Source organism: Genypterus blacodes, unplaced genomic scaffold (genome assembly GCF_046128005.1).
Source record: "Genypterus blacodes isolate CSIRO-AG114 ecotype Tasmania unplaced genomic scaffold, CSIRO-AGI_Gbla_v1 ptg000111l_1, whole genome shotgun sequence".
NCBI lineage: Eukaryota > Metazoa > Chordata > Actinopteri > Ophidiiformes > Ophidiidae > Genypterus > Genypterus blacodes.
The window spans coordinates 2805224-2933902 of record NW_027466915.1 but is presented as its reverse complement, the minus strand read 5'-3'; the positions used below and the strand labels follow the sequence as shown (position 1 = coordinate 2933902).

General features: G+C 39.3%; 1 protein-coding gene across 1 annotated transcript; it reads right to left on the bottom strand.

The window, feature by feature from the left end:
• Nucleotides 1-14987: 14987 nt before the first annotated feature.
• ntm (neurotrimin) lies at nucleotides 14988-113105 on the bottom strand. Its single transcript, XM_076161344.1, has 8 exons — nucleotides 112933-113105; nucleotides 49231-49463; nucleotides 34058-34183; nucleotides 20022-20150; nucleotides 19309-19429; nucleotides 18405-18556; nucleotides 17698-17733; nucleotides 14988-15088 (listed from the first exon to the last, which is right to left on the bottom strand). The coding sequence occupies exons 1-8, from the start codon at nucleotides 113103-113105 to the stop codon at nucleotides 14988-14990; spliced, it is 1071 nt and encodes a 356-aa protein (XP_076017459.1).
• Between the last annotated feature and the right edge of the window lie 15574 nt (nucleotides 113106-128679).

Below are 128679 nucleotides of genomic sequence, written 5' to 3'. Positions count from 1 at the left end.
TAGTAAGTTCATAGATATTACTGAGCACATTTCTTTTGTGCAGTGGCCTTTGTGTAATGCAATTGTGTCTTCAATTTCCAAAAATGCATTTTTACTGTGCCTGGATGCAACTGGTGACACATGCACACACACATGCAGGGTGAAGGAACCTTTAACAGTAAATACACTTGACAGCAATTGAGCAAAGCTGAGAGGAGCAGGCATGGTAATTTGTACATCACTCAATATTCTGAAAAAAGAAAATGAGACTTCACAGCAAAATTACTTCACATTTCCAGAAAGTGATACAATTTGTCTCAACAATCATGACAAATACAAACAATAAAAACAGCATTTTAAAAATGTAGTCTTAACATAGCAGCCTTTTAGATGGTAACAAAAGCAACATTGTGTAAACAGTTAAATTGAAAAATATGCTTTAGACTCCTGGGGCTTAAAGGGCAAAGTCTGCTACAATGCGGAGGCGATATATTCTGAATCTGCTCTTTTCTGTTCACTAAAGGTGCATTTTGGGAAAAAGAAGGGCTTGTACGGGGGAAATTTGACAGTTCCACTTATCTGTCAGGAACAAAAGTATGAAAATGAATACAAAAAAACAAGTGAAAATCTGAGATACCACAGAGCTGCTGTTTGGGGGCCCCACACACAATACATTTGCTCATATACAAAGTTACCATTTCTATTGTTATGAATTCTGGAATCGCACATCCTAAACAATGCCATCCATACATATGATTAAATAAAGTTCCTTAACAACTCAGATGAGTTACATATGAATCCTTTCCCTTCTTGGTTCTTGTTCATTGTTGTTCAGTTCCTTAAAATGTTTCCTTATATTTCTGCAAAAAACTAAGTAAAACTCAATCTAACACTATTAAAATATGAATTTGTGTTTGTGTATTTGTGTATCTACACACTTTGCACTTCTGTCACTGGAAGCTATGTAGCCCAGGTCCCTTTAATATACTTTAAAAAGAAAAACATGATTACACAACAGACAGCTGTTGAAATTAGTTTCAGATTGAACCTAGGAAGCATCATCAGCTCAATTTCTTTTGTTCTCTGTCGCTCAGAGCTTATTCACTGGCATTAGATGAAAGGGCTGTGATAACTGTCAGATCATTAATCATATTTTCAGTTTTCTCTCAAGGGGCAAAACCCTTTTGGAAGATGTTTCACCATGCTGGCATTTCTCTCCACAGAACAAATATATTGTCTTTGACTGTGTGTACAGCAAAGCAATCTAAATAAATCGATCCAGACTTTTTTCACACTGCCTCTGGTGCATTGTGACAATAAAAGTAACAACGCTTGAAGTCTCTTGGTTGCATAGCAGGAGACCAGGCTAATTTGAGGAACACTGACACTGCAGCTGAACGTGTCCCAAATGTGAGTTTTCCTCTTGTGACATGAAATTGAGCAAGAGTAAAACGCTGCGCTGTTATTTTTCTTTACAATTCCATGGATCATACATTCTATATCAAACTATTTCATTCAAGTAAACAACCAGAGGTAAGTTTTGCAATGTAAACCTGATATTTTTTTGAATATTCCAAAATATGTTGATACTTCCAACTATCTTGGTATCCTCTGTCACATCTGCTTGTGTTAACAGTGAATATATGAACATAGTAATAAAAAATTAAGTAGTTAATAGAATCATTGTCAACATATTTGTATTAGTACCAGTTTTAAATGCTGATAGCATGTCCTACATGCATACATTTGTCATGACAGAGTGTGGGATTTGGTTTGATTCTCAACATTTCAAGCTGGAGAAGGAGATATCACAATAGGGAGAAAGACAAATGGGTTATAGTTATGCATGGTTAAGAAAATGCACCAATTCAATCAAACCAAGAGGGAGAAGTCTAGAGAGTGCTGGTAATTCTCAGTTCATCACTTTTCCAATTTGCGTAGTCTTAGTCTCTTTCTATTCAGTCAAGATTTTAAGTATGATTTTGGCAGTTTTCGTTGTTGCAGTTGTATGTACTATTTTAGATAACACCATATCGTGCTCTTTAATATTTCATCAGATCCCTAATTATGTGGGAGTGTCACTGAGGACTGAGGACAGACAGAAGCGAGTACATATTCAACTTGAGCAAGGTACCTGGGGAAATGACCTGTTGCACTGAATGACAGAAGTGTGTCTCTGAATGGGTTATTTATTCGCCATCAAGAGGCTTTGGCTGTTGTTTTGCCTGCAAACTGTTGTCATCCAGCTCACACACATTTACAAATGGATTTTGTGACTGCAAACATCTTCAGTGGACTCTTGGTGATGATAGGCCTAACTTCCCTGACCCCAGGCCAGTGCTTACAAATCCCACTGAAGGATGGACTACACACCCCCTTTCGCTATGTTTCTGTTGCACTCTGACATTGCTTGAGGCCTAAACATGCTGAGCTCATCCATGGGACAGGACTGACTAATGGACACCAAGTATGAACGTTTGAGGTAGATAGATTTTGAGGACTGACTTCAGAAATTTGGCATGTCAAAATCCTGAAGGAATTATTTTCCTTTAATTTAGATTTCTGCATAATGGCTGGGGACGTGGGACACCAGGGAGTGTTAATTCGTCCTTGCATGTAACTCTTCCTTAGTACAGGGTCCAGAATAAAAATGCTGTGATTAAGTACTGTAAGAAGAGTCCAAATTAAAAAGAAATGTTTGCTTTTAGATTATAAACTGCATTCTGCCTACAGCCTTACTGTCATAGGCAGCAATTATAGTTGTTCTCTGGCAAATATGGTATCATTAGTATTTCTAATTTCCCCTTAATTCAAACTTGTTTAAGACTGCTAAGACTTTAAGTTCAGCTTCTGAGGAGGGTGTCATTTAGCCTAATCACTGACATTAATTATGCCTTTGTAATTAGCCACCGATGGTTTCACTTGAAAACCAGTGATATCTAGCTTTCACAGATGTAGAAAGCATACCATTTGTTTAAAAAAAGAAAGCAAACTCACTGCCCTACAACGTATTATCCCATTAAATATGCATTTAATTAAAATTATGTGAGTAAAAGTATTTGTAATGTTTGTGAATATCATATTCTATTAAAACTTGTCTGTACAAAAGAAATTTGTGATCTTTAAATATGCCACACTTACTTGTCTTGTACTTTTAGCATTTACTTCCTTCCTTCAGTTTCGTTTGTTTTCATGGAAAAAGGGTCTGTAGGCTCGCCATACTGGCAGGATGCCTTCTCATCATTGGTACCTAACAATGCGGTACACAGCAGGAAAATATGGAAATATAACCTCAATCTGATCAACATCTCCTCTGAGTTTCTGCAGGAAGCTCAGTAAGGCTGCAGCCCCTGTGGTTTTGATCAGCGCCTGCAATTTCCATCCACTTCTATTCTCCTCAGGCAGCTACAGTATATTCACAGTCCAGTGGGACAATAAGGCCAATCAAAAGATGTTTACCAGGCATTAAGATCGTCTGTCTGCGTCATTGAGAGGGAATGAGGAGAGAGTGTAGATAAAAAGTGAAACTTCAGTCGAGTTCAGAACAACACAGTGCAAATGTACCAGGAAAGAGAAGTGGAGGAATGTCCTGAGCTAACCTGAGAATAGGAAAAGTAGAGGACTTTACAGATTCAATCCAAGGTACACCTTGCCTCAAAAATGTGACCCGACCTGATTCGAGGACAGTCTGACCCAATTTGACCCAGAGCCAATTATAATTCATTAAGTACTGGCAACTAATGAGCTTTACTTTCTGTTTTTCGTGTCAGCAAAGGACACCCCTAATTTTGCCTGGGTCCATTTGGGTATAGAACACGACTTGCGTTCTGGGTCAGGTATACGTTCAAAGTAACGGAGTGGCAAAGAATTGACATTCTAAAGATGTAATCTGACTGATTGTTGGTACATTAAGAGGAGATTGCAAGTAACAAACTATCTGCTGACTTCCAATGGAAAGAGAAAACATCAAGTATTGGAGACTGATTGTTCATTTTCAGACTCAATTTTGACTTTAATTAGGTCATTGACCTTAATTAGCTTATATTGTTAGGGGAGAGAGAAGATGGTGTTCTTCTCTGTCATTGGACTCTTAAGTGGTCACTCTGCTATATAAATACAATGCCTCTGACAGTAAGAAGGGTCCGGCCCTCGTTAGAGTCCATACGCCTGTCAAGACCAAACATAGATAACATTTAAACAGAGGAAGAAATGACTGCAATAACAATAATAATTGGACTTCATCGCTTTATAAGAAGAGTAGTATGACAGTTTAAAAGACATTTTTAAATCCAGATCTTAACCAATTTGTAACTTGTGGTCCTTTTTCATGAGATAAATGTTGTATATGAGTATAAGTTTTTCCGACAGCCATGCCCCACCTTCCTCTTCCAGTTGCTCTATTTATTAGTCACTGTCCCCTGAGGATGAGCCTTAATATTTTGTTGACTTGCTGACCAAAAATAGCCAAACGTAAACATGAAATAGGTTATCAAAATGAAATGGTTAGGATGCCATGAAATTAACTAAGCATATCCATGATCTCCAGATGAAACCTTTGAAATCTAAGACACCGACGTCACTCTGTCTGTCTTACTGTCTAACTAAGCTGTTCCAGTATCCCGGGATAGCAGATAAATTAATAGGTAGATTGACATGATTTATACAATACATACCAGTTATTCATTTTAATAACTCTTTTCAACAGTCATTCTCAAGATATTTTTAGTCTTGCTAGGTAATAATTTTGAATTTCAACAAGAATGGCAACTGGAGCTTAATTTAAAAAAACTTTAATGTATTTTGACTTTGTTGTCATTGCATATTGTTATTTACATATATATAGAAAGATATGCAACCTTGGAAACCTCCATGCAGGATTGAAGCGCTGCGGCATGGAAGAAGTGTAGTTAGGGAGTGTGGTTATTTTTAAACTGTAAATAGCTTTTGCAAAGATATTGGTGTATATGACATTTTTCCATTCCTTGGTGTGCTTTATGTGTCATTCCAATTCTCTTGATAACTGGCCAAACATACTGTAGATGGCATGGTGTCATGTCTGGATATTTCCACCAAAGCCACACTGTCTTCTATCACAAAACCATTACGAGCTGCAGGTGTTGGTGTCAGCACAAACATTCAGCAACCATACTGAGAAACATCCATCATAGAGGCTGCAGAGATTCTGTTTTCTCCTCACACAGCAGAGTTAACATCAAACCAAAACGCAACGTTGCCACAGGTTCTGGTTTGTTCCACCACAAAGTGTGTGACGACCAATCAATCAGGCCATTGATGTTGCTACTGGTAACCAATAGAATTCAATAAAAGTCATAAATTACTTAGAGCGGATTGTCAATGGAGTGAAGAAATTTCTGATTGATGAAAACAACCCCCCACAGCCATACCCATAGACATTCAATAGTAAATAACCAAAGCAAATATTGATTCTTGTTTTCTCTCCTTACTTTCCCCCAAGGAATCATGAAAAAAGAGGAATGTTTGGTATCGGGCCCGCAGAGGATAGATAGTCCAATATTTCAAGTCCTGCGGCTATGTAAAATATTTATAACTAAAAATATCATAAGTGTGCCGTAACAAACAAGTCAATGGATACAAAACTTTCACAACCCCAGGAACACAAGCTGAAAATTAGGGGAATCTCATGAATTAAGCTGGAGATAAATCACTGCACCAAAATGCCCCCTGGCAAGGCTTCAACCAGCGTGCCGTCTCTCTCATATGGCCGACCCTGAATTTGTAATATATCAATGGTGTTGAGAATCAGATGGCTTAGAAACATTTTAAAATATGATGTAGCCAGAGAAAAAAATATGCAATGTCACAACAGCAAGGATACTGACATACATGTTGGAGGAACTGAGGTGAGATTATTTCTGAGTCTGAAGGATAGGTTAAGCAGTTTATTCGCTTCTCTGAGAAGTGAATTGTGGGAGGGAGAGCCAAGTAATTAACATCCATTGGTGTGCATCCATTGTTTTACAAGAAAAATGTGCATTATATAGTTTATCTGAAATGGAACAAACTGCATCCTACTATACCTTTAAATCTGACACCACAGGGTTTCATACACTGAACTTTACACAGCATATGCAATTTGTTGGGTACAGTGTCATACATCCATTGATGGTGACAGCCACATTGTGACTTGCAATGCTTAAAAGTCAGGCTTAAAAATAAACTGAAAATGACTGTAAAGAAGCTGATCATAATAAGGAAAGAGGCAGGTAATGAAGAAGGGAAGGGGGTGGGTGCGGATGATGAAAGTAGGGTGGTCGGGGAAATTGAGTTCCAGATGGCTGGCAGAGCCCTACCCCCAGGTCCAAGGCAACAGAAGAGAAAGGTAGAACGAGGGTGGTGGTCCATATTTCTCCCAATTTTGAAATCCCTTTTACCTCAGCAAGGATCATTTACATAGGATGTCTGTGGGTTGTGTGTGGGTTCTTAACATTGGGAAAACATTGCTTTTAATTGTTTACAGTTATTATCTTTAGTAATAATTCATTAGCTGTCAAACATTCTTTCAGCAATACATTTTCCATTGTTTTTATACTGTATTCTTAATAAGCATTTTGAGTACCAACACATGCAAAACTGTAGAAATTCCAAATGTATTCATAGGACCCCAGCAGATCTGTGTGTGTGTGTGTGTCTGTGTGTGTGTGTTGCTCTCACTATAATCTCACACATCCACTGAAGCAATGAAATCACATTAGCAGGTGCAGCATTGTTTATACCGTGTACACATGGCCTTGTGCAAAGCCACAGACAGACAGACAAAAGAGGAGGAGGCTGCATGCGACCCACCATTTGAAGACATATACCTGTGTCCTTCACGGTGACTAAGTGGTGTGTGTGTGTGTGTGTGTGTGTGTGAGAGACTCTCTTTGACTCTTCAGAGTCCTCTCTTCACACCATCTATAACTCCACCCGCCATTACGTTCGATTTTTTCAGTCAATTTCTTTCTCAGTCAATCTGAAAAATGTCTCATAACTGTATGCTCATTGTTAAGTCAAATGCCTTCTTCAATAGAAACATTCAACAGGGAAAAAAAGTGTAATTTTCTTGATTACAGGAAAAGCACACAAAAAAATAACAATTCAAATAACTCATATCACTACTGGTTACTTACTACAACAATTGATGTTGTTGATTACATCTGTGTGCAAGTCACTTTTAACAAAGTGCAACACATTTGTTGTTGGAAGAGAGCCAACATTCTTGCACCTACAGTATTTAGTACCACCTGAGCTGTGCATAATTATTCTCACCTGAGTGAAGTAAACGCGACACACACACACACACACACACACACACACACACTAACACACACACACACACACACACACCTCTCCAGGCATGCTCGCTGCAAAAACTAATAACACTACCCCAACCTCTACTCCAGTTTGTCTTTAGCTGCCTCTCATTGTTTTCATTATCTCAAGTGCTCAACAGTATATTAGAAATAACAGCATCAGAATATACATTTAGCATCATTTTCACAGCTTCACCCTCTTCTGTGGCATGCTGATTGTAGAAGAGTGGCCTACCACAAAGAGAAGCCTTTTGTCTTTCTCACAGTGTCTCTGGATTCAGGGGTGCATTCTCTGGTGTCCTCTCAGCTGCATGGAGCAGATGTTTGCATGAATTAAATATTTGTCGAGTCTGTTGATTCTGAAGTTGCACAGCGGGGTATCAACTGCGACTGCCAGTTTTGTCAGTGCTTAAAAAAAGGTCGATAAATGGTAGAAAACTTGAAATGATGCACATACCTGACACCCTTGGGCATACTTTACAATATTTATCTCACACTAACGCATTGCCCCAGGTTGCAAACATCAGTGCCAATTCACAGGGGAAACCACTCTATTCATATTGCATATATCATGTATGGAGTGAAAGAATTATTATCTTGGAAGTGCTCTTCCACACAGCTATGCAATTTATATTCACTGTGGAGAAGCAGTAACACATTCAGTCCATAATGGTGCACCCCTTGCTGTAGCTGTACATAATTGATAGCCGAGAACCCTGTGCCGATTCAAAGACACCGTCAAGTCAGTTAGGGAGCTGCAGTTAGTGGTTGCTGACAGTGTACTGGACAGACCACAATGAGCTTAGTCCAAGGGCAGGACTTTTGAGGACTGAGAAAATCGATAGCTTGCTCTGGTGTCTGGATTGGTGCCACAGATGGCTGCCCTGTGTTCACCTTGAGCAGGGCAGTGTTATGGCGGAGGGTTACATTTTCTGGTGTACATCCAACCTGATCTTCACTCCGGGAGGAGCGAGTTATCCAGTAACGGTCAGAAGATTTTCTCCGTTATTTGTCTCAGCATTGTAAATACTAAAACATGCGGGTGATGGACCACTACTCCTCGTCTGATCATTATGTGCAAGGACTCAGTCTCACAATATCCTTTATTTATACTGCTTAGCCAAATCAATTCAGCATTCATAATCAAACCACTGGGGTTGATTTTACATGCAGAATATTTGGCAGGTGAATATTAGGGATGCCAGTGAGCTTTGTATCATTAACCTGTTGAAGGAAATAGTTGAATGCTTGGGTCATATCGTGACTTTGGTATGGTTTCTCATTGAACAACATATACATACATAAGCACAAAGAATGTTGGGTCCAGTATCTATGGAGCACACAGACTTCAGTTGATTACATTCAGTATGTTTAAATGCACTAAAGTTTGATTCTTGTCTGCACTGTAATTAAGAAAAACTAAATTGTTTAAGCTGTTTACATGGATGGAATAAGTAGGATTCCATTGTTCTCCAAAAATAGATGACTGATTGGTTTAACAGTTCACCAGATGAGGACCGACACATACATTGCTGTGGACAATTGATTGTTCAAATACATAGTAAATTATACTTAGAGTATGCTAACATCCATTTATGCAGAGTTTGATTTTATTATGCCATTTATATGATGAAATAACTGATCTATCCTCTTAAGCAGAGTATAATCGAATTACAGGTGCTAATACTTCCCCCATACCCTCATAATGAAGTTCCTCAAAATTGCAGATTGCTGCTTTGCTTGTAATATCAGTAGAAGAATCTGACAGAGTCTAAAGATGAGTTTCAGTGATATGGCTGAATGATTGGAGAATGATTCGGCTCAAAATTGATTGAATGTATTCTTACAATTGGTCAATGAAGCTTGTCAAAAAAGACTGACACTGTGTTATAATACACATATATATACCACACACGTGACCTTAAGATACAACATTTTATTATTGTCAGTCTTAAATATGAGCACACACTTCATCAAGAAAATACATATGAACCAACAATCCTTTACAATGCAGGGAGTCAAATAGTGTTATGCCCCCCCCTTCACTTGGAAACAATTCAATTTGAAGAGAGCCCTGTGAACTTGTAGCCAGGCAAAGGGCAGAAATTATGGACATCATCCAAAATAAAACTCCAACAGATCATGAGTCTTCATGCATCTGCTATCATAATCCCCTGGCAGAGACAAAGGTTTGATTTCTCGTGTCCAACTCAAGTTCACATCAAAAATGACCCCTTCCACACGCCGATGAGTAGTTACACAAATGTCACAAAACACCTAAAATCAATAGTACTCTAGGGTAGGTGCAATAGGAATGCATTTTTCTTCAGAGACTGTGTTCTTGTCTTGCACGAATGGAGCCAAAAACAAAAGAATCTACCCAAAATCTCAGTCCATTTTCCAGAGAAAGGGAGTGAGAGAGAAAAGGAGGGACAGAGAGAGAGAGAGAGAGAGAGAGTGAACCAGCAGTCCTTACACAATCAGTGACATTGGTTGTACCATTACAAATATGCAGCGCTGGAGCCAAAATATAAGCTTTCACGGACCGTGATTCAGAGTTAGTTGACTGAAATCTGACAAAGAATCAAAAGAAACATTATGTATATTGAGACTCAATGCATTTCCATAACTGAACTCTGTGGGCGGATCAGTGCATTGCCAAGAGGTTGCTGGGTTTAGATTATAATGTTGGGTTCAATGAGACTTCAGTACATCTTGCACATCCTCTTTAAAAGTCATGCTTGATGAGAGTTGGAAACATTCAAATTTGCTCTAATAAGACGGCATGAGGAATGACTTTTAAATGCAAAAGCTGCTGCAGAATGTCCCACTGTTTGTCCGTCGCATGGATTATTCAAATTAGAATCTGAAATGGAAATAGAAGTTGCCCTCTGAAGTATGTATGCCCTCACACGCTTTGCATGACCTTGATGCATGTAACTGCGGCTCCTCAAACTGTGCACGGCGGGAAAACAATCAGTTTTCAATACTTAACGCTGTCTTTATTGTACTACTGGAGAGCTTTGTTACACAAGCGCAGTTTATATAAAAACAATTTTCAAACTGGGTGAGACTAACGTTCCCCTGAAGGTTTCGATCGGGGGTATGAGTCCAGCTAACAACAGGACAATGGGCAACCAACTGAGAGCTTATTAGAGTTTTCTCTACTAAATGAGCCATAACATGCCAAATAGCTCTGCTGCGCAACACAAAGCATTACACCATCTCGCTAAATGTAATGCAAGTGTTTTTATTTAACTGCTCTTGCTCTCCAGCTTGTCTAACCTCGAGGCTACCACACCTCTCACTGAAATCTCTGGTAGGAAGAAATACAAAAGGCCTCGGGTTAAGAATAAAATCTCCACATGCCCCCTCTTTCTTTTCGTGTTCAAAACGATGTGTGGATTCCGGAATGCTGATATGAAGACGTTACTGTTCTTTTTAGGTGCACATGTCTCAAATAAAGAGGAAAACAGGGGAAAAAGTGATGTGGTGGGATTTCCCCACCTTGATCTGACAGGTGCTTACTGTTTTTCCATTTCCACTGAAATGGCAGACAAAAAAAGCTCATCTGGTCTGTCTGACTGCCCGACACTGTGCTTTCTTCTTCTTCAGCTCAGTGCTTGAAAGTATATCACAATATTAAGACTCCTGACCACAGATTTTGCCACAGGTCCAGAGGGGTTATCCTTACAGAGTGCAATACCTCCACCATGGCCGAACAAGGCTAGACAAGAGGAGGATGAGAATCTAAAAAACAATCTTTAATTATTAAAGCTACATCAAAACAATTTGCATGCTGCTGAATCAGCATTATCTCAGCTACACAAATCTGTTAATGTGCTGAGTTACCATTATCGTTCCCTCTGTCCAAGCATTTATTTTAACACAACTGAATCATTATCCAAATCCACAGACCAAATCGCACAGATAACACAATAGAATATATTACACAATTTTAGATTTTCCAGTTGAGATTGGTGCATGGCTTTGGGGAGGAATTTACTAATTATTGACAAACAGCCTACCTGGCATCCTTCCCTTCCACCGGGCTTCATCATAATTGGTTTAGATGTCTTTGAGTAATCCTGCTTAAATAATCAAACAAGCCAACAAACCAACTAACAGACATGGGTGAACGCATGAGGATAATGAGATTGTTAATTGATATTGAAAACTGGTGTGGATCGTCTTCAGTATTAGGGAAACGTGTAGTGTCAGAATATTGATCCTCAGTGTGGCCTTACTCTGAATCACTGCCCCCAGGACCAGATGGCATTTCTATTTTAGGTGATTATTTTTTTTTTTCTACATGAAATCAGCTGTACAGCCACCTCCATATTTCAAGTTCAAAGGAAATAAGGTCCCTCAGTAAAGTTCACTTTCATTTCATCAAGACTGACAAGCTATATTTTGACTGCAGCCCTGCTGGTTCATCCATTTAATCCCTTTAGTAAAAGTCAAGCGTTTAACACGGGAACATCCTCGGTAATAGTGTGCTTGGCTCAAGAAATTCAACTGTATTGCATTTTATGTGTGACATCGAAAAACCAACACAAATATCACAATTATTAAGGACAAAGCAATAAACTACAAACATTCAGCTGTCTGCGCTGTCTTCTCAGAAATCTGTGGAGTATTTTAGTAGTAATCTTCTGGACACACACACAGGCAGCAGGGTGGCATAGCAAAGGTTCCTCTAAATGAGCCTCACTTACGTTACAGCGCACACGCGTGCATTCGTGACTAGATGGGAGCAAGGTGTAACTGCTGTGCCGTTAGATAATAGGGCAAATTGCTAAACAACTGCTCAGAGGTAGTAAAAAAATAAATGACCCAGTTTTTACAATGTGTGCTTGGCTGTTCTACAAAATAAATGTAGGCAGAAATATACAATAAATTGTCTTCCCTAGGTAAAATTTGTGGTTTGTATGTCTGTGTGTATGAGAGAGCGAGGGAGAGTGTTTAGCGCCGTCAGTAATAAATTCATCATACATCTTTTGTTAATCCATATTTCCAGGAGAAGATGTTTTTACTTTCAGATCAGTTTTCAGGTGAACTCAAAGCAATATAACTGCGATTGTTTGTGCGACCTTTGTGATCCCGACGCAGACCTCCTTGGGAGGTGATCTGACTTTAATTCAGCTTTGCTCTGAACTTCACAAGGCGCTGCCTCTCTGCACAAAGTAAAAGCACGACCCCTGGGTCCTAGCGCTAAAATGTGATTAATCTTGTGGCAAAATTACAGTACAAAATAGATGTGTGATCAGTAGTGCAACATTGCACTGCATCATTCAAGACAGGATGGAATAATTATCATGTCATTTCCAAACGTCCCTATGCCGGGGATGAATAATAGTCTGCAGGGTCTGTCTCTATGTCTGTCTATGTATGAAAACAAACCGTGATTAGCCTGTCAGATTCAGCTTATGATTACCCTAATCAATTCCTCTAATGGCCCTATCTCTTTCATGCCTTTTGACTTAGATATTGGCTCTTTTTCACATCAAGGAGCAAAAACCAAACAGCCAGAATGGGGCTGAGTTCAAAAGAAAAAAATGTAGGTGCACATTGATGACAGACCAGAGCCTCATCAGAGCTGAGGGGAGGCCAAGAACTGAATTTATGCTTTGAGAGGGGAAACCGTAAACCTGAGCACAGCAGAGTTCATTATTTCTATCCTCCTCACCTCTTGTTGATGTTGACTGAGCTGGTTTCATTTACTCATTTAAAAAGATCATCATATTCAAGCCCAATCAGTCTGAGCTGTATTATCAGGTGAACTGCATTGTTGCTCCACCACTACAAACACACACATACAAATTTGTTTTAATACACTCATCCATTTTGACGTTCAGGTGTAATGAAATCCTACAAATGGTTCAGGGCTGCACAGAATCCACTCAGGATGCAGCTCCCACTCAATAGTTGTTTTGTGAGGCAAACACAATGCCTTTCATAAGATATTTCCTCTTATATTGTAGTCTGTATTATAAACCAATGGCCTATTTACCAAATCTTGCTTTTTGTTGCTGTCACTCAGCTGTTTTCCCTGATTGAGGGGCCTGAGTGCCGCCTGGCAGTCGGTGTAAATTGTTTGCCAGCAAAAAAAAATGTGGAAAAAAGAAATTACCGGCTTTAATTCTGCCGCCACATTGTGAGAGGTTTCTGATTGTTGCATAAAACCCTCATGTTCACAAACAAAACAATGTAGAACTGGTTGATTTGTTTGCCATCAGTACTCTGTGTTGATGTTGTTCCTCCACAAAACACTGATGTGATGTTTGTGGATATCATCAGTTTGTTTCTGATTATGCAAGGTATTATCTGAAGAGATAAGAGCAGACTTAGATCTCTATTCAAAATCAATCATTGCAAGTTGCTCGCCGGCAACTCAGTTATGGTCAATAAGAGCTGGAAATGTCACCTTCAGCTTTCCACAGTCATCACCACATACAGTTTTGGTTTAAAGGTATCTGTGATTTTTGATACTTTTTACCGAATTTACCAACTCATATAAAAAAATAAAACAAATCTTATTAAAAGCTTGGTATATTGTCCATGAACAGAAAATACATAAGACAATCTGTGTTAATTGTCTTCTGTTGAGACTAAAGTCTTCTAGAATCATGGTGTGTAATGAGCTGTTTCAGTCTTTGGGTTATTGGTGTCTAAATGCATGCAGGATGTTTATTTTCTGTTAACATGATCTCACTGAGCGTGCTCTGATCCTTCACTGTTTGTTATGGGCATAAATTTTCTCATACTACTGGGTTGTGCATAAACGACATGTTCAAACAAGTTGCAACAACATTACTACATTTGCATTACTTAAGTCCCACGCTGATTCCACACAAGTGGAATAATCTTTCCTGCCATTAAAACTACTTCATTATAAGTATTCTTGACACCATTTTGCGCACAACTGTACTTGAAAAACAGGATGAGGACACAAAACTAGGATGTTTGTCCTAAATAATTACAGCTTCAAATGTTCCCTTTTCATAATTGTTCAAAACTAAACAAAAATATAAAACAATTAAAAGATTAGCATAACACAATGAAAATACAGTATATTACTATAATGCAATGCTGAGAACAAAAAGATTTCAAGGTCAGAAACAATTCTGCTTTCAACAACCAGATTGAATCATAATTATTATACATTAAAATATGATAATACCAGGCTTTCTGCCTCCGGGTAACCTAAATTCATTCTGCTTCTATGTCTCAGTTTGACTTTGAGGTATTTAACATTCACCTCACATACTTGCTGTAAATTTTATTTTTCCTGGAGATGAGATGAATATGCAATGTGGTTAAAAATTAAGACAAATCCATCTGAATAAGAGACAGCACATTTAAAAAAAAAAAAAAAAAAACTAGACATAAAAAGAGACAATCCAGAATCATATAATTTAGAGAGAAAAATATCCAACAGAATTAAATTATAAACTGAAACACTTGTTACATCCTTGAAATCTAAAAACAAACAATAAGACAAACAAAAAACCCAACCTTTTGTTACATACTTATTTAGTGGGTCAACATCATTATGTAGTAAGATACCTCATGCACTCTGTGCATCAGTTTCTGGTTCCAGTTGGAAAAAAAGAAAAAAAAGAAAAAACACGCACAGACACACAAAACACTCTTGTTCAAATCCATTCCTTTTCAAAATCTGAGCAGAAAAGGCAGAAACACTATGAAGAGGAGACAAGTATGTGCGTGCATTCCCATCGCACCGCCGCTCCCGTCCTGAACTGCTCTCGGTCCTACAGAGAGAAAAATAAGGAAGAAAGAAAAAACAATACTTTGGTCAATTTTATGATTGAAGATTGTTTTTTTTATTTTTTTTTATTACCTCCACAGGAGACATGTGACTCAGTGATCTTCCTACGGCAACAGTGGATTGAATATGCTTCCAGCATGTGAGACTCGGTGATTACTGAAATTCTAATTCTACCTGCATTTCCTGTGCAAAACCTGAACATGGTTAGCATAGGTCAACTAGCATAGGTCACTGTGATGATGACAGTTATACTGTTAATTGTTAAACATTACTTTGGAATTAGGAGGTTTGGATCACAAGGTTTTATTAGAACCAATATTTTCTGTTGGTGGGTGTGGGTGTCATGTGGCTGTAAATACAGAGCTTTTGAGTGCTTCAGTGCTTTTGAATCCGACATTGAGGACATTCAGCAAGATCTCTCTCTCTCATCTGCAGAGTCACTGGACTTACATAAGGTTATCAATTAATCAGGCTTCTTTCATGGGTACTCATTTTTTTTCATTATTTTTTGTTCACCTGCTCTTTCAATGGTTAAGATTTGCCGAACGTTCTTGTGTCTTATTTGTTAGATGGAGAAATCCTTTGAGTTTGTGATGGCACAAATCAATACCTCAGCTTTATTATTTCTAAATTGTGATGCATTCCGAACATTATTCGCTGAGCTTGGAATGTCTCATATTTGAAGAAATTGATTATACAAGCAGACAAGGCTGAATCTGAAACTATTTTGAAGTTGACCCTTTATAAACAGTACTTTATACAGCTGAGAAGGCTCCATTAGTGGTGAGGAGAATGACCTGCATTTTATGCTGCTGGTTGCACAGGTTTTAGTGTCAGGCAGTCACAACAAAATCGTCTGCAACATCAAATGCTGTGCACAGGTTCAAAAGGATTAAAACTAAACTTGTTCAGCATCTGTGGCTTAAAGGTCAGTCTGTCTCCAACAAGGGCATTCTTAGTGCTGAGGGATTCTCTATAAACCACTGGATTTAGTCAAAAGTGTGTTTTGACTTATACAGTAACATCTGTCAGAGGATTTACTTCCAGTTTCCGCAGGTACATATCCCCTGATTATGGTGAATATGTGTCCAGGCCTGAGACATATACAAGAATATGTGGTGTCAAAACATGCAATTAGACATTAGACATGGCTCATTTACCATATAGAATTGGTTTAGAACACTTTGAAAAACTTCTCAAGGGTAATGTGGCCTTAAATGTGAATAGTCACTCTGGCCTGACATGGATAAATTACATTTCTCTTCTAGTTTCATCCGTCTGATAAGCCTGGACTTCAATATTCATCCGACTCATATTCACCAAGAGCCAACAGTAAAATGCTTCTTAAGTTCATACAAAAATCTAAGCCCCAGTCTCAGTTACCTCAACTCAAAACATTTTCAGCTTTTCTGGTTTTCTACATCTGTATTCCACTGGATTACTGTGTCAGTATGCTTTTGATTTTGGGTTTGCAGTCTGCACCCGACAAAGACTTGTTTGCTGATTTTTTTTGTATAAAGTTGTCAGGAATCTGCTCTGCATATATAACACTGCTTCCAGATGCAACAACAGCATAAAACATTTCCATGGTGCTCTTTGCTGGTATCAGGCAAATTGCATCAAAAATTGTATTGTGTGAGGATTGAGGACAAAACTTTGAAGCTGGAAACACAAAGACTTCTAATTTGCCTTGGATTTCCATGAGTTCACCCGAGTTTCCTTCGGGGGCATCTATCCAATTATCCTGCCACAGTAGATTATGCCTAATCCTGCATATGGCTAATTAGAATAATAATGTTCACTCATAGTCTAAATGAAATCCATTAATGCAATTCTGTTGAGCTAATGGAGACATTTTTGCTTACTTGACACTACAATAACCAGTCACGAGAGTAAATGGCAGCATCGGCAAGGTGTTATATTGTTTATAACAGCACTTTATCTCTGCACAATCACCATAGCTCCATATGTTCAAGAGCCAGATATGAAACTGTATACACCGCTAATCATCACCAGAAATCTACACCACTCAGTTATCAGAACAGCTGTAGGAAGCATTTTAGTTGATACAGCTTCCACGATTTGTTTTAGCTATTTTCAAACTAGCATGCACAGAAATATTACAGTTGGACTGGAAACAAGGACACAGGGAAAAATTATCATGAAAAATTAGAAATACTTACATTGGAAAAGAGCATGCAAAAAGCAAAATGAGGCCATGTCACAAAGAAGGATGGTTAGGTTTGCAAGTAAGAGAAATGAAACATGGTTAGTTTAACAGGGTGCATTGACCATTTTCACAAAGATTCACATTTGTTTGCTGGGCCGTCCCTCGCCACACCAGCCCACAAAGGTATTCATGTCTAAGAACAAGAAATTAATAACCTCTCTGTGGAATCGCTGTGCAGCCCAACTACCACATGACAGGAAGAAATAATTTTCCTCTTCTTATCAGGTCCGCACTAATGCCAGAGATGTCGGAGTCAAACTTCCATTTTGTGAAAATGGCAACGTGGATCACACGAAGCATGCGGTTAAGGTTTTGGACCGACCAAGGTAAAAGAAACGCATGCTTCTTTGCTGAATACTGACCTTGCAATAGCGTTGAGCTAGTGGGTTCAATTACCTCTACACCAGAGAAACATATGGATCAGGACAACATATCGAACAAACAAACAAAACAACACATCATTGAGAACACTTGCAAAGCATGAAAGAAAGCTGCTGATCGACATTTGGTATTGTGGCTCCGCACTTACTGGAGAATAAACACAATTAATATTGCCACAAGACATAGATCAAAATCTGTTTAAATAATGAAAAACTACAGGAAACTAAATCTAATTCAGTTAACTGAAGTTAAAGGGATAATCTGTAAGATTTTTTGTTGATTTGGTTTTGGCACACATTATAGACACTAAATGTAATGTAAATAGATACACTAATTAAGACCCAAAGAGGTAATAAATAATAGGTGATAAATGTATGTGAAGAATAACTTTCAGGGCAAAGTCTAGTAAGGCTCAAGGCCCATCCTCCCTAATTTAGATGCCTGTTGTGCGCACAGTGTTGGACACTGCTATAGAATGTCTTCACTGCCATGTAGCCTTTAGTTTGAATAATAAATATAAAATAACATTTACAACAACAGAGGAGCCCTCATAAGAATAAAAACATTTCAATGTATGTTGTGGATTGAATAAGTGATCCACACTCATTGTTGACATGTTGTCCAAAAGCATTTTAGATCGTTTTCTCATTCAATAACACTACAAAATGTATTGGATTACTATACTCACCATACAGGAGAAAGCTTGTGTTTGAAGTCCCCAGCTTGTTGGTGGCCACACAGGTGTAGTTACCATAATCTGCCTCAGTCATGTTGAAAAATGTCAGCTTGGACAGCGATCCAGTGCTCACAATATCCAAACCATCAAAGCCGTTGAAGACCCTGAGAAAAAAAACAACACATTTGTGGATTCTTTTTATGATTTACCCATCAGGATACCATAATCATAGAGAATACTTGTCTTTGATTCGATTAAACTGTGTCATTGTATGTTTGCAGCATTGTGTTTTGAAAAGCTTTTCTGTGGCACAGAAAGAGAAGCTCTGTCAGGTTTTGGCCTGGTTTGTTTGTTTCTTTTCATCAAATCCATAGTGTTTTCTGACTTTTCAGAAGGATTTGGTAACACAGATAAAAAAAAAAAACATAAACAAGCAAACAACAGATACTGCATTATGTACTATGTCTGAGAGGTGACACGGATAAACCAGGAGATAAACTTTAAATCAAAAGAAATGAACACAATCACAATACAATAGTTTACTTTGCTAAGTGGCAACGTGAGAAACAAAGTACTGCACCCTGTGATGTACTGATATAGAAAGTAATTGACTTGGCAGACGTGGACTCCTCTTCCCATCAAGCCATTTTTTGCCTCTCTCTCAACCTTTATTTTGGTAAACCGGTGCATCTCATCACACATTATCACTTACATAACTGTGGAAACCGATGCCAGCGAAATTAAATTGATATCGACAACCATACCGCGGGTTACAACTGGAGAGGTGGAGAGACTGAATTCCACAATAATATCTCTCATAAAATGACAGGACAGGACCCCTCGCTCTCTCTCACAAACACACACACATACACTTCTTCAGTTTGGCTGCTTAAAATGCTAATATAAAACCTATTACCTTCTGTCATCTTTATACCACTCAAAATCTGCTTCAGGCACCGCATCAGCCTCGCACTCCAGCACTCCTCTTTGGCCCAGAGTCACTCCAACATCTCTGCCCTCTGACACGGTTGGAGGGTCTACAAGCAAACAGCAACACAGGCAGCACTCTGATCAGGACTGCATGCAGGCACAGGCCAAGGATGTCAGGGGTGATGGGTCATGGCCTTGCTGCTTTCATTGTTTGTTTCTTTTACACAAAGAGTTGTCAATTCACAGACCAAATATATACCATGACCACCGCTGAATAAAAACTACAATAAAAATAAAAACAAGTAAATACAGATTTGACTTTTGCTCTACTTCTTCTGTCAGAATGGATTGTGCCTTTTGAACCGTTTGAAAAATTGAACAGTTCTATGTCTGTCATCAAAACCAACCCTCAAACTGATTGTAGTTGTGATTTCAACATCAGAGAGCTTCTTCTGTGTCTCTAAGTGGCAGTCTTTCGATTAACTTATTCAAATTGTTTTCCTTGTCTCAAACGTATATACTGTTGTCGCAAGGTGGAATTTACATAGTTTAAAAGGACAAAATTAAACTGCATTAAATGAATGCATTTAGAGGATAGTTTATATAATTTAGAATTTGAACTCATACAAAGCAAGAACAAATAAAAACTAATGTAAATAAAATGAACATGCATTACACTACTATCCGTAGCGAACTCACAATTGACAGTAATGTCCACAGTCTGAACATCCGCGTCGATGTCATTGACCGCTGTGCATTCGTACGTCCCTGCTCGCTGCCTGGTGATGGCTGGGATTTCCAGGTACTCATCCTCCGATGCGAGGTCCCCTGTGAAAACACACACACACACACAAGCACACGCACACGCACACACACACACACACACACACACACACACACACACACACACACACACACACATACAAGTGGCAGGAAGAGAAGACGGTCATTCGATGTAAAAGCAATGACTCAAAACATTTAGCTTTCAACTCAGCTATCTCCCACTGTGTGTCTTACATGTGTGGCATGTGTCAGGAAAGGAATGTTCACAATCGTGCACAGTAGGGAAGAAATTGGTCAAGAGCACTATGAGTGATACAAGCCTGCGCTCCAAATCAAGACTCACGTAAGAATCATTACAATTAAAATATACTCAGGTATGACTCGCTGTTTTTCTGGGTTATACCAAATTACAATGCTGCAGGAAAAACTTCTATGATTACGTGCTGCACAATGCTTGTTCACCGCTTTGATAATTACCCACTGCCGTCTTGATCTTGTTGACGAGCAAAGCGACACACAACCTGCACCCACGTCAGAAATAACCTCGATAAATATGCACCACGTCACATCTGTTGTTCCTCTTTACACTTACAAGACGAGATCCTGAACTTGCTGTCATTTTTTCCTGAGGTTTTGGTGATTAGTGCTTTGTTCGCCCCCGCTCATTATCACGTGTCTGTCAAAACTTTCATATTCTGCCCTTTTTTCGTCTTTCCAGCTTGCTTGCACAGCACGACCGCCTATGAGATATGAGAATATGAGCGAGGCCCTGGTGCTTATTTCTTGTGTAAGTTTGACACGCTTCACAGAGACACTTAATACAACGCTCAACACAACGTACAAAAGACATAATTGACTTCAAGCCTTCTCCCAAGACGTTGCTAGGTGACAGTAATAAATTGCGCTTGGATTCACTTTGCTGGATTTAGGCACATTACTGAATTTCACTTGGGAAGATTGTTATGGAGAGCAGCCCTCACGACACACCGATCACCTGACGAGCAGTACCAGGAGATCTCATATCGGTGCACAGGTTCCAGTCTGTTCCACCTTCTGTGTCTTTTGTTCCGTTATCCTCTTGGCTCGACTTTTTCTTGCCAATAGAGACCACAGTGTCACTTAAACACACATCGCGACCCTCTGAGGAGAGTTAATCAAGACGAGGCTGCCATTTGACGCGTGTTCACATCAAGATTCAATTTTATGGCAGGTAGCTTCGCATTAGCAGCACCAGCAACTCCAGTATCTTCATGACCGACATATGAAACCAATTAGATTAAATTACAGTGGATGTACCCTGCCTCTCTCCCGGTGAGCCCGGGGGTAGGCTCCAGCCCACTGTGCTTTGCAGAATAGATGGATGGATGCTGCATCTAACACATGTTGGTGCTTCTATTTGCAATATTATTAATCAAATCATCTCTGACATTTGAAGCTTTGTTTCACAATTTAAGATGTGTGCAGGAAGGTTTCTGCTCTGCTGATTAATTCTGAGAGAAGACTGTGTTGTGTGTCCACCACTTCCCATCATCCCCCCTATCCCGTTACTCCTGCATATTTACTGTCAAAGAAAATTCCCTGCTCTGTAAAATGGAGCTTTATTATAAAACACGAACAATGACCCTCTACACATTCAAACAGAAATAAAAACAGAGCAGGAATTTATCAAAATAGCCACATTTGATTACTCCATATTAAATGCATATTAAACATTAACATGTTACATGTAACATGAGACATGGAGACACATGCAGGCCACCTAACAGAAACACCCCGAGTTCGAATCTTGCCTAGCTCTTTCTGGACTAATTAAACGTCGTGTTCGTGTTTCCTCCAGGTGACACATAACACGGCCATGTGCAAAACTTTGCAGGTTAGTTACCCGTAGGAGCGAATGATTTGGTCTGTCTGTGAGTGTGAGCTCTGTGATACACTGGCAGTCTGTCTAGGATGGATCCCATCTCTCGCCCAATGAATGCTCTGATAGGCTCCAGGCCCCTGCGGCCGTGCACATGATAAGATGGTATAGAGAATGGAAGGACTGCTGGATAGATATACGACGCACTGAATAACTTCATAAATGTCAGAGCTTGATCAAGCACCGCATTGCACATCTCCACCTAGTGTTACCCCCCAACCATAGCCACAAGTCAGTAGCATTAGAGTTCTCTTCTGGAGAATTCTCTCTACGTCCTTTTCAGAAGCCGAGTCGTTCCCTCAGATCAAACTCAATAGCTACATCAACACAATTACAAAACAAGCCTGCTGTCACCTTTAAAATACACAGAGAATTTAAGGATTCATGTCAAAGTAACATTGACTTCACATTTTGTTCCAGTATGCTCTACTGCTGTAACAGTGTCTTTGTTGCTTCCTCTAAAAAAAGAAAAACTAGCAATCACACAGCTCCGGTTCATTCAGAACGCTGCTGCCCAAATTCCAACAAAGACAAAGAAACCAGAGCGAAACACTGTGGCTTCTGAAGCTCTTAATAGTTCAGGACCAAAATACATCACTGATTGGCGTCACTGTGTTTCAAACCCTGCAGAACCTCTGAAGGCCATCTGAGGCGTGTGTGTGTTCACTGTTCACAAGGTTCAAACAAAATATGGTGGAGCAGATTTTAGCTTCTCAATGCGACATCACATACATGGAATAAACAATAAATGAAAATATAAAACAATATCTGAGGTGTCATCTAACTAAATCAATCAATCTGTGTTTGTCAATGCTTTTGATAAAGCTTTAGGCTTTTAGAACACCACGCCTTTACCAGCCGACACAATGCAATCTGCCTGCCGAGTTTTGCTGTGTTTTGCTTGTAGAGTAAACTAGTGCTTTCTCATTACTCTCTTTCTTTCTTTTTTTCAGATCATTAGGGGCCTTGAGACATAAACCAATTTTTGACACGATTGGCTAGATGAAAGCCTCATGAAAGCTTGGTTTCCACATCATTAGCCTGTTATTTCTCTATAGCATTTTTGAATTACTACATATTCTTCCCGTGATTATTCCTAACTGGTTAAATTTCTCCTCTCACAAAATCATTTGGACAATCTGCTCCCTCTGTTCCACAGGTCACTCCCAAACAAATATATATGTTTCCTCCACGGTCGTCATTATAATGTTTTCTTTCAGTATATGCCACCGTGCAAGATCCAGGGCCCTGGCTAACTACACATTCATCATCTCACCTGCATCACCTCACCTGCATCATCACTCAGATATTAAATGTAAATTGTCTATGGCAGTGTCAGGGTTTGTGACAAATTATCATGTGCTGTAAATAAATAAAGTAATTTATCCTTATTATCTCGTTGGTCTCTCCTGATTGAAATAAACCCCAGTTGGAGAGAGGCACAGCCGTGTAGGCGCTTTTCTATCAGCATCCTGTCAATTTGTCTCCCAACAGCGCAATTGAAGCCGTTGAAAACAGCGGGCATCATCCCTGAGCGTCATGACGGAAAAAAAGGATGTTATTTTTCATGCGCGCTACAGACAGAACAAATGTTGTCTCTGCAAAAGTAAAGTGTGCACAGGATGCTTCAGTACCAACTTCATAATCGCCTCAAAATACCTTTCGGTTATTTCCGAGAACCCCTCATTTATTGTATATCTCTGTGTTCCGACCTACAGACACATGCATTTTTCCAAAGTGTGGATGTGAGCCGCCTTTCTAATTTGACAGTCTTTGGTACTGAGCAGTGCTGAGGTAGTACAGTGTCCCATACTGTCATCTAAGTGACATCAGGGAGACCACACAGGTGAAGATGGTAGGGAGAAGAAAACTAAGAGAACTCAGAAGTCTCAGGAGAGGCACGCAGAAGATAATGTACCCTCTCCATGTCCCTGAAATGCCAACCTCAAACTCAACAAGGGCAATGAAAAAAAAAGGGGTAGAAAATGGAGAGAGGGAGCAACATATTTGTGTACTGGGCAAGGGGAACAACTTGAGAGAGGGAGAGAGAGAGAGAGAGAAAGAGAGAGAGAAAGAGAGAGAGAGAGAGAGAGAGAGAGAGAGAGAGAGAGAGAGAGAGAGAGAGAGGAGCGGGAGAGCAGATGCTTGAGGGATACAGGCATTTAAGGAGAGGGAGCAAAGGGAATACAGAGAGGTAGGATTCAAATTGATGGATCCAAGGTTCCAAGCTAAGAGAGAGAGAGAGATAGAGGGAGAGTGGCAGAAAGGAGCTGTTAAAAGACAGAGAGAATGCATAACAAAGGAAAGAGTGGGAGTATGGCTGCTGCTACCCATGTTATCTTGGGGGAACGTACACAGAGTGAAATGTGTTGAAGATGAAGCTTTTGTTTTGCAGACAAATATTGTGAGAGATTTTAGTAAAAACATTAATAGAATATAAAGAGAGAAACAGCACTTATATACCTTTGCAACTGTTATCATGAGCCCTATATAGACATTCAGTAAATACCTTCCTCTTCTCTATCAGCCATCAGCATATGGAATTACTTAATGCACCAATACTGCTTTGATGCATTATCGCCTTTGAAGGCAACAAACATAAAAGGGACAAGCGTCAAAAAGAATTATATAAATGCCACAGCTTTGGGTTGTGTTACTGCAATGCAATAATCTGTCTTTTCTTCTATTGAAGAGGTCTTTCCCGGCGAAGAGAATCTGTTGTGACAGTATCATTTTGATTTGACCCATCAATGGCACGCATACTTTTCAGGCGCAGAAGAGAATTTGAAACACATGGCTGTTCCTAATGTGTCAGGCCACAACGTCAGTTGAACTGTTTGGAGGAATTCACTCCCATTAATATAAGGACATTTTCATTCCACCCTGGTTAAAGGGACTATAGGCAGTTCGGTTCAATAAATTGATTTAGTTAAATGAATAATGGAGCATCTGTTATTAAAATTGGGTCTGGATTGTGAACAATAACAATAAAACGTATTAAAATCTAAAGGACAAAACAAAATGAATAACCTCAAAATTGCAGCATTCAAACTAATGTTTCCTTTTATGGTTTTCTTATTCATAAAATTGTACAAATGATTTATTCTGCCTTGTTGTGAAATATCAATCAAACTGCTGTTGGACTTAAATTGAGATAAAATCCAAATAAATCAGCAAAACACCAGGTGACATACAGTTTAATTGACAGTACATTTGTTAGTGCACATAACCTCTTAGAATATATCTTAATCTTTTCTTTTTTATTACTTCCAACCTTCTGCCCCTGGATATGGATCAGCAGCAAAATTAATAGGTTGTTCCCTGGTGCCCCCACTCTCACAACAAGTTTTACCAAAATGAGTCAAACCGTCAAACATTCAGATGCAGGTGACACAAGATTACCACAGTGGCTTAATAATAATAATTAATTATTAATAATTACTAATTCTTTAATAATGGCTAGTCTCTCTAGCGTAGTTATCATTAACAGCTTGAAATCATACAGGGTGCACATTTAAAACCAAAAGCGGTTAAAAGGGTTTGTCCCCTTGGGTGCATGAATGAGATCAACAAACTGTGGTGGTATTTCTGATGACTTTTTTCTTTACTCTTACTTACCCTGAGAATGTTTGGTGATTGCTGTGAAAACACCCTTTTCACAATGTTTTACCTGAATAAGCAATTTTTTAAATTGTCAACTCTCGCGTGTACCCAGAGCTCCTCAATTAGACTCCAAAAAGCACATCTATCTACTACCACTATCTATACTAAAATACTTAAATGTGGATTTCCTTTATTCAATTTCCATTCTATTCCATTATTGTGAAGGAGAGGAAGGCAAAATTGAGTTTTTCTTCCTAAGTTTCAAACAGTTTCAGCTTTTTTTGACATGGTTATTGTACCAGTTTACTTTCTCTGAGGTGGTTAGCTACCAATTGAGGTTAAAACCTTGCATATTGAATGAGTGATTGTGTAGTTATTCTTCCTTCAAAGTGAGTATGCCATATAACATGAGGACACCTTACAAAGGGTGCAATGGTTTTACATGGTTTACACTATCAAAGTAACAGCATTATTGAATATTTATTTTACCTTGAAGTGTAAAGCAGGCCAAACTCAGATGGAATCTTAACTCCATCAACTGCAACTTCAAATGAATCTTTTCAGGCAACGCATGTAATTCTAGGAAACTTTCCTTGCTTCTAGGCCATATTCAATCGTGTATGTTCATTTTGTCTGCCTTAATGCACCGGGGCGTCGGCTGGTCGACTGGCCGGCTGGGCTGACAAACTTTGCAGTCAGGTTGTGTGGTCTGTGGGAGATACCAAGGATCACTTCTGATCCGCCACAAACCCCTAAAGCCATCTATCTATCAAGGTGAGGGGGAGCTGGGTCACGGCTGTGTGAGAGCCCCGGCCTGAGCCTGGAATATCATCAATCTTTACACACACACACACACACACACACACACAGGCACACTCAGGATCTTTATTTATTTAATTCAGTCTTTTTAACACCTTGAAGTGCCTGCAATAGTTGGGCCCACACTGAATGGCCCCAGGCTGGGAGAGAGTTGCTGTAGAGCTGGGAGATACTGGAAAATAAGTTTAGACTACAGCAAGTACTGGGACATTTCTTGTTCTGCCGTGCAGCACTCTCTCTGAGAGCCATAGTGCCAACTGCACAATCTAACAACGTTTATTTTTACCCAGCATCACCTCTAAAGCATTCAGGTGAATGCTGTGGATGAAGAGCTGAAAATCGACATGAAGAAGATAACTGGAAAAATGAAGGTAGAAATTAGCATATTGACAGTGTACTGTCATTGTCTTTCATCTTGGCTAGGAAACGAAAAAAAATAAAAAAGACAGCTTTATTCAACAAATAATAAGGAATAAACAATGTTTTTACAACAGCACAGACGGATCTAAAAGCTCATAGACGCCCCTGAATTAAAGACCTTCACCAGAGAATTTCAATGTTCTCTCTTAGATGTGAACTTTCAACAGACGAACACAGCCAACAAGTGAACTGCATTCATGTTAATCGAGAAGAGCACTTCGACGAGCAAAGAATGTAGAGCGCTTTTGAATGGTTTCAAGCTGAGAAAATAGCTTGTTTTACATACTGCTGCTCCGAGGATGGTGTAGCAAGAAAATCGTGTTTGGTGAGTATAGAAAACTCCATACACTCCTTGGCTGTTTTGCAGTGCAGAGCGGCACAGTAGAGACCTGAGCTCCTGACCTCAAATGTCTCTGTAAAATATTATTTTTAAGGCCTTTTGCTTTATTGGAAACCATGAGGGATGTGAGAGATGCAAACATCGTTCTTTCAAATGCATGGCATAGACCTGAGGACAATATTTAACCAAGGTACCTTCTGTTATTAACATTAAACCAATAATAAAAAAGCTTAACTTTTCAATAGTGACTCTTGACCCCTACACATGAAATGGGTTGATGCAATCATTTTGTTACCGGAAAGTCATTGTATTTGATGTTACTGGTATCTAGGAACTGTCATATATAGTCCTCCCGGAAAAATCCTATTGGCCAATTTTTACAGTATTTTAGTTATTTAGGGATTTTGGACCACGGATGACTCAGCCACCTCAATTTCTTCCCTCATAAAAATGAATTTATAGGCAATTACAATAGATGGCACCTTAAGGATGTCTGAGGAGAAAACAACTGTGTTGTACTCATCTGAGCCGGAGTGTTAAAGCAGCTATGAAAGCAGCTGTTGGATGCGTTTAATAAGATTTCACAGCAAACCTTTGCAGAGATAGCTGAGCGGTTGATTCCCACGCCTGTGGAACACGTGCCACCACCTACGGCCCATAATTAGATTCTGCCAGACCCTCCTCTGCTCTCACTAATTTATAAATCAAGAATAAAAATTCCATACGGGTGAAAATCATTTCGAGAATCAGTTGTCTGACTTCATCTTATTATCATAATGACGTTGGTGTGACATTTTCTGTCGGGTACACATAGGCTATTGATTGAGAATCCTCTGAAATAAAAGACAGTTTTCCCTAATTAGATATAATGTTACCTTCTTATGCGCTCAGCTGGAACATGTAACCACTGAACTGCAAAGAACGCTGCTCTTAACACTCCTTTAAATCTGTCATCTGTGTATCATTTTAGGAAATAACAAACTGTAAGAAAGTTCTTGTTACATCAGCAAAGCAGAAACCAGCTGCTGCAATGTTTCAGATAATTGAGCATATCAGAGCCATTTCCCAATATGTCATTCATTCTACTGTGTCATCATTCGGGCAGTTTTTAAATCAGTTGTATCCAAGCACCACACAGAAACTATAAGATGTTCATCTAGATATGTATTGCACCAAAGCAAAGCAAACCCAACATAATTGAGAAATACTGGAGATTGATTCATTTAAGGTAGATGCAATAAGAGTCTTGCTGTTCAAGGTAATGAAACTCTAGCACAGGAATTCTAAGATTTCAGTCCCTGAGAGGATTTCCAAGCTCACCCAAAGAACAGGCCACGTTTTTCGTCACCGGCCGTGTTGATCAGGAGGGAAAGGAGATGCTTGGGGAGTGTACCCCTAGAGAAAAGAAATGTGCTAACATCATGGACTAATGGGAACATAGCAGGTCTTCTCTAGAAGAGGACGGGTGCTAACCCAGCTGTGCCAAATAATGAGGTGACATCACAGGCGGTTGATATCTGAGCTGTGACAAGCAAGCCAGACCTTTGCTACATTTGATTAGTTCTGAAAGCTGGAAATTAGGTAAAGAAGAACAATGACCCTAGTAAGTGCAAAATTAATTCAAATCCCCAAAATTATGATTGTCCACATGACATGACAGAATTCTCCAGAGAGACAATGCATCCTCATCCACCAATGAGTCACTGGCTGAGCTACTCTGACAGCCTGCTGCAAACACTATCTCTTTATCAGACCATTTGTACTGCTGCTGTATGAGCACAAGGCAGAATGCTTTGACATCCGTAGACATAAAGGGAGTACAAATTGGTTAAATTGAGCAACATCACAGCTCACTGTCAAATAACATTTGACATTCACACCAGACAGCTAGAATCAATAATATACTGTCACATTATATCCTTTATTTACACCAAACTAGAAATTCATTGGGTAATCTTGGCACGTTGATGTAGAGTTGTGAAACATTATCTCACAGCTAGCCATGTTAACACCTTCACTTGACAGCACTGTGAAGCAACAACAGAAAGAGCGCTAGAAGCATCACTACCATCAATGCCATCACTCCCTGCCAGCTCTGATTGTAAAGCCAGCACCATGGTGCCAGGGGACCTCATTCCCTGCTGAGTTTGGGCTGGTGCTATGCTGAAGAATAAAACATAAGGCAAGTCTGAGCTGAGGATCTCTCCTCCAAGCAGCGTGGGTCAAAGCCTTCTCACTGCTGCAGCACAACTGTTCTGAAGATGTCTGGCCAGAAGAAAACAGCTGAAGAATATTCAGCACTGTGAAAAAGGTCAACTTCTGTTTCGTGGAGGCAGCGCTGACACAAGAGGCCACGTCTTCGTTGGTGACATCTGTGGCAAGAATCCACCGAAAGCAGCAGTGGCACAAAATCTGATGGCTTGGCTGACCTTGATCTGATAGTTGACCATGAGTGCTGGTGCTAGACAATGCAGCGCCATTGGTAAAGATGGCAGACAATGATATATAGAGTGTATAGTGATACACACAAGGCTGCTTTGACAGAGGTCAGCAGCCATTAGCCTCAAAAGGTCGAGGCTTTAGGTTTTCATTTCATGAAATATACAACATGATGTCAAGTCAACATTATCTGTATAGATGTGATGTTATCAATTAGTTACTTGACTACTGTGGACGGTGGTTGTAATATGTAGTGGTTGTTTTATCTGGATGTTATTCCAATTTAAAAGGGAACAAAACTTTTCAAAATCAAAAGTAAATATCTTCGAACAGACGGAAACTGACAGATGTTGCTAAATTCCTATTTTCTTTTCCTTTTTCCTTTAAATTCTTTTTTTCATGAGAGGCGAGAACATATTGTAAATTCTCATAGATGTCCTGGGCTGCAGATTTTATACACATCCTTTAAGGGTTTACACGTCTACATAACTATATTAATGACATACTGATGTTGTCGTGCTCTTTTCCTTGTTTTTTTTTTTTTTTAAAACCAAACCATAGTTCTACACTATTCTTCACTCCCTCATCTCAGACTTTTACCAGGGCCAGACAGTGGTGTGTCACATTTCCTCCTTCTGGAACACCGGGAATTGAAATCCTCATAAACAGCAGCTGAAACTGAGTAAATAGGTCACATTCCCATTTCCAGTGAGCAGCAGACAATTTTATGGATTTTCCATGAAACAATGCCTATTAGGTTGCTGTGTTCTCATGAATCAATTGGATAACATGCATGCACCTCTAACTCCCGTCTTGCTCTAAGGTCATTATTAAAGATCTGGAATCTGGTGGGAGAGACATTCTTTAGAAGGCTAAGCCTGTCTGAGATACATTATTAAAACACACAAACAGTCGATGATGTGAGCAGACAGCCTGTTTCGGTCCAGAAAGGAGTGCAAAATGAAAAAGAGGAGGAAGCATGTAGCCCAAAGAAACATACAGGGTTGAGTACATAATAAGTCAAAGTGCACCGTACACTATGTGCTTCAGAGACAAATAAAGAAAGAAGTAATGCAACTTGCTCCCTAAAGCTTATATACTGATGGTTGAAAGAATAAGTTGAATATTGTAGGAGGTCATTCATAAAGGAATGTTCAATGCCATATCCACTTATTATTTGTTTTGATATCTTCAACTATGACAAAGGCAATGCTTCTACTGCAGCTATTCTTAGGCTCTCTCATGTGTATAGTACCCCAGAAAACAAAGAAGCACCAACCAAAGTTATTTTTTCTCTTCCAATCCACTGCCCTTGGCCGAGAGCTGACTGCACATTTTTTCCAATAAGTGAGTCAACATATGTAGATGTAAGATGCAGATGTAAGAAGTAAAGCAACTATTACAAAACACCCCCATGATCATTTTCTTTAATGCACATGCAACAACGCAAGCTGCCAATAACATACCTGATCAGACTAAAAGACATTTGTATCCATGAGTGGACTCACAATCTCTTTCTTGGGAGACTTTCAGTTGTAGGAAGAGCAGAGAAGTGCAGAGCAATGTGTCGTGTGCTTCAGGATTTACCATCTTTATCTCCACAGATATGACAATCTGGTAGGCTGTAGCAGAGAAGCTGCCTTGTTTTGTTCCTGTAATCTTTCCTTTAATGGCATTTGGAGAGAGATAGCTAGTAAGAAAGAGCATGTGGATTCAAGGTTTAGAGTAGGGTTCTGACCATGTGTGAAAGGCTGTGCTTTAAAAGCTTTTGGTGTTTGACTCTTGGATTTTGCTTTGGCATTTTGAGTGTGTATATTGGAGCAGTGTTCCTGGCAGAATAGAGGGTCGTAAAGTGTGTGGAAGTCTGAGTTACAAACGCTAACTCTGACATTGCAAAACAAATGTTTTATTCTGTGATTGGAGGTTGTTTTGCACCAGTTCAACAAGGAGAATGTTAGGTCATAGTGATCATGTTTTTGTGCTTACCATCAACCTAGAGGAATTCAGAAGGAAGAAAGCAAGCTTTACTAGATGGCAGACACAGGCTTCAGTATACTTCAAAAAACAGGCCAGTGAACAATACACTCATTAAGAGCTACTGTCTATTCCACTTCCAACACTTGCCGCTGGTCATAATTGATCTAACTTTGACAAGGCCAGTTGTGTCAATGGTCATGTTTAGCTGAGAAAGCTGTTTCAGTTTTCGAGAGCCCTGCTACAACAAAAAAAATAGTGAATGTTCAAAACAAACGTCAAGCTAGTCCCTCACCAGTGGCACAACAACAAATTTCATATTTGAACCATTCATGGGGAGGTATGAGAAGTGGAAACCAAAAATGTTTGCCTTGGAGGCCCTGCACAAGGAAGTCAATATGACCCTGAAACATCACATCTTGGTGAACCCCTGACAACTCGGACATTGAAAATTCGACTTCTGCTAGTTCAATTCAGATATTGATACAATTGCCACACAATGATAAGCGTCTAGCTTGCAGTTGTCCTTGGAGGTGGGACTTCGGAATTCTCAACTTGTAAATGTTGACATTTGACTACGAATGCGTAACACAGAATTAATCTTCACAGGAAGGTTTCTTTTTGTGTCCTGAAAGTGCTCCTTTTTACTTGTTTGTATACCGGAGGTTGATCTCCAGCTCCAATGTTACACAGAATTATGTGGACAATAGGTGATTCAAAAGCATTTCAGGGATATGATGAGAGAAGAGTGTGACCAGTTATTCTATTATATGTTTTGAAAAATTCCTTACGAGTCAGGATTTGAGGTTATTAAGGTTCATCATAATAACTATTGATGCCTTCAAACACAGCGGAAGTACTGACCTTGATTTCAGTCAACAAAAACTGAAAAGACTCAATTTACTGGCATTATTATTACTAAAGTAAATTTCCTGCCCTCAAGCCTCTAGAGTTACATGTATTCCTGTAGGTATGTGTTTTTTTTGTTTAAACCCTATTCACCATTTATCGCTACCACAGGCTAAACACTCCCACCTACACGAGGAGGGCTTAGCCTGAAGGTAAAATACATAAACATCAATGCTGAGATCTAAACTTTGACATTTCATCCAGCTGAACCTGAGTCATGGCAGTCAGAGCTCAACAATGAGCTGTGATTAAACTTCACTCCATCTCTGAACATTAAGTTTTATTGCTCACTAGAAACTAAGCATTGCTCAAAACAGTAGACAGCATCATTAAACTATTGAACACCTAGATTTCCTCTGATGTAGACCAACAGGGGGAACATAAATATTGATGCTTATCATGTGGGGCAAGTAGTAAAGACAGCCATAAGTAAGCAACAGCAGGATGGGAGCACTGGCTCATTGCTGTGTTGTTCACAGGGAGGCTTGTGGGGTTCTGTTAGCTGATAAATGCTCTGCAGAGGACAAAGGAACTCGTGGGGCGCAAATCAATGAATCACAACATGAACCAGCCAGGACTCTTCAAAAGCTGCCTCAACAGTAAAACTGTGGTTTTAGACATCACAGTGTCCAGACTGTCACCCTTGGACCCAAAGAGTTCGACTAGTAGGCAACATTTGCTCCTTAAGAGAAGAAAGAACAACAAAGAATTCCCTCAGCAGCAGCGATGCCTTCTCCTGTAAACCCAGGCCGCACAATAATATATGCACAAGCAGGTAACATTTTGTAAATAGGAGCCAATCAATGTCCCCTCTCTGCTTATCTCCTTACAGACAGGTCAGTCACACTCTTGTCATATTAACATTTCAATTCCCAGATCCCTGCTAGAACACAAAGGATGGCATAGATGAAGGCACAAAAGCTCCGGCTTTCAAATGTAATTCATTATGAATGCAAGCATCTTGCCTGATTAAGTCAAGCATGGACACACTTGGGTACAGGAATAGGAACTAACATTTGGTTTCTTTCAATCTTGTGCGAGAGATTAGCAAAATGGAATAAGCGCTGTTGAGCGTGTACAATGCAACAAAACCGATTCTGGACGTATTTGCATCCACCAACCTTGGCATGCTTGTCTACACATAATACTCCACACTGTGTTAATGTTCCCTGCATTAATCCTGTCATTCAGATGGCCCCCACAACATTTACATCCATCCAATTATCCTAATTAATTAGTCCAATTACAACATGGCTAGTTTATTTTCCTGTGCACGATTACGTTGTAATGATGATCTGGAAAACTGTTAATGATGGGTAATAAGTGGACCGAGAAATTCACCAGAGGTCACTCAATGTCAAAGACAGTGAGCAGGTGGATTAAATCCAGAGAGGTGAACAGAAAAATAGGAAATGAGACAGAAGTGTGGTGATGAAATAACATAGGCTTCTGCAGTATCACTGTCAAACTGAGAGGATGTATGGAGGAGAATTGTTACGTAGCAGTGACAGTCGTACACAAACAAATTACCTGAGGAGGAGATGAGCTTCCAGCTGATTGAAGGCTCTGGTTTACCACTGGCTTGACACATCAGGGTGACGTTGGAACCTTCATTAACCACAATATCTCTTGACAAGTTGATGATTTTTGGTGGTACTGTGAAACAAAATGAGAAATGTAATGTTAGTAACTTGTAATAAATGGAATGCTGCCTGGAATCCAGAAAAGATCATTCACATTTAATTATAGTGTCTAAACCTCCAAGAGATGCATCCATGCAGTTGACGTCCCTGTCACCAAAAAGGCTTCAATCAGGTGTAGAAAGAGACAAACTGATAGTATTCCCATGACGACTTTGTAAAGCTGACTGCTGTATGATAATGGTGCGTTATTTGCTCTTACATTCAAAGGACAATATGGAATAAGCAGATAGCTGTCCTGAACTTAAAACAGAGGTGAGGCAGTTTTGACATTTAAAAGGTTGCTCTATCAATCAAGTCGTTGGGGTTTGGACTTGGAGTTCTCAGTGACAGCAATCTGTCATTCATTCACCCACAGATACACAAGTCATTATCTCTTTTGATAATACAGACCTATTGCTTCATGCAGTCCACAACAAAAGGTCAGATCCATCTTTCCATTTAGGGAAAGTGGTAAGTACAAGTATAAGCAAAATAAGCAAAATAATATATTATATATCTGTAAAACTCAGGGTGTTATAACCAGGGTGGTTATAACGTGGCCATTTAGTGATGGAAGGAAAGGTTGGCTGTGATAAAACCATTGATTTTGAAAAAGGTCAATACTGCCAGTTTTAGCCATGATTCGCTCTTTTCCAACAGTAAGTTACCCTGCACCCTAGTGTGAAGGTTTGTAACACTGCTACCAGCTGCTCTTACTGTAGCTTTCCCACTGATTATCATTTTTATACTGCTTTCCTATGTGGAAAACAAGTTAGTTAATCAAAAAATTAAATGAATAAGACTAAATCGAAATGAAATTTTATAACCTACATGTTAACGATGTGGGTTGTACCTCACAAGTGAAAAAGGACTGCACCTTTAGTTGGCTGATCAAAATGAAGGTGAGTGGGAGATGTACAGTAACCACAGCAATCCAGGAGCTCACGTCCCTGAAGAATTGTTTGCATCAATTTTAGCATTCTAGCACATTTTAAAGGCTTTTTTTTCTGCTCAAATTTGAAAGATCCTTGATGAGTACATGTGCTGTGTAGGAGTGAAATGATTCACTTGCGTTTATTTTTTGGGTATTGAGGTTAAGGTTTCGCACACTGAGGAAATCGTGTCAGTGTCTACCGGTTGCATGTATTCATGAGACAATTCCCATCCCTATTCCCACTGACAAAAGCAAAACACTTTCTGATGAATAATGCAGGCACTTCAGCAGAGTGGTTGTTTTTGAACAAAGACATTATGAATTATATGGTACAACAAGATATTTCTTTAAAATAGTGAAAACTCACTTTCCTCTTTTACAGCCACTCAGTAAATTCAATCAATAAAGCAATATTATTTTCATATGAAAAACGAATCAGTGTTATATTTAATTCAGTGCACTGTGTCAAAAATGTATTAGTCTCTATGGAAATGTGAGGCCTTTAGTCACTGAATTTCTTAATATAACGTGCAAAAAAATAGAGATGATTTCTTTCCTCCTATGGTCCAGTGAGAAAATGACTGAGCCGCCAGTTAGTAAGCACTGCTGGTCAATCATGACTGCTTACCAGTGTGTGTCACTTAGTACACCTGACGTCCAGCAATACTAGTCTTTGAGTGTTTTTACTTCCTGTAAAGACCATTTCTACTCTCTGACCAGGCCATTGAGTCAAGAACCAGAAAAAAATAAGCATCTTACATTTTAAGTCCATGACAAGACAATCTCATCACAGCACTGTTTCGTTCAGACAGCTGAATGAAATAATGCTTGAAAATAGATACAGAAAGACAGCAGAAGGTTCTGAAAACACACAAGGCTCAGTGATGGCAAGGGAATATCAGCAGGCATATTACAGAACTGTGTGGTTACAAAATTGCATGTGTACATTTAAATTGAAATACTACAGTGTCACTTTCACTCACAAAAATGTAATTTAAGTGAAAGGTTATTCCACTTATATCATATTATTTTTGACTTGATGACTCTGTTTTCATACTGTTCATCATGAATAACATTAAAATCACATGTTCAAGCACTCATGTTACTCAGATTCACCTTTGCATTTGGCACGCACTCCACCACACAGCACCACTTTCATGTGCTGTCATGTGTCCCAGATGTACCCTGGGTTGCACTTCAGCTTTCAGATTTCATCATGTGTACAAAACCCATGTGGGAAAATTACTTTGGGCCAAGAAATACCCCTGCAATCGATCAAAGTGTGGAAATGGTCTTAGTCTCAAATAGTGGGATTTCTGCTACTTGTATAAGTAACCTGGAAGTGTCCCTTCCTGGAAACTTCACGAAGGAAGAAAAAGAAGGAAATGTGACATAAAAAAAAGCAGAGGTATTCTCACAGAGTATTAGCATATAAATAAGTGGAAATAATAGAACTATTTGAAAAATAAACTGAAGTGGGATTGAGAATTGTTCATTATTCAGCAACAGCAACAAGTTACTGGAAGCTTCCTTATCAATTTCACACGGTTTCTCTCCAGCCCTATGAAAGCTAGTTTAAAATAAATACATATTTCATTTTATATCAATACAAACCTTTAAGAAAATAAAACAACCTAAAATCACAGATATGGGTAGAAGTACCTCAGATGGCATCAGAGAAAAGGGTTTAAAAAACATCAACTTCACAGTACTTAGAGGTAAGCTCTATAAAGCAATTTTTAAAGGCATGTTGAGAAAACTGACTCCTGAACAGGAAAAGGACAGATCTATAATACGAGGCACTTTGTTCAGGCTGCTCCAAGGTGAAGACAGATGGTTACATTTAGTAGCGCACCTGTGTGGACTGCATGTGTGCATTGCAGCTTTCATTACGCCTCTATCCATCTTTACCAATCACTCAACATAACCAGTGAAATGCTTTAATAATAAGTATGTGCTTGTCATTTAAGAGAAGAAGAGAAGAGAAGAATCCACAGTGGCGCTATTGAGTTTTTGACAAGGAAAACATGGATTTGAGATTAGAGTAACTCTAACACCTTTGCTTGTAGAATTATAAAATCCACAAAATCACATCTACTAAACGCAGGAACACGCAGAGCTTGACTCTATACCGAGTCATCCAACATATAAAAACACAAACATTAACAGAACATAAAGTATAAAGCTACTGTTTTATTAGCGCCATAAATACAGCTACTCCCAAAGGTGATCTCTAAAAGGTGATCTGCTCTGGGAGGCATCGTAATTTCTGATCTCAGGTCCCAGCAAAAAAGAAAATTTGGACATTGTGGAATAGAGACACAGATACTGTGCAGACACTAAACACCCACAGTGGCTGTAACTTCAAGTGAAAGTCTCCCATTGTAGATTTACCCTCATAAAATTGATTTTTGCAACTGCAATATGGTGGATACACGTCAGGACAGTTCAGGTCAAATATCCAAGAGGAGAGGAAAATTGCAATGCTGGGAAAGGATTTAGCCTTGGACCATCTGAAGCCGCCTATTGTCATCCTTTGACATCTGTCTTACCCAGTTGCAAGCTTTAGGTTTGGAATGCAATGTAAGCAAAGGGGAGGCGGATCTCAGAGATCATTCAAGATCGTCAGTGTATCTGTATAGACCAAGAAACCAACCTCCTTAAAAAGAATACGACATCTTGCAAGCAGTGATATGAAACAAAATACTTTGAGCTGTAATCGGAGTGTTTGGGGGTTGGCAACTTTTCCAAAAATGGTCATTATACATCTTATGTAGAGCTGGTGAGAAAAGGGTGGAAAATGTAGAAATTTTGTTGAAATCCACATGTACCCATCCGGGCCTGGGGATGTAATGCTTTGCAGTGACTACATTGGTACTTGTACATTGAAATTTATATTGGGTTTCCCAAAGTCTTGAAGTCATGAAATCTTTTTGAATCTTGGGGAATCTGGTTTGGACAAAGGGGCCACCCACCACTACTGGCCTGTTCGACTGTTCTAGGGTAAGAAGATTGGAATAAAATGTCTTGTATCATCAAATGTATCATTAATTGCTCTAGGATCAATGAGAACAACGCCAGTCTGAGATTTAATTGTGGGGATTAATCTTGATGTAGCTTCACGCAAGCTCAGTGGGCCAGCAGTTTGCCTTGCCACCCATTTCCAAAAAAACATTGTCTGGCTCTGTTCAGTTAGAGTACAGTCTCATAAAATGTCACAAGGTCAAATTCAGGTTGATGCTAAGGACATATTTTTCATAGGTCAGGGTTAATTGTGATTGCATACTGTCTAGGAACTTCTAGAATCTTCCATGATATCTCCTTAACCACCTCCTCATTTGAGATATAGATGAGATGGTCTGACCCCTCAGGTAGGCCTTTAACATTTCCCAAAGTGTTCCCCTGGAGAAATCAGCAGAATAATAAGGAAAATTTCAACCTCTCTTTGTTAGTTTTTATACACACAAACCAAATTTAAATTGGTTTATTCAATTTGTACATGTGGCTACAATGAAATGCAACTACACTGCTGCCATCAGTGTGGTGTTTGTTTGTTTTTTACCAAGTCTGAGTCCACCTAGACTTCTGGAATTGTTATTATGCCAGTTAATATTGATATGACTGAATTGAAAGAGGTGACAACCTGTGTCCTGAATGCCAGTGTTTGTAGCCAGGGATTGGTCCAATCGCTGTGAAGGTTGAGTCCACATCACCATATTGACCAAGCCCTGCACCTATAGGGCCCGTTCAAGGTTTCTCTGTGCTGTTGTGACCGATTCATATGGGTTGATTGTTGAACTATGCTTTGTCTGACACTTCACCAGTCCAGAATGCCCAGGGTTATGGCCTGAGGATATGCTGCCTCACTTAGCATGCTGCCTCCACGACCCAAACTAAGTGTTGGGGAATGGGTGGATGAATTGAGCACGAGGGGACTTAAAATATACTATTCTAAGCCATCTTCAATCAAATTAAAATTGAGAACACAATGAGACTACAATCTTCTTTTAGCTATTACCTAAACTGGTGTACAATGGATACAATTGCTGTGAAGAGAAAATTTGGTGTAATTATTCTTATGGGGACAGATTTAGAAGATATCTGTCTATGTGTTAGTGAGTTCACATGCATATGAGAACATCTGAGAATTCTCAAGATATACAAACACTGGGTCACAAGACATCCTGAAGATATGAGAGCTCTGCATGTGATGGTAGTGATTTTATCTCAACACCTACAATTATTTGAGTTTCCTTCATAAATATTTTCTTAACCTGGGTCATTTGTCCCAGCCATCGTTTTGTCTTTTCAATTTCAAAGGTACAAGGACAGATCTCTTTTTGCAACATGTGAGGATCATCCACTAAAAGCTTATGAATAAGGTGTCAGCAGCACTTTAACTTGCTTTAGTCACATCAGACTTGTTTCTCTTTGAATAATTTATTGAATGTCAGTTTAATTCACATTTACCCTTCCAAAATGACAAAAGCATACACACGAGTCAGGGCCGCTTCTATTGAACTGAAGTTCACGAGGCCAAAGCTGAAATACTAGTCTTTGTGAAATGAAAACGATTTTTCAAATAAACTCAAGCAGATTGTGGTGATATTCAGAATTACAATAAAGGGACCAAGCTAAAGAAGATGCTTTTTCAAAACCCTTATTTCCTCTTAGATCACAACCTAATAAAGTCAAATGTATCTCATGTATAGGCACAGTAAAGTTGAGCATATTATAGCTCAATCTTTAATATCAAACAGTATATTTAACTGCACTTTGAAACATAGATTCTAATTAGAATTAAAGCAATAATTTTTTCAAAAATCACATAAATACCACTATCCAGTATACAGACCTACATTATGTATTTCTAAATTGGCCTGGTCCAATCTGGCCAAATATAGACCTGGGAGGTCTGAATACAAACCTGACTGTAACCGGTTCTGTCAAACTGGCCCAACCAAAACCAGTAGGCAACTAGGGTATACTGCAGTACTCAAGTAGCCTCACAACAGAGTTTATTTCATCATTATTAGCAAACAACTTCCATATATCAGATTTGAATTTGACACTCATTTCCAGTACCATCCACCACTGCTTTGACCTAGGATCACTACCCGTAAGCAGTCCATCTGGCTCTGTCACGTGTCCTACAGAGGCAATTGGCAAGTATTGGAGGACAGCAGAGGGCCCAAGCCCTCGCCACTGCACTAGTGACTCCTAATTGGCGGACGATGGACACCATGCATTGATAAGCACTGCAAGAACATGGGGTGCTGCAGTGCCACTATAACGTGTGTGTGTGTCAATCAGAGACTTCAAAACACATTTCAAAAGACAATTAGGTTCTTTGGGTATTAGAAATGCATTTAAGAACCATGTTTAATGTTAAAAAACTGCCTGCTGTGTAAGACATCACATTTCTCCTTTTCCTTTCTCACATCCAGAGATAACATTGACCAGCATATGGAAATGTCTGACTGAATATGGGGTGTGTGTTTGCAGTTATGTCTGTGCATATACAAATACAGAATATATGTGTGTGTGTGTGTGTCCGTGTGTGTGTGTGTGTTTAATAATCGGATTGGTATTTGTTGGCCTCAATTCTCTAAATTTCCATTCCACAGAGTTGCATCCTCACATTACTTCACTAAAAGTGCAGAGCTTCACAAAATGCCCTAAGTCAACAACCTGTCGATTGTAATAACATCTATTATCCACTATGAGGGTGGCAAAATCCTATTTGCGCAAGGTAGTATAGGGTAATTTTCAATATAAACAGTATTACAGGAAGTTGCTACATTGCAACACTAACATACGTTGCCGATTGAGCACATTAAATTGTATTATGAGTCGAGGTTCACTGATCCTTCACTTGTCTACCAGCCGTTATCCCAGAGTTTCCCAACTCGCCCAGCTATTATACACACCTGCTTCCATTTTGAACAGCTTAATTTTGTATCTACCACCCAGTTTCCCTCAGTCTCTGCCAGGTCATAAAGAGCCTAGTTATCTCTGTTTGCATCCCTACCTGCGTTGTTGTGACCATTGCCAACACCCTCGAAATACTGATTCTGCTTCAGCCATTTCCATCTGTTTGCCTGCATCTTTGACCACAGTTTTGTTTTACCCCTGCTGTAAGTCCTACAGTATCTTGCAAACAGACACAGAGACGCACCTTTAGCTTTTTTTTCATGGATCTCATTCTGCGTCTAGTCACTATCAGAGATATATTTTGTATGGTTTCTTTTTATTCTGTGAACAGGTAAATCTGGAAGAGACACAGTTGCCACAGTTATGGTGCACAGCCCAAAACCATGCAAGGGGAACAACACTAAATCACGCATAGTGTGAATGTGTCTTGCCTCTTGCCTAATAGACTCTGGGATTGGCTCCAGCCCCTGCAACCTCACACAGTATAAGCAGGTAAACATAAGAATGGTTTAAAAATATTGACATTTCTCCATTTGCTACATGCTTTTATCCGGAGCAACACACTTGTGAAATACAGAAACCTAAACAGCATGTTGGACTGTGGGAAGAAACTCACCCTGCAGGGGCACAATGTGCAAATGCCACATAGAGAGACCCAAACTGGATTTAAACCAAGGGTCTTCTTGCTGTGGGCATTTGGGCACAATTGAGAATGCCCTCCTATGCACAAGGGTATATTGCCACCTAAAGAGTTATGTGGAGTCTGAACTGAAAAACAAAAAGTAAACACTTCTAATATATTGCTGCTCTTCAGATAGTAATTCCCCCTGCGTCTGTACAGTGACTCAGTACCACAGCCTTTGAGGCAGCCAGAAAAAGTATTACCTTACCAAGTATTTACTTTTAAGTGTTTCATCCCAGATAATTATGACGCAAGACCAGGCCACGTCTTTATATTCCCTCTGATGAAATACAAACAAACATCCAGGTCCAACATCCAACAGTTGATGCATCTTGGATGACATCTCCTGGTGTTCTCTCTTGATAGGTGAGTGAGAGCGAGAGCTTTCAGAGTCTTAACAGCATGGGAGCTGTGTAGTGAGCTGGTCATGGAAATCTTCCTTTAGATGGATAACCCTGGCTCATGTTCCTGCTGAGCTGTATTCATTCAACACAATGAGCTGCTTTAAGCTGACCGTGACCTCTGACCTACCCCGGGGTGGATGGCAAACTAAAAGGGAATTTCCTTACAGTGATCAATTGTGTATCAAGCATTAACAGTAAGGGGTGAGATCCATACTGCCCACATGGATCAGACAGTTTATCCAATCAGCACAGCTTGGGCACTCTGCTGTGATCGTAAGGCAGCAGAAATAATGAGTGTGCTGTCGCAGGGATGAACGGAGGATTAGTCAGTGCACTGACAAAGATTTGCCTCATTAATTAACTTTACATCTTTAGATCAGAAGCTGAATTAGGAGATAGAATAAAAATAACTTGTGTTTTTTTTTTTTAGCAAAGGCTCACACTTGTCAGGCTTATATAGTGTATGTACAGTGAAATCCCCTCTTATGTTAATAAGTCTGTCAGGAAAGTTTACATACAAGTCTACATACACTACTGTGTTCCATCCCTCTTGTAAAATCTAGGCCAAGGAGCATTGCAGCTGTTCTTTTGGTTCATTGTTTTCCCAACACTTTCCTGAGATACTTTATGCTGGTTTATCTGGCACCCATATTAACAAAGGCTGACCAGATCTGTAGCAGCTCAATACAGGATCGACTCACAGCACACACAACAAGCCCACTGTCCCACAGTCCATGACAAGCCAAATGTCATAAATAGCAAGCCAGCACACCACAATTATAGTTTCCAATATCATCATCATCATAATCATCATTAACAAGGTCTAATAATACACAGTATGACTTACAATTACTTGGGCTCATAGGCAGTTCTGCTTTCCTAAGTTTATTTCACTTGAGGGTTCTTTCGCAGGGAGCAATGGTCCTTCAATAGTTTCTCATAAAAAGCAGTGCATTCCATTCCAAAATGAACACATGGTGCTGCTTTCACAATGGATAACCTCTGAATGGATTTTTCAGTTGTCCGTAAAGTGTTCAACAGTGACAACATTCATTCAACAGGTGAAGGTGTTCCGGGCAGCCACAGAACGAGATTTTGTTTGTGCTGGGCAGTCGCTGGATGCACAACGGCATGATAAGCAAAAAGTCACTTCACTTTAATGCACTTTATCAGATTCCCAATTTTGTTCCACGCAAAATCTAGATGCCCTTGGAGTTGCACACTTGCGCTCTATTTCGTCTTGGTTTGCTCCGCGTGTAAATGAGAAGTTGAGTCTGGAGCAACACATGTTTTCCGAAGAATTTTTATTATTTTTGGTGCTCTTCGTTAAAGGTCCAAGTCTCTTCAGTCATGGCAAACTAGCTACAGGTGTGCACACACTAATCACTTACAGCAGGTACGCTGATAAGTGTGCAGACAGATACAGGCAGCATGAGGCCGGAGCATTGATGTTATAGCCTGGGATTGTTTGGTGGATTCGGCGCATGCACCTTTAAAGAGAAAACAAACTACCGGAAATAGCCCGAATCATAAAAATACTGGACAAATCAAGGTAATTTAAGTATAAGTAGGGACACATATACTTATTATTATACTTAAAAACGGGACATATGATCACCCTATCTTGACAATAATATTGCAATTGTTGTAAAAGTTAAACTGGTGCTTTGCTTTAAATAGTTTGTCAGGTGCTGCTCTTATCTACATCTTTACTATATAATAATATCAGGATGTGAATTATATAGACCTAAAATAATAACATGCTTACTGTTAGTTAATTCAAATCATTACAAAATAGATATATCGTATAAACATTTCAAGAAATCACATTATCTGGCCTGTTATTTGCACAGGTATTTTTGACAAGTAGAATAACTGTCATTTACATTCCGTGCCTCTCTGTCCCCGAAGCCTGTTTTCAATCAGATCCCTGAGAGTCCCTGAAAATATTGTTGTCATATTCCTACTTTCCAAAGTGCTCTCTTTAGAGAGACAGTTTGATAGACATTTTATGAGCTGGATGCCTAAAGGTTATGAAAGATTAGATGAGATGTAAGATGAGAATTGTGAATGTGTCCACAATGCATTCACTTTTGAAGACGTAGAGCCTGTAGGCAATAAAAAAAAACATGTCTCAAAGTTAATGCAATTGGAATTTATGACATACATATGGATAGTCCATGAAATACAAAGAAAAAAAACAAACATATATATATATATATATATATATATATATATATACACTGTTGCCCATAAAGTTGGAATAAAAATCATTCCAACTTTATGGGCGACCGTGTATAAAGATATATAAAAACCATCAGCCACCCATTGCACAAAAAGGTTTGAATGGAATGAATAGCATAAAAAACAAGGGATTAAGACAGTTGTTTAAACAAAATCACTCGATGTCATTCTTCAAGAACAGACTCACACAGTTCTTATGTGACTGGTGCTTTATACATATTATATACAAACTTACAAACTCTATGCAAACCAATCTTGATGAATACTGTATCTACTTTGGGGTTTCTGATTTTCGCTAATGTACCGATGGCGATAGTCACAGTCACCTCTGTGTAAATCTAGCCATAATTATCATCCACAGACACACAGACAGACAACCTGACAAAGCAGTCAGCGTTCGATCAAAAGTACACACACCCAAGGCTCATATACACGGAAGAATTTCATCAAATGTTTTCTGTGTAGGCTGCACAGACGAATAAACTATAGTGGAGGGCTTTTCTTTCAATAACACCTATGTCAACTGTAGAAGAATAGAAGACGTCCTTTGTTCAGCAAACCCTTTCATCTTTGTGTTGTTTGGTCGGTGGTGGCAGCAGCAGCAGCAGCAGCAGCAGCAGCAGCAGCAGCATACAGTCATGGCTGTGCCCCACACATTGTTCTGTGCTCCCACTGACCTTATCTGTTCAATTATTCTTAGTCTGCCTCAATCAAGCCACTGCTGCTTTGCTGTTACCAAGGTAACAGTTATTGTACATGCTAAAGTTTGACTTCTCACAAGTTTTACCTGATATTTATTGCATGCAGTTGACCATACAGATGTTCTCTGAAATTGATATCTATTAATACACTTTTTTGTGCGACAAACACAATGTAAAGTTTTCCCACGCATACAATGGACTGAAATAGCTTCACTGTCTGCTAAAAACAAGAAACAACGTGTAGTATTGTGTAATATCTACATATACAGTATCTACTCTGTCTTTCAACTTGATGCTCACAAAGCAATCTTATTCAATTGTAAAGGGCAACATTTTAAGGTTAGATAGTCACAGAGGTGACCTGGACCATATTCTGTGAACATTTAAGCACTGCCATCAAAAATATACTGTAAATTAATTAAAAAATAAACTGCTGGCGTGTCTTTGAATAAGACATTTAGTCAGAAATGCTGCAGGAAATAATCAGTGGCCTCTCAATAACCATTTCACACATGAACTCAAAATCATTCTGCTAACATGCAGCTCTTCTTTGAACTGGAAACCTGGCTTACATGAAGCGTGGAAAGCAAAACCATCACAGTGGGAGTCGTGCGGGTTCTGGAGCAACAGAAAGTTCCTAACCATCCTAGCCACAGTCTATATCTCAATTTGGAAATCTTCACTACCTCCTTTTTACCTTCCTTCGGCACCATGTCGTCTTTTGGGATTCATTTAGAAAAAGGAAAAGAGTTTTAGCAACATTATATACAGTATATAAAGGATAAATAAACTCATTCATGCGTGTTCTCCTCTTCAGGAAACAGATAGTTTAATGTTTTGACTCTGGTAATATGCTATTTTTAGTAAATAAACTATAAAGATTATCTGAATCAGACTTTTCAAATCAAATTAGTTATGATGATGGGCTCCAGGGACTGACTGAAAGAGACAAAGATGTTCTGATGAAATACTCAGAAGTAGTGCCATGATGAGTGTTTATCTCCTTCAAAAAAACAATGATACCACTCCGCCAATCTCACTTTCACTGATCTGTTGATTAGAGTAGCTTGTTAATTTACACGTTGTCACAGCAAAAATAATTATACCAGAGAGAACTGACAGCAAATGTATTTATAGCTATAGATCTGTTATACACATACAGTGATGTAAACAGTGCTTGAGTTTGAATAAAAGCACATTGCATAAAAACATTGCAGAAAATCCAAATGCTTTGCTTTGCTTTTTAAACTTTGAATAAATTACGGTGATGAATTGGTACGTTTGGGCAATGTGCTTATACACAGAGAGCACACACTGTAATTAATATAGCAAATTAATCCTCAACTTCTCAAGTGAACATCTAAACATCCCTCCTGAGAATATTCTTAAACATAATTCTTTAATTAACTCACTCATACATGGAGGTACTGTGGAGTTTTACAGGATATAATGGTGACGGAATGCTTCATGTCCAGCAAACAATATCTGAATATTAAGTGAGTTGGCCAATTAGGACTGCTGACAATTCCAAGGAAGATATTCAGAAAGGTAAAAATCAAACCCATAATCAACTACATTACTAATATATCAATACTGCTTTGACTACGAATAATCACCACCATGATCATCAATATTATTCAAATTTCTCGGGTATTCAATATCTTAAAAAAATCAGGTGTATATGCACCAAAACCCCGATTAATGTCCACACTGCTATGATCGAAAGAGCATAGACAGTAGTAGCGAGCAGTAGTCACCTTCAGGAAGATGTTAATGTTGGGAATGTCACACCAATGAGGATATGGAGCTCTATGTTTCACAATCTCTGAAACATTTTATATCCTGAGGCAGTGTGCCTCATTCTAATAGCGAAGTGGAGTGGAGTAAAATGGCTTTCACTGGTCCTGTGCGTATTAACCTAGAGTCTAGAGTAGAGTGTCTACTGCTGGTAGAGAGACACGTTATTAATCTACCTGTGGCGGCTTCACTACACGTGTTATTATGAGCATCAATGGATTGTAGGAAAGTATGCAAATCAGCCATTGGTTGGTCTTTATTGGTTGTCTCTACTGTAAATCTCTGTCGTCCACAAGGGACCATCTTGAAAGTTTCACTGAGTTGCAGTCAGTCTCAAGCACACGTTTACTCATTGCCCTGAAGCAGGCTCATAAGTTTGGACGAAGTTTCAAAAATGTAAACGGTTGTAGGCTGTTGTTGATGTTAATGTAATTGTTGATAGCAGAGAGTTAGGGCAGATGTTATCAAAATGTGACGCCTGATTTAGCTGCAATCCAGAACCACTCCTTGGAGCTGACATTATCACAAAGGTGAGGTTACGGGAGCATAGAGAGGATTTTATTATTTTGCATTTTCCTGGTTGTTACAGACAAGAATGTCAACTTATGCGTTGAGGTCAAGGGAGAAAACGGTTTATTTCCAATATGGATCTTAAATAAAAACAAGAGAAGCATAGGAGACATCCAAATGCCTCAGACTACCGTCCATTAGGAGCAGCTTCGGGTTGCAGGTTAGCAGAAAGAGAAAACATCTCTTTGTGTGCATTCAATGTATCTGTCTGTTTCAATATATCTTAGAATGATAGGAATCTGCAGCTTTGGAATGCTTGGTAACAGTGATATGTTGCATCTACGTGTTCTGATAATGGGTAAAAGATTCTTATCATGTCAGTTCTCAAGTGCTCTTGCATGAACTCACTCTGCTAGTAAGCCTTTGCTATTTTAACCCTGTGTACTTGAAGCTGGAAGCCCCTGCCTGACTGCAGATAGTTTATTCACAGTTTAAGCATTTTCTAGTATCAGTAAGAAAGGGCCCCATGATACAGCTTAAAGGCCTCAGTGCCTGTCAGATCTGACATAATGTTGAAGCTTCCTGCAATGAACTGTACGGTGTCTTATGACAGTATGTTTCCAATTTTATCTTCTTAGTTTCATCTTAAAAATGTTCTTTGCAAAGGAATTGTGAGTAATATCTCACATACAAAAAGTACTACCTACGTCCATGGCTGTCACGGAGTAAAAGCATACAACTACATACAATACAAGTGTGCTATACAAGTGTGCTTATCATTGTGTATATTATTTTCGAATTTTATACTGTAAAGACAGCTGCTCAGATTTCAACTATATGATATATTCTCAATTTCATAAGCACATAATTTAATACTGGGCAGTAAAGTAAACTGACGTGCTGAAGCAAAATGAATTTGCATCAACAGAAGTGCATTCCTTTTCAGTAGTACAGAGCCATAAATAAAAGTTATGTCAGTTAATAGAAATGACATTTTGCATATCATGTTTGTAATATCAGATAACTGTAAGCCATCACTGTCTGTATTGATACAAATGAAACATGGTACTACATTTCAGCAAAAATTGGCTACCTAATACATCCAAACTTGAGAAATGTTATTTGATGCTGTTATGCCAGTAAGCGCATCTGCACGTCAAATTAAAAGCATTAAACTCTCACTAGTCCCTCAAATGTGCACAGAGCACAGAGCACAGAGCACCTCGCTGCATACTTCATCTCTGTGAGTGTACCATCCCAACTCCACATATCATCTTAGCCCAAGAATCTTAACATCTGGTATTCTCCATTAACCTCGCCTAACACTGTGAGTGAGGAGCACTCTCCCCTCCCTCTCCTTGAGCAAGGCACTTAGCCACTAATTGCTCCAGTGGAGCAGTGAATGAGGAAATGAGATTTTAAGGAAAAGAGCAGGTACACATCTCTGTTTCTTTCTTTCTCTGCAGCTCTGGTTTGTCTATTTATGGCCTTGTGTGCTGGTGTTCAAGAATAACACATCCGTCAGTAAGAATCTACCTGCTCATCAAAAAAGATACTTCTAAAATATATTATCCTCTAAGTGTGATGCTGGTGATTGTGCGTAATTAGAAAACTGGCAAGTCATTATGAGATCTAGATGTGATGAAAGCCAGTAGGTGGATTTACTCGTAACAGCTGCCCCGCTGAGCTTACAGAAAAAGCAACACACAGATCTAGAGGAAGAGGAAAGAGCCTGCAAATATTGAGTAAAGCATGGATGATAGAAGTGTTGCTGTTAGTAGCAGTGTTTTTTTAATCAATAAAGGTTTTTGTTACCTTGGACAAGGATGTGCACAGAGGTGGTTCTGGGTCGTCTGCTTGTCTGGACAGCACACACATACTGCCCTTCATCTGTCATGTCCACGTTCTCAATCTTGATGGTAAATTCGTCCTGATTAAGTGTCACCAGACTCACTCTGGGATCCACTGACCATTTGTCTTCCCCGGCATAGAGTATACTGGACCGGTTCAGCCATGCTGTGTGTGTGACAACGTCCCCCTGTGCACACCTGGAAGAGAGAAGAAGAAAATATTGTTTTTAATTCACACATTTGACCAATCATTATCATTATTAACATCATCATACAAAATAACACTCAAGGTTGAATAAACACTTGAAAATGTCGAGAAGACTCTTTTCCTTTACACATGGACACTTTAATATCTTTTGCACATTTTCTCTCTATAGCAGTGTCTGGTAATCATCTCACTGATTGGCTGAAGGTGTGCTACCTTCAGCCAGAGAATGAATCAGCGAAATCAGCCCATGCATTTGCTTGCTTTATACGATGTCTGGCTCACCGTTTGCCCTTTATGTCATATGTCATCCTTGTTGTAAAGGCTCAGGACGACATATTTTGAGTGTAAAAAATAACACGAGTGTATCCCCCATCTAGTAACTTGAGTGTGCATACTCAAATAAGGGTGATATGCAGATTCTAGCCTTAGATATGATACTGTTCAGTTTAGACAAATTAATAATACGGGTAATTAAACAATTTGGATTAACTACTGTATCAGTTTCTTGTAAAATGTATGAAATTTTGATATATCATAATAGTCTGACAGTATTAGGCATAATAATGAAAATACCATTTCAGCAGTTTGCTGGGATATTGACAATGTCTCAACAAGCTTTCTAACAAACAACATTGTACATATGCAAATGTAACTCTTGCTTGATTTTGCTGTCATCAGGTTTCTTTTGTTAAATTGCCCACACACTCGTTTTCTGACATTCAAGCTGATTGAGACAATGAGTCGAAACAGCACCGCTGTGCTCTTTTGCAATTACAACAGGCTGGCTTCACGAGTCACAAAGTGCTACTTTGATACAGGACAAGGCTCAATGAACTTTGACTGTTACCACAGTGAGCTGCATCTGTTGTACTCTGATGACAAATCTTTGGATCAGACTAAAATATTTCAGACAGGATGCCTGGAAAAAAACTGTCTGACTTAGAGACCGGCCTACCATTGAAAATCCCACATTCAGCCATCTGCACTGATTGCCAAATTCCTGTTCGTTATCCGGGTTAAACTTTCAGTGGCCATATTTTTGTGCCAATGCATTGAAAAGCAGGATTTAAACATCAACACTTTAGAATGGTGGTGATATAACAGGAGCTTGACGCTTTTCAGCTGAAAGACTCTTGGCTCCATTTACGCTGTCACAGCTTTTGTTATGGCATCAGTCACTTCCACTTCAGTGGAGGCAGTAGGGTCAATGGCATCCTTAGGGCATTTGTGGTGTTATGATGGAGAAAGAAGAAGAGAAACTAGTGTGTGTGTGTACGAGAGTGTGTGTGCTGGTGTGTGTGATCAATACACAGATGCAATGCCTTTCAGAGTAATGGATCACAGTGTGCGCGAGATGAGGGGATCAATTTATTATGACAAAATGGATTCAATGTTGAGTTTTTATTTATAATGGCTAGAGTCAATTAATTTCTCTGTTCTGTAAATGTATTTCTCAGTGCCCGCATGCCTAAATGTGTCTCCACAGTGAAAACATAATACCTCTGGTAGACGTGCGTTCGACAGAAATCAATACTTGTGTACACTGATATGAGGAGAACTTCGAGGTGAGTCACAGCCTCGCAAGGACACACGCATGCATGTACATGTACTGTGAGTTCATCCAAGTATACAAAGTAAAGCCTAAAACTTTTCCAGGAAAAGATCCAGCACACAACCTCTCTGTTGTGTGGCGTATCTAGTACGTCAACGCCCTTGTTGGTCAGTATTGTAGAAGACATGTTCACTATCCGCAGGGGCTTATCGTCACATACAGTGGGGCTCACTATTCTTGGCTCTTGATGAAGCAATAAGTATGTTTTGACAATGTCCACAGTATGGCTCAGACTGCATGGTGTGGAATGCAGGTTTTCAGTGCAGATTACAACAACACACCTACAATCAAAGAGGAGGAGCTAATCAGTGAATTCAGCTGGAGACTGCTGGGCTGAGAAACTGCAGCCCCTCAGCCCTGCATGGACCCACGATCACCCACGATGGGAGTAAACTTAAGCTGAAAAGGACTCAAGTCGTAATAATTCAAAATATCAATATCAAAGGTGTAAAATGATATCTGTCTTCTCTTAATCTAAACCATGTTTCATTAGAACAGAGCTCATCTTCTACTGCTTTCTCTGGAGTATAAGCAAAATGAACACGGCAAATCAGCAGAAGAAGCCTTTATTCTCTGCTTTAGAGCTCTGCACTTTCAGAGAAGTGGTCTCATGGGTGGTGGAGGGTGGTGGAGTATTCATGTGTGTGACGCAGAGTGGAGAGGCAGATGCTTTTTTAATGCTTCCTCTCTACTAGAATGCACAAGAAATTTGATCAAAAACTTTCCATTTAAGTAAAGTGACCAATCAACTGTATGGCTTAGATTTATTTTTGGTTGATCACATGTGAGCCATATACATGAAAGCAACACCCAGATTTCATACCACAATTATTTGCTGTCATATTAAAACATTGTGTGAAGGTGTGTTTTGTTGATCATCAGAGGACTGTGAGGTTATGAGACAACACAGAAACACCTTTTAGTGTATTGCGCTTTTGGTATAGACATTCTCAATGGCCACTGTCGCTGAAGTGCTGTTTTGCTTATGTAATCTCTATTGAGATCATATCTGTTTACATCTTCTGAAAGCATAAAATAAAATACCTAGAAAAATGATTTTGAAGCTTCTTTATAGAAAGATAAGGGAATGTGGGAGCAAGAGGCTAGCACATTGCGACCTTCAATTTACTTATAATTAAAGTGTATGCACTTTTAGTAAACTTGATTGTTATGCACAATCCATGTGTACTTGAGATGCACTCCAACTACCAAGGATCTTGCAAAGAGTTGGGCAGCCTTTGTGCATCTCAATACTGGTGTATATTTGTGTTTTCTGTCTCCAATAATTAATGTTCTCAAGGAAGTGGTGAGTGTTACCATGGCAATGACAGATGGGGTATTGCAATAGCACACGGCTTAATGCAGACAGACAAGGAGTACAGATGAAAACAGGTTTTAGTGAACAATCTGTTTTCAATCAAATTTTCAACAGAGGGAGAGAATGGCAGCTCTATGAGAGACAATGAGCTAAACCCTCCTCTGTTTATCCAAGTCTGAGTCCTGGAAACATTTACCCTTTACCAACATTTACATGTTGATGTATAGTAATCCCTCCAGCATATTCTGCGTCTGCCCTGTGATCTCCCCCAGGAGGCAGCTAGAAGGCCTCCAAATCTAATGCCCAAACCACCTCAGCTGACTCCTTTCAAGGAGAAGGGGTAGCAGTTGTACTCTATGCTTCTCACCCTGTCCCTAAGCATGAATCCTGACAGCCTACAGAGGAAAATAATTTTGGACAAAGGAGCTCATTCTTCCAGCCCCAGCCCAGCCCACATGTCAATAGGTGATGTTTGGAACATAGAATCAATTTTCTCCCTGAATATAGCAAGGATCATTATCAACCACCGAGCTACGGGGAATACAGAATTAGGCCATACAGCAACAACAGCAGCTATGTTTCATATTGGTATACAATATTTAGCAAACAATCATGACCACATACATTTTAAAGAGCTCAATATTCCTCATCATGAGTCACCAACCTCAAAGGTCAGAGCTATGGTCAGTACTTTCTATGAAAAAACAGCCATCAGTGATTTTCATTACATTTGAGAGGGTCAGTGACACAGTTGCAGGTATCCTGGCACTGTTTTTACACCATCTTAGAATTTCCAATTCATGGGAAACTCTGTGAAATCATGTTATGTGAGTGGGAGTACACTTGTCACGCTCGTGACAAGCATGAAAAGGGACTAAATTGACATACGAAATGACATTTCAGTTGATGGCGTTCATAGTAATTACATGCAACACTGAGAAAAAAGAGAGGCAACTTGGGTGTTGACTTGTTGTATGTACATAATCAACATGAATTTCAAAAGCATGTTATCCTCAGCATCATGACACATAGTGACGTGTCAAAATAGTGTAGTAGTGTAGTGGTAAGAAAGTGTCAAAGTCGTGATATCTAATTTTATAAATATATATGTATAGTTTATACTGTATACATGTGCTGTAAACAGTATACACATCATGGTTCTCCTTAGGCTGCTATTGTTAAAAGAGCTATATGGCTCACTGGCTAAATCCCTCTAGCGAGAATCAAGAAGAAGGGACAGATAAATATTTTAAATGCCATATATTTTCCTCTTATCTCTCCTGCACAGATAAACAGAATTTAATCCAAACAAATTGTCAAACCTCTCAAAACCTTGAAAGCAGGAAGTGCAGACGTGAAATTGGGAGTGTGAGCAAACACCATCTCAGTTATCTTCATGTATCTATCTTGTGTGCTGTATGACAGTTAAGTGTAGATTGTTAAAAATACATGCCACAAATTGTTCCAGTAATACACGTCACCAGCAGGATTTGTTTATACTATGGACTAACGGAGTAAACGTTAAATATTTGGTCATCAGCAGCTCCATTAGGAAGAATGAAACCATCGTCTCTTTCCATATTCTGTAATTGAAGATATTTATGTGACAATTTAATGGCTCAGATGCACTTAAAATGTGGAATTCATCAAAGTGTTCTACTCTACAATTTCACAATACTGTAAAACATGATTCCTGTTTGCTAGTTTGCACACATTAAATGAAATTGCAAACGTCCTTCAGTGACTGAAAACTGCAACTGTGTTTTCAGAGCTTCCACCTAATTGTATTTTGTAAGTATTTAGCTCTTATTCATACAGAGTTTTAGATTCCTTTTTTTTCTCATCCTTATTTTCTTTTCTATTGCTGGATAAAGTTATGGATTACAGACCACCTGTTTGCCAAAGATGTCTGCCATTCAAATAAATACCTACGTTTCCACAAAGTTCACCTGCATAAAAACCTCATTAAAATGCACTTTTCAAGGAGTCCTAAATGTTCCACTAAGAATTGAGTATGAGACAAACAACTAATTATTTCTCCACTTTTCATTCAATGCCTGTTCCGTTTTGACACTAGGCCCACTATACACATTCTGACACAAAAGAACTAAGTTGGCAAACTCCACTGACGTGAAGACTGAACAAACACACTAGCTTTGTACTGCTTAGATGTGTCTGAACTAGTGTGTAGGCCGGGAAATTGAAACTTGTTACATCTTACGCAAGCAAAGACTAATACAAAACAGTTTAAATTATAGTCAACATATGTTGTTATATTACAGTATAAACAAACAAGGCTTACATTTTTTAGACGCAAGATGTAAGATGTATTACCTAATCAACAAACACACCAGGCTATGTTTATGCATTTCATTTGAAGTCATTAAAGTGTGTTGATTGCCATATTCCACTTTTCAACTTGCTTCAAATTGCTGCTGGCAAAATGCCAGTGAATTAAACTTTGGCCATTTCTGTACTAAAATAAGATTAGTCAACACAAAGAACAACAATACTGGCCTTAAGCAAGACCAACAATTAAACCTGCAAGCACAGGTAATTGTCATACACTAATCCTGCATTATCCAATTCTCCTGTGTATTGACTTTGCGCTAACATCTCCTGTCATGTCTCCTCACAGCCACTGGGGTTCACTGAGCCCTGGTCCTTGCTTCCTGTTTCACCTGCCCAGCTTGAGCCATGTTGCTGACCCCAGCACTGTGCTTATGGACTCAGATTCATCCTTACCCTTTCTGCCTTATCTACCTGACTCCGATCCTTTGTGTGCCAACTCTGCTTTTGTCCCTGGACTCCAAGTAAAGCCTGTCACTTTAACATGTAATCTGCCCCTGAGTCTCTGCTTTTGGGTCCATCTCAACAGCAACATTACAGCAATATTCTGATTACCACAGAAACTAATGTCTTTCTAATTAATGTTTCACACTGTTATCAGGCACAGTTGAGCTCTGTTTTGCCTCTCAGTTTTCATAGCAGTTAGTATGTCTGTCACAGGCTTGGAGTAAAGATAACTTCACTTGTTTACACACATCCTCTAATTGAGCTACAGAAAGAAATCCAAGCAGCTGATCTCCTCACCCATGCAGTGTCACAAACTGCTCCAAAGAAACACTTTTCTATCATGCTCCTCTTTGGAAGTAGAAGGTGTTATATGCCCACATCCACATGCAAACTATTGTTTGCTAAAACATTTATGTTCAGAAAAGATTAGTAAGTAAATGGCGTATTTCATTAAAATAACTGCAAAGTTTTGAAAGAACAGCATCAGCTGGCTCTTATGTAGATACTCTTAATTTATTATTTTAGTCAGATTAATGACATGTCATGGATCCCATAATGGCCTTCTTCTCTTGATATCTGACCTGATAACATTGCCTATCATCCTATTATATTTCAAAATTATCTTTTAAAGGTGATTTATTATATTACAGGAAACCACATTCCTTGTGAACTTTCACTCAAGGGGAAACGGTATCAAAATGTAACATACTGTATGCATTTGCCCAGCTACACAGTGGTTAGACACGCAATGTAAGGCAAGTACGCGAGAGAGTACCTATAGCTGCTGTGTAGTAGAATGTTGTTTTATCTTTGACCATTAAGGCATGGCAGAAGATTTCGAAATTGACCTCTCAATGCAAATTAGAGCATGAAAATATGTGATATGCACCGACTAATGCAACATTTGATTATACTGTTACAGGGTAGTCATGCTAATGAACTGTATGTAGGCTCTATTATGCATTGTTCTTGAATTATTCAGTTACATGAAGATCATCACACAGGGAAAGTAAACTATAGCACTATAACACCACAATGACATGCAACACCATCAATCCCTCTTTAGTGTTCTAACCTTCTCTCAAAGAGTTAAATGGATCTACTTGAAATGAATGATTAGCTCCAGACTACCTAAAGACCACAATGTTTTACATATGAACCTCTTTTATTTATTAGGTATATAATTCCTAATGCAGGACTGATATGCAGTATAATGGTAACAAATTCAGAATCAAAGAAAGAAAGAATACATGAATACAGAATACATGTTAACTGAAGAGCAGTTGATAGAGCTGCAACTATGGTCCAATACCATTTTGTTCAAACTATACTTCATATAGATGAAGCGTCACTTAAAGTAATAAGATAATAAGATAATGTCCCATATTGTATGGCGCAGCAGAGCTAAAAGTACATTATGTGATGGCTATGTGTGAAGGTCATACAGTGAGAGACACATTAAAACGATTGCTTAAATTGTCCTCAGCTTATCACCAGTCTGTGTAGCTCAGTGCTGGCTGCAGGAGTGAATGTTTGTTGTAGCCTGCGGGCATCTGAGCTACCAAACCACATGGCAGAACTGCAACATCAGAGTTAAAATGGAGGGAATGACAAATGACAAGAATTTACTCCCTGTCAGAAAGAAGTCTGTATATTTCAGCCAAGCATAAACACTGCCAACCATGTTGTTTCTCCCTGTATACTTTGACATTCTTCCCACATCAACACCTTTAACGTTCACCATTATGAGACACATATTTTCTATTTTTGCCAAAATCTATTTTTTCCAGATGTGTGTCTCTAGACTTAATGCTTACTGCATTCTGCTGCCATAAATGTGACCCCTGTCCAAGCATATATTTTAATACACCAGATCAGGATCAATATCTGGATTTACTCCTAATACCATGTGTTGATAGGATACACAAAATCACGATCTCATATCAATAAAGTGTCCTATTCTAATATCTTGGGTGTGAAGACTTAATTATGCTCACAATCCCACACAGCCATGATCCTCCTCATATTCAAGAGCAGCTCAGGAATGTACATTGCCAAGATATAACATCATCTTAATGTCTCAAAAATATTGACTTAATTATCCAAGCCCACAGGATAGATACATGTGAACTTCAACTAAATGATAATTCAACTTTAACAGCAGCAATGACTGCTTTGCAAGTAGGGAGTCTACTCTTTATATATTTATTTAGACTTGGCAGGAGTGATTAAGCGCCACAACACTTGAGAGTAACAAATAGCTGTAATATATAAGCTTGGGCAGCTTCCAAGGAGCATTACTCTTTCAAATACTCAACTCATCATTGCTGGAATGAATCCTTGTAACTGCTGAGCCATTTGTACAACTGCTGCGCTTCAATGTGTAGCCTGTTAGCACAGATTTGTAGTTCGTTACCAGTGTCAGGTCAATTCAATGGGAAGATTGAGCAAGGAGGAGCAATGTGAAAGACATTGTTGCATTTAAACAAGGCTGTTTACCTCATTACTACCCTGTGGACTTCACTTTCTGTGGCCTTCATACATCATGCTTTTATCTGCACATTGGTGTTTGTGCAGTAGTTCAGATAATGTCCGAGGTGTGTGAAAGACAATATAGGCAGGACTGCATATCAGCAGTACACAGACACACGTGCTCTCCATAAATGGTGGTGGTGGGATCTCTCCCTCCCACCTGTGTATCTATGCTATCCCTCTAGTGTTTCATATTAATACAATACGATGAAATCCCAGTGAAGTGTCACAGGAGGCGAGTCTGGCCTGTGCATGTGGGTTTTGGACACTCTATATACACACAAACGTGTGTGTGTGTTTGATGAGTTAGTGAGTGTGCGTCGTCATTCTGTTGCATTGTCATTGCAACAAGTAATGAAACAGGGAAATATGGAGTGAATAGAAGCTTCCATTGTTTGTTGATTGTTAATTTTGTACATTTATTTTGTAGCTCATCTTCCTCACAATTCCACAGAGGAAGCTGATATTTGGCCAGTGTAAAGATTAGCAGTGCATTCAAACAAAATAAGTAAATAAATATATTCAATTTAAAAATGTACTGGTTCTAATAATACAACAAGATCATTTTAGGATCAGAGTTTTTTTCTTTTACACTGCTTTTGTAAGAATCAGAAATCACGTTGTATGCATTTTGAACATGTAAACTATTATAATATGTACCCTTTAAAAGGATAAACTGAATTTCAGAGTGGGTTCCTTTAAAATAGAACATGTAAATCTGTTTAACATGCCTTGTTTAAACACTTTACCTCATTTGAATCAAATTTGAGGAATCCTATGCTTGCTAAATTGTGAAATCATGCTTTTGAAATGTGAAGCCCACACAGTCAGCACCCACCTCCTTATACTCAAGAGGTACTTCATACTGTGCATCGCAGTACATGATGCAGTATAATAACATCTTAATAGGCTGAAATAAATGCTCAGCTCATTTGCAAAAAGCGTGGTTTACTGGGATGGATACGCACACAAAATAAATGAAGCATAAAAGACAAAACCCTACAATGTTGAAGTGGATTGAGAAATCCCTTTTAGCTTACAAGATGCTTAATTCAGCTGGTACGACTTTATTTCAAATGGATATTCCATTGATTGTGTTTGATGTTCTGTGAATATACAGTAGCTCGCTCAGCCAAGGTGCAATTATTGCTTATCCTCACTAACAAACCACCTCAAGCAGCCAGCAAATTAATTAATTAGATAGAAACTGCAGTACACCAACTATATAGCGAGAACTTGAAATCTGATGTCACTGTCAGAAGATGTAACATGTAACACAACAGGGATCAAATGAGCATGGAATGAAAGCTGACAAAGAAATGGAGCCAATTCTTCTTACAGTGCCATGTCGCTGTCTTGGAGTTCTTGTTCAACTGTCAAGGAAAGTATCACCTTGCAGTCCCTATGTTTATTGTTCCGCTACTTTAAGGGGTGTTGTCAGCGGATGTGGGTGGATGAGCTATGGTGTCTATTAGAGGCACAAAAAAAGCTCAATACTTCAACACTTTCTGGATAACAAACATTAAAGCACGGGCAGAAGTAAAAACTTTAAACTCCTTAGGACAATTAAATTAATGTATTTAAATCTAGTAATCCACTAGGCATTGTATATAGCGGTGAAAGAATGATGCGTTGTTATGATGTCACTGATCATCAAAGTTTTACCAGCTATGTTCAATGTTCAACATCTATGTCAGTACATAAGAATCATGAGAAACAAACAGGCTTCTTTCTTTCGCCACTGTCTCTTTAAGGCCTCCTCCCCAAGGGCCAGCTCTGCTCTGATTGGCTGGCTGTGTCCGGTCTAAATTGGACTGTGGAACATGAATGAGTTTGTCTAACTTTATGCACTACTATCAGTCTGAACCACTGGCTGCTAAATTACATGACACAAAGGACAGGAAAAGCAATAATATATAATAATTATAATGCACCATTTATTTATTTATTAGGAAAATAAAGCATAATGACATCATCATAACGACTTGTCATCTCATCCGATATTGCGGTTCATACCCGAAACCCTCACCAATATATTTCTCCTTTTATTGGTTATTGGTTTATTAGTTAACAAGCTGTCGCTGTAAAGAAATTGTCACATGCTCACTAGCAGCTCAAATTGTGGTAGTAAATCTACCTTCTTAAATTGGCCACAACTACAGTAGTGTAAGATACAATGCTCTCAAATTCCCTTAGTGTCAGAGGATGAATGTACCACATCACTGCTCCAGTTTATCTCCCCCCAAGCTCAGAGAGGTCACTCCTGGGTCATATGGCAAAGGCAGATTTTGCTTGTTCTGGTCCTCTAGGGAACCCTTAAATAAGAGGAGGAAACACTTGTTGAGGGACTACGAGATTTGCCCCCAAAGGTAGTTTCAGCAGGCTCAGAGCAATTGACATGGCCAAGAAATATCCACACACAGGCAACCAATGTTTCCTGCTGTGTCCCTAACTGACACATTAAATAGGCCGGTTAGCGCGGTCCGCCATTGCCCTCCCACTCTGTTTTCACACATACGCACAGATGAAACAGAATCAGGCCACAAGCTGGTGGGATGTGGCCAGCAGTTCCTCTGATGATAATCGAGGCTCAGTGTCTCAGAAAGTGTATGAGCTTTGCTTAATTGAGCTGGACACAAAGCTAAGCCAGGGATAAAAGTACCCCTGTGAATAATATTAATACGCTCACAGCTCCACACATCAGGCTAAATTTGGTGGAGCGCTCACTTCCACTTGTCTTGTATAAAACGTTTTCACACAGCGCAGATGCAATAAATCATTTGCCGGGAAGCAGAGGAGTCCTGTGTTTCCATTTCTCCTCTTAATAAAAAGTACACAAAATTAAAGAGGCTAATTTAAATTATATTTGCTAATGGCTTTAACATAATAGATATAATTCAGTCTCGGAGGGGATTCTGGGTGAGTTACAGGCACATTTTGCAGGAATCATTCCTTTCATTCATCAGACCAATCTGACCAAAATTCATTAAAGTCTGTGATCTTTATCTTGCGGATAGCTTGGTTTTCTCTGATGATAGTTAAGTTTTTCAAAAATGTGAGACGTGAGGCAAAGAGTCTCACCATGTCACCAGGAAACACATCCAACAATACCCAACCGGATTTTTTTCCAGGGATATTGACATATTGTGTAGTTTAAACTACATAAAACTGTGTCCACATACCTTATATATTCACTATTTGAATTAAAAATGGCAGATTGTGAGAATTGCGTGATTTAGAAACTGAATGTCTGAAGTCTGAAGTGTTTAAATGGGTCTGTGATTGAGCACAGTACCTGAAATGTTTACTTTACAATGTATTTATGTGCTGTGAAATGCAGTTCTTGAGGTATCAGTTGTTATAGGTCGGGCTAACAAAGCTATTGTTCTAGACATTTTGGCCACGTTCTGAAGTCTTTTTTTTTCGTCATCGATCCTTTCAGGACCCAGAAATTGATCTGGTTTGCCATCGAGGACGCTCCAATTCCCTTAATTCGGCTTGAAGGGGTGGAGACTTCCGGGAGGAGGCTTGAGTAAGGAAATATGAGACTATCCTATTTGTCTTAAAGGGGACACACTAGCCTATGTTATTATCCCATATGTTTATAGTGTAATATTGTATAGAACCAAAGGATAAAGGATTAGAACATTAAGTAAATCTATATAATATGTCCCCTTATCTGCGAGGGACTTAAGTAAAAGTCACAAATGGAGGAATCATGAAGATACTATTAGACTAAATAAGTGCACACAAAACATATACAGCACTGTATATGGCACAGGAACATGTTTTATACTTATATACCATGTAATTGTGTAATTTTTTCAATTTCGAGCAATTTCAGACTATTTGCGGCTTCTAGCCAATAATATCTGATCTGAAAAATAAACTCGATACAATGCATATTTTCAGAACTGCTATGTTCTCAATTTAGGCATGCTCTCTTTACACTGGAGGAAAAAAAATCATTATCAGCTTAATATAAAAAAAATCATCATAACTTCACTGGACAGCCACATACAAATGAAGGTGCCTTTTGCAAATAACACCCACAGGCCTTTTATCAACTTATAAAGTCAAAGAGTTCAAGGAGGGTTGTGTGGCTGGACAAAATGGAGCTTACTGCGGCTCACTTGTCACGCTCGGGCATTCTAGACCTTCAAAGTTCTCTCATAGACCAGGTCATCTGTCAAGGACACGTGCCAAATATCATTTGGCTCAACTGTGACTGCTGATGATGAAATTACAGAGCATGACATCTTTGTCCTTAAGTCATGGGTATCAATTTAAAGTTTCCAGAGTTGGAATTTAATTTGAAGATGATTGAAGACTTCACCATATATTGATAATTGATGTTAACATTTGTTTTGTGTTTGTTTCAATGGAAAAATATGAATAAATTGATAAACACGACAAGTTTAGAATGGTCCAATCATATTTTTCATTGTTCCAGAGTTTCCCTTGTCAGTCTTCTGTGAAGTAAGCCTTGCAACAGGATTATGACAGCCTTATGGCAGAAATAATACACACTGCATTATTTCTGTCATCTTTCTCATTGTTTTGTGATACGTGATATAATAACAAATAATTACCTGAAGTATTAATCTGAATCAATCTTTGTGTTTTCCTATTTTGAAATCATTCCGATGGCAAACTGCAAACATACATACATTTTTCCAAATAGAAAAACGAGCCAAAGAGAGAGTCAGCGCCGGTTCTTGCTTTTGTTCTTTGGCTGCACTTATGGCTCGTGTTTGGCTGTACAGAGGGGAGAAGGATCTTGAAGGGATGTTGTGAATGTTGTGCGTGTCGTGCCTACCGATGGGATGAACAGTGACAAGGACCACAGCATCACACAGTACAAAACTGGGAGAAGTAGAAAGGGTAGAAAATGTAAGAAATCTACAGGGGGAAAAAAGGATTTAAGTATAGGAAAAGAAAGGCAGAGGTTGGCCTTGTGAATCCACCTCAGCTGCCCCCACCAAAGGGTGCCTGGGGGTTCCGCCTTCTGGGAGAGCAGATGCAGGGCTCCTCAGGCACTGTTCAGCGAATGCGCTCTGCCACAGTTTCCCATTGCACCACAGAAAGTTATCATTACATTGATGATTATAATCAGAATTCATTCCCTTTACCTTGACCTTTACATACAGAACATGTGTTTTTTTTGTCAATTAATTTATCTAGCGTTTATGTATATATTTTTTTCTTCATTTAAATACTTTTTTGTTGTGTTTTTACACATTTTTATTGACACACAGTCCCCGTCTCTCTTATTGTGTCACTTTCATTGTTTTTGGCCCACATATACACATCTCTGTACCATGTTGCCCATTTCGCCAGTTCACATTCCAACAATTAAAAAAGTATTTTGTATTTCAGCCCATTTCAGGATACATTTAGACAGAGCAAATTGCAAAAAAGACAGAGCTTGTGCACTGCAGCGGAACTTTCTCATTCGCTGGACCATTTGGGTGAATGGTTATCCTGTATCATCCAGCACAACACAGACCCATGAGAGGAAATCGTGACAAAGTTTGCAGTCATATCTAAGATTTGACTACACTCAAGGCATTTATTTATCCATGCTGGTGATCTGAGGAGAGAGCTAACAGAGAAATGGTTTGATGTAAGGCGGAAAATGAGTCTGGGATTGCAGTCATAAAAAATTAAACAGAGCCATTAGGAAGACAGGAAGGAGACAATATGTCTCATAACTAAAATGATATTTTGTCCTGAGAGGGAAAGAGAAGAGGTGAGCTTGTTTATCACCAACTGTAAGTGCGCCATTAGAAAAAGCTGTGGTCCCTTTGCTCATGCTTGTGTTGCTCCATCTGTTATCATGCACTTCAGTTCCTACTGCGATTATATGGAGAAGTGGAGAAAACTATGTTTTTGAAAAATTGCATCAGCACAGTAGCATAACAGAAAATTTTTGGGAATCATTCCCTCCCACATTCAAAACAAAATGATGGGTGAAATGGGACCAGTTGTGATGTCTAGCTTTGTATATTCTATATTCTATATGATATGATACATAACATTGATCAGCTTCAAACACAATCAAATCATACAGGATTTTGCCCACAAAAAGGCCTTTTCAAGAGATCATAGTGTGGTGATTTAATCTACCCCAGAGAAAAATTTGCTGAATTTATACCTGTTCAAACAGAAATATCCTAACAGAACAATCACACCAGAATTTGTCTTAAGTGAAGTCAAATGGGCAAAGAGTGATCATACCCTCTCCGCTATGCCCCTGGTGATACTTCTAAACAAAGGCAACTTGTAAATGGCGTCAAAGGTCTTTGCAGGGATAATGACTGGATATGGCTTTTATTCACTTTTACCCATAATGAATATCATCATTAGGCTTAAATGCACTGGTTGTGTTAATACAGAAATTTCCATTGGGCAAACCATTCATTACAGACCTTCAGAAGTGAGCAGAAACCTCTGCTCATAGAGACTTTTCATTTACGTGTCAACTCTTTCCTCTGAACGTAGCGTGAACACTTTAAGGCCTGGCACAGATTTGAAGGAAATGGGAGAAGGAAAAAATAGAACAGCACAGAAGCTCACCCCTACTGTGCTCATTCTTTTCTTCAGAGCTGCACCTGGGTGGCAACCAGACAAGGGTAAAGTAATGCTCACAGCTTGAAAAGTCATAGCATTGTGTGAGTTCATTTGGTTTAACAAACTTCAGGCAAAGTTTTGTAACCTCACTTTATTATGAATTGCTATTGTTATTTTTATTTATTATTATTGTGAATATTTCTCGTCTACCTGGTTCCATAGATACAAAGAATAGTGAAAAGTTGAATTTAATTTAAATTAAATAATTAGACGCACTTGTTTCCAATAGCGATTTCTTTCTTTCTTTCTTTTATGTAACAAAGAGTGATAATAATGTTTTCTTTTGTTTTGTTGTCATATATTTTTCCTCAAGGATTAAGGGGTATGTTTGTCAGTGTCATTAGTTAGTCTTGCTGTCTAGGGCTATGTTCTATAAAACCGTCTGTCCAGACCAGAGAAAGAAAGAGACAAAATACTATGAGTAAATAAGACAATGAGTTATTTCCATGTGTACGGCATATTAATAAAGCCAAATATACTGGTGTTGCATTTGAAGTAGGAAACTAGAAAAGACGGGGTGGATGTGGGGATGGAGGTGAGTAGTGTATCCTTGTGAGTGAGAGGAGATGATGCATGAGTGAGAGACGGCCTTTAAAAGCATGGCCCTGTAATGTGTGTTCGCTTTGGATTGGTAGGAGTCACGGATCAGCTCAAATTGTATCTATTAAATTTGCCTTTTAGAAAACACATTTGCAAGCATAGGCAACACATGAGTAACATTTCATATGAACTTGAAATGTTTGCTCTGCATCACTGACTGAGAAATTCAGGATTTGCTTTGTTATCTTGGGTACTGGGGCCCACAGTAAATTTATTGTAAATGGAGATAAATGAAAAGAATGATTCTTACAATATGGAACGGCTGGCCATCCTCAATCTCCAATTCTCTTGTCTGACTCACAGAAAGAGTCAGTGGCAAAGGCTAAGTGGATAGTTGGGTCTAATGGTCTGGTGATCCTATAAATAATAGCTGCACACTTTCCTCCCCATTGATCACAGAGCCTTGGCTGACTGATACTGGGCTTGGTGTATGTTGGACAGAGCTGACCTGAGAGCATGCTTGGCTGCCTTTCTCCCCACATGCTTCTGGTGCATGATCTATCAAACTGGGAGCCTGTGGACCTCAAGAAATGACACAGCCTAATTGGCTGCTATGAGAGGCCCATCACTTACTGCCAGCATGGAAGTGTGCGAAAAGAGTGACTCTGGACAAGGTTAACTAACTCCACTGCTAAATTGTTGCCCTTGAAAACTTTCTTGGGCTTCAAAAAGGCTGTAATCCATGTACAACATGTATTTCAGATTGTAAGCAGTAACAAGACAAGTTCCATCAGTGCAGGAAAAGGCCCTAGGATCATTACTGACTTTCATTAAGCTGGTTAGAAGACTTGTTCACCAGACGGAGCTTAAGTTTTTGCAGAATCGACATCTTCATTTGCTCCCACAGGTCAAGTGTCAGGGTCAAGAGCTCTCTCATGAATCTATCTGAGCTCTGCTGCTTTCCATTTGAAAATCACTGGGGATGAGGAAACAGAAGGGCAAAGGTCAAATTGTCATCTTAAGTACCACACTGAGTGTCCTTCCAAGTAGCAGGGTATGACAGACTAGAAGCCTTCACACTGAAAGAATGTGAAATATAAATATAACGTATATCTGCTTCACTGCTTCTCACAGTGAAATAAAATGGGGAAAGGAGATGAGACTGAAATATTTTTAGATGCTCTAGTTTTTAATTTTTGTCCATCTAGGACAGAGAATGAGAACCAAGATTTGTTTACTTCTATTACCTTAGTTTGTGTTTAATGGTATCCACCTTCCTTTGCATTGGTGAAAGTGTTAAATCAATAATTCATTAATGTAACATAATTATTAAGAAAGTGAGTTTACTTATTTGAGTTCAGCTGTAGTCAAAGCCAAGTCACTAATTCAAAACAACACAATGATATAAGACTTTATTAGACTGGGTTTTGTTATCTCTTGGTGCTCCAGATACTAAGTTACAGATGAATAGAAATGTCTGTTGTGTGCATTGTATATTAACTTTATGACCATAACAAAGAGACTGCTGGATTCATATTGTACAGCTTGACAGCCATAACATGGCTGCTCATCCTAAATGAAATCTCCTGGAAATTACAATTCCCATCGTCCATCCATTCTTAAAATCCATATCATCCTGTGCAAGGTTGCAGGAGGTTTGAAGCGTATCCCAGTGGTCATCGGGTGAGAGGCAGGGTTTAGAACCTGCATATCTGAAGCACCCACAGAAAACTGAGAAAAAAATAAGAGAAGAAGATGCAAACCTTACACAGAAAAGGAGCCAGATTTGAACTCAGGACCTTTTTGCTCTGAGGCAAAAATGCCCAATACACATCCAGGTACTTACAACAGGTCGGAAATCAATTAAAGATTGTTCGCGGACATAAGGTTATGGGTTAGAAAATGGATTAAAATCTGGTCTAACCCACACAATGAATCTCTGGCTTTAAAGTTTTCGAGTGGATCATTTAAAAACAGTATGCTGTACCAAATACAGTACTTATTTCAATTGCAGCTCGATGTCATATAATCATCCTCGAAGGTGCACTCTGAAGACTATTTGTTCACCCTCATGCAGCTCACACACAACAGATGAAAGCCAATGCTACTTTTGAGAAACAACAGCTTTTGAGTTTCCTCCCGTGCCAACTCATTTTAAATAATCTATCTTGCTGCTTGTGTAGTGCAGGCTGTCGTGCAAAGAAGTGGGTCAAATCCTTGTGTGTGTGAAGCATCAAAAGACAATAAGATGGTTTACCATGTCCATTTTTGCCTCCCTACTTTAGTCTGATAAAAAAAAAGTTGAATTAGGACATGAGAGTGTGTCCTTGCTTTATATTCCCAAATGTATTTCAAAAATGCTTGCAAAGGAAGGTGCTCATGGGAGTCAAGGGTAGAGTCTCATTTAAAAAATGAAGCCTTGACATTCTTTAATGTGCAGTAGTTTAAAAGGATCTATTCCTGTGGATGCAATACCACAGTACATGTGTGTTAAATGTTGAACATGAACATCAGCACGTTGATAAGGGGTTTAAGTGATGAGCTGGTTGCAGGTGGCTGTGTATTCTACCTGAATAACATTACTCAGAATTTGCTGCATAGTGAATCCTTGCAATACACTATGGAACAAGGGTGTACCATTATTCTATAGTCTTGGGCAAGAGCCAAGCTTCCACTGCACCTTTTTAAACTTTTCAGTTTAAAAAACTTTTTTTGACCTGGGACAATGCAAATAGTCCTGTAATTATGAGAAAGCCTTGTATGTGCTTCACTATTTTTCCTGCTGAATCAAAAGCCAGTCGCTGGGGTGGCTGCCGATTCTGCTGTTCAGTGAAACACAAAGACAGACCTATGCATTCATCCTGACAGGTTCTGCTGAGAATACATCATCTGCCTGTTAACAGAATAATACATATTCACTGGCATTGGTCAGACTTCACCTTTGTTGGCATGGAAGGTGGAGAGAACATGTCTCGCCTACTGTTCTCACCTGGGCTGTGGAAGTGGGTGACAAGCCAGCTTCTTCTGCTCCCATCTATAGCCAGAGATAATTAGATATATTCTTATTCTTATTTGATTAATACTGTACTATAAGTCCTTCTAACTTTTTATGAAGAATTGCCTTCTTCTTCTTTAGTAACACAATATTCTTCACAGAGTATGTGTATACAAAGATTGAATGAAAGGGATACAAATCCATTTAAAAGTATGATCGTGTTTTGTTGCTTGCATCGCCCTATGTTTTATACGCTTCATATTGAGGAGTTGCAGGAAGGTTTCTTCACTTTTAGATGGCAAAGGAGATAGTGGCAGTGTAGTTTCCACTGGTAAACACTTCACAAGTTATTTCATCTAATAAGATCTCATAACAAGGAGATAAAAATATTAGGGGCTGTAAAGCCTGCCTTCTTACTCTACTTCAAGGACATTTCCAACTCGGAATATAACTCTTCATGTGTGTGTCACTACCAGATAAACACCTCACAGTTATGACTGCACAGTCATTAGGGGTTTTCATGAGTCTACATTCCTATAATTTGTCACAACTGGGATGTGGCAAGGTCAGTCTAAGGGGCAAAGTAAAGCCTCCAATCTGAGCTGTTCTTTTCCAAGTCTTTAAGTGAGTGGTAAACTCTATCTAAGGCTACTTACCAGCATCGGGGCAGATAGCTGACAAGTACTGAAGGAGAAATTTGAAAAGCCTTTGAAAAGGTATGCCTCTTGAATACAATTCAAGAAACTAAATGCATGGAGTCCCAATTGTCTGCCTGGAGTTTCAAGTAGGAGATCCTACTCTGTGCCATAGGATCACCTCACCAGGTGGGAAGGATGAGGAAGAGGCTTGTGTATTTAGCAGAATGTTCCGTTACGACAGGCATTAAAGGCAGAGAGCATCGGATCATTTGAAGCCTGTAGATACTGAGGCTTCAAATGAGCCTATTTCTTATCTGAGAATTAACCTTCCTCGGATACTGTGACCTGCATGATCCAGAACGGTGAATGCTCACTTCATTAAAACTACGTAGGTCGGGTGTAAGTTAAGAATAGAGAAGTTATGTAGGCGGTATAAAAGGTTTCATGATTCCGATGATCAAGTCCATTCTGTAGCAAAAGCCAGTGATAAAACTATGTATGTAAACTGTGCAAGATGCTTTTCAACACAAGTAGTAGAAATAACCCCTTATATTTTTATTTGTCAGTAAATATATTGTAAATTATCAGGTGATTTTAACTTCGATTTGTGGGTTTTACTTGCAGATGCCGTTCTGATGCTATTTTTTAATGAAGTACGACTTTGTGCACAGCCATATCTCCACGAAACGAGCCGCACCTGCACAACACCGGCAAAATTCTTGTCTTGCCTGTAGATTTGTTGAGCTATTATATGCCAACTTACACTATACACCCTTATCTATAATATTTAAGAACTACCAGTAAAATATACTTAGAGATGATTAAATGGTATTGATAGAACTCAATTATAGGTAGCATTTTCTAGAACTCATTATCATTCATTTATCAGTTCTGTGACCTTGTGATAATTTGTTTCACCTTTACGACTTTTAATCAGCCAGAAAAACGAATGGTAAAAAAAAATGACGGAAAGACATTAAACGTAATGCAATAGGCCACTATATAAGTCATAGTGGAACGTTTAAGGGAGGATTATGAGCAATGTGGAGTCTTTGGATCTAAAATTGCAGACCCATTCAGTCTGGTAATTGCCATCATCTATTCTGCATGGGCTCTGACTCACACTTCACACTTAGGAATGGAATTATATTTCTCCAGTCAAGCTACAAATGTAGTGTTGTTGTTTTTTTCTAGACTAAAACATAGCATTTCAACAGCCCTTCCAACAACCCAATGGAGCAGAAATTATGATTAGAATAATTTAATTGCAATTTCTCAAAAAGGCAAAACAGAGGTGAATAACATATAGACAGAAAAATATCCAACCTGCTCTTTGTCCACATTCTTCGTTGTGTTTTCTACCGTGACCTCATTACCGAGCAGTCTATTATGTAGGAAGAGTTCAAACAAACAAGCAAACCGAGCAAACAAAGGACTGCTGGCAAGTCGGGTGGTCAGGGATTCCACAGCCCTCTGTTGTAATTACCCAGTATTCAGCTACCTCTCACACGCCGTTCTGCCTATCTTATGCCCTGGTGATCGTTTCCTGGTTGCTAATACAGAATCTGGGTCAGTACCAGCTATTGATAATGTCATGTGCAGTTTAAATGAGTCTGGTTGAATGCTAATCAATCTGCACAATTGTCAGGCATTTACAGTCACCTCTAGCACCAGCTGATGAATATCGATTGAGACTTAAGTGGACTTAAAAGCCATGGGAGAGTAGCAGTGGTATCTGGAGCCGGTAAACAAAACTCCCAGATAATAAACATGGCAGGATGAGGAAGAGGCTGCATATTTATCTGTCTTACAGCAGCGTGTTCCATTATTACAGGAATCAAAGGAAAAGAGAGCGCTCCAGGGATGGGCAGCATGCAGCTTTCTAGGCTACGACAGGCACACAAAAGAAGGGGGTGGCTTGGTTTTGTGTTTGTATAAATTTAGTTTTTTTCCTTCTCTTATCTAGCAAATAAAGATACAAATGTCATGGCAATTGGTGCGTGTCAGTGTTGAACACAGGCATGTGATGAGTGATAGACAATAGGAATAACTAATGCCATGAGTAAGGTCTATGGGCTGAGCACTGATAATTGCAGCCTGTCGATGTAAAACAGGAAGCATCTGTGCCTTTCTGTAGTGAGGACTGAGAGATACTAAGAGGACGTACAAATTATCAAAAAAATACCTTAGATCAGGTTAGTGCTTGCTTTATTCGATTTGGTAAAGATGTTACATTACCAATTTAGAAAAGGGTGTGAGTAAGGGTGTGAGTATTGATGTGAGTGTACGTATATGTCTAACAAGTGAACTATCAATGGAAGTCTGCTTGAATACTCTGCTGCGAGCAGACTGTGATTCCATAATACAGCAAAGCCAGTGACAAAAAGTATGAATCAATCAACCAAACTTTATTTCTATAGCATGCAATAAGAAATGATCATATTAAAGAAACACATACAACAAAACATATAATCCAGTATCACAAGTGTCAATGTGATTATTTAACATGCTGCACTGCAAAGTTAAGCACTGAGGATATATCACACTTACAAATAAATGTTGAAAAAGCACGCCTACCCTCCCTCACTGCAGCATCACAGTGCACACTGAATGAAAACAGGGTACTTTTAAATTCTGTCTAGCCTAGAGCGTTTGGGGCAAATCAGCACCTATGGGTTTATCTGATTGGATGCATTTTAAACTTTGACATTGTGTTCACACATGCTCCCATACACACTATGGAACGAGGGAGTTGTTTGTGTTCTGCACTCTACTTTGTGTGTTAATGCCACTCTTATGAAAACTATACATTAATTATGTTGATCACACAAAACTCTCCCGCCAGCTGTTTGCCCCATTACCAGGTGCAAAACACTTGTGGACACAGGTTACTTAATTGGAATCTGTTATGCATGCACTGCTGCAAACGCGTAGTAAATACAATTCAGAGTGGTTGTTTGATTATTAGCTGCTGTTGTTCCTCATTTAACAACTGGAAAAAGTGCCAGCTGCTCCTTCATGAATCACTTTGGCATGCATAAGCCCTACAATCGGCACTTCCATTAATAGTGTAAACATGGCTAATTTCTTGATCTGTTTTCAATATGCCAAAGCCCTGCCTTTCGAGAGGTAAACAATTTGTTATTGTGTCTTTTCCACTAAGTAAAAAGCAGCATTTATCTGAACTCTATATCCCAAGTGTCCTGGGGCGCAACTATCGCCATGAAGGATTGATTGTGATACGGTGGCAAGTTGCACTCTGTGCCTTGGGGTCTTTGGATCCACCCACGACCAGAAAGCTGTTGTTCTGGCCTTTCAGAATAGAGACAGTGATTTTCTACAGGCTTAAAGTATGGAAATCACTGATAATGTACACCAGATAAGGGAAAAACATCATCAATGTATAATAATCCTCATAGGTCCCCAACTGTTTGAATATATTATCTACATGAGAGGAAAAAATCACCACGCTTTATTTTTTTTAAAAAGAGAGTGCAACATTTATAATGAAAAATGATTCATACTTAAACATATTTTATTGGTACAATTAGTTTCTCACTTACTGGCAAGACCAACTCCATCTGTCCTAAAAGAAGCTCTTCAGCAATGTCTGTGTTCCCTCCCTCTTGTTTTTGTGCTGAAACCTAGATCCAATAGATTGAATATGAAATCCAACCTTGTGACAGATGATAGAAAATGCAAGTTGCAAGCTGCCAATTATTTCAGTGCTGGCCTTTTTTAGTGCCTTTTGCACTGTTGGAACCTTTCCAGGAATCAGGACATACAGTATTTTTGTACTATTGTTAGATACTCCCGGGGACCTATTCTGTGATTGTTCAGGAACTGCTGAGTGGAGCATAGAAGACCAAACATTGCTGATTGGTTTGAACGCGTGTTTTCCCCCAACCCCAAACAGGCAGGCGACAACCATTTGGAAGTACTCAGCTTGGCTTAGCTTAGATTGTTTTGAACATAACAAACTAACAACCAGAAACCAGGAACTGCAACAATTCAGGGTGAAAAACTGTGGACTGGTGAGAAGGAGCAATTTATGCGAATGAGGACTCAAAACGAAAATGGATGTGGATTGCCATTTCTCGAAACTCGGAACAATGAACATCACAACAAAACTAAAATCACAACAGAGATGTTGCTTGCACTAATATGCATAATCCTCACTGTGCTTTTAAGTGTGGTGAAAATATGAGAAAGGAAATCCCTGAAGGAACCATGTATTATTTTCATAACTACAGTAGTTCCTAAATTTCTTTTGAGCCATGGAAAAAACACATTATGACAGTATAAATACAACACTGTCACACGGCACATCTGGTCATCGTCACTGTAGAATCTAGCTTTGTTTTTCTGAGTTTGAGTCTCATCATCAGTTACATTGCGCCGCACATTCTGAGTGATGAAGTACCCTTCACTTCACACTGCTGCACTGTCAAAACTCGTTGGAATGATGGCTGACCACAGAGCAGCTGACAAGAGCTTTAAAGTTTGGCTTTTGTGACAGTTAACGTCGCTAAATCCAAAGCTTGTAGAAAAATGATTTCCTGCAAGGCAGACGGCACCTCGGAAATGACAAAGTGTTTGTTTCAGTAAGGGAGGACGCTGGGTTTTTGACATGCTGCAGTCACTTTCTTTCAAAAGCATGTCTGAAAACGTCTCTCCCACAGGTAAACCTATCACACTCTACATCTCATGTCTTTGCTATTTCTTCTCGTAAGCACAGAATTACTCTTTACTTATGGTTTCTCTCTACCAAGGATGTTATCAGTCCAGTTATTCAAACAGGTTATTTAAGGAATGAAAGAAAATCATCCACAGAGCAAGGAGGCAGGATGACCAGTGCCCCGTGACTAAATCTCAGCATTTGGAAGATGTAGCCCAATAATGAAGAGGCGTTAAAGCAAGGTACAAATTCAGACAAAGTCAAAGCTACAGCAACCAAACTTCAGAGGTAAATTCATATCCTCACCCGCTATGCAGACAAGAACAATTACAATGGTCAGCCTGATGGTGGCACTGTAATAACCACATTTATATTTTGGCCTATAAGGTCTGAACTGCAACTTATTGAATTAATATTTTCCCCTCTCTCTCAGAAACTGTATCAGCAACAGCAACAAAAAAAACTATACATTGATTGGCCTGATGGTGGTGCTGTCCTGACTTCTCTATAAGTATATATAAGAGTATATATATAAGTATACTGCGGAAAACAATATCCAATTTTATCCTCAGTCCTCATAATTCACATCAGTGCTGCTATAAAGCTTCTCAAATATTAACTGGTCAACTTCATTCAGCTTTCAGTGCATTGCTTCTCAGGGCCAAATGTCCTTGCAAATGAAATAACAAGCTACTTCTGTTATTGCTCTGGCATGTGTAGAATTAGGGGTGCAAGTGAGGTTTGGAAGAAAAGTGCACACCGGTACTTAATTTGTGCCACGGACAGACCTCGCTCTGCTGCTGCAGGCAGACGCCATGCCAGGGTGTGCTGCCATGGAAGAGGTAATTGTATTAACACTGTTGTCCATGTGTCCCTTCAACCTGTTCTTGTTCCCAACTCGTCCAATAGCGCAGCTTGTTGCGATTTTTGTTGAAACTCAAAGTGTTCCCACTTTTTACCCACTGCTGCGCTCTCCATGTTTAACTGAGAGAAGAAAGCAAACACACACACACACACACACACACCCCCACCCACCCACCCACGCGCGCACGCGCGCACGCGCGCACACACGCACACAGGGGAGGTAGAATTCATACAACTATAGTCAAAGGAGACGATGGCTGCATCATTTGTGATGTCTTCTTTGTAGCCAAATTCCTACTGATATCATATTGATCACAAATATTGAGTGCATACATTTCTGATCTGTTTTTAGTTGCAACTTTTATAAAATTGTCATTTTAGTTATGTTTCAGTGTCGTTTGTATAACTGATATTTTCTCACAGCAATGCTTAATGTTAGGAGCTGCTGTTTTTGAAAGCAAGCATATCTGCCTTGAGGAACATTATCGCCCTCGAGTTCCATCAACACCAACACTCCCAAAAGCATGGGAGAGCTCCTACACTGGAGTGGGTAGTAAAACATGGCTGTAAAAACTATAGTTCACACTTCATACACTGATTCTTCTTTAGAATACAGAAACATATTCCAAAACTACAAAGCTGGAAAATGACTAAGCATAAAGGAGTATGTCTGCACCGTGACAAGGTTTATTAAAAAGGCTTTTCATCCCTTCAGTGGAGATGAATCATTCATTTTGGGCAGGAAAAATACAGATATAGCCTTTGTCGCAATTCACAGAGACTAAATTGTAGAATTTAACACGGACTGATATCCTGTCGATGTATACACCAGCATTTGAAATGGAAGCACAATAACATAAGACTCCCTGTGTCGCAACACTCACAACATTGGGATTAGCTTTACCTACAAGCCGGGAAAATAAAAAAAACAAGCTGCACTTTCCTTTTTTTATAGAACAGAATCTGCTTCAGTGCAATTTAAAAAGTTAATGCATCTCTGCAGTGGTTTGGAATCGTGGCGGGAGAGGAAGCATTCACCCACTGAGAGGCCATAGAGTTGGCAGATTTGTGAAGGGGAAAAAATGCCTCCAGTAGTTTTTGCTTTTGATGTGATACTCAACAATGTTATTTTAATTTTTAGATTTATTAACTGATATAAACATTAAGATGTCAAATTTGATAACTTCCCTAGGAACGCTTTGGCAAGGTGTTTGAGCAGCTGGTGCCTTCTGAATGAACGGCTGTTCACAACAACCACAGATTAAAATGGAGGTCAAAACACAAGGGGTGAGGTGTTGTCTTAGTTTAATGGTTTTATATGAAGCCAAATCACATTGATCAAAGTTTTTATGGTGTCTGGTGAGTCTCTTTGAGAAATCATGAATGTCAAAATAATATCCTATACTCTCCGACCCCAATTCATGAAATTACTACTTTGAAATCCTCTTTGCTTGTCAAAGCCAGGGTAAAGTCCACAAACACATTAACATTCACTGGAGCTGCGTAAAAAAAAAAGCTGAACGCCAAAATATCTCTAAAAATGTCAATTTCTCAAGAACTATGAAAAACAATGTTGACAGCTTGACAACCGTACATTTTTTTCTGTCAATCTGCTGGATTTTGGAAGATTTTTAGAAACTCAAGAGGTCGCACAACTGTGAACCCACAGAGGATAAATAACCCTCAAATCTATCTCATCTCTTTGGTTTTCACTCATCAAAAAGTAGCATCACCGTAAAGAACTAATATTCAGTCCATAGCCATCAGGAGTTATGGTCGACTTATTTAAATGGCTGTTATCATCGTGAGTCCCAAGCACATTGGCCTTTTTCTGCTGCACGGTTGTTTCATGTTCAGAACTGTGGTAAAAATATGTGACGTCCTTCTTCATTACGTCATTGCCAAGGCTTAGGTTAACAAGATGTCATATCAATCATTTTCTCAATCCCAGAAGGGACAACAATGAATTCACAATAAGATGGCACAGTTTATATATATAAACAGGTCAGCATCTCCCATACAGAATGAAAATTGAAGAAGCAAACAAAGAACAAATTGGAGATTTACAAGAAAACTGTAGCACATCGTTCAAATGTTGCTCTCTTTTCAAGGTTGCAAGATTTAAATATTTGGACAGACTAATATTTGACAAATGGGATAACGCCTTCACAATAATGTGGCTCTTAGTTGACTGATGTGGTCCGAGGTTACCCAAGAAAGATGTAATTTAGAGATGTTGCAGTTACTTCTGCTAATGATACCGGAGAACAAACTTTGTTACAGTTTCACATAAATCCTTTTCTAATATAATCCTATAATCTCACATAAAAGAAAGAAATATGGATGATGTCATCTGATGACAGGACCTGCATTTACGCCTTGCATCAGTGTGTGTTCCCAGTATCAGGATGCTGCCTGCATTGTGATTGGATCTCAGCTGGCAGGTCGTTTCACTATTTAAGTCCACCCTTCCTTGTTGCTGTGTGGACAATTTCTCTCTATTATAAAAATAACTAATGCTCAAACTATATATTTTGTGTGGGATGTCAATGTCCACATTTCAGGACATTTCAGGACATTTTCACTGTCCGCTTCCTTCTTGTTCAACATCCACTTTGCTCATTCTGGGAATCAGCGTTGCATATAATGCATTCTTTTTTTCATGAGACTGTCAGTCTGGCAATCTGGAACACTCACAGTGAAGATTTTGCAGTGCATCTTGATTTACCAGGCAAGGTGGAAATGGAAACTTAAGTAAAATATGCAGTAGACTGTATTTAAGCTCTACTCGCTTCCCTGTGTCAGTCTGAAAACCAAGTCAATCATATACTGTATGAATATGAGGATTCGGTTGTGAGACGTATTCATTATCAATGACACACTGTGATCACACAGCATAGGGTTAATTCCCTGATGATCTCCCTTACTCACTTTCTTTAGAAATGAAGACACATGCAATTCTACTACCAACTGATTGAGTGGGTTCTTAGCTTAACTGCAATAAGTCACTGTGCAGGAAACAGACTGTGTGAGTTGCCAACATGACCTCAGTCTGGACGGCAGTACTGTAATTCTGTTGCCGGGCGGAAAAAAAGAGAAAACTGCTTTCCTGCTTTATTTTTTATGAGATGGTTGTGTAACTATGACAAGCCGGTTGACAGCAGCTGTAAAATAAGATAAAGAGACAGAGAGGAGAACTTGTGGGTAGAGAGAAGCCAAGAAAGAGATTTTACAACCAGCACTTAAAATATTGCATTACTGATGCCCTTATTGAAATGCAACACCACACATCCTACATTGTTCCATCAAGGAGTTTTGGGGTTGTGTACTGGAAGGGCAGTGTGTGATAACACTCCATGATGCCTGATCCTTGACCTAACACTGCCATCCAGCATTTTTATCATTCTAACCAATCGCCACACCACTAAGCCTATGATTGCACTATTTCACCCAAATATTATCTGTTCCCCTCTCCTTAGTGCACGCCACTGTGTATTGCTCAATATCAGCAAATGTGTGTAAAACAAACCTGCCATTACGCTCTGATGTGCGAGCTGTGCTGGGTTTTCTGGTTCCCCGGCTGTGGATAAGATTAAGGAAGATGAAACCGATGCTCGTAAATGATCATTTTTACAAGCATCGGAATGGCTTATCATTCAAAAGCTCTCACTATGGATAATAATTGAGTCGCTACCTTTTTGTCATGTGTATTTTTTTATCTGCCTTCGTGAGGAAATAGTTGTAACATCCATTTTGCTCAGTCCCACTTGCCACTGCCTGATTTAGGGATTTAATGAGTGATAATTAAATGATCATGATGACTAGTATACTACACTCACAAGCATTAGCACAATACACACAGAAAATGCTCTTGAGTGATTTCACACTGCAATTAAGGCTACTTTTTCTCCCAAAGCATATGGAAATAATGTATTGCAAGATAGAAAGGAACCAACCAGCACTTAAACTGGAAGACAAAAACACAAATTAATGTTCTAAGATGTAACAATGATTTGTCCTCTACTTAACAAGCCATTATCCTTTAACAGTCATTTTCACCTTGTGCTCTGTGGCTTGTTGGGTCACATGTGAGGGTTGTTGGAGTGGTTAAAGAGTTCACACGTTTAGTGCTGTGTAACTCGCTGGTTATGAATCCTGGCCCTCAGGTCCCAAGGCAATGCATACGTTTCATCTCGCTGTGCTCTACTGATAATTCACTAAGGTGTGTTCAACCAATCAAGATCTGAGAGGCGTGTTGATCAAGAGAATCAGGCTGATAGAGGAGGGAAATATGAAAAGCCTGCTGTGGGCCCTGAGGAATAAGAACTGAGAACCACTGCTCTAACAAGTCCAACAACTCTGACATGACTCAATGAGGCCTTGGCCCGAGGTGTGAACAACTCTCAGTGGAGAGCAGCGAGTCCAATTAGCCAACACAAACATGTGTACTGGAACAAGGAATGGCAATGCGGGCTTCACTTGCCCTTTTCATTTATATTTTCCAACTTAACATGATGATAATTCAACAAATATGAAATCATAATAAAGATGTTTTCATTGAGAAATATACAAGTGAACTAGAAAAGTACTTAAAAATTGTGAGACACTTGAGTTGTAACCTCTCCCCCAATCTTTTCAATGAATGTTTTCCTTCGGAATCTATTGTAATTTGAATTCAAGCTGATCAAATCTGCTGTTCAATGCCACTGACAAACTTTTTATCTATGCAATAAGCCAATAAGCCGGTTGTATTTGATTGTTAGAACTTAGCTAAACTATTCAACCACGTTATGTTGGAAATCGCTATGCTATTTGTCAGGCTGACAGTATTTCCACTAAGCATTAGATTCCAACTAAAACAAGATAAATTAAAATGTCGATTGTCGCTCCACAGACCCAATCTAAGTAATCACAATGTCACCAAAGAAACTAACCTTATTCATTTAAACTGGCCATTCATAGTAACGACTATGTATTGACTGTAGCAATCCAATAAAACACACTTTTGTGGCTGTGAAAGATTGTGTCTCCATGGTGTGTATTGGCAGATACAAAGCAATGCAAAAGTTTCAAAAAACACTCAAAACATGGCAATCTAAGCCGTTTAGGAAAGTTTAACTTGAACTTTCTAACTTTATATTCAAATAACCAAGCAACTATTGCTTAAGTGATTCAAACATCAGTGGGACAAACTGTACAATATTTGAGACTGCAGGCATAATAACACAACACATAGAAAGTCGATAAGACATGCTTGGAGTGCTTTTACTAAAGGAAAGGTCTTCAGCCTCATACTACCTATAATACAGAATCTTCCTGTAACATCCTTGGGCATCATTTATACACATGTGCTTGGAAAACTACTTCAACTTGATTATTTCTAAACTAGTATCTAGCTGGTGTTATTGACCTGACCTCCACACCGTACACAACCATAGAGTTTGGCATAATGTTTCATATTCTGGCTTCATAACACCATTGCTTTGAAAGCTTAATAACACAGTCACAAGGAGGTGATGAGTGCAGGCTGTCACTTTTAATTTGTGATCTTTTCAACTATAAAGGATGAAGAGAACTATGGAGTGCGTGTTTGTTATCCCTCAAGGATTCCCCTGAGCATTTAATATTCTATTCACTGAAGAAGACACATAAAATGTAGCTCAACAATAATACATAATTCTATTTTTGAACCGCAAAACCTCATCAGGGTGTTAGATTCTTCTTTTCAAATTTAAAACCAATTTGACATATTGTTTTCAATTAATCCGAGTCAGGCCATGGGAAATGAGTGGTTAGATAAACACCAGCAAACAATGACTTCATTCATTAAACCGCATTGGTTCGGTGATAGAGACATACTTGTGAAATCTAAGTGGTTGTCTCTCCCTGATAACCTTTTTTTTTCTAATTCAATATTTAATACTGGGAAATTAAAGCATCATTTCACACTGAACATGCTGCTGTCCAAACTGTGTGGAGCTCATTGTCCTTTAAGTCAAGAGCATTGGGATTTTCAAAACACACTAACAATTACCTCCTTTATGAAGCTTAATTGCAGCAAATTTACAAAATTGTTAACTTAATTTCAGCTTGGGACTCCCTGTATTTGGAGGCGAGTCAATCATAACACAGAGGACTGGATCGAAAAATTACATTACTATCTAATTTGCATCTTAAACCAGGGAATGTTTCCCAATTTAGTCACATCTTTGCTCCTGCAGAGGTAAAAGTATGAGTGTGGTGATTGGTGTCTACAAATGTGAGGAATTACCCACAACCATATATCACACTTTAATCAGAATTATGCCAATGAAAGACTACCAAAAAATAAACAAGATATGCTTTTTATAAATAAATTGTGATCGAACTGAATTGTTATTTAGGTGATTGTTTTCTATCTTTTTTCCTTTTAACTGTAACAGTTACATATCCCATTAAATCACAGTAAGACAATGTTTTCAGCCATGTCACATTACTTTCCATAATTTCTTAAATAGGATATATTTGCTGTCATGAAATGTACAATAATAAAAGTAATCGAGGATGCACTCCAGGTTTATGTAACACAACAATCCTGATATGCTGCAAATACTCAGCAATCAGTAATCCACTGTTATTATATGCTAGTTATTTCCAATACATCCAGCCATAATAATATTTGAGTGTTGCAGAAAATGAAAAATGGACTGATAGCAGAATTGGAATCTATTAAGACTTAACGGACTGTAATTACTCACAGAATGGTTGCTCCAACGTCTACATTATTACACCGCAGGAGTGAAGTCGGGCTATAAGCCAAAAGCTCAGCACTCCTGGTGTATATTAATGGAACTTGGCTGCCCTGTAGTAAAGGAGTGAACTTTTTGATGTATTTCAGTATTAAGGCTTGTTGTACAATACAACACATACGGTGATATGTCCAGAGGGGGCAATCGTTTTAGCATCATGACCTTGAGTGTTTCATTATCCCTTTAAATACAAGCCAAGAATGCAATTACCTGTGTGTTATACCAGTATTATTTACTATATGTGTCTGGGACTTGGCATATGATTAAACATTTACTATCCATCATTTTTACCTTGGGATTCGCTCCATATCTGCATCGAGGCGAGCAAAACGCATGCTGTTTTATTATTAGTGAGCACTAACACAGGTGATCATCCACCTGAATGGTTTGGATTGGGTTCAGCATATGGAGAGCACCTGATCTCTTCCACCAATCAGCTCCTTTCCTAGGTTCTGACCTAGTCTGACATGGTTGCTTCCTTGGGATCCTGACTACACACCATCATTTTGTGTGTTTCCCTGTATAGTGTATGTGCCATTGTTTCCTTTTTCAGACCTTCTGTCATTTTCTTTTTTAGACTCCCTTACCTTTATCCTTTTGGACTCCACCATTATTATGTATCAAAGTCTGTTTTTGCTCTCTACTCTCGTGTCCAATAATAAGTTCCTGAAAAATGCTTTTACATTTGCATTGTATCGAGACTACAGCTACATTTAAAGCTTCTAATTGCCACTTTCTTTTTTACAAATAAAAAAAAAACTTGACACTAAGGCTGTCTATTGTTGTGACTCATTCATGTGTAGGCAGGCATCATACCAAGTCTTTATCCGGTGGTTAGGTTAAGTTTCCTCTATGCGCCACAATAGCCACACAATGAAATGGGGTAGAAAATTATGATAGAACTTGTTAACAGCTTTACTCAAGAAGAAACTGTCATGATCCTATGTTTTTGTCAGTTGCGTTCATTTTCTGTTTTATTTTGGAATCGTCTCCCGTTATGTTCCCTGGTACTTGACTTCCTGCCTTTGTGGTCCTTGAGTGTTACTCATTGGTTTCAACTGTTGTCTGTTTAGATTCTCTTTATTCCATGTTCCCCACACCTGATCCTCATTTCCCTGTTTCCTTGTCTGTTCCACAGCTCTTGTTCCTTGGTCTGGTCTGTTATTGTTTTGTACTCCTTGTGATTGTGGTCCCTGTTCTGGTTTGTTCCTGTCTTCCATGTCAGTCTGGTTTTGACTCTCTGTTTCATGTTGCTCTGGTTCCTGTTCCGCTCTGCCTCGCCTCCTGGTTGTCTTTAGTTTCCCCTTATTTCCTAAATTAGCTCCAGTATTCAAGTTTTTCCCATTTTCTTGCTTGTTGCATGCCACTTAAGTTTGTCTGGCATGTTTTCTCTGTGGCTTGTTTTTCCGTTTACCCTGTCTTGTCATTAAACTGCTTTTCTGTAATCTGTGTGTGGCCCTGAGATTGAATCCTCAACCTTTTGTTTTCCTCGTAACCCATGACAGAAACCTATGTTTTGGGGATGATGCAGGGCACAAATACATGCACTTGGGTTTGTGGTTAGAAGGAAAAATACTGTAAACTTTGGGTGCTTCTGAATATGACCATCTCACCTGTACATTGCACAGCAGCACTCAACCACTTCAGCATGGTGACGTTTTGACAGCTGTATAAAAGTGGAGCCTAGATACTTAAAGCACACAAAGCCTGAAAGCTGTTTTTCCAAAGTGTCAGCTTCGAAAGAGAGGACTGTAGTTTTATGCAAATCAGTTATTTAGAAATATTTTATGGTCGATTTAGTGCTCATGTTGCCCTCTTTTGCAATTAATCAGCTATCCTAAATTTAATGATTTTTCAGCTATTAAACATCAGAAGTGATGGCTTGTCTGACTTTCCTGTCATTACAAGACGCTCAAAAATGAATGGTGGGTTAATAAATGTGGGGACTATCTGCACAGACTGAATCTGCTTGAACCAGCGTGTGTGTGAGTGTGAAACAGTGCCCTCATCTGCAGCAATTTCACAGAGGATTGTCTCCACATGCTAATTCTGCCCCATAATACTCCCTCCCCAATTCCATCCCTGTCTTTAATAAGCTTGAAATTAAAACAGCAGCACATACTGGCCCATTTTACATGAGAAACGATGATCCCCAACAATGCAAAGAAGACCCAGTCAGGGTGTTACATCAAACAGTCATATCAAAGGACAAGCACAAGGTAGAAAAGCACATACTGTGGGTGTGAGGACAGAGCCAGAAGTAAATGAGATAGAGATTTCATCACCTCTGGTTTCAGATAATTTGTCTCATGTTTCACTGTGGTAGAACATCTTCATTTTAAGTGTGTTCACATGGAGCAAACCACCAAACTCCTCAAGGAATGTATTCATTTTTAAAGTGAATGTACAATTTGGACACATTAAAACTGTAGTGAAATGGATGTTATGTCTGTGGTCTGATAACAGATGCCAGGTGTGTTTTAAAGTGGATGAGCATCAGTCAAGAACACAATAGCCAAATAACACATCCAATACAAGACTGTTTGTATAGCATATAAGGATGTACTGGCCCAATTATATCATAACAATGCACAATTGTGCTGAAGAAAACATTCTTTTGTCCTTAGTAGTTTGTGAATTCACAGTAGCACATTTACAATTCAGGCTGACCTCTATAAAATTAAGATTCGAGGAACTTGTGAGAAAAGCAGAGACAGCTATTTAGAATTTAGTAATTTAATCCTGCAAAGCCATAGGTGTGAACATTTTACTTACCAGATACAACATAATACACCACACTATTCTGTTGTCTGCATTTGCAAACTTGTACAAGTGTTCCATTAAAAATATAGTACATTTATTTTGACTGTCTGGTGTGATAATAAAAAACTGACTTTATATCTGCTTTAAAATAAAAGAAGTATAACAAAAATAAAAAACCTTTCTCCAAGTTTGAACAGTAGCCAATTTAATATTCAGCTGGAGCCTGCCTCTAAAAATGAGTTTGACCGCAGAACTCTGCAAATTATGATAACAGCGATTAAAAAAAAAAAAGTAATTTGATAGCAGTGTAAAAGCTTTTTTCACTCACACTGCAGTTTTGGTTTTACAGTACTGTGTCTGCTGGCTATGTGGTGGACACTTATTCAACCATTTAACTGTTGATAATGGCATGATAATAGACAATCATTACCACCATGAAAATAATAAAGGGCATTGTTGTAAGTATATTGTTATCCAGTGGTTATGAACACAGCTGTGTTACACTCAACCTTTAAACTATTACTCTATGTCTGTACTGTATATTGACAGAATGAAACAATTATTAGGAATGCAATGAAAGTAGTTAAAAGGGATACACACACATTTCAATTGGCCTATTTTGATTGATATTTGATTTACTGAGTGTGTTGTGCACACTGAGTGAAACCTGGGCATTTCTAAGCCCTCCGTCCTGCAAAGTCTGATGTTTTTATACTGCAATCCTTCCTCACTATGAGTCTGTGTGAGTCACTCTACCAAGGTGTAATACATTCTGATGGCAACACTTAGTGAGCTAAAGTACTAATCAAAATGTACAACCCATACTTCCTGTTATATTACACTATACAATGAGGGGGGTAGCAAAAAGCATGTCGGCACCCAGATACAACAGCTCTATTTTATCAGACATGTCATATCTGAAACCACCTGAGATATATGGCTTATACAAAAATTACAGACAAGATCAAACAGAGTCGTCAATAGGGCAGCTTCATACTGAGTTTGACTCCCATTGAACATATCTTAGTGGAGAATAGAGGCTGGGTCTGAACGGTCGGTTTCTGAACACTGCCCAGATCAGAGGGAGGATAATTAGCAGAGGCAATCCACCAGTAGCACAAGCAACAGCTGAAAAAAGCAGATTTGCAGTGCTTTGTAAAATTAACTGAGATGACTCCATGGATCCTTTTTTTTATGTGCGTGACTGCTACAAAGCCTCTTTTCTATGTGATAAAAATTGCTAATCTTTTCCCTACATAATTGAAAGCGAAGAAGGTATCACTTCTAACAAGGTATTATAATAGAGGCCCAGACATGCAGCTGAGTCCCAGGTGACCTTCTTGACAGTCTGTTTTTATGACTTGCACTGTGTTTAAGGTTACAACATTCGTTCACCAGAAAGAGCAGTTCAACTCTGGTCCTTGGCTGACCTTTCTGTTCAGCGCCTCCTGTACTATATTACCTTAGTGAACTTACTCTAGTATCCTTTATGTGTCCTCCTTTATATCAAAGTACCACTTCTTCTTAATTAGACCCGAATTTATTTTGCAGAAGAGAGCATTTGAGAAAACCAGAGCGCATATTCACAATTTGAATTCAGTTAAAGCCCAATCAAAGAATACGCTGGCAATCGTTTTTTGTTTTCTTACATTTGGGCTGTAAATGTGGTTGTTTTACTGTTGCAAATGATTTAACTTTAATGTGAAGCCCTACAGGTGTGACTCTTAAGCATTGTTCTAGGTAGAGATGCACATTTCTGTTTAACTTTGCACAAGCCTGTGTCATAAGTTTCATAATTAATTTACTCATTCTCCAGTTCAGGGTTATCATTCCGTTTGCATAAAGAAACACCCTCCACAAACTATTGCAAAACCTTGACATCTAGTTGTGATCTAACACAGGAAACTTGCGGAAAACTGTCCATGCCGTCAAGAAGACAAGTAGCTTTTAAATTCGACTTTTTATTATAAACCATTTAGATACCAATCACCTAAACATAGTGATATGTTATCCCTCAAATCGTAAGGTGTATCACCCATTCAGGCTATGTTCCACAATAATCTACCACTGGCAATATGTCCCACTGATCATGTGCCTAGTTACCAAATAAATTAGTCATTTCTCTCGCCCACCAGCTATGCTGCATCATTAGCAATGGAAGCAGAGACGAACCTGGTAGATAGATACATGGTAGGAGCCTATTTAGTGTAAAAGTTAAAATGCATATTTTCATTTATGATCATTAGTCCATCTGTCTGTTTTTCAGCAGGACTACTTAGAAATGTTTTATTTTCATGAAACTTGGTTGGCAGATTGGATATGATCCAGGGAAGAACCCAGGCAATGTCGGTACGAATCAGCCTGATGACAGTGCTTTATAGCCACAACCTTTAGAACCATAAGTCATAGAAGTAACTATTTTTAACCCTAAACCTTGATTACCAGCTTTGAGCAGGTGGTTGAAATTTAGATTTGCTTGTTGAAAACCCATCATTCAATAAAAAAAATGTAAATAGTATTATTTTGAAATTACTTAATTTCACTTGTGCAAATATGCTGAATTTGGATAACTTTATTTACATATGCACAGACTGTGAGTGCCAGCTTTGCCAACATCAGCTATAGAGAAGCTAAATCCTAACCTCAGCTCCTCATTTGGTTTTGTTGGCCAAGTCACTCTCGTCTGTAAACTTAGTTATAATATTACAGATATTAATCTAACCACCATGGTCCTTTCTTTTCACTGGTAGATGGCAGATGTTTCCACAGCAACACATAATCACAAAAGACTGTAACCCCCCCTAACATACAGACACACACACTCAATAATTGTCTGAATAAGAATCCAAACAGCAGCATGTCTGTGCAGGAAATTAAACTGTAAACACATGTACTGCTCCCTGCATAATGTTAATCAAAGCTCTATACATAAAACGACCTGTAGCCTTGGACTAAATGTAATCTACATTGGCCATGGGGATATGAGACACTGCATTTGTGAAAGAGAAGCATAACCAAGCATAACATTTCTCAGTCATAATAATTTGATTATCTCCCTTCCTGCTTCATCAGTGTTGTGCACCAATGGTTTCTTACCCCGATGCTATGGCTGGAAATGTTTGAATCATGATAAGTCATAAAAACAGGGAATTGGTGATACTGCTCTGAAAATACTTTATATATGAATCAAAGTTCCTCATGGGTATTTACTATCAATTGTTTTATGTTGAAGCATTTTAATCACCTTGTCTGTTACTATCTGGGATATGACCCAGGGAATGTGCTTCTAAAATCGTGTCTGGAGTAGAGCCATTCAGAGGAATAGAGAAGCTGCTGTTGTCAAACTACAAAATAAAATAAGCACCGGCCCTTCTAGACAAGAGCACACTTCACAAGCATTCAGACTGCTGCATAAAAAAAACGCAACAACCCAAAGTATGCATTACTCTTATGGCTCAAAAAAAGAAAAATGACAGAATTTCCCAAAATAGAAAAATAAAACACGTCCCACTGGGCAGGTTAACTCTCGGGTGATGACCACACTGGTATTAATCAGGTACACTAAAGTGTTGTATAAAATAGCGGCTGAGAGGATCTGAGTGTGTTTAGAGTTGTGTTTGGAAAATTGCTTTGACCTCTGCTTGTCTGTTCCAGCAGCCAAGCCCATTAGGAAAATCCCACTGCTGTGATTAAGTGTTTTCATTAATGTTATGCTCTAAATATTCACTCAATAAATGAACAAATGCACACGCTGGAAGTTATACATTTCAAAGGCATTGCTTGGCAAGATGAATGACACAGTGTAAACATTTAGTCAACAATTAACCCCAAAAAACCCAATACTTTCTCATGGGCATTCGCAAAAATTGGCCTGTGGGCCAAAACTGGCCTTTTCAATAGAGTTAGTGGCCCCTCTGACAATCTGAAATATTTCTTCTAAAAGTTACACACAAACTTCAGGGGTATTCTGTATGGATGGTTACCACAAAGTGTGTGAGACATTACCACAGACGGTATGATGCAGCTAGTGCAGTAGCAGTGGAAGCAGTAGTGCAGAGACCAATTCATGGCCTCTCTACCACCAAGACCCCAACAGTGTGTCTTTGCAGTAACACGCAGTAACTGGGCTTCACATGAGCCTAGGCTGGACTATAGGGGATCTCGGAGCAGCAGAGGGCCCCGGGCGCAGGCCCACTGGCATGTGGACGTGCCCTGGCATTACATCAGCCACCGCCCTCTGGGTCAAATAGCTGCCTTGCCTCAGGCATACCACTAGTGTGACAAAGGCTTTTGGGAGCAAATCCATAGGAAAAACCCAGAGTGGAGCCCCGGTAGACGGCATCAAATGTGCCTCCTGCAGCTGAATGCCCTGCTTGCACTCCTTTGGATCATACTGGGAAGGCCAAAAGGGTGACCCTGGAAACTGTGCAACCCAGGATCTCCATTTATCTTGCTCAGCCTTGCATCATAACTTACACGCACCCTGTAACCAAACTATAATGCATCACATCATCTACAAAGACAGACGGCTGCTACTGCCGACGACAGCCTTCCGTTTTGTCTGTTTCAGTTTAGGTTTGGTACCATATAATTGATGTAGTTTGCTGGTCTGAGAGGAAAGTGCATTAGCAAGCAAGTTGCAGCATTACAAAGCTCATCTGGTCCCATGAAGGTTGAGAATCTATATGCCTGTGAGTGAAGCGTTTACTTGATAGAGTGTTTACACTGTTGCATAAGTGAATGCACAAGTGTGAGGTTCTTATTGTAAACTTGAGAAAAATATATGCTGCAATATCAATGCTTAATTTCTGTTAGCCTGTCTATGGGGAATTGCTATGTTTTTGGTCTTTGTAACTATTATTGCAATGATTTGGTCAATACTGCGTGGGATTTTATAAATCCATATATTCTTAAATATACAACATTATTTAAAAAATATAGGCTTCTGATTTAGACCCTAAAATAAAATGTTGGACCAAGGCCAAACTCAACCAACTGTTGAATGTTGTAGGAACCTGGACCAGTTGCTTTCTCCCGTTTGGTAACTTTGAACCTGACAGCTCTGGTGGTTTTCTAAAGCAGGCCAGGTGAAAAAAAACAACTATGTTGAGGAAGAGGTGACAGCAATCTGAGATTTTCTGTTCCAAAAATGAACATCAGATTAACTCTAGGTAGGGTTGCTATGGCAACGTATGCTCTGAAGCTAATCTGCTCCCACCCAGGTATACTGCCAGCCTGCAGCATCTGAAGAAGCTGTCAGACGTGGCGTTCTTGTTGATCCGGTTGACATCAAAGCCCAAACTGTTTGCAGGGGTTTGTAACAGAAGGCAGCTGATCAATCTGTGCTTTGATATTTTATCGTTCCTTGACATCACCGTGGTCTCTTCCTTCACATCGATCTTTGAAATGAATAATCACTTATCAGGCTTAGTTCAGAAGTAGTTTTCCTTTTTTGGGGGCACAATTTCCTCATTATCAAAGTAGTGCTGAAAGTCAATGTGTCTGCTGTCTATCAAAACACAAGATAATTATTTCCTTCTAGAGTTCAGGGAGAACTGCAAAAATAGAGTGATTTGCACGTATAAAATAAACATGATAATTGATTGTACAACCACAACGTAATGTTTGGTATTTGCTCTTGGTGTTTCAAATGAAATCTTTGAAACATTAATATCTACCTGTGGAGAAGAGAAATTTTGTGATGAACTTCATTGCTTAAAACCTTTGTGGGCAAGGTTTCATAGGATCACCTTGTGGTAAAAATTATTAAAAAGACTTCCCTTTCATGCAGAAGGATCAATTTTGGTACAGATCTGAACAGCAGGGTTTGAAGCACAAATCTCTGCTCAAATCTCGACTCATGTGGAAGGTTATAGATGTAAAAGTATAAAGATGTTTTCTTGAAAAATTTAACTTTTGCTTGTCATTGAGAATAATACAATTTATGATTCAAGATGTGGAATCTAATCCTACCAGTGTCTGCTATAATTGTGGGCTGTTTTATAGATATCAGCTTAAAACAAACCAAAAACACATGCGAGATTGGCCTATTGCTGCACAAGGATGCTTCAACTAATTAACTATCCAAAATCAATGTTTTCAACCTATGCTGCATCATGGTTTTTATTATTGTTTGGAAACATGTATGGGTCAATAACCCTTATTTTTGATGGCACGATTTCTGAGCTTTAAGTCCAAAATTCTAGAAATTAGTTTGTTGGTTTCTTGAGCTACTTATGAAAAAGCACAATTTGTCGACAATACATTGAGACAAATGAGATGTCAGAGGAGGAAATGAGATAACAGAACCATCCCTGTCAGCTTTTGTTTGAAATATTTACATACAGTGGCCCTCAATAACTTCAAAGAGAAGGGGAAGACATATTGTTGACTGAATAACAATAAATTAATTCCTCATTACATCAACATCTGCTCCAAACAACAACAGCTCTCGTGAGACACCCAACACAAAACAGCTCCTACTATTTCACCATGTCTCTTCAAATTAATTCCCAAACAAGAAAGAAAATTAAAACAAGTCTTGGCATGAAGTCTTAATTTATAGTTTTCTACACGGAGACAAGGATCCATGAAAGTGTCATGCAAATGTTTGAATAGAATCCTGCCAATAGCAAACGATTTCCTGCTGTAATCCTGTACATGTGCAAAATGATGATGGTATAACTGGCACATAAGGCAAACTACACTAACATTCATTGTGATTCACTATCATAGTGGTCACATTTACACCCAGCCAAGATAAATACCATTTATCTTGCTATTCAGATTATCCAGTTAATGAGGTCATATGTTAATGCAAAGTGTAAAGAGGGCTTGTGAGTGGTAATGCGCATGCACTCGCTTGCATATCATTAAGGACTTCTCAACAGCTGATGTATATCTAATAGTTTTAGATGGGCCAATCACAGTGCCCGCTCTTGAGTTTTCTGACCCTGTCACGTTCTATGAAAACAAACATGGTGACCAAGACTAATGGTATGTTCCATTTGAACTGGGAAGTCAGAATTTCAATAAATGTAATTAAATCATCATACACACAGTACAGTACTGTCTACTTCTATCTGTGCACACGTTGCTACAGTGTTAATATGGGCAAAATATACGGATATGAGTTTGTATGAACTGGTATTGCTAACAATGAAGGAGGTGTCTTTCTTGGTATTTGAAATTCTACTGGAACATGCTCGACTCGGATATGACGTGGTTCTGACTTCTAAAGTATATGGATTGCATCATAAGATGTGGTAACGCCGTGACATTTAAGCGGTTCTAGCTGGAGGGCTACTATCTTGTTTGGTTTAAAAAAAGGAAAATGTCTGTCAAGTTTCTCGGACCTGAGGTGCATGAGGCTAAGCCCGAGGGCAATGTGTGAGCGCTCAGATTGCCCCCTTAGTGTCAACTAAGGGGGCAACATCATCAGAACACCATCCCTGGTTCTCACTGGAGCCACCTTGGAAAACTACTTCCAATTTTAAACAGTATTAGAAACAAAGATGGTGACAAGTGCATAACAACTATACTGGAAGGCATTTTTGTCACTGTGCTGAGACAGATCATATAAATGAGGAGAGTCTGTGAATTGCTCCATCAGCTTCTTCTTCAAAATCAGTGTCTGGGGAGATTTTGTTCCAAAACATCCATGCAGTGCCTTTAGAAAACCAGGTGGTTATTTGACCAATAACAACATTAAATCATTGCAGTATTGAGGATAATATGAATTCCTGCCCAGAATCCATTTTTGGTTTACTGGGAAATTCTAATAAACCATGTAAAATAAAACCAGACTTTTATAATAACTATAGCCATCTCATAGACATTACTGTTGTCAGAAGAGATACGCTTGTTCTTGTACGTGGATTGTAAACCGAGACCTCAGCCCTGCTGAGCTGCCACACTAATGGACAGAATACATCAATAAATGTGCCTAAAGCCATTATGCACCTAATAATAATCACCATCACAGATCCTTTCACACACACACACACGCACACACACACACACACACACACACACACACACACACACACACACACACACACACACACACACACACACACTACAGAGGCAGGCATTTGTACCGTGAAGGCCAAAAGGAGACACGTTTTCCTCTGTCAACCTGGGTTAGGTGATTAGCTAGAAGGACATTCTGTGTGCTACACTCAAATAAGAAAGTGAAACAAAAGAGCTCCCTCTGTGGTACAGACCTTTCCGCAAATCTATGTACAGTTGAGCCGTGTTGGAGCACAACTAACCTCTGTCTTTTGCCAATTCTTCAAAGAGGCAAAACCTTATTTTGGCTCACAGGCCCTTCATGTTGACCTTTGTCTGTAGGCTTGTGCTGTAAGTCATATTCATTAAAGGAAGACTGCTCAAATCATGTTTACTGCTCAGTCTTATGACTGTGTGTGAGTGAGAGTGTTATCAACTCTGACATCTGAAATGGTCATGTCAAAATCTATACAATCAAATGTAATGATTGTGATGGCCATGATCAATAAGTGGTATATTTGTATTTTTATTTAAAAGGTTTATATTCATACACTGTATATTCAAGACACACAAGTGCATTGAGTATGCTTAACATAATAGAAGAGTATAGAATAAATCGTAATGTTCCCATGGGAAAGTTTGTCTGGGCACAGTGCTACGGTTTGATGTTGCACATAAAAATATCATAAAAACATAAGAAGCATTGGACACGATGCTAGACAGTTTCACCTTAGAAATTCTTTTTTTATTCTCTTATTTTTAACATAAGAGACATTTGAATATGCATTTGACATTGACAACACAGTGGTTTAAAAGTGTAACTGTAAACATTAAGTGCTCTATTGCAATAAGGTTTTAGCATTAGAGTTCAGCAGCTTTATGGAGGTTGGAGCAAACGACAACTTCAAGCGGCTTGATTTGCACTTTGGCACCGGGGAGTCTTCCTCCTGATGGCAGAGGTTCATATTCAGAGGAGAAGGGATGTTGAGAGTCCGTAATGATTTTTGTTGCTTGTTTCATGACTCCCTTTATGAGCTCATATTATTTCTTCCTTATTACCTTCATAGCCATTTGGTGCATACTGGCAAGCTTGCTTTCCAGTTTTACTTTTAGCTATGTGTAAAATGTTGCCTTTGTGTTTGGCTCGTGAATAGTAGTGTCAATAAATTTAGCATGTGATGTCAAATTGTACTCAGATAATCTAATAGGTTCATGAAGAATGAGTGTTAGTATTGTACTCAGTATGGCACTATAGAGGTGCTATTATAAGGTGTGTCAAGGAAACCCCGCAAGTCAATGAGTTGCAAGTTAACTACATTCATGTTGTTTATCTCCTTTGTTAGAATGAACTGTGATGTCGACTTCAGTGGCACCATGTTGGCTTCTCTCACACCAATCAACCGCTTTGAATTTTTCTTTGCCAAATGCAAATGTTATTAATTAATTAATTAATCATTCTGAAAAAGAACACATTGGAAATAAATAACAATTAAGAGGTAAATTGAATTTTGGAAAAAAATGACAAATCAATGCAGTGGATGCATTTGTCAAATTCATTGATAACTAATGCACATAGGGCAAATACAACTACACTCTAAAAACACTGGTGACATTTACCATCAGCAACAGCGGTTAGTTCTATGTGACAGTGTTTTATGAATAGCTTCACAATATACAAACTATAAAATAAGCCAGCAACAGTTGTTTATGACCGAAGGAATGTGGTTGTTCCATGCTATGAATTATGCATACGTACGTATGTGGGTGTATGTGGGAATATTTTTCATGCCATTATGGAACAATGGCAATGATGATACAATGAAGTGACAATGACAATAACACATCAAGCTGTTTTCTCCCAGCTTAGTTCAACAATGTTTTCCAATGGTGCAAACACTAAAAATTTATGACTACTCGCTCCATGTATATGGCTATCTTATCTGCTTACTATAATTATTGTGTGAGGCTAAGCACATGCCTCTGCAGAGGCTCTGGAACTGAAACATGAACTTGAGGTGAGGTCCACAAGATAATTTGCTCATCCTTGACTTACTGTAGTTGCCCGCTAACCACAGTCTAATCTACAATAAACAATTTTTACCTGGCTGCCAGATGCACATGTAGAGGTTCTCTGCCTGAATTATATTTTCCAACTGATAAATTCTTCCATCACAAATAACTGCAAACTTTGCCTTGGTGAAGCAGAGGAAGTAAAATGATCCCCCCATAAAGACAGATACCTCATACATATTTAAACACAGGTGGAACAAGAAGAAGGAGAGGTGAGCACTAACTCTATGGTGCATCCCAAATTATAGCGACTAATACAAGGCACTTGCTGAGGGAATATTTAGATAATGGAATATACAGAGGGGCTGTTGATGTTGGAGTGTTTTCAGAGCAACAAAGAAGAGAAATAAGTGTCTGGTCTTACTCAAAGAATTCACAGATGTTAAGCTGACATAGCTCAATGGACGCTCAATCATGCTCAATGTGTCTATCCAGTTCTTCTTAGACTGATTACTCCCTAAAGACACATAACTGATAATCATTGCTGTTACCGGGAGATTAATAACTTAGCCTCTCAACTAAATATGCAGTATTTTGTAGTACTGACTCACTCATTCAAAGTCTTCCCCTAAACAAATGCTCAATGCTTGAAATCAACTTTTTCAAGTACAAAACTGAGAAAAGAAAGAGAAAAATCCTCAGATTCTGTATTGTAAATTCAGAGTCCATCAGTGGTTGTGATTAAAGAATTAAGTTTCATTTAGTTGTTACAGCCATTTATGCAACAACTTGGGTTTTAAGACACTCCCTCATTTCTTTCACTTCCCGCTCCATCCAACAGCTCCACTGAATGGCCCAACCAGGCAAAAATATGTATTTAGAGAAAGCCGGATATCTTTCCTTAACGTTCCAATTTCCAATTTTTACATCATTAAAGTTATTCTACATTTTTAGATAGAGGATTAACATAAGACTGGCATTGCATACAACCTCTGAGGGTTAACATGAAAGCTTTCCCAGACTTGATATGGGTTGATTAAGTACTCTTATACCAATCGAGCAATAGAGGGAGTTATTTGGTTCATTGCTATTTATATTACATCAAAGACTGGCCCACATCAACTAATCTTTCTCTCCTACGTTCTTTCCTAAAGTCGTTTTCAAGATTTCTGGGGGGTTTTTTTCTTCGTAAATTCTCTCATATTACGTCAGTGCTGTCAAATTCAACTGGGGCTATCTGAAAAAAAAAATGCAATGTTAGCGGGGTGCATGTATTTGATAAGTTTGCCACAAAGGGGTCTGTAGGTGTAATAATCTCATATAATGAACAGTTAACGCAGCAAATGGGAGAAAAGAGTGCAGAGCTGGCAGAGGTGACCCGCTGTTCTCTCAATAACTGAACAAAAAAAACGCTTTTTATCAGAAGACCAGCTCACAGTGCTTCAGCGGCACGCACTTTACTGATAAGAAAGAATTCTACTGGGACATCTGGGCCCTCATCATCATCTTCATCAGACTCTCAGCATGTTTAGCTGATGTCTCAAGAGCCTGTGTGATGTGGAAATTCCCTGATTGATTTTTCGCTTGTCAACGCTCCCTTTTTTGCTGTCACTTACTTGAAAGACATCTGACTCGACAAAAGATTCTTACATCCAAGCCTCATTTGCACATTCTGTCAATAAAGGTGTACTTAACCGACTGGGGATGGTCACATTAATACAGAGTACCCTCACTATTTACTGAACCGATATCGTGTTTGTGAAATGTGTAAGATTGTAAGAAAGTTTGTTAGATTTAGAAGTGTTGGTTGACCAATGATGAACAAAAATGTAAATTATAATGTCTACCCAGTCTGTCGATATGTTTTGCCATATGGTGTCTGAAATCCCAATGCTACTTACTGTACAGCAATTTGAACATAAATGAGCCGTAAAGTCAATGTCAATGAATTTCAAAAGCAGAACATTTACACCATAAACAATGTTCCGCTACTGTTGAGAAGCAATCAGTTGTGAGTTATTTAAAGTGAATCTATTGCTAGGTTATATGCTTTTTGTGCTTTTCCTACATGTTTATAGTGTAAAATAGTGGGGAGTCTTGTAGGGAACATTGCCAAAGTTGTAAAACTTGACGTCTTGAACAGCCCTGGAATCTTAGTTTTTGATAGTCCTTTAAGCAACATTATTAAGTCACACTGTTGAATTTAACTGCCTACACACCTGGTTACACACACCCACAAACCCACAGCGTTTGGCCAGCATCCATGTTTCCCAGCATGTAGCTGTTACGAGTGCAGGCATGGCACAATAAGAACAGAGCAGAGCTATTGGGGACGGAAACTTAAAGACTCACACTGTTTCCACTCAGTATGTAAAGTGGTGGCTCAGCAAGGTAGTAGAGTAGAAGTGAGTAGAATGTGTTTTTCTTACATCATTAAAGCATTGTGGTTTCAAAGGTTCTCTTGAAAATACGAAAATAGAAATATGTATACTGTATGTCCCCTTAAAAACTGCTTTGTGTTGAAATGCTGCAATATTCTTGCTGAGATTCACTTTTATTTGGCTATGATGTATTTTAATAAGTGATGTATGTATGTTTCAGTACATTTTCATTTACTTACTTACTTATTTACTCCACAATTTATGTTGTTTGCTGCCCTCCACAACTGACTGGGTCCAAATCAAATGCAATACTACAAAAACGTGTTATTAATAAACATTTAGGCAAATTTATGGATCAGTGTGTATCACTGTTCGCATGGGTTTTCTCATGCCCCAGTTTCCATCAAAAGTGGAAGGACATGCAGGTTAGGTGAAAGGGAAAGTCTAAATTGTCTAAGGCAGCCGTGCCTACAAGGCAACTTATGCAATTGCCGAGAGCGGCAAGTAGGACAGGAGGAGTGTGCCACCCCTGAATAAATACATACATAAGCATCATGTATTATACACACCCAGAAGAGTTGGCTTAACATTAATGGTGTTTCATATATAATGTTAATGGCAGCAAAAACAAAAAGTGAAAAAACTGTGTAGAACAAATATGAACCACCAAATATGCTTCCACATATCCTGCTGAGTACACAGCATTACTTTCTGTCTGATGTTTAATTAGTCAAAATAAAATGTGGCTGCCTATGTTATGTTTTTATTGGCGAGATGTAGAAATGTATTTGTTTATGCAACATATGACATCATTAACTCATCCAGCTTCTGATTTGAACTATATTTCTTTGTGAAAATCAGAAAAAATTATTCAGATTCTTCAATATTTTATTCTGTCCCATCAGAAATAAAACATGCTCAATGTATGAACCACTTTTTTCAAACAAGGCAGAAGTTACCAATTATTAATGAATTCCAATAAAGGATTTATGCAATAACGTGTATATTATTCCAGCAACAGAGGTTGTGTATAATTTTATTGTAGCTTTCTATTTGAATTAAAAAAAGAAACACTCACCCACACCCACACCCACACACACACACAGCTTGTTGCCAGCTTCTCCTATTCGGCATGGTACCATAGAAGAAGTCAAAATGCCAAATGAAACAGATGGAACCACACAGTATGGGAGGACAATATTACCGCAAATACCTAAATATTTGGACTTGGTTGCAAAGCACTCTCTGATTGGTCAGAAAACAATGGGTGTGCCTTACATCCTCGAACAACACTGATTGGTTCCCCATAAACCCAAACAAGCTGCCTTACAGAGCAATTTTGCCACACATAATATTCATTCATGATAAAAAAAACATTGTGGTACATCTCCTTCTTGGAGACCCCCAGGTTGAGTCACCATCTCAGTGAGTCATCTTGCTTGGCCGTGCATATCACTAACACATATATTATCCGTGTCCATGGGACCAAGCCTTTGCGCAGCACTAGTGGGTGCGGAGCCTGCACAGAGGGGATAGGACCGCCTGCGCTTTGTGTGTCATCCCAGCTGCTGTAGATGAAGAGAGATAGTTGATAACATCCCTTAAGTTAGCACTGTGTCACATCCCACAGTGGAAGCCAAGCAGTGACAAGGATTGAGAAAGCACGAAGGAATTGGACGCTGCGACTTGGGGACCTTTTTAATTAAGACACACATATGACAATGAAAATTATGAGTAATTACTTGATTTGGCTGCTAGAGAGGTGTAATCATTGATTAAGGAGATTGCCAAAGTGTGGATTGCCAGTACACACTCGTATAACAAAAAAACAAGAGCAATCTTGTATTTTGCAGATGTGTCATGTAACATACCAACGTTTGACAAATACACAACTTGTTTTGCAGCTATAAATGGATATCTAGATGAACCAAAATAAGGAGAAGCACACTGTTTCTCAAGCTCTCTTAGGGTCTCTCCCTCTTTATTAAACACATACACACACACACACACACACACACACACACACACACACACACTGACAGACAGGTACAGCCATCAGAGACGTGCTTCCACTCCATTGACGTTGACAGGTTGTCAAACTGTGGACTGGGTCTGAAAGGACACACCTTGCAATCAGCCCAGCATGCAAAAGTGGTGAATCAGAATGCATTATGGGAAAACAGCACTCACAGAGACAAACAGCTAGTCCCTGATCAACACTGCTGACAATATATATTATTAATATATTAATTATAAATATGAAGAACTGCACGACAGTATGCTTGAGTGAAAATGGTGGTCGGTGTTTTCTGTCTGTTTCCAGGGTGAAATATTTAGTCACATAAATGTTTATAATATACAAATATATAAATAAAGGTTGTTATTCTGAATATATCAAAGGCATACACTCCTTTAATCATGATGACATTGTCCTACTACTGCTGGTGTATATGAGGCTTCACAAATTACAAATTATAAAGTGATGTTTTCATTAAATTCTGACAGCATGAAAGAAGCAAACTGAGTCCTTTTATAATCTAAATTAATCTACCTAAGATCCTGCCATTATTCTTCATTAATACGCAGTGAGGTGTTCAAAGCTCTAAATAGGAGAGGTAACATGCCATGTTTCTTTGATACTGTGTAGGAAGCAGAGCAGACCAATGGTTCCACTCACTGACAGAACGAAAACACTAAGGAAACACAGAGAAGACAAACACAATTGCATTTTATATGTATTTCAAATCAAACTCCTACTCATTTTAATCTCTTATTTACTCATAAACAGGATTTGATTATGGGTCATTGGCAGTTCAGTAGCCAATCCTCAGATGAACCTTTATTTTATCCCACTGGTAGACACTTTTGTATTTTTCTTTCTACCTAATTTTCAGCAGATAATATACGGAATGTAAGGATCCGTATTTTTGCTCCTTATCTACATTGCCACATGACATTGGTGACTCATTTGCTGTGTTCCATTGTAGCGGACACTGTCTTCAAAACACTGCTTACAGAGCAGTCTTGATCGGACTGAAGGGTCTGGAGCTTAACCTGTACTTCCTCTTCAAAATGAAACAGGGACAGTCTGCAGGGGATTCATCAAAACATCAATGCAAGTTCCTGCGCATATCCTCAAAGAAAACCAGACCAAACAAGTGCCCTTCGCGCAATCGATATTGGATGTTGGGCCCAGTTTTTCTCATAATGTGGAACTGTGGGTGGAGGCAGAAACTGAAGTGGGACACAGCTGCTGGATGCAAAGAAACACTTGTGTCACAAAGATGCGTGAGCACCTGTATACTGTTGCAGGCCTGAATATAGAGACTTTACGGACTGACTTCTCACAAGTTCTCATCTCATCCACATATGATTCCAAACAATGACATAGATGAAATAAAGACTCCATCATAACTGTAGGTCACCATATTGATATGTGAAGATACTGCAGCCTTGAGAGCGTCAATGCTGCCTTGCTTGGCAATCGGAGAACTCAATCTGGCATTTTTGTGCGTCACTGCCACATTCTACCTCAGACTTTTCAAACTAAAATATTAAGTTAGATACTTTTTTAAAGGATGCAAACAGAAATGAATATTGAACCGCAGGGCATTCATCATTTCATTTCATGCCGTATTACTGCAGCAGACAGAAACACAAGGCCTGAATTTCCCCCTGACTGAACCTTAAAGAAAATAACTGAAACTTGATACCTGCACCAATATATATATAGTGTCACAGTAAAGGCAGTGGTGAGCAAGAATATTTCTGCCTCAACCTCTCTTTAAGCCCTCCTGTTGTATTAACAATAAAGAATACCCTAATCTCTCCTCCAGTGAATCTCTGCTCCCGCAACAGAATCAAACATCTGAGTGCTATAGGTAAGTGAGGTGAACGGCAACTCAGGGGAAGATAATCTGTTCTGAATGCCACCTGATTTTACTTTATCCCCTGCAAGATACCTGGAAAATGCTTCTCTATTTGGTTAATGGAGCACGGATACCCATGAGAAAAAGCGATAGGGAGTATTTTTGTTACGCACTAACTCATATGTTGGAAACAAATCATCGACTTATGGGCTGCCCTAAATATATTAATAAGACACCAGGGCATTATGCATAAATGGTATGTGAGCCTATAAGAGTTGCATCTGGGACACATTTTGGGTTCATGTTGGAAAAAAAATGCAAAAATTAATAGTTTTAGGCTTATCTTCTATTTTTATGGGTATAAATGAGAAGAGAGGACAAGAGAAGAGCAATAGCACAGGTGTACTTTTCACAAAATGTATTTGCATTATACAGTTATTAAGTCTTTACTGCAGCGGAAAGACATTTTCCTTGTTTCTTAAGTCTGTCTCGTTGTTGTTCAAGGCCAACGTTGGATTCATATCTGTGGCTACAACAGCGGACAAACAACTACCTTGGAGAAGGGAGGCAGTGGCTCAGTGGGTAGTGCTTCCGCTTGGGAACCGGAGGGTTGCCGGTTCGAGCCCCTGAGGTGCCGAGGTGCCCCTGAGCAAGGCACCGAACCCTCAATTGCTCCCCCCTCTGCGAAGGGTGGTAATGTAATGTAAGTCGCTTTGGATAAAAGCGTCTGCCAAATGATCGTAATGAGAAGGAAATATAAGGAAATATACAGAAACATTTCGTAATTTGTGCAATTTCCAACAGTGTAAGGCCAGTGACTAAAATGTCAAGATGAAGCAACAGACCTTTTTTTCTGGTTTTAGCAGGAATAGCAAAACTAATAGCATTAATGGCAGCTATGTTCAATTCGGGGTGAGTCAGTAAGCCTGCATACACATTACCAAGGCTCTGGCACTTAAAAACTATTAATAATTACAACCATTTTTGGCCAGACCATTTAAAATGTCATGCCATGTGAAAGGGCTATTCTGTTAGGAGCAGACATTTTGACCTGAGCATGGCACAGCAATAAAAGCAGAAGAATCGAGAGGATCTAAGGGTCATGAAAATAAACAGCGCAATTTCATCCAATCATTAGTATGCATGATATTTTGTCATAGCCAAAACTGTTGGTCAGGGGGTGAAATGGAACTGAAACACAACACAATTAAAGGTCAAGTTCACTAAAATTGTAATATGTCATCATCTAGTGACTACACGTAACAAAATATTCTCAAACAACTACTGCTCATATTGCCAGAACATTTTTATTCTTGTGGCTGGATCGAACTAGGATCTTTTCCTGAATCTGTGGGCGGGATTCAAAACATCTTTCATAATACATCTTGGGTGGGTATAGGGTCTCTGCACAGCACATGACACGTGACTTAACGTAAGGTTTTACTGCATCACATCCCAATCGCCAAGAAGCAATGAGGATCCACGACAAAACGTGATGTTAATCTGATCAGGAATGTTGTCCTCCGAATGTTTGACTCATCACCAAACCCAGGCCCCCACATTAAGGTTTGGACAACTATGTCCTCAGCCTCCACCCACACCTGAATAGGTGTGATTTAGTACATTGAGTGCATTACAAGTTTATGTACCCATAGTTAAATTACCTGTCAAATAAATCTTGCCGTTTTATGATAGTATATAACGCTTGGTACCAGTTGTTGACCTTGCCCCCCCTTACACACAATCACACGCACACATAGGCACACAACGAATGATAGAGAGAGAGAGAGAGAGAGAGAGAGAGAGAGAGAGAGAGAGAGAGAGAGAGAGAGAGAGAGAGAGAGAGAGAGAGCTATCCACTCTTCCCATCATCTATAACCCCTCGGCAGAGTGCGGTGAGTTCATTGCATTCAATTTATACATTGACCTCAGTAATAGAATTAAACAGGAAGTGCTCACGTGGAAAGGACAATCGATGTGTGTGTCAGTATTTTCTGATGCAATAACAGAAAGGTGATGAGTGAAATGATGAATTTGAAGGGCAGGAATGATTTCACTCGCCAAACTAAAATTGATGAAAATGTTTTTACGCGGCTATCGCTATGCAAACACTTTGCCGGAGTGATGGGCTGCAGTAAATTCAGTTAAACGTCTTTCCTCTGAAATCTTTGATGCAAAGCATGTCGCTAAAATATCCAGGAAATCCTCAGAATTCAAAAGATAATCATAAACCCAGATTCGTTGTAGGAAATTAACCTTCCCCCTAAATTAACCTCAACTGAGATATTATTCAAGTCAAGAAAAGTCAAATACATGTGTCGCATGTTCCTTGTTTGTATGTCCTTGTGAGTACATTTTCCCTACATAGTAAAGAAAAGCCCACCACCAGAACACTAGAACTCTGTGCACAGAAACACACTCACACAGACAGACAGTGTCTGATCAGCCATGAAGGGTGTGTTGGAGCTTTCGCCTGGAGTCCTGCCTGTTCTAACTCCACTCTCCTCGCCTCTCCACTTTGAAGTGTAAAGTCAGTAAAAAGTTACTTTAGCTAGGGGAGAAGTTTGCTGGACACAATTATGGCTGAAAAATAAATAAAGCCGTTTGTTTGTCTACTAAATGCAAGCTGGGTTGTGAGCAAAAACAGAGTCCTCACATCGATCGGATGCGCTCATTCAATCAGTCATTTGTTCTCACCAATCCCTTATAGGAGGAAGATGCCAGATCCTGCAGCTACAGTCGTTGTTTACCAATGATGGTGCAGTTTATCATCCAATGACAAGTTTTATGGAACCCTTCACAGATCCAAGGACGTGTGCATCAGGAAGCTCAGCATTTTTCTATTTTTTCTTTTTCCAATGTGTCTGCCAGACCTTTCATTTTCTGAACTCTGATAAACTTTTGGCATCCAAATGTCCAAACACTGAGTTATGCAAGCACTAACCACGCGTGAAAGTCAAAGAGGTGAGTATGTTTGTAAAAAATCTGTACTGCAGCACACTGAGAGGGAATGGGGGGGAGAGAGAGAGAGAGAGAGAGAGAGAGAGAGAGAGAGAGAGAGAGAGAGAGAGAGAGAGAGAGAGAGAGAGAGAGAGAGAGGGAGAGAGAGAGAGAGAGAGAGAGAGAGATGTATGAGAGTATGAGATGTATGCATTGTATGAACTAAATCTCATGTATCCAAAAAATCCATTGAGATCTATTGTTTTCTAGTGTGTGTGTTTGTGTGCGCACGCATCTGCAAAATCTTAAATCCATAAATAATCAGAATCCATCTGTTCCTTTGTGTCTTTATCTCCTTTGTAAAGTGAAATATCTGCCAGCCTTTGGTCATCACAGATGTATCCGATTATGAAAAATTAAAAAGAACATTTGGTTTTACTTATATTGCCCGAAGACTTTATTGTTAACAATTTATGACTTACATAATATACCACAAAACCATCCTACATCTGTGATGTATTAGACAATGTTTTTTTTCAATAACATTTTTAAAAGGATGGTGGTTTATGCACGAATGACACTAATGACAAATAAATAAATAAATAACTGGTCAGATTTTCCTTTCAAAATTGATGTTTGTCTCAGGTCTATAAAGATTTCTAGTATAAGTTGAGCAATATCCACTCTGTATATGTAGGATAATGACTATTTTGAACAATTACAAGACAATGCAGGCCTAATACATAATTATATAACATTATTATTCATCCTCACTGCTCTACACGTCTCTGGAGCAGTGAATGTGGGCGACCGACTCCATGTGTAACCGGGCATGGAGGTTGTATTCAGTTGTATATTAGACTTGGACCTCTGTGGGAGCTTTTTACATTCCACTGTGCCAACGTCTAGACTATTCCATCAAAGAAATGGCAAGGCATATCCATAACTAATCCTTTTGTTGATAAACAGTGTGCCAGTGTGTGTATTTATGTGTGTGTGTGTGTGTGTGTGTGTGTGTGTGTGTGTGTGTGTGTGTGTGTGTGTGTGTGCATATGAACACGATGCCCTGCAGTTCCAATGCCTTGCCACTAAAGGGGAGGTGGAGCTGAGAATCTTTGAAGCACATAATCCTCAGCACTTCACATCTCCCACCCACCTCCTTTTCTAATACCCAGACAGGACTGCGGCTCTGCTTTAAATGACTAGACGGCACTTATGCTGCCCCATGGGTCAAAATCTGACGCTGTATACGGCAATAACACACTAAATTATGGTCCATTTCAAAGCGGACCTCGCGTATATAAGGGCAGAAGCTATTTCAGGTTGACTGAATGAGCCATTTCCTTTTAAGCACAACTTTTTTATTTAAAATACAAGGGAAGATAACGCTTCTTCAAATGAATCACAACATTATCACCTTCTTGGCAGCGGCCTTATCCCAAAATGATCGACTTTTCAGAATTGCAACCGGAGAGTTTTAAATTGCCCCGGATTACGGATATAAAAATCAATCTGCGCAATCCAACCTGCCCGGTGCTCTGCTCTATTCAAAAATTCCTGAATAGCTGAAAAATGAATGTTCACGCAAGGGTACTTGTCCAATCAGTCATACTTCATTATATTGGCTTTGTAATTTCCTGGACAGCATTCAACACAGAATTAAATGGCTTCAAAGGAAGACAAGTGTGAGAGGGAGAGAAAAGATATCTAGCAGAAATGACTAACACAGAGCCAATGCTGTCCCGTAGTTCAGCCTCTGTAATCCACTGGAGATATGAGATTATTCTCATTAACAATACAACCGGCCTGCAAATATATAGGCCAAGCTTCTTTCTGCAGCGTATGAAGAGAACGTCAGAAAATCTAATACTGCAAAACTACTTCCCTCTCTTTTTCAATTAGGATTTGTCTCTGAAAAGTACAATTGCAGCCCCTGGCATTGTCAGGCCACTGTCTCTCAGCCTTTTGAATCAGGATTAACAATCAGGTTTAGCACTGAAATCACAATAAATTCAGTTTTACGTTATTCTCATGTAAATTACCTACATTTGCTGCATCTTGGAAAACCACACATTTATATGTTGGATAAATAGGAAATCAATAAACCAAGGTAGGGTTATAAAAGCCTCTCTTTCATACCCACTTTGTTAAAAAGGTCATGTTCTGTCTCGAATAGTCCTCCACTGCAGTCAATGCTCCTCCACCTGCTATCGTCAGAGGCCCTCTGAAGCCCTCTTGTGTAGCCGACTTTCCGGCATTCCCTTCAGCTTGCCACTGGAGGAACACCAATCTCCTGGAGGATGCAGTCTTCAGCATCTTACTTGTCGAGGTCTGAGTCTTCTCTCTTTGTTTGAGCCAGTGCCACTTCTGGGTCTTGCAACTTGTTGATGTTGCTGCTGTTGCTATGGTGCTCAGAGCCCATTGCAGCCTCTCCAGTGTCTACACCTCCACACTTGGGGCTCGATTTTCGGAGATATCAGGCTGCCCCGAAAGCATGATGAAGCCTGCCAGTGTGCTTAGCTCTGGAGCCGTGGTGACTCACTTTGGGGATTTTCGTGACAGGCTGCCTGGTGCAATTGCAAACATTGTGTGTTTAGGATGAATACAGTATCTTGGTGAGACTTCTAATCAAATACCCGCTTATATCCACCCAAAGTACAGCTCATGCAACCAGGATGCTCTATCAATGTTGTGATGGACGTCTCAGAGAGTAGGCTGGCCTGTACAAAAGCATCAAGAGCAGATATATGCTACTACAAATAAAATACTAAAGCAAGATGTCATTAAATCAGCTTGGGAAGAAATAACTGAAATGACTAAAGCATGTAAAAAGCATTTTAATGAATTAAGTAGAGCAAAACATGCTTTAATGAGAGGGAATTATGTCTGAGCCTTCCATATGCATAATGGTGTACACATTCTTGTTGGAGATTGACTTGCAGAGAGAGATTATGGCTCTGTCAAGGGAGTTTGGATTGAATTAAATGTTTTTTGTTTTGTTATTCATTATCTTAAGTATAGAGTTCTACCTCTTGTCACTAATAGCTACGTTAATTTTTGATAATTTTAGAACATAAACACTCAGGCAATACCCATCTTAGAAGTGTGTCCTCTCGTCTGAAGTATATATTCATTTTGACACAAAAAAGCAAGGAAACTATAGAGAATAAAGTGTCAAAATTAGGCAGGTTGATATGAATGAGAGAGAAAAACTCCTCTGAATAAAGCAGCGTGCACTGCATCTTGCACCTGTGCACGTGTATAAAAATCAAGCCCGATGTTTTAAAATAGGTTTAGACCTGCGTCACAAAATGTTCCTGAAGTGTTGCTAAGACACGATGGCAGCAGCTGCTTTATACTCACATAATGATATACTGTATATATCGTATGGTCACTGCCGAGTTAGACCCCTTCTCCCTCTGAAACTGTGACCCTGACTCGGTTTAGTTGTTGTTACTTCATCCTCGTGTGTAACTCCACCACAGGCTCCAAAACACTGCAAACTAGAGGCTTCAAACAAAACTTTCTAATAGCCCTGGCCCTCTCCTCCAATTTGTCAAATAAATGTACTTTCAATCTGACATCTTTCTGGATTTTTATTTGTTGATGTTTTTTTAACATGAATTTAATCAACTTGTTAATTCTATAAAATACAATTTCCTACTGTAGGCCTTCACTATTTTAAGCATGTGAATCTTTTATTTAATTTGAATGATTGCTGTAAATAGCCACGTTTTAGTTTCCATATGCTGCACACAAACAGTCAAACGAATAAAGTTATGTCGCACCATAATATCATCACCCAGAAGATAAAGAAGAGGTGACATTTATGCTATAACGTGTGTGTGTGTGTGTGCGTGCGTGTGTGGGCGTGTGTGTGTTGATGCTCATTTCACTGCCCCTCCTCAACAACAATTTGTCACTCCTTGCTATGCAGGATAAATGACAAACACCAAAGACAGAGGAAAAACAACTCTTCCATCTAGCAGCACTTAATTAATTTGAAATAAATTCTTTCAGCTGTACAGCGGCTATCTATTACAATGATGGACTATAAAATCTTGTTAACTGATAAAACTGCTAAGGGATCCTATTCCGCTGCCATCCTCAATATGAAAACTTCTTATTTTGACAATGCACACCCTTTCTAGAACAGTAATGCTGAGGACAATATGTGAAAAGGTGGGACTGATGGATGGGGGGGGGGGCTACACCATGCGAGGTGAAAGAAAATGGAATTACAAAGAGAGTCGTTAGCATCCCTCTGTGAAATCAAATTATCAGCTTTGCAATCTTGGCCCACGGCAGATGAGAAAAAAATGAATGTCCCTTTAAAACGGCAGCGCTGACTGCTTCAACTCATACAAATGACTTGGTGGCATTATAAGCCGCTGTATTCCCAAACAAGTTGAGGCACACGTACAACTGTAAGAGCAGAAAATTCACTCAAGTCAACATTTCTACATGCAAACTAAATTTAGAGGCAATCAAAGGCGGCTGTCTGTTTGGGATAGAGCCATGAGTCATGATACATTTAACCTGAATCACAAATGCTTTCATCTGGCAAGACGGAGTAAAAAAGGACTAAATGTTAACATGACGTGACTCCGGGACCAGCACAGGCTGTGCAGGTAGATAAGCGTCTCAGGAGGTTGTTGGCCCACCTCGGCCACCGTGGTGACATTCATTATTCGCAGTCTCGGAAGGCAGCTTGTCTCCTTTTAAGTCGATGCGAGTGGGCAGAGCCTTGTGGGAAATTAATGCACTTCTTATTTAGTCCATTAATCGTGGCTTTTTAATGCTGAGCAGGTTTGACATATACATATTAGGTGATATTTGGTAACACAGAGTTTGTGACAAAATGGAGCTTGACCTTCGCTAAATTTAATCCAGCCGCATTAGGGCGACAATGAATGTAGCTCGGACTCCCGTGGAAAGCAAACTACGCAATATCAGTGGCTTTAACTGCACACCTCACTGTTCTCGAAGCGTGTCGGGGAGAAAACTGAAAATCCTTTTAGGCCAGGAGCTGCAGATCAAGAGAATGGAGAAGACAAAGGAAAGCCTGGCCTTCCACTCAAATGACAACACGCAGAGCAGCTTGAGCGCAATCCACAAAGCCCTTTCATATTTCCTTTTATTGTATTTTACAAGGCTATATCAGCAACTCATAGTTCCATTATCAAATATAAGACAGAGAGGATGAGCTATGCGGGTAGAGGGGGGTTGCCATTTCAGCTCGGTTTTATTAAATTTCACATTTATTTTATCTTCTTATATTTCAGGTTGGTTACAATTTCTCAAGGTATGATAGTTTCCATTGCCGCTTTGTGACACACAGTAAAGAAATACAAGAGTACTAAAATATAACAAAAAAGAGAGAGATATCAAAACAACACAAAACAACACACCTGGTAGACTTTGCTTGTGGTGGACAACATTTAGTTTATATACCAAACAAAGCTGCCTGCACAGAGCTTCACAGACCTGCTGGCTTCAGGTCGCTCAACAGAAGAATATTGTACAACATACAACTACATCTACTCAACTTTGACATGATTCCATATGTTAATCCCTTTCCACAGCATCTGTTTGATTTACCAAGGCTAATCAAAGCATTTGTTAACATGTTTAACATTGTAAAGTAACCATCACCTCGTCTAGATAAATTAATTAATCAATCGGTTGCTCTGTAGTTGGTTTGGAATCAGTGTGAATCACGTTCAGATCACAAAAGAGCGACTTTAGAATTAATTAGGAAGCAGACTGAGACCTCAAACACAGCCGACAGTGATTTATGTGTGCAGACCTGAACAAAAAACTGTACAAAGGGGGATACAAATCCTACTCCGACTGAAGTGGATATATTCTTCTCATTATTATTACTGACATTGTTAATAAACAAATAATGCATTTTATGTGTAATGGACCTTTCTAAGCCCAAAGCACTACAACTTGAAAAGTACAGGAATATGACAGTGCTTCAGCTGTTACTCCCCACATGAGATTATAACCACAACTGAGGAGCCAGAGCTCAGATCACATTGAGATAAACGGATAATTAGTGAGTTTTACACACCATTACTGCAAATGTGGCTTGGTACTGAGCGGAAAGCAAACAAAAGTGAAATGGCAGCATTGTCTGCCCTCGTTTAAAATAAGAGGCATCCTCATTTTTGACAGTTGTAAGAAAAGCCAATGGGGAGCTTGTTAGCACAGAGCTCAGCAAGGACGGTAAACTCCCATGTCTGTAACATCATTTGTCCAGGAAGTACATGATACGTCAGAATTATAAGGATGATGTAAATTGGCACAGCCAGCAAATCGATCCTGCATAAAGTACTTTCCCTTCTACTGCTTTAAACTTTTAACCTTGCTTTTATTTCCCTCACAAATTAAATTGTCAGTTTTGGATTGTCCTGCTCTGTCTCCCTCTTTCACTTTGTCACAAACTTTGATATTCACTGTATTCGATTTTCAAAGCTCTGCAAATAAAACAAGCTTAAAAGTTCAGTGTTAATATTAAGTAGACTTAAAAATAAACATGGTAAAAGAAGTTGTCTGCAGTGAATTGTAAGTATAGCTTATAATCGGCTGCCCTGGGCGAGTATAGAATCCAATCTCGCCTGGCTGGCATGATGGCCTGATCACACGTAGTATATGACAATGACTCTCTTACAGAAATGGCTTGAGCATATCAAAGGACTATATGGCACAGGGGCTTTATAACCGTATCTTTCTGTCAAACCTCGCCAAACCCTGTGAGAAAAGTGTCAGAAAAAAAATGTAACACACAGCAGTGAAACATTATGTCAAATCCATTTTTAGTTTTGAGTGACAGGAAAATCATAACCACCCCTGGAACAATGAAAAGAAATATTCCTGTATTGTGAAGAACACACAACACTCCAGCAGAATGATTGCCTGCCCAGAGAGCAACTCCGCTGTTATCCCTTGTCCATCTCACTTGGCATTTTGAAAATAACAAAGATTCATTGCAATGACACACAATGGACCACAGATTACTGAATTTGAATTTGAAGTAATTACATATATTGGACAGAACTACAAATCCATATATGCCAAATAACAGTACGCATTTAAGATCCAACAGCCAACTCCAACGTATGTAACGTAAAAAAAGAGAAGAAGAAGGAGAAAGAGAAAGAGAAGCACGGAAATGAAATATATGTGGAACAATTTTAGTCTGAAACACACCATTTAAGCCAGCATGGACAATTGATGCACATTAGGGCCTTCAATGTTGCCAGTCCCATTGACCTGTGGAGAGCTGAACACTACAGTGATAATAGCACAGAATGTCAATTTTAGGGATAAAATGGGAGCTGCAATACTGCAACTACACTTCTTCTGCAAGCCCTCATTGCAGAATGCAGCATGTGCACACTCGCACGTAAGTGACAAGAACAAATAATAACTTTTGATGTGGTAGAAGGGTAAAGACATTAAATAGGGAGCAACAGTGAAAGGATTTGTGTGCGCTGTCCGTGGTGCTGAAGGGGGATTGCGGTGGAGGTTTCAGTTTCTCTTTTGCTTCTACATTAATGCCACTAACATTTCAATTTCAGATAGAGAACCTGGATACCCACAAGTCTTAACTATTCTTCCAAATCCACCTTCTTTTTGCAGAATCCTACTTTCCCATCTGAAACCACTCCAACCCTGGACATCCTTCGCAGGGTTCTCAGGTGGTCATTTCAAAGGCCATGTCAGGATATCAGTTCAGGTCCCTACCCAGGGGGCATTTTGTTAACTCCCCTATGAGACACTCTCAGACACACTAGAGAATATGTCCCCATAGGCCCTTGATCATCTTTAAAGCTCTGACAACCAATTCAATACTACATTTATAAACCGAAATGGCCCCTGTCAAACTGACACGGGCAATTATCACTGCAAGAATGGTGTTGGACAGGGGTTTTCAAACTGCATCATATAAAGGACTTCCACATCAGCACTCAATAGACACCTTTCAGATAAAGGTTTCCACCTGGGACACTCTACCTGTTGTTGTGATTATCTCGCTGTAGCTGACAACTTTAACAGTCACCCCTTCACATTCAGTCACAATGTAAACGTCCAGTGAATGAAGTAATGTCGCATCTCAAAGACCCCTGAGGTTCTCATGACGCCAGCTGGTGAACCACTGTATGGTAGCAAATATAAAACTGAAAAAAAATCTATATGATGTCAGAGTAAATACGAAAATCTCTCCTTGGCCTCAGGTGCTCCTCCTGGAGGCTGAAAAAAAGCTGCACATTACTTTCCTATTGGTATGTATCAAAATGAATAGTGCTGTATTTGGTCTAAATATTCCTTCAGTGAAATCAACAATGTGACATAGAGTATAATATTGCTCTTAGGGTGCAGTCATTGTCGATACTCCGCCATTGAAAGTGGCTAATGATGAGTGGCAATGTAACCTACAGTACTTAACACTGCAACTCCCAGCAATGATGGGACTCACACAAAACTTGAAGATTTTATGAGGAATAAAGTGCAGTTACAGAGTTCATAGTATGAAGGAATATGGTGCAGAAACAGAACAATGGCTTTGTGAAATGTTTCTAATAGTCCTCGGATGATAATATCAGATAGTGTGCTGCCAATCGATAATAAGGAAATAACGGTATCTTCTTGGTGGGATGCACAGTAAATGATGGTTGAATTGATTAATTAACCAAAAGTGATATATTGTACATGGTAACCCGAATAACAAAACATTCTAGTAAAGAAAAAGACAACAATCCAATTACATATTGTTTGTCGTCACTGATCTGGTTGTGGGTTGCTGTTAAAAACACTTGTAAGTGTAATTTCGGCAGGTTTGCACATGTGACAGTAACAACAGACGGAAATTGAAGCCAAGATATTGAAACTAAACAGTATATTGTGATGTTGAGTATGTTTAGGGAGGATAAAGTTGATAAGAAGTGTAGATTAGAGCCTGGCTGAAATTGCTGACGTGAATTTTTCAGAAAAATTTCAAATGTGATATATTTATCGACAGTTGTTGACATACAAATACATAATCTGATTATATGTACAGTTTGCCCATTTAAGAGTTGTGACAAACATGTGGCCTTTTTACACTAATATATGTAGTAAGATAGGTAGGTTAAGATATAAGTTAATTTTGAACAATACACTTTGAGCCGTGCATGGCAAATGAAATAAATATCATAATTAAAATAAAACTATGACACAATTTTAAAAAATATGTTACATAATGAATGAATGAATGAAAATACAATAAAGCAAATAAAAAAGTTGCCTGTATAAACATCTGACAACAATTATGCCAATATGATTTATCAGCAATAAATGATTATAGTCCAACATATATATGATCAGATCGTATATCACCATGCTGGAACCATTATGTTTAGAAAGCCTCCGAAGAATATCAATGTCAATTTCAGCTTTAAACTAATTCCTGCAGTATGTGAACGCAGCACAACAACATCTCCAATACAATGCTTTCCATCCCCTAAATGCCCAACATGATCACAATCTGTACCAGACTAAACCCCTCTGCTTCCCTGTGTTTCACTGGCGTTACCGCTGTTGTTAGGGTTAAATCCGACAATCCATCCTGCACTTGAAAGCAACATAAATCCTCCTCTGTCGAGTAAGCCTATGAGGTCACGGAGGAGGGGAAAGGTCACCAGCAGACAATCTCCCATCCCGAGGACCCTGCTAGTCCATCTATTTTTACACCTACACCTACGGTCCCGGAGCAGCCATATCAACACTTTAAACCTCCTTTCCACCTTTAGTTCTGCACCGTCACACAACAATTAAAAACTACCAAGACTCTCCTAACAGCTGTTAAAGATTAGCAGAGTATCGCTCCTGAATAGAGTGTTTTCCCAGGGACTAATCCTTTACAATCCCCCCTCTCTTTTCCCTTCCCAACGACAAAAACAGAAAACACTCGAGTCATGTTGTGTTTTAACCCTCATGCACTTCCAATACTTCACAATCCCCACGAACGCCTGCAGCAGCGCGTTATAACTTTGGAGGACATACGTTCCATAAAGAGGAGGGGACAAGAAAATATGGACTCACCTGAGAAAGACTGTCTCTCCCTGTCGGACGGTGATATTGTCCATCACTTTGTTGTCGGACTGAGAGTCCCCTTGGCTGCGGACCGGCAACCCTGCAGGCACAAGAAGCAAAATCCTCAGACAGAGAAGCGCTGTGCATTTGGAGAAAGCGACAAAGTATCCGCGGACAGACATCGTCTCCAGCCTTTACAGGTGTAACAAAAGACATAAAAGAAATAATCCCACGACGAGCGAGACGATGAAGTTCGGTTTTTACGCGACGCAAAACGGTCCCGTGGAGATTATTTCGCTCCAGTTCATTAGTCTTAATCCAGATCTTCTCGCCAGGTATCTGCGGCGTGCAGAGGAGAGAAAGTGGACCTGTGTGTGTGTATCTGTACGTGTATGTGTGCGCTGCAACACATACACTCTTTAGTCTAAGAAAAGCAAAAGAAAAATCCTTCTTTTCACGCAACGATCCGACACCTTACAGCAACTACCCCCCTCCTCCTCCCTCCTCCTCCCCCTCCTCCTCCTCTTCTCCTTTACACAAGTTTGGATTGGAATGAATACATAAGATCCCGTTCAAAAGTGATCATCTGCAGCCTGACGCGTAAACAAACGCGCACCTAAAGGACACCGGAGCCATGATTCGTGAAGGGGGAGCGAGAGAGGGGCAAGTTTGTCACTGAGTTGTTTCTCTTTTCCGGGGCTGTAAGGATGAAGAGCAGCTACTGTACGTCTCGCTACGTCAGAGACGGAGAGAGGAGAAGAATCCACAACAACTGCCTCCTCTATTGTCCTCAAGAAGACAACAAAAACCAACAGCATAATCCTATATAATCCCTGTGCTGCGTTTCTGCTGCTGAACGATGAGGTTATTTTAGGAGCTTTATCGTTTTCTATAATACACAACATTTCTATCGGGATTTACAGGGTGCCTCTAGTATACAGCAGAGTCAGGACTGTATACAATGTTAATTCATTGCCTTATGGCGTCACACTGCTGTTCCTAAAATGTGCCATAATCTGCTCAGATAGTATAAACAGTATATATATTGTTATTTAGTATAACTGAATAAGTGTATGTCACTTCTAAACGTCAATCGAATACAAACTAATTCAGAGTTAAGACATCACTGGTATAAATAAGCTAAATGTGTGGAAGCATTTGAATTATAGCAGATCTATTATAGAGTGAATGGTTTTATGTTTATGTTGCATGTTTAAAGTGTAAAGTATTTAAAATCTAGAAGCTGGAAATATATCCAGCCTCATCCCCACACTCCCACTTTACAGACAATTCAATCCACTGCACTGCATGCAACATTTAATCTGGCTTGTTCTCACGTGTACTGGAACTGTGTTGGTGTAGAAGAGCATATGAGAGGACAATGCAACACTTCATCACGTCATCGTGCTCGTGGTAGTCACTTGATTTCTATTTCTCATTAACAGTTAAGTGGTAGTCACTGGGAATTATGTATTTTTAGTTCCGATTTGTCCAGTTTGGCTGTAATACAGAAGTGTTATGAACGCTTCACATCAGCCAAAATCTATTGTTTAATTAATACCGCACACATGTTCATACCATTGACTTCTGTCTCACTATAAATAGATCATTGTGGAACTTGTTGCACAAATTACATCGTTTCAGTTCTTCCACCAGTGACGTGCGGGCAGTGCCTCTCCCCTGTGTCATCATGAAATGTATAAAAACATATAATGATTAAAAATAAATCTGGTCTGATACAACGCTGCAGTGAAAAAGCAGGAGGGGAGGCAGCCAGTAACTCTGAGGGGTGTGTGTGTGTGTGTGTGTCAGGTAGAGAAAGTCAAGTGCACCGCATCACAAATTCCATCCCTAGCAATAATCTCTATTGAGACATTGAGAGACTTTTAAAAGTAAAGGAAGATAGATAGATAGATAGATAGATAGATAGATAGATAGATAGATAGATAGATAGATAGATAGATAGATAGATAGAGATGTTTGTCCAGGAGGAGAGGTGAATGGACTTCATTAACAAGTAAAGGTAAGACATGCATACACTCACTGCTGCACAGCCCACCACAAAAATTAAAGACCAGCCCTGTTTTAATAACAAAAAAAATGATTATATAAAACAAGATAAGAATTTTTTAAAGTTATATTAAAGAATAAAACTACATTTGTCTTTTTATTGTGGACTGTGTACACGTTCGTTTGTATTGAATGAGTATGAATTGTGATGGCAAATGAAGAACACGCGGAGGGTGCAGCAGAGCGAATGTGCTCTCTCTGACCCGCTGTCAATTTTTGTTCCTTTTGTTCATATTTCCAAATATGTACCTGTGTGTGTGTGTGTAAAGAATGCTGATATGGGATATGAAACATAACCAGTAGTCAATGTGCAAGCAGCCAGTTGAATGGTGTGAATTTATGCTACTCTGTTGAATTAATAGATTTGTAAATCCCCTCCCCAGCCACGAACTTCACCGCACATCACTGTCTCCCACATTAACACTTCATTGTCATGTGTTGCATTCAATAAGTCACTTCAGCTGGTGTTATTGTGTTTGTTAAACCACATGCTCTGGGTACCTTGCTGTTTGTATGCCTTGTATTTCTACGCACAATGTACAGATGTAATTCACGAGTAAAAGTAAATATTTTCTGTATAATTCTGTAATAATGTTTGTGTTTTAGAATGTTTCTTACCAAGTTATATTGTGTGAATTAGTTAAGGTTGTTCAGTTTATTATTGGAATTGCCAAGTTAGGTTGTAGGATAACAGAAAACAGAGCATTTCAATTTTAATGTATGTATGGATTGTACATATACACTATTGATGTGTTTGTATTTTATACTAATGAATGCTTTTATTCTGAACTGTATTTCACTTTCACAACAAAGCGATTGTGAGGGAAATATACATACATTTTCTTCCTATCTCAATTTTCCAATTAACTGTGGTGTGATAGCCAGTATAGTGTCTGCAATTTAAAGTCTGTTGTTCTGTAGATATCCACATCAGCCGCACAATTCAAACAAAGCACAAGAAAACAAGCAATCGTAACATTGCTGATGCCAGCTGATCTGAACATGTGGCTTGGCCATCAGCTTCACAGTTAACAGCAGGGCTGAAGTCACACACTCACTTTGGATGTTTCTAAAAACCCTAGATTATGTTTGATGACTTTGTTTTCCATTTGAATTTCGGCATATGGCAGCTACATTACAGTTGGTTAAGGTTATGCAAATAAAAGTTGATGTCACAGTCAGGAAAAGACCGCAGTCACAGTTAGATATAGCAGTGACTGCTGACGAGCAATGTCTCCTCATAAAATGTTCCCTGATGGCCTCGCTGCAATCATCACATGCTTTGATGAGCTTTGTGTGAGAATGAGACACAATATCACACACACACACACACACACACACACACACACACACACACACACACACACACACACACACACGCACACACGGCACACTGCAGAGGGAGAAAGTTCAACCGGCCAACCTGCACAAACACATTGAAGTGATTTTGTGCTTATTTCTCAAACATAATGCAGGTTCTTTAGTCAGGTTGTTTTACTGGCTTGCTGCACTTCAAATTGGTGAGGAAGATTATCATGTAATGTGACTCTGATGATCAGTCAGAATTTGTGAGAATTAGCAGCCTGTCAAAATGAGATATCCCTCACTGAGGAGGATTTAAAATGTTCTTTGTGTTTATTCTCTCTTCACTTGATAGAAATGCATTTCATGGATTTTGGCTGCCAGTAGAAATGCATTATGCTGGAGCTGCAGAACTAAGTGGTTCATGCATATTTAATGATGGAGTAAGTACATTGGCCATGTACATGTGGAGTATATTCACAATGTTCTTGAAGAGGTTATCTTGTGCAGTAATTGTGTAGTTAAATTATCTTTTTGGAACATTCCGAAGCTATTGCACCCAGAACGTCATGTACATACGTATTGCTCAATTGTTTACACTCGTAAAATTTAATCATCCTTTGAAACTCTCCAAATGCATGTAGAACTCCTCACTCTGTATGTAAACAAAGCCAGATGTAATGCAGTGTTTTACCATTTCCTGCATGATTTCATTTTAATTGGTCTTTTCTCAATAAAATGGGCCAAGATTATTATTTTATTGGATGATTCAATTGTCAGCGGCCCAAAATTCATCAGAAAATATGTCACAAAAATCTGATTGCAAATATTATGGGGTAAAAAGAAAAGAAGGGTAAAATCATGCTAGTTTTGTTTCTGCCACAAGATCTGTGCAGTATCATAGTAACTGTGATATCAAGTCCAAATGCTGAAATCAAATGTCTACTTAATTTGAGATCAATAAACTATGATAAAATATGTGTAAAAACAAACAAATCAACCAGCAGCTGCAATTTTGTAACTCTGTCTCATTCACACGCAGTTGTGCATACATCATATTCCATAATTCTATTTGCGGTTCATTTTCAATTCCTTTCCAATTTGTTTTCAATCTGAAGTCATGCTGCTTGTAATGGGAGCAGCTGCTCCCCTGAAATGAATATGTGCGAACTTTAACCGAGTGTTTGCAAGCTTGTACTCATCATTTGTCAATCCATGTTGTCACCTCTGTTTTCCCTCATCTGTATTTTAGTTTGGGGCATTTGGTGTATTGTGCTCAACACCACTAATTCATTGTTAAAGATGACTCATTAATCTGATTTTGTCTTGGCATCTTGGCAAGGAATTTGGAATCTAGATGAATTTCTATACAGATGATTCAATGAATTCGTGGAAAGAACATATTTGGGATCATCCTGTATGTCAAAGTTTGAGCCCTGCAAAGAACAAAAGAGACTACATTTTGGCAAGAAAAGGTAAAAAGGGCGAATTGTGAAGAAAACATGTTCATGTAAAATCCATGTCAACTCTCTGACCCGTGTTCATCCCACGGTAATTCATTATGTTCGCCAATTCTTGATGTGGAAATAATGTCCTTCTTTCTTTGCAGACAATAGGAGAGCAGGTAGCGGCGGCTCTATTTTCTCTCAGAAATAAAACCTGCCAACATAAACAATGCATACCTGGACCAGGCTGTGTGTGGTGCTTTCACCAAGATGCCCAGGAGGGGGAGAAACAGAACATGGTTGTCATGGCAGCACTTGAGACACAGATAGTACAACAGATGTGTGGTGATGTACGTGATTATACATTATTTCCGTTTGATAAGAGGACCGTCACGCATGATGCTGGACTTCACACAGATAAACCGTTGTAATGCATAGTTTTAAAATGTGAAGGTCCCCAGAACAGACACTTTCTAAGCTTGTGAGTCATAGCCTGCGTTTACTGTTTGTGTTTGCATATAGTCTCACTCAGACTATATGAGCAATAATTTATGACGTCTGCCAGTAGAAGAGATGCCTGGCAGCCGCAACTATTGTCATGTAAATCGTGGAATTCTGAGGTTATTACTTAGACCTTTTGGGAGTTCAACCCATCTTATTAGAGTGAGTGTGTCTGACAGATAGTGCTGTCTGGTGTACAGGCTGACATCATAACAAAATAGCACAGATCATTAACATAATTTAATGTTTCATTTGCAATATTATGATTGCAACTTTTTGTTGCTTCTTTCGATGATGCTGTAGCTAATTAAATGTCACAAAAACAAAGTGCTATCATTGGCATATCTCTCATTTGCACTTACAATCTCAGCAAATAAACCACTGATACACAAGTGCAAAATGCACATTTTACAGCATATAGTGTGCTGAGGACAAATGCACTGTTGCAACCCAATAGCAACTTTGGATGTGTCTGTAAAAAGGCCGGTAATGATGGTTCATCGTTAGAGCTCCTGGACAAGGTTATTAAATGCCCCCTGCTGCTCTCTTTCACGGTGTGTGCCATGGACCTTCAAGCATCTGTGTGCAACTGGAGCACCTTCCTCAACACTCCAAAGCTAAAGCTGAAGTGAAAGAGGGAGAAGTCGGTTGTTTCTACAGCTTTTTCCCCCTCAGAAACACAGCAGGGAGCACTACTCTAAAAGGTGCTATGAGTTGAATATACCCTAAGAAAGTGTAAAGAACTCTATCCAAAAATACAGAGGGATCCATAACAACACTCTGGACTGCTGTACGCTAAAGCAGTAGCATGCATGCTACAGAGAGCGTCTTGCGTATGAAGACAATATTGCACAACTAATCTCTTCAAATGCAGTATAGTTATCACTTAAAGCAGCAGGCCCGCATGTAAAGACTGATCAATCCATTAAAGACAAAGCTGAGCGGAACGCAACCCATTTCCTTGATAAACGAATAAATGAAAGTGGGATTGTATTGTCATGACAGTCCCCACTTACTAAGTCTAATCGAATATAAAAATATGGAAGGATGGAGAGGCTGCTTGAGTTCCTGTAATGACATTGATCACTAAAATTCATGCTCACTTAATTTAGCCTGATTTGGCGCCCTGTCTGTCACAACAGCCACCTGTGCCTGTTCCCATTCGTAGCATGACATATGAGAACCGCGGCGAGAAAATGTTCGGATGCAATTATTCAGTCCTGCGCTCACAACTGCGACTCTCATTCACTAAATGTGAGGATTCAGCATTGGTTTGCAGTATTAATATTTTGCCCCTCAGCATTTTTCCTCCATTTGTCAGGTAATAACAATGCAGGTGATAAAGACATCCAAATGTGAACCATAAGAGTTGCTATCATAATACTACTATACGTCAGTAATAATCGCTGAATATTTCTTTGCCTTTATTTCATCATCTTTGAAAGCAAAATGTCCAGGTTCATCTGTGTCCATCTGTGAGTCGCACCACCCACACGACTTGAATACTAATCAGATTTAATTAGTATGACTCCCCAGGTGTAGGAAGCCATTTATGCCTGAAAAGTCATAAGAAACTCTCCCCAGCTAATAAATGTCAAAATCTATTATACATGTGGATATGACACCTCACATTCATCGCTGAGAGAAATTTAAGGATTTTTAAATTAAGTACACTTAGAACTTTTTTCAATTTTCAAGAATAAAATGTAGGAGATGATTATGTGTGTCAATTTCAGACAAAGAAATGTGAACAAAAGCATCTTATCTTTGACTTTGTGACAATATTATAAGTATCTTTTTCACTGCTACCCATGAGCAGTGCGCTATAAGGCTAGAGGAGGTGGGTGTGCTGTAGGCTTGACAGCTTCGTAGCTATTTTATAGTCCAAATCTTGAAAGGGGTAGAATGAGATGTCACCGTCGAGAACAACGAGCCTCCAGGCAGCACATCCACAAGAAGCTATACAGTCACGGCAGCTGACTTGCTGGGCGCTCGTAATCAAGACTCCACCTCCACACGGGCTATAAATGCTGCTCCCCTCAATCTCACCTGGGTACATTTGTCAAGGAAAGGAATGAGTGAGGTGAGGCCTCCTATGATGACATCTCGTATTCTCCAGCTGATGCCTACTGAACACATATTCAGTCCATCACTCTGCGTATACATACATTTGGGTCAACAAGTTTGTGAATTCGGCAAACATTTGGCTTATAATAAGGGATAGAAGAGTTGAAAAATAATTACAACTGCGCTTTAGTCTAGTCTTGTCAATTCTGGGGTATCAGTTGTCTAGCATCAGGAATACCCTTATAATTTGGAGGTATTGAGGTCATATATTCCCATCTACTTTTTTATTATTTTACCCCTAATTTAATTGTGTAATATAATAATATAAGTATGCATTGTTTATACCTAGAAATGTATCCAGTATGACAAACCCAAAGATCCTGAACTGCCTTAGAAGCGACATTTTTGCCTTTGAAACATAACTTTGTCCCATACCTGGTTAAACACAGCCACGTTTGACCAATGGCCAATCAGAACATAGCAAGCTTTCAATATATGCACCCCTAACAGTGTAAATGATATGCCTCTTTAAAACTAAGCACTTTCATTATGCACATGAACGACTCCTGAATGTTCAGTGTCCAATGATAAATAAGTAGAGATTCGCCGAACACACCGTTGGAACTGATGCGTCTGCTACAACTGCTGTCAAGCTGCCACTGAGCAAAGTCTTAACCTCTAACTACACTGGAGCAGACTGTTGTTGCTGGACAGCTTCCTGGCACAGATGAGTGTGAGGTGGTGTGTTGCCCTTGTAAAAAGAACAAATCTCAATACACCTGAAGGCAACAAAGAAGCATTGATCTCCTGTTAAGTGGGATGAATGACAGAGCGGAGAAGACTGACAGATGAACAATGTGTGTGTGTGTGTCTTCAGCGTGTCACTTTGTGCAGTCACTGCTCATTAGTGTACCATGACTGACTGGCTAATCCTGGTAATCAGTTTAATGACCACAATTAAGCTTCCTCTCTCACATGTTGATCACCCTGCCACACTTCAATAGAAGAGAACGCTATACCTTCAGCATTAGTTGTGATGCTGCAGAACATATTAGAAAGTGAAACATGAAAAAGTGCCAGGCAATCTTTGGCATTTACCAGCATTTGTCTAGAAAGTAATGTAGCACACCAATCATGTTCAGTTATTCACTGGTGATTTTAGAAAATGAAATGATTTTGGGGAAATTACATCTGAGAGAGGAAAGAGGTCACTGAAAAGATAGTGGTTATAAAAGGTAAACATATCTGCTGGACTCTGAGGTAGAAATGTGTTCTGCTATAAGCATGGTAAAGCCTTGTAGAAACAATTATCTTTGAGTACTATTTCTCCTTAAATCACCCTGCTTTTATATCTCTGCCACATCCCATCCATCCACTCATCCATCCATCCATCCATCTATCCACCCATGCTCTGTATCTGCTGATCCTATTCAGGGTTGCAGGCAGTGCACTGATGTGAGAAGGAATGATGGCTCTCCATGACATATATTGTTGTTTCAGGGTTAAATGTCACAGGGAAACACCTTCAGAGGCACCGGCAAATATATGTGTATGTAACTAAAGATATCACTTTGTGTAGAGGAATTTTCGGTAGCTTTTCAATGTGTTCCATGAATCCATTTAATAAAAGTAAAGTCAGTGTTGTATTTTGGATGCAATTGTCTCTTTCTCTCTCTCTCTCTCTCTCTCTCTCACTGCCCCCCTCTGCTCCCTCCTGGCATTCACTCATCCCATCATCCATTCTGTACACTTACTCGACCAGGGCAGGGTCACAGTGAGCTGGAGCATTTCCCAGTAACCACTGGGCAACAGGTCACAGCGGTGCATCACAAACAGACAAAACAAACTAAACAGATTCACACTTGCATATAGAGCAAAATAGTGTTTGTTTTTAGGATTGTAAGAAAGCAGAAACGGGAGAGACTGTGTCAGGTAATTTAGAATTTACAATGTTTTAATGTCACTTCTTTGTTAGGCTCCTTCAAACCTCTGGGTGTTTTCACCTTTAACTGTCTATTTGCTATCCAGGTATCAATTAGGGTTGTATGTACTATGTACCATCGCCATGGCAATCTATCAGCAGGACACACTGCCTCACAAATATTTTGCACTCGCAAATGTGTATTCCATTATAGATGCTGTATATATATTTTATAACCAGAGATTCCAGATGATTGTTATATAATTGGTTGTCGTCTTGACAACAGATTTGTGGAAATTGGAGGAAAATGTCAATGCCATTTTGCTCATGAAAAAGCTGTGTTAAGTAACCGGAACTCAGCCTGGCATCAGCACACACACAGCGTTCTCTGGTTCTTTGCTGTATCGTCAGCTGTGTCTTTTACAGGGCAGCTGACACTTCATTTGGTAGCCACAGGCCAGATCTGCATAAAATTGATCACGTCAATGTGTCTGAGAGCGAGTTAAACGGTCTCTCTGCTGCTCTGCTCTGTGATCTCTCTTGATGACTTCCAGATGGTCATCCTCCATCTTTAAGACCCTTTGTCCACGAGGGAACTTTGGGTAATGAGGTCTTACTCATTGGCATTAATGAAATATCACCTTGCAGATTAGAGAGCGGCGGGAATGTCAGCTAAGGAGTAGATAGGAGACCTTCACCTATACAGGGTGTGGGCTAAACTGCCAAGAGTACATCAGGAAAAGCTTGAGGATCTATGACCACGTGGTTCATTCTTCACACATTAATCACACACATTTCACCAAGTGTAGAATTAAGCTCACTGTATAATTGGACCTCCAGAGAGCCCTGGGAAAAAATGACATTGTGAATGTGTTTTTGCAAGATTTCCCTATTGTACGCAAGTGATTGCATGTCTAAGTAATTGTTCAGGGGCACTTGCAGATGTACAGACAGGATACACTTGACTCGGGGTTTGAGCTTGTGGAGGAAAACAATAATTAAGAGTGAACAAACAGTGGTGATAACAGCTGCATAAGAGCCAGTGTGGCCAAGTGGCTGAGAAGATGGTGGTTGTGGTCTGGAAGAGGTTCCAAACTGCTGCAGAATCAGAGGACAATCGCGCCTCTTCCTCCCTTGCGGCTCCGCCCCTCATCCCCGGCACTCACCGAGAACAAGCGTTTGCCAAGATCTTAATCACGATGGGCTCAAGCAATCAATAGGAAAGTGGCCCTTAGGTGTTAGACATCCTTGAGTAGAAGTGACCATTACTATCTAATAAAGAGATTGATGTTGGCGAAGTTGTCTTCATCACCTTTTAGCAATGGCTTCCTGACTGGGAGGCATGTTAAGTGCACTTTGCTGTGACACGTACGCAGCTATCCGTCCCAGCTCCCGCTCTCTGAAGACGGGAAAAACACATTCCGTTGCAACATTTCCTCACCACAGAGGAAGCAGAAGCATTTTCACACGCATCTCATTTTGTCTATTGCCGTGGTAAGAGAACTGTGCCGTGGAGGGAAAATGGATTTGAGGCTATATATCAAAATACAGCAACATTTCTCTGTAAACAACGAGATGTAACCACTAAGTGTAAAGTGGAAGAACCTTGCTTGTGGCGATGGACCGACTACACACACAGGTCAAAACAATACACCAGATAAACGCACAATATGAGACACATTTTATCTTCTGATGGCTTAATAATCTGGAGAGCCGGGAAAAGTTCAGTAATTATTCATGGCACCGGCTTTAGTGTGTTTATTCATCTCAGCAGTTTGTTTTTTCTTTAAAGGGAAAACACACACAGATACAATAGCTGCTTTGAAGGAGCTGCACTCCTCCTCCCCCCTGGCCTCACCCTCTCCCCACTCCCCCATCACACTTTGCTTCCCTTGAGTGGAACCACTTTAATAAACCCCATTTTTTTTGCTGCTCTGTTTTTCTTCCTATGGCTTTATGAAAGTGTCAACTTAAGGTGGGAAAGTATACACATCTAATTATTATGTGGTCATACGGTTTTCTTCTAACAAAATCTATGGGGATGGAAAAAGAAGCTTAACAGGACTAATAAAGCTCCCCCCCCCCCCCCCCCCCCCGCAACAGAGTAAGCAAAGCCTCCAATCCAACTAGATGGTTTTGTAGATAGAGGGTAATACATGTGTTTTGCACGACTGGTTATCGTGTCATTACGAAATGCACATAGATCCACCAGTGCAGCCTTGATCAATGACACAACTCATTATGGTCTGTAAATATGTCATTAGTACCTGTCAAGGAGATTATCAAAAATAGGCATATTTATCCCATAACAGACTATCAATGGGATTTTGTCTAGACACAGATTGTGTTCTTAGAAGTCCTATTGTTATTTAAGACAATTATTATAATTGCAGTATTCTCTTCTATTTTTCTCTTAATTGGATCATGGCGGTGCAGTAGTAAGCAACGCAATTTCACAACAATGTGTGCGCTGGATGCAGACAACTCATTTCCTCATTTAAGTGCATTATCAATATTCCACCAGCCTAACGTTATTAGATCTAGACAAAGTCTTGTCCTTGTGTGGCCTTGGAGGAGGTATGCACTCGAATGACAATTTTTTTATGGGTTTCTTTCTTTTAGTATCTTCAGCAGTTGCACCACTTTTATCTTGGATTTTGCAACATAACATACTGCTGTGATTTCAGCGGAGTTTTTCGACCTTGACTTCAGTTCACACAACACACTGTGTACTATAAATGCCTTCCTCCAACATGATGTATTTGATTGTTTATCTTCGGCCGCAACATACTGAGGACCAGGTCAGCGTCCCTGCCACCCGCTGCCTAGTTTGGAGAAAAATTATGAACTCTAAATGCAGCTTGCCATCAAAACAAACCAAGAAAAATAGGACTAAACTGCCTCTTCACCCCATATGGAGTGTGTAATACTTCATGGAGGCAGCTAGCCTGTTCACTACAGATGATAGAATCAACATCAACACTGAAAGTCTATAAAGTGAGGCTGCTGTCTGTGTAGCACCTCCAAGGTTTTCACACACATACACTGACAGAATGCAACAGATACAGCTTACAGCACGTGCAGTTCAGCCTCTTGAAAAGGAATGAAATAGAAAGAGAGAAAAAATTGCCTTCCAGGGATACACACCGTAATAATCAAACATTTAACACTATTAAAGCTATTTGTATTCACACTGCACATCAATAGTAATAAAAATGTGTTTATTTATTGAATGAATGGCGGGATGTTGCTTCTATTGACATTTGTTTACTGCCCGGACACCAGTATATATGTGCTATTTATCTTTGGCTATATTATAACATCTCTTCTCTGGAATTCATTCACCAACAGTTCTTAAACACATCTGGCCGCTCAAGGAAAGGGAATCTCAATTTGAATTTCTTTCTCCTTGAGAGATTTCAGCCGGGTCAGGAGCTGTTGGTCGTGTTGGCTGGTAAATCCCTTTGAGACATTGTGTGTGATATTGGGCTGTATAAATAAACTTGGCTGGACCTGACTTGTGACAGCCAGAATGTGTGGTCACAGACATGTATGCCAGAGTCAGACCACACAATTTTAGTTCTATTTGTCAGATTTGGAATAAAACCGTCGAGTGAAACCCAAACAACTGCTCATGGCCATCATCAACACTGGTTCATTTGGAGCAGTTTTGAGCAGAATGTTTCAAATCATCCAGAGACATCAACCAGTGAGAGCCATTTATTTTATTTGTTTCTGTGTTGTCTTGTTTGTTTCTTTTTTTTGATTAACCAGTTCAGAGAATTGAATTTCTGAGGTCATGCAGCATTAAGCAAACCATGAAAGATATGTTATAATTATTTGGCATTAAATGACATTGATTAAATGTGGGTGACATGCATAAACATGTGTCAGGCTCAGAACTTATCAATCAATAATTTGAACAGACTGACTTTTACATATTACCATTGAAGTGGATGCAAGGCAAATAGCATGTCAGTCTACGTTCTGCAACACCTACACATCTCTAGGTTGAAGGTCATGGTTTCATTTATTTGACTTGTGGCTTGGCTCAGCAGTCGGGATTCTCTCTGACCGCTGCAGGTCGAACAGTTGCAAAAATATTTTGGTAGACTGACAGCTGGACAAAATATAAGCCTATACATCCAAACAGCCATGGCAAACACAATATCCGCCTGTGTATGCTGGATGAAAAAAAGAGGGCGAAAAAAAGCTTGCTTGCTCTAAGAGAAATTGGGAAACACACAACAACAGGAGCAGACATTCCCATATACCTGGACGCTTCTGGGTTACCCATCAATTCCGCTCTCCTATCTAAAGATGATGCAGCTGCTGTACGTTACGAGCATCTTGAGCCACAGCAGAGAGGTCATTGAGATTAAATACGAAGCTCAGGCCCACCACTTAGTAGTTGATGAGGCCTGTCAGGATGGGTGTGAGAGCGAGGGATTGTGCTGGAATAGAACCACAAATGTTTCACATCCTCCCAGCTAAGCATCAACAGCGAGGCTTCTGTGGTGGAACGTCCCTCCAACACGTCCAGCTTTCCTATAGTTCCCATGGAAAGCCTCTTTTAGGATACAGTCACAATCATATGTAAAAAAAAAAATTAAGTTTCAAGTTTTTCAAGTTCATTAACTCTAACATTAACATTAACATTAACTTTATATGCAGTAGTAATAAAAGTATTGATTTTGGTATAAACTCACAAATTAACTATCTAATTGCCTACATTTGTCAATTAACAGAACTGCTGCACAGTTTTAAGGGGTTATGGTTAGAAGCAAGTGTTTAGGTTAGTGTTAATATGGCATATTTACACATTACATTGGGAATATTTCCCTCGTTTTATAGCGTCATAAACTGTAGTTGAGAGAATGCGTGGAACATTGCTTACATTGTAAAACTTGAGGTTTCCTCCTGCAGACAAAACCATATATCCACAAATACAGTGGAAGCTTCATTTTTGATAAATCTTTTACTTTTGCAGCATGTAACACATTTTTATCGGCATAGACACTGAGTCAGACACACCCATAAAAAAATGAGCACATCAAGTGTGGCAAGCATCTGTGTCTCACAGTCTGTGAGTGCTGCCTGCTCAGGTCTGACACAGCTGGCCAATTACAACAGAGCAGTATCAGCAGCTCAGGAGGAAGGGGGGGGGGGGGGGGGGGGGGCAGTAGGTAATTGCCTGTTTTCACACAATGTGCACAGGTGCGCTAAGACGAGGGAGAGAAAAAGGTGGATCAGTGTGTTTTTGCACGCTCAAAAAGTGCAAAGATTTCAGAATGAACCCCTTTAGAATTAAAATAAGAGCAGGGCTGTCTGCATAATATATCCTGTTTAAACTAAAAAAAATAACTCAAAATAACAAAAACAAAACACAATATTGTTGTAATAATTAACTAATTAATAAATAATTACTCTGTTAAATTGGATGCTTAACTTAATTGGATGAATTTACTTTTTTAATTAAGAATAATTATAGGACAAATCAAGCAGGAGGGTATCATTTCATTTGACTATGCCTGTGGGTAAACCTAGCATTTAAGTATGGTCGTCTGATAAACAGGCACTTTCACCAACCGACACATTTATCAGGGAACCATGGAAATACTTGCTAACATACTTTGCGGTCAAAACAGAAATAAGTATTCACTGATTGCTTTAAATGAATACTTCTATTTTTCAGGTGCTGCTGAAGACGTCAATTAATTTGAAACGGTAAGGACATTGTAGGACTTTCAAAGGAACTGCAGAAGCCCAATATAACACAAAAAATTACCTTAATATGCTTTAAATGAGTGTGAATAATATTCGGGTTATTGGTGACTAAGGCATTGCAACAACAGTATCTGATCTCTGGCACAGCATCTACTTCTTACATATTTTGTTGCTTGTTAGGTGAAGATCACAAGTTTTACTTCCCAAACAGACTACAGGATAGACTGAGTGAGCCACTGATGGTGATCAACAACCCTGTCAGATTTAAGCCGCCAATTATGAGCTACAAGACAGTAAAACCATTGTTATTGTGCATGTAAAGTGACTTGATTCAACACCACTAGACTGAAGTAGATCGAAGAGGAAGTGTGATTAAATGTTGGAAAACTGGGGCAGAGTTTCCTTATACCATGTGCGGGTCATGCTGCCTCCACAATATTTAAAGATTGTCATATTTTTTTCCTGCACTTTGTGCTGTGTCAGCCAGCTGTCACCAAGCACCCGCCTGCCCCCTGAAATAATCCTCTTGCTCAGTGAACCAATGAAGGGCACCCGGAGAATCTCCCCAGCCTCTCAGACATCCACGTCAGGATGCACATATTGTATATATTGCATGAGCTGTGTGTAAAGGTGTGTGGGTATGTGTGGGAGTGAGTGCATGCACCGATGTGACATGCCCTTGCCCTTACCTCCCAACATATAGCACACAACTTCTCAGTGAAT

Coding starts and splice junctions, on each gene's coding strand:
- ntm (XM_076161344.1), bottom strand. CDS start 113,105: ATGTCTGTCCGCGGATACTTTGTCGCTTTCTCCAAATGCACAGCGCTT. Junction 20,151..34,057: donor GAAGCTCATCTCCTCCTCAG/GTAATTTGTTTG, acceptor GTGTTTTCACAG/GGGACCTCGCATCGGAGGAT. Junction 15,089..17,697: donor TAGCTCAACGCTATTGCAAG/GTCAGTATTCAG, acceptor TTCTCTCTGTAG/GACCGAGAGCAGTTCAGGAC.